This window comes from Melopsittacus undulatus, chromosome 5, assembly GCF_012275295.1.
Source record: "Melopsittacus undulatus isolate bMelUnd1 chromosome 5, bMelUnd1.mat.Z, whole genome shotgun sequence".
Taxonomy (NCBI): domain Eukaryota; kingdom Metazoa; phylum Chordata; class Aves; order Psittaciformes; family Psittaculidae; genus Melopsittacus; species Melopsittacus undulatus.
The window spans coordinates 35,193,501-35,315,396 of NC_047531.1; the positions used below are offsets into that span (position 1 = coordinate 35,193,501).

The following is a 121,896-nucleotide window of genomic DNA, read 5'->3' on the forward strand; positions in this document are numbered from 1 at the left end:
TAAAAAAATGGAGAGAGAAGCAATAACAGAGCAGGAAATTCCCCAGTGACTCGCTGTCGGCTTTATGCAGAGAGAGCTCACATCCCACAACAATGGGCGGCATACATGCAACCCTAACACATCTGGAAGCTTCTTCTAGAGCTGAGAACCCTGAGCCAAGAACAGCCTCTGGCTCCCACATGCTATTGGGCTGTGTGACTTGCATTGTTCAAAGGAAAATGTGCCAGCTTTAAACCAGCATTAAAGGCAATGGGAAACTCTGTTTCTCAAGGACCTGAGTGAGGGATGAATGACTATATAGGCCCTTGAGACCCCTGGAAGGATGTGGCTAACCAGGTAGACCAGTGCCTCTTCTTGTTTGAAACAGCTGGTGGTATTGGTGTTCTCTGGTGGGCACCATGGCAAGTCTGGGTGTAGTCCTTAAGGACCTCACAGAAGAACGTAAGGAGCCAGCTGGCATGGCTGGGAGACAAATTCAATGGCCCAGCACTCCTAAGCCAGGTTCATTCCAGAGCCTGCCTCTGCATTGTGAATCATAGAATCATAGAATAGTTATGATATAGTTATGATAGTGAAGACCATCACTTTTGGTTAGTCTTCAGCCTCCTTCTCAGTTACTATGAAGGGATACAAAACTGCAACCATGACTGATGTATAAGTGTTGCTGTTAACTTCTGAGCTGGTGAACAAAGCAAGTTACAGTGTCTTTCTTCTTAACATATGCTCGCCCCCCTGATTTCTGCATGTGCTAGGCTTTTGTCAAACTAACACATTTGTCAAGGCTCATTAATTTTCCTGATATGAGGTCAAAGTGGAGGGTATTTCCTAGAAATTTTCAAGGCTTTTTTGTTGAGGGAATAAGATGGGAATTCTTTTAATTTCTATCAATTTTTATATGCATAGAAATAAGAATTTTTTGGGATCCCCCTAGAGCTAGTTGCAATCCTGATCAAATTAAATTCTTACATAGGAGTTTATGAAGGTCAATCATACAAACAGTGTCAATCTGAATGGGTTAGAGACACTCCATTCTCCACCACTTTGAAGGCAGAGATTACATCTGACACCCAGAACCAGATTGTTCCTACACCATTTGTTAGTCTGTGACACACTGAGAAGCACATACCCACAGGATTGTAGGTATTTCCTATTAAACTGGTCTGTTTAACTGCTTTGTGGTGCTGTCCCTTAGGAGTCTGAGGCTCAGCTAAAGTGACACCAACAGTGAACTCCAATGGGGCACCACCATTTCAGTGATCCAGTGGTTTCATTCCAGCAGCTCAGTTGACTATTACAAAACCCAACTTCAGACTGAGCATTTCACTGTACTGCTCTCCAGACTTTATCTGAATCACAGAATCATAGAATAGTTAGGGTTGGAAAGGACCTTAAGATCATCAACTTCCAACCCCTCTGACATGCGCAAGAACACCTTGCACTAAATCATGGCATCCAAGGCTCTGTCCAGCCTGGCCTTGAACACTGCCAGGAATGGAGCATTCACAGCTTCCCTGGGCAACCCATTCCAGTGCCTCACCACCCTAACAGTAAAGAATTCCTTCTTTGTATCCAATCTAAACTTCCCCTGTTTAAGTTTTAACCTGTTACCCCTTGTCCTATCACTACAGTCCCTAATGAATAGTCCTTCCCCAGCATCCGTATAGCCCCCCTTCAGATACTGGAAGGCTGCTATGAGGTCTCCACGCAGCTTTATCTTCTCCAGGCTGAACAGCCCCAACTTTCTCAGCCTGTCTTCAAGCAGGAGGTGCTGCAGTCCCCTGATCATCCTCGTGGCCTCCTCTGGACTTGTTCCAACAGTTCCATGTCCTTTTTATGTTGAGGACACCAGAACTGCACATAATACTCCAAGTGAGGTCTCACGAGAGCAGAGTAGAGGGGCAGGATCACCTCCTTCGACCTGCTGGTCACACTCCTTTTGATGCAGCCCAGGATACAGTTGGCTTTCTGGGCTGCAAGCACACCCTGAATGATGCAACAAATCCAGACCATCAGACAAATGTGGTTAGATGGGTTTCCTACCCACCTCTTCATTCATCCTACCATTCTTTGTGGAGAGCTACTCAGACAGTGTGGAGCCAATGTAAATGGATGTGCATCACCACCTGGATCCTAATTTAGAGACACTGGTTTGGCTTTTGTAACTCATCCTGTGGTCCTTCTGGGAAATTTCAAGTTAGCATGAGCAGTTCACATACTGTTTAAACTATTTCTAACTTAATGTGATGAAGATCAGCTGTAAACAAGAGGTCCAAGTGACCTTCACCTTCCTATCACTTCAAGGACAGCATCCATGTCAACAGCCAGGACAAGCCAGAAAGCCCTTTCTCTGCAGGCAGTTCTCAGAGGAGGATGCGGAGGTCTCGAGTGCAGCTGCTGATCTCCAGGAGTTTGTGTGAAAGGGCAGTGAGATCCTTTGCTGGGGTTTAGGAGAGCCTGGGAGAGGAAGCTGGGAAGTGTGGGTGAGTGCAATATCCCCCCCGTGGCTTGTCCGGGATGAAGAGAACCATCTGTCAGATCAAGTGCTCGCTGCTGGCCTGGTGGGCAGTTAGAAGGTTCACAGACAGCACGTATGTGAACACCCATCCTCCAGCTTTCCTGCGCATCCTGTTACCAATGGCTTTTATGTGATCCCACGGCTTTACTTTCATCCCTGGAGACTTGGTGGATTTTGCTCTGTATCAGGGACTAAAGAGACACAGTCTGTGTCAGAGAGACACAAAGGTAGAGCTTCTGCCAAGAAGAAAACACTATGGCCTGCTTGTAGCACCTCAGAAAGAGGTGGTGATTGAAGCTGGAAGACTATGGCAGAGATTTAGTACTCATCTGATCTGTCTGCTTCCCCTTGACATGGACTTGGAGAGGTGAATTAGGAAGGTTTTGTGATACTGTGATATTTGGAGCTTTATGGGTGATAACTCATTTACCGCTTACCACATCCTTGCAGCTGCCCTGCTGTACCATCTCACGGGTTCCAGCAGGTCTGAAGCCAAAATGCTGAGGGAAAAATTATTTACTCTATAGCCTCTTATATCTCAATGCTGCATACCAACATGCTCATGCTGATACACTCTAGCTAAGGTCTCAAATAAACTAGTGATAGCCAAAGTGAAGGAAGCCTCTGTCCAGGCATGAACCTAGGTCTGTCGTGAGAAGGTGTCCCTTAAACTCAGGCTTGGATTTAACCCATGGTTATAAGAGGCAGTTGAAGATGCTTCTTCCCCAAGCAAAGCACTTCCAGCCTCTCCTGTGGGGCCAGCTCATGGGGAACAGGGGGCTCTGCTTCCCAGGGTCTCCCCTTGTATCAAACCTCTGCCCACATTTTCAATGAGATGCAGATGTGCTGCAGGAGCTGATGAGTGCCTGTTGGATGGATCCCCAAATAGCTCTCATATGAAAAGGGTGCCACTGAAGTTAAACCAGTTGTGGCGGTGGGAAACCAGAGGTGACTTACAAGAGGAGATGGGTCGGGAGAGAAATCACATCCTGGCATGACGTGCACCCCACTGCCAGAACCATGATCTGCCCTCAGCTGTATGATGGCTTCTCTGCAGGGTTGTACAGCTGCACATTGTGCTGGGCTGAGGAGATACACAGACAGATCAATTGCAGTCATTACAGCCCAAATGACACAATGGAATAAGCTGATCATGTAGCTCGTCTCTGTGTCATAGCTGGCATGCAAAGCAAATACATGCATTTCCAAGGATTATGGGTCAGAAATGTAGCTATTATAAATCCTCTTATCTATCCCAGAAGGCCTGTAAGAAAACGTTTTCTTTTATCTTGGAAGTGCTGAAATATGTATGAAATGTTACTTGCCCTGTACACCCATAAATATGGCTCTTGCCTATCACTGTGCTTTCATTCAAGACATTATTTCATCCCCTTGGCATGTCACTAACCACGCCATCCCTTCCTTATCAGCCCACTCCTAGCAGGGAGGAGCGCCCATGTACTGCTTGTCCTTCTCTGTTTTCCAATCCATTTGGGTTGGGAGCATGACCCCAGTTTTGGGTGTGATCCTCTGTGAGGTGAGGCACAGGGCCTGGTGCTTGCAGCCTCCATTGCTCCAATGGAAAAGTTTATCTGGGACCAAGCCAGGCTAAACATTTACTTGGTGTAAGCACTGAGCATCCTCCTGTCTCTCAGAAGGGGCTTGGTAGCTGGCACTGAGATCCCACTGATGGTGGAACACAAATGACATGAAGCAGCTACATAAAATAAGGAGAGGGACAAATTTTCCTCATTCTCTGAAATTTTTCTGGTTTTGTTTAAGTAGATAAAAAGGAACTGTTCTTCAGTTCCCTGATAAAAAGGAACCACTCCATCAGTCTGAGATACTTCAGTCTGATTAAACTTTGCCAGGAGAAGTGGTTTGCCCTGTTTAGTAATAAGCCACATTTGTTTGAATGCTTTGATGTTCCATGTACTTGCAGCTTCTAAGTTGCTTCTTGCAACTACAATAAATGCCTCCCTTGCAAAAAAATTTGGTATATTGCAATAAAAACTCATGGATTTTAATTCCCTTCTCTCAGGTCCCCACTGCATCCTGATCTGTATCTCCCTGGATATCTGGCCTCTATCTCCTCTGTTGTTTCATTGCCTGCAATTTCCACTTCCTGAAAGAGAGAGATGGTTTTGGAGATGGAGCTTCACTTTTAAGATGAGAGTGGAGCACTTATAGCATAATCAACTCTTGTATAAGCTCAAACCTGAACTAAATGCCTATGAGGCATCTTGGTAACGTTTCCACAGCCACTGCCTCCAATGTGTGATGAATACTGTTGTTTTTTCCATTTTCACCAAACAAGAAGAATTTTCCATTGATCTTTCTATGGGGCAGGTTCAGATTACATCAAGTTAATGATGTTGTCAACAGGGTGATGAGGCAGCTTTCAGGCAGCTGCTTAGGAATGAAAGATGAGGGGGAATGAAACAGTGGTGGACATGCAAGACCTTTGTCTGTGGCTCCTTGCCTGTTATTTACCCATGTGGCAGACACCATCAGCTATGGCCTATGAAAGTCACTGTGGCCAAGGATCGGTACAGAAGGTGAAACCCAGTGTACTCCAGAGCAGACACAGCAGTGGAAGACAAGGGGATCACAGAAGCTGGTGGAGCCTTCACTCAGCATGTCCAAGCAGCATCACCTACTCTTTCTCTCCATCATTGCCATTGCCATCTCCTCCCCTCCATCCCCATGATTCCTCACCTTGCTTATCTCCCTTCCCTGTTCACTAAACTGGTTTTTCTAAGCAAATGCAGGGCTTAATTCTCATTCATGGTCATATTTCCCCACAGCAAGATTATAAACAAACCTCAAGCAGAAGTTCACTCCTTGCCCTCCACACAGTGGCTTTGTGTAGTTTCTGTCAAAACAGTGCTGAATAGCAGCAAACTCTTCAGTGACCTGTCATTCGAGAGGCTGTTGTTGTCAGCAGGTTCTACATAACCGCCTCATCCATCCACGTGGTAGCTTGTGTGTGTGACAGATTTGCAATCCACACTGCATTTTTAATAAGCCTGTCCTCCCTCTTTGGATGTCAAAGGCATCATTCTGAAAGTCAATCTCAGCCCCTGACCTCTCTGAGCTTCCCTCTTATATTTAATCTGGAAATACTACTCTGCAAGATGAATATGATCTCCTGCATGCCTTATGCACCGGCAGCTCCTCCCTCTCATGAGCATATTGCTGTTGCCAGCACTGAGTCCTCCAGAATGCATTGCTCAAACTCATGTGCTCTCGTGAGTCACCACATGGAGCACTGTGTGCAGTTGTGGTGTTCAGAGGAGGCCACGAGATTGTTCAGGGACTGGAGCACCTCCTGTATGAAGACAGGCTGAGAAAGTTGGGGCTGTTCAGCCTGGAGAAGAGAAGGCTGCGTGGAGACCTCATAGCAGCCTTCCAGTATCTGAAGGGGGCCTACAGGGATGCTGGGGAGGCACTCTTCATTAGGGACTGTAGTGATAGAACAAGGGGTAACGGGTTGAAACTTAAATAGCAGAGGCTTAGACTGGATATAAGGAAGAAATTCTTTACTGTGAGGGTGGTGAAGCACTGGAATGGGTTGCCCAAGAAAGCTGGGAATGCTCCATCCCTGACAGTCTTCAGTGCCAGCTTAGACAGAGCCTTGGGTGACATGGTTTAATGTGGGGTGTCCCTGCCCATGGCAGTGGGGTTGGAACTAGATGATCTTAAGGTCCTTTCCAACCCAAACCATTCTGTGATTCTATGATTCTATGTCCACAGCCAGCTCAGCACTGTCTATCTCAGCAGAGCTGTATGTACAGTGGAGACTGCAGGAGGGCTGTTCAGTTTTGTGATTGTGTGTGGAAAACAGGCACAGAGAGACAGAAGCATGTGAGCAGGAGGGGATAAAACCTGGTCCCACAGGCTGGTCCATGCTGTGGTGAGCAAAGCATGTTAACGTGATTCATGATCTGTGCTATATCCTTTTGCCATTGCTGCTGAGAAAGCTCTGCTGTGGTATTTTTGTCCCTCTTGATAAACTGGATAAAATCACACTATCAGGTTACATCATTACTTATATCAACCCATTTACAGTAAATACTGTGTTGCTTCTCTACGCTAAGCTTTGGGAGACGGTGAGTTGTGATGTGACAGAATTTTCCTCTGAAAGCTGAAGACATTCACTTCCCAAGGGGCAAAATCTCAGAAGAAAAACCAGTTCTGCCTTTCACTTTGTTCTGTGTTTGGCATCAATGGGGTTTTCCAATAAATGGAGTCAGTATTTTAATGAGGAAAAGTTGAATAATTCTACTGAAACTCTATTTCTCTTCTGAAATGGACAGAGAAGTTTAATGCCTTCAGCAATGAGACAGGCAACACTGAGTTTTAGTGCCAAGGTTACATCTTGGCTGTTCATCTCTAACCAGCTTTAGCATTTAGATGCTGGGTGAGTTTTTTGAGGTTTCATATGATTTCTGAGCTTCACATCTGTATCAGTGGCATTATGTGGAAGTTATATCTGACACAGTACTGTTAGGAGGCTTGTTTTCATGCTGGACATCAGTTACAAGACTGATGAAAGCAGGTTTTGATGTAATTCATGTTTCTCTTTGGTATTAGTGCCATTTAAAGTTTTCTGACTCTTTTTGACAAGCAGTTTCATGATTTGCATTTTCTCTCCTTTGTTTCTGCTTTCTCTTGGGAAATGCAACATAAAAGGAAGAAGAAGAAGACGAAGAACAGGAGCCACAGAAGAAGCTGGATTTGCCAGTCTTGGAGAATGAACCCTTGCCAGGTATAAGTGACACATGGACCTTGCATCCACTCTGTGGTGCAAATTCAAACCTGTCTTTTCTACATTGGTCTGAGTGGGGATGACAGTGTGAGGACATCCAGATCATGGCATATGAAAGAGAGAGATATCTGTGATAACAGTCCTGGGGCTCGTTGCATGTCTGTTACAGCCTGTCTATTGTCTTGGGATTTGTTTCAGTTTGTTAACACATTGATTCAATGGGACAGGCTTTTGCTGCTAATACAATTAAAAATGGCTTTTACCTCCTCCCTTGCAAAAATGGTGACTGTGGGTATGTGCAGAATTTGATCTCTCCTGCAATCCATACACTGCAGAGATATGTTCTTACAGCATGAATGAAGAGGAATTTGTCCATTTTCCCCTTTAGAGTACTTAATTCTCTTTTCACTAACATGAAATGATGGGCCATGAAACCTCTCTATAAAGCTTTAGCTATGAATCACAGCCAGGCTGAACAGTTTGGTAGATCTGGCTTTTAAAATCATTGAAAGTTCCCACAACATCTGTTCAAACGCAGTATCAGTTCCTTGCCACTCTGAGCCTGTTTTGGTGGGAAACTCCTGCTCTTCTTGATCTTCCCTGCCCAGACTTGTGTTCAGGAGTCTTGTGCATCTCCTGCTGACAGATGTGTATTGGGGTGAGGGAACAACAGGTATTCTCTAAAATAAGAAGACTTCAGGCCTGCTAAGAAAGCATCATCACTATCAGTATTACTGTCACTTATCAGGTGTAGCTGCTGCAGCTGTTTTAACTTTAGAGATGTGGTTAACCTGGTCCTGTGACCAGCCTGTATGTAAATTTGGGGTGATTTGGTAAAATCACATGAGTTCTGTTATTCAAACTTGATGTAGAAGCTGAGTGGGTGGGAGGACATCTCAGTGAAATGCCCTCATCTCCTGAGACATGCACTCCACAGTGAGAAAGATGAGATCCTCCTTATGTGTGATCCCAAATGGGTGCAGCTGTGAACATCCATATATCTTGCACAGATGCTTACTTATTATCATGGATTCCTATAACCTTTACAAGTGCTGAACCACAGGAGCTCCATGTGTGACGTTGGACCTGGAGGGTTTATATCTTACCCTTATGGTAAGGCAAAACAAGCAAGAGGCCAGCACAGGTTTCAGCTGTGCAGGGCCTCCTCCACTTTTCCCTCCCTGCCTGCTTTGCTATGAGCGGAGCAGTGAAACACAACGTTCTCAGCAAATCTGTGGTTACAGATTGAAGTGGGGCCAGCATTTAATATGAGCCCACCCAGACGGTAAGTGAGAGATCAGACCTGGAAAAGGCCCCTTGGAAAAGCTGTCTGAGCATCTATTTAAGGTGTTTAAAATTTACTGGGCAAGTGAATTTATCACTCGGTAGTATCAGTGCTGGAATATATGTGAGGTCTAACTTGAACCCCCACTTTATAGAATCATAGAATGGTTTGGGCTGGAAGGGATGTTAAAGCTCATCCACTTCCAACCCCGTGCCGTGAGCAGGGACACCTTCCACTAGACCAGGCTGCTCCAAGCCCCATCCAACCTGGATGATAAAATCTTTATGATAATAGAAGCCCTGGTGTAAATGGTTGTTATCAGCTGCAGATGCTGAGATTTAGGATGTTGGGACTGGAGAGGGGAAAATGCCACAGCATTGGCCGAGCTGCTGCTGCAGCGGGGCTGCCCATGCTGGTCAGCACAAAGCTGCTGAGGGATGGCATCTGAGATGATGTGGAAAATCAGATTAAAAAACATAAAGAAAATCTCTCCCATCTTCCCCACTCATGTCAGAGCTGAATCTGCCCAGCGCTGACAGAGAGGGCTCATGTGCAACATCTGTCTCATGTCCTGGAGGCAGCACTGTAAGGAAGCAGCAATGAAATGAAGCATTTCTCCTGATGTAGCTTTTTACCCTTCGTCAGTTGGAATCAGTCGCAAGGTTGCTTTTATTTCTTGTGGCAGAGAAATGAAAGTGAACCTCCTGGCTCTTGCGTCTGTGATCCAACAGACATGTTAGTGAGCAGAGATGCTCTAGTGTATGGACAGTCAATTGGAGATCAGTCCTGAGCGAAGGATTTCCCTCTGAATGGTGATTTATCTGAATTCCACTAAAGAAAGAACCTGAGCAAGACTTATTTATGTTTCCAAGCAGAAGAATAGCAAATATTTTCCATGTGAGGTCTGAAAAGGCATCATTTTGTTATTGTTTTTTAGCATGGCTCCCAGGAATGTGTCATGATTCACAAATGAAAACCCACATATTTTCCTGGCTTAAAAACAGGCACCAACAGAAATGCAAGTTTGAGAAGAAAATACTCTTAAAAAAACCAACAAAAGGGTTGCTTTTCATAATAATCTGAACAAAAACCAGCTCAGGACCAGCAAGATGCCAAAAGGAACTGGGAGGAGAGACTGAAGCTCCAGGAGCCACTTTGATGTGCAGCTGCCATCCACATCTGTCTGCAGATGAGGCTGCAGTGCAGACAGCCTTTCCCATCCAGGCTTCTGCAAGGCTGGACATGATGCTGTGTGAAGTTGGTAGGAGATGTGCTGGGTGGCTGTGAAGCTGCTTCCTGGGCCCTCCATGATGAGGCAGAGGGAGATTTCCCCTCGGCACTTCCATAGACTTACCTCCAGGTAAGGACTAGATTAATGTCTTCCACTGCTGTGACCACCCATGACCTGTTAGTGGCAAAAAGGGGTTAACTCTGCCTCCATTCAGTACCCACATATTACTGTGGTCCCTTCTGGTGGGCTTGCAGGTTCCAATAGGCTTCAAAGAAGAAATGGAGGAGGGGAAGAAGGAGTAGCTGGGGTCCATCACATCCCTAAGCAGAGCCAGGAGGAAGAGAAGAAGGTGTTTCACTGGCTGGGGAGCAAAAGTGGCAGGGAAACTGCCACACATTCCTTGTCTTAGTGTGTTCTACCTGCACTCCACCTCCACTTGCTGTACTAGAGCAGGCTGTCATACTCTTCTTCCTCTTGCTCTTTGTGACAGGTCCCTCCTTAGTTCTGGGTCATAGCTTAAACATCTGCGGCATAGGGACCTGTGGTACAGGGATCTGTGCTAATGGCTTTTGTGTAAGCCTCGTGCAATCTAGAAACCAAGTTTAAGCACCCTTCTCACCACCCATTTGCAACTGCATCTTCACAAGCTCCATCATTCTCCCAGCACAGATGCCAGAAGCAATGCCAACGCTGGCTGTCAGTGCCACAGGAACACAGCATCCAAGGAAAGGTCAACTCCACAGACCAACAGCAAACCACCCATCCCTCCTCCACAAACCTTGGGAGCAAAGCCAGAGTAGGAAACCAAGGGAAATGAAGGAAAAAAACAGTGTTCTGGCTTCTTGCTAAAGAAAATGCACAGGGTGGCTCCTCTCTTCTTGCTGCCATGGTGTGGTTACGTGCTGCACCACAAGTGAACTGACCATGGTCCAAGCAAAGCAGAAAGCACATTTCTGAGCAGATATCAGAGTCTGCAGGTAACCAGCAAGTGGAGGTAGCTGCAGTAATTTAAGGTATTAAGGACTCCAACTGATGTGCTGCTCATCTGCTTCTGTGCCAGTGCTGGTGAATGAAGATGCTTTAATCAACTTACAGCGACAAAGAAGATGGAAATGCCATCTTCTTTGTGAAGCAGTGGTGAGCTGCCCAGTAAACTCATAGAATCATAGAATAGTTTGGGTTGGAAAGGACCTCAAGATCATCAAGTCCCACCACTCCACCATGGCTGTGTGTTCATTTCTGCTGCTTCTCAGGCCAGCCTATGCTGCTGGTGACACTAAACCAAACATCTGCACCATTGCAAAATGATGCTTTCTTAACTGCCTTTCTTAACCCAGGCCAGACTTCCTTAAATTGAGGCAGGATCAGGCCACAGGTATTTTTAGCCAGCCCTGAAGCAACTGCATTGTTGCTCAGCTGCAAAACAGACATGGTTTCCCTGGATCAGCAGGTCTGTCCTTCCCTCATGGCTTTCTGCTGCTTGCAGGACTTCTCCATTAAGCCACAACTTCCTTCTTCAGCTACCGGAGAATGAGATATTTCGTCATCTGGAACTTTGTCCTTTCCTAAGGCAGCAGCTCACAAGAGAAAAGCCTAAATGAGGCAAGATGTTTATATCCTTGGCTAAAAAAGCTGCTCGAGCAGATTAGAGCTGTGTGTTAAAAGATGACAAATGGAGCAAGGTCTAGAACAGTGTTTTACTGAACTAGCCTGTTGGTGCCAAGCAGAGTTCATCCAGAGATGGATTTGTGTCCTGTAAACCAGATAATACCCCACATTCCAGATTTGCCTCCCTTACACTTCCCCTAAAGTACATTTTCTTTGTGTGAGTGATGATGGTAAGGCTAATGATGACCTTGGAAGAAGATCATGAAACTTTGAGTAGGAAGGACTGGATTCTGCTTCCACCCTTGTTACACAGCACACACATCTTAGCATCCATGTGTGTTCCCCTCTGCAACAGTAGCTCCATGTGGAAAGCTGAAAATCATGGGCAGTGCTGGAAATAAAAGAGGAGAAAGCGTGCTGAGTGCAGGGCTCTTCTGTTACAAGGAACAACCTCAATGTGGCTTACCTTCCAGTAACAAAGTTGAGTGTCTTTCGGCTCATGGCAATAGCAGCATCACAGATCCCCTTTCAAATTATAGCCCATTTGTTTGCATTGAAATAGGAATAAGAGCTAAAAAACCTCATTCCTGCAGCACAGGATGCAAACATACATCACACAGCTTGATTGTCATTTAAAATAACAACCCATGGCATACCTGCCTTGATCCAAAATGCAAACACCATGTAACGTATCAGGGCTCAAATAGCAGATCCCTTCATGTTATTTACAGGGAAGCTATCCCTTGACCTGGCTTTCTTTAAAGCAGGAGCCTTTATTGCAGCTCATATGAAGGGGAACAGAAGCAGAGGTTTCCTTGGAAGCTCTATCACATCCTAGTGCTGACAAGGAGCCAGGGATTTCCTTTCCTTTGTCCTTGATGGCTTGCATGGTGAAGGTGCAGGGTATGAAGCACCATGCAGTGCAGGAGCAAACTGCATTGGGTATCCCTTTTCAAACAGCTTTTGCTGTTTGCAGTTTGCCTTTGGTGAAGCAAGCAGATGTTGGGGGATTTGTCTGTTTCTTGAAATGGCCAAGAAGAGCTGGGATTCTGGAGGGATTTCTGGTATTTCCTACTTCCAGTTAGGCTAAATATACTTGAGGATGACCTTTATCTTGGTATCTTAATCCTACCTCTTCTAATCCTGCTGTGAAAAACAAAGCAAAGTCATTCCTGGAAATGTGAGGTTAAAATAAAAGGTGCTGGACCTTCTTTTTTTCCATCTCTGGAAGGGAAAGTGGTCATTAAGGGCTTTGGCAGTTGAGCCTGGTTATTATTTTCTTCCATATAAATCCCGAGTTCTTTCATTGTGCTCAGTGAAGCTTTCCTCACCTCCCGTCTTTTTTATAGAACATGTAAATCACTTCTTTTCAAGTTGGATTTGGACCACCACAGCTCCCAAAAACATCTCACTGGAGAACTTAATGCTCTCAGTTACATTCCAGTATCCATGAAACAGAGTCAGCAAAACTTCTGACCATTTACAGCTTTTCCTTTTAATCATAAAAGTTGTTTCCCAAGGCAAATTCCAGGGGAGTGAACTGTTGTTGGCATGGCCTTTAGGTAGCATTGGACTTTTGGCAGACCTGCAAGATAAAAATCCTCTTCTGGAAGCTCCTCCAAGTTTTTCTTCAGCCTTTTGTATCTTGAAGCTTTTTTCTCTCCACAACTAGGTCTTCCCTGTGCTCAGGAAATCAGCCACCTTGCCCCTAAAGACTTGATCCAGGAATCTATATCTCACTTTGGATTCTCCAGCAGCTCCAAGCTAACAGAGTTCTTGGAAAAAGACTTTTAAAAGGAAAGAAAATGAGGTTTTATATTAAAAATGCTGCATGCCATCATGTACTTCAGGAAAGAATCCAGATGAACTTGCCCTCTCTGAGTCTGCTTGTATAAAGAGGATTTTCCCAGTCTTTGCTTGTTTCTTACAGCCCTACCAATATCGATATCAGTCTTTTATCTCTTATAGTCTCCTTTCTGATGAAGTACTATATAGAGGTTGATATAATGTTCAAATTTCTCACATTCTTCGGTCTTGAGGCCCTTTTATTAACTGGGAGATATGGAGCTTGTATGGGACCAGTTAGGGGAGGAGAGATCTAAAAAGACAAGATTTATAGATTTCTCATCTCATAGATGAGAAATATAATCCTCATGACTCAAGGGATCTGCTCTCAAAGCCACTGATTTCAGCTTTATTTGGAGACTGGATACTGAGATAACTGGACTTCAGATCAGATCAAGTGTAGAGACCTTCACATTCCTTGTTTCCATTCACAAGTTACACTCTCCTGCAGCTGAACTCTTCCTGGTGAGTCAGGTCTGTACCTATGCTGGATCTAGCCCTGCTTTAATACCTTCAATACCAATACAGTACAAACCAATACCAATGTGAACCAGCCTTCAAACTGAGTGCCATAAGAAGCAGTGCATCTGCATGGTCTGCAGAATGGGTTTGGAGGCTGACTCCAGTCCCAACCAGGGATTTAGTGTTGGGCTGGAAAGGAAATTGAAGTAATAAGGAGCTATTTGCACACAGCTCAAGGATTTGGCAATGGCTCTTACCCAAGTCAGTAGAAAAGAACAGCGTTATCTTCCAAGCTTTGAGTATTGCTTTTCACATTTGGTGGTACAGTGTTTACTACTCAGCACTGGCTTCACTTGTGGAAGAGGAGCTTCAGACAAAGCTCCAGATATCACCTCCAGTAATAGAAGAGGCTGGATTTCCTGCAGGGAGGAAAACCTTGTGGAAAGATTTGCTTTGCCAGCTGTGGTGCAGTGGGATATATCCCGAGCACCCCACACCTATGGCACCTGCTGCTTGTCATGCAGGGAGAATAAAACCAAATGTCTCTCTGGGTTTGTTCGGACAGGAAAGTGGATCCTTAGTGACAAAAAGATTAGTGTATTTCCTGGATCCACCCTGCAGCAAGTGGGATGTTGGAGAGCAGCAGCACGTCCCTTCTTAGGGCCAAGAGGAGACAGGGAAAACCACTGCGATGTTACACAGAGCCATGATAACTAGAAGAGCTGGAGTCTGTGTAATATCTGTGATATAAGGAATGATAAGAGCAGAGAGAGATTAGTATTTTCTGCTATAGGCAGTATGAAAGCACCCACACTCCCCAGCACCAGGTCATGCCCTGTGTATAGGACCAGTTAGCTAATCCAGACAGGGATGAAGGCTACTGGTCCCCTGGGATCAAGAGCAGGCAGGACAACCTTATGCAGGGCTGCTGCCCATAGGGGTTAGCATGAGCAGGTTAAACAGGTCTGCAGAAAAATATCATCCTTTCCCCAACTTTCTTTTTTCAGCAAGGAGAGTGGGAGAGGACAAGAGTGATGCCAAGAGGTACATGCAGGTCATCCAACAGCTCTAACGGAGGAATAAATAAAGAAGCAAATGAACTTTCGTGTTTGCTTTTCTAGCTCATGCAGTGAAAAATGTATTTTTTCCTCAACCAGTTGCTCCTTGCTCATGGTTGGAACTGCGTGAAGCCTTCCAAGCCCAGGCCCTGCCTGGAGCAGGGTAAATGATTTGCTCTGTAAAATATGATCATGTTTCAGTATCAGATTGGCTAAAAATATGCTTGTGAGGCAGCAGGGTCTCCTCCATGCTAGACTTCACTGATGTGTTTGAAATAGCTCCTACGCTTTAGCAGAAACAGTTTCCTGCTCTCCCCAGGCAGGAATGCTCCAATCTGTCTGCTCAGGCTGGCAGAGTCCAACTGCAAGAAGCAACAAGTTTCAGGACCATCTGGCTCCAAAACACCAGCACAGGCAAAGCATGGTCCAGTGTAAAGGAGCAAGAACAGGAGTGATTCAACAAAGGTGGCCACCATGTTCTAGGAGAGACCATGCAAATTGTCCACAAAACACATCTACACCTAATTCCCCGGAGAATACCCCAGGGGAGTGCAAGAGAAGAGCTCATGTCATCCTGAGTAGCTTTAGGGTATTAAACCTCAGGATGCAAGTAAGAATAATAACGCTCAGTGCTGCTGTGATTTGTCCCACAAAACCCAGTCCTGAGGCTGAGGAGGCACAAATCATCTCCCTCATGCATCTCTGATACTTAGCACTGGTGCAGGGGTAGATTTGGGTTTAATTGCCTGCAGGGAACATCAAGAGGAACCAAACAGGACATCCTTCAGTTGTCATTGTCAGAAGTACTCGCTATGGCTTGTCAAATAGTTCACAACTATGTATTACTGATGTCTTTAGGACTATTCCTACACCTGGCAATAATGCGAACATCTCAGGCCATTGGAAGGGAAGGGCCATGGGTGGGAGCATGGTCCAAGGATTAGAAGAGCAGCGTGGGCACCTGGGTTCAGTTCTTGGTCTGAACTGAACATAAAGAGGGCCACAGACCCTCTGTATAAACCCAGAGGACAGAATACATGTAAAGGACCACATGCTTTTTTTTTGTCTAAGAGACATTTAAGCTTGGTGCCTCCGAAACACAGGGCACACACAGAAGGCAAATGGGAGGTATACCTGAATATCACCACCTAATTCATGTCTTACTGGCCCAGTGTTAATAGAAGGCAAAACCACTTTCCTCGCTATCAGGAATGTGAAGGAAGAAAGACATGCAGGACTGCAAAGGGCTCAGATGTTGCAGTAGGAGCACAAGACGTGGCTAATGCAAGGAAGCTGAGGGTGTAAAATAAATCCATCCCAGTGGCAATTCATCTGGTGCTTTCTTGTATTTCCACTTGGCTTCCTCTCCTGCCCCAGCCCCACTCCCCACCCTCCCACTGGATATCTGATTTCCCAGCTGGTAATCCCCACCCCATCCACATCCTCTCTGAATGTGGTCTAGACAGTCTAATTGTACGTAATCCTGCAGCTATAGTGAACACCCCACACTAAGCCCTGCAATTCTGTGCATGGCAGGGATTCATTTGCACTCTGCTGAGTATTCGGATCATGTCTCATTCAGGAGAATGTTGGGGAGTAAAAGGTTGGGGCAAGGTGAAGAGGAAAGCACATTCTTCACAGGGTGTGATGAACAGCACTGCCTTGTACTCATTTCTGCTTATGAAGTGACATGTGTTAAGGGAAGCCATGATAGTATCTCAGAGCACCATGTCGCATCCCTGCTCTGCTATGACTTTGCATCTTCTTCTCTTCTGCTCTCCTTTGCTACCCAGAAGCAGCATCTGTGCACACTTCACCATCTGCAGAAGGGCACAACACTGCCAGAAAGACTGTAATGTTCTCTCTGCATACTCTGCCTGCCTTCCAGAGGAAATCATTGCATTCTTCATCCATGCAATTCAGCATTGCCCTCTCATTTCCTGCTGTAGGAGCTATAAACTTCTTGAGTTTTCAACCTCTTTCCCCTTTTGCCTCCTACCTCTTGCAGATAAGAGGAACCATCCTTCCATAGGCCCCCCTGTGAGTCATGCTGGGGGACCTAAGCTGAAGAACTGACCTCTGAAGTGATGCTTCAGCCTCCACTGAATTAGCCAAGGTGCTGTGTGAGGTTCTGGGACAGGCTGCTGCACTGCAGAGACATGACTGGTGTTTTTGCTTAACTCAGGCTATTTTTAATCAGTCCCAAGGGCTTGTCAGTGTGCAAGTTTCAGGTTTTGGAAAGTGTGAAAACAACCTGGATGAAATCAGGACGGGAACTTATCTGGCTCTGAAGTAAGAGACAGGGGCCAGATGACTGGAGGTTACTAGGAAAAGAGGTTTTGAATGACAAGTGTTTGTCTTTCATTGCTCATAATCATTCTTTGTCAGCAGGGGATAGGTGGGGAGGAACATGTTTTTCTGTGCTTTGAAGCTTTAGGAAAAGAGACACATCCTTGCTATAGCAAATACACTCGCAAGATGTGTGAAGGAGGAAGCACTGGAGTAATTGGGAGAGTTTGTTGGCAGGTTGTGTTGGGGGGTAATATTGGCTGGTGGCACCCCAAGGCATATAAAGGCTGAAGGGAAACTTCATGGGAGCCATGGGTGGAAGGAGCTTACCCTGCTTTGGGGCTGGGCTCTCAAACTAAAACAGAGAAAGTTCAGGTTAGATATAAGGAAAAAGTTCTTTACTGTGAGGGTGGTGAGGCACTGGAACGGGTTGCCCAAGAAAGCTGGAAATACTCCATCCCTGACAGTGTTCACTGCCAGGTTGGACAGAGCCTTGGGTGACATGGTTTAGTGTAAGGTGTGGGTTTAGTGTGGCAGTGGGGTTGGAACTGGATGATCTTAAGGTCCTTTCCAACCCAAACCTGTCCTATGATTCTATGACAGGGTGTTGGAGTCATTTAATCCAGGCAATGGACCTTTAGTGATCTGTTTGTAGCAGGAATGACTCAAACATGGCTCATCCTACAGAGAGGACATCCTGGTGGAGATTTATGAAGCAGAGAGAGACAGGCACTGAGGGTATTCGTGGCAGCACTGATCCATAGTGCAGTGTGAAAGGACAACCACAACAGAACTGACTCCTCACGCTGACATGCACAGCTATTGACACACTCCAGGTGAGGCCACGCTTCCATTTTATTCCCTTCCCTGACTTCCTTTATTTTTGTTTTCCCTTTTTCTTTACTGCACCCAAGCAAACACACTGTCATTCAGACTCCTGCCCTGATGCAGCACGCTGGGCTGGGTTTAATAACAATCCATGTTTTCAAAGCTCCACCAGATGAAGTGTGAAGGACTTCCAGCCCTGCTTGCAGGCTGGGTCCCAGAGGGGTCAGCGGCTGGTGCATAGAGCAATGCGTTTCCTGCCCTGCAGCAGCAAACGGGAGGTGAATGGAGGAAACAGATGTGGAAAATCCACCTCCCCCTCAGCCTATCGCTCAAAAGCAGCAAAAAGCAGATTCAGACTCCTTTTGGATGTGATGGTAATGACTGCTAAGTTCTGTGAACGGAAAAGGGCTGCTGCTCCTGATAGGGGGGTTATCGTGTCACCATGCAGACAAGCAAAGCAAGAAGAAAGCAGATTTTATTTTGGTCTCTTGCTATTTTTCTTGCCATCAATCAGGTAAAAGCTCCACAGGGCACCTCGGTGGGGTTTTCAAATGCAGGCAATGGAAATACTGTTCTCTTGTAGCATTGGCTGCATGTCATCTTACTTGTCTCCTGGCTCTTTGCAATAACAGCTAAAAGGTTACGAGTTAGGTTCAGCCATCACAAGTGAGCATAAGCAGGTTTTATCTCCAACAGAGGTGAGCATTCATTACAGTGAGCTGCATTGTCAACAGCTCAGCTCACTACAAGGGAATAAATTCACTGCTTACAGGTGCAGTGATTGCCAAAACCTGAGCACATGAACCCTGAAACAGTCCATGAGGTCTCCTCTGAAAATGAAGTTTGACCGGACTAAGTTTTTTTACATACAAAATTCCTTAAGGACAGGGATGCATTCTGTACAGCTCTGAGCAGAGGTTGGCTGCTGCTCAGTAAGTAGTATCTTATATGTTATAACTGATGGACATGCTGTTCCTCTTATCCTGATGTGTAATCTAGTTGGAGAAAAGTGTGATGATTTAGTCTTGGTTTGTGTCAGATCAGGAAGAGAAGTCTGATAAAGGTTTGTGAGAGGGTTTACATTCACCAAAATATTTTATAGAGAGTAAAACCATGAAGGAGTATACACTTGCTTTCCATGTTCATCATGTTAGAAGACAGTGGTGAAGGTTACAGCTGCTTCTAAAGGGTTAGCCAGGATCCAAGCTCTGCAGTACAGACACAATTTGGGAGATTGTCCTGAAGATCCCACTATCTAGTAAAAGGAAAGCGTGGTCATCCCATTTTCCCAATGGCAAATTCAGTCAGAGATATCCACAAAATCTCACATTACTTCTTGGAATGCCTATAAAATACATGAGTATTTCGTATTTAAGGGAATATCTATGGGAGCAGGATCCAAGACCTGGGCCAGGTGTTTTGTGCAGCCAGAGGAGTCAGTTTGACATAGACAGGATCCATTTGGCCAAAACTGATTGGAGGAAAACCCTGATGCATCTTGTGTGTCTCTTGGTTAAATATATATGTGTGTGATCCCAAAATACCTGTGTAACTATTACTTTTGGTGAATTTCCCAAAGAAATCCCCATTAATTGCTTTAATCTCCCCGAAACACCTGGAAAACCAGAAGGCTCCAGCACAGCACTGGTGCAGTCACCTTCCTTGTCTCTTTGCATTCGTCATGGACAAGTTTTATAAACCAAAATGCAAACACCAGAGCCAGTGGAGCAGGGAATGCTGCCTGACTCAGCCTGTCAATCCAATAAATAATTACAAAATGAAGAAACCTCTGATGCAGCAATCAAAACCAGTGGAAATGTTATCCTTGATATTGCAGGAAACTGGATGGGCCCCTTAATCTTCCTAACCAGGGGAGGGATAGGGGTGGGAAAAGACAACTTTAGTTAAGGAAGAAAAAACTTATGCAGATAATGTGTGGTGTTTTTGTCAGGCTCTTAATTGTTGTTGCCAAGGAAATGTATCCTCTTGGGTCAGGGATAGAGTAACGACAAAATGCAAACAGCTTGATTCATGTTTATAGAGAGACGGAGCCAAATTCATCCCTGGTGCAGCCCAGCCGAAATGCAGAGCTGGATTTGGCTCATTACCTCGCTAGCAGTTCTGTATCAACATGTTCTCCCAAGCTATTTTACAAACACCTAATTTATATAAAGGGAAAGTTTAGGAAATGTTTTGCTCGTGATTTATTGTGCCTTGCCTGCCAGTTGTTTGAACAAGGACTCCACCAGTCTGTTCTTCTTTGTGGTTTTATTTGCTATAACAAATGCTCTGGCTTTGGGATTTCAGATCTGTCCCAGCAAGTTTTAAATCAACAGCAGTAATCCTTCAGCCATGATTATCACTTATCCCTATGTCTTTTTTACAAGACGATGTTTCTAAAGTAATCAGCAATTATTAAACTCCCATTTGCAGTATCACACTGTCTGTGCAATACTCTGACTACAAATCTGCAGCATAAATTACTACTGTAGATCATAGTTACATTCTTTAAGCAAAGAGTTGTAATTAAAATACATCTAAAGCTCTCTTGTATGTTCAGTGTTTCCTCAGTCTCAGCTCATTTGTGTCCTCATCAACATAATAAGGATCAGTGGGAGCTTTGCCATACATGTAGAATCACATACACTGACCCAGACGATGAGCATGAAATAAGCCCCAGGTCTCTGGGTCTGCATCAGATCCCCTTTGACTGAACCCTAAGCATGATTCAGTCCTTGGTTTGTAATACCTGTGCCTCAATGCTTCGCCTGTGCTGGGTGTCTGCATCAATGTCTCTTCCTTTGCCACACAAAGTGGGAAAATAGGAGCACCTCGCTTAAAAGACAAGGAGTTTGGGAATTCTCAGCCATTTGGCTTTCAGATCAGGGCAGGTTCATGTCAAGTTAAAGAAAAGCTGAGATCTCTACATACCTCTCCTTGTGCTTTGGGGATACACACAGCCCTCCATCCCCTAGCAGTCTGCAATAGCTTTTTCCAGCAAAGCAAAGCTGACATTAGTTCCTCCTGCTTTTCCAAGCAGAACTGGAGAGAAAAGCTGGGCTTCTCCAAAAAAAAAAATGTGGTTTTGGAGGAAATACGTCTTCCAAGTATTTTCTGATGGAAATCTCATGGGAAAAAATGAGGATGTTTCAAGGTTTGCAATGCAAAATGAAAATTGTTTGATTCTAGCCCAAAGGTTTTTGATTCTTTGGGTTTACAGAAAGCTCCAGAAATGCCTGTAGAGGAAACATCCAGTTAGCAGTTACCAGACTGAATTCTTGCAACTCAAGGATGTTGAGTATTGATATGGAAACTGGCAGGTTGGCTGAATCTTCCTCTAAAACACCAAAGAGGAAACAAGCTGTGGAAAATCAAGGGAGGGGTATGAAGATATCATTGATAACAGAGAGATTTTAGCTGTGAAACGAACTTGCAGTGCAGTTAGGGAAGAGCCTGGATGCTATCTTTAGGAGCCAGGAAGGAGGAAAGATTAATCTTAATCTTCCAAAAGGCTTTGCTACCCCAGCAGAAAATGATCGATGCTGTTGGAAACTTGATGTTCTTTGCTCTGTCAACAAAAATGTCCACAATGTTCTTGTGAAAGTTACTGCTGGAAGCAAAACTAAAAAAATCCATAAAATTAATCATATTAATGTATATCAAATTAATGTATACAAAAATAAGCTGAAGACTCTGAGAAGTTCACTGAGGACTTTTACATTGGCTTCACATTTTATGTGCAAGATGCCCAAGTAGTACAGAACCTGATGACAATTGAAAATCCTGAAAGATGGGTATGATTCCTAGCTAGCTCCCTGCAGGGCATTGTAGATTGCCAGCATAGTTGATGTTTTAGGTAGTTTAAGGAACTGGAATGTCATAGAATCATATAATAGCAGGTCGAAAGGTCCTCACGGATCATTTGGTCCAACCTTTCTTGGCAAAACCATGGTCTAGACAAGACATCCCAGCCCCCTGTCCAGAAGAATCTCAACGGTATCCAAAGTTGGGAAATCCACCGTTTCTCTGGGGAGATTATTTCAATGGATGATTGCTTTCGTCGTGAAAAATTTTCTGCTTGTCAGAATCTCCCCAAGGAGTAACATATTCCCATCACCCCACACCTTTTCCATGTGACTCCTTCTAAAAATGGGGGTTCCATCTTCTTTGCAGCCACCCTTTATATACTGGAACATGGTGATAAGGTCTGCCCTGACCCTTCTTTTCTCCAGTCTGAACAACCCCTTCTCTCTTAGCCTTTCCTTGCACAGCTTCCTAGTCCTTGGATCATCTTTGTGGCCCTTCTCTGGACCCTCTTTGGCCTGTCCCCAGGGTGGAGATAGCAGGAACCAAAACTGAACACAGTATCGCAGGTGTGGCCTGACACGTGCTGAGCAGAGTGAGACAATGACTTCTTTATCTCTGCTGGTGATGCCCTTGCTGATGTAACCCAGAATCCTGTTGGATTTCTTTGCCAGAGCTGCACACTGTTCCTTCACAATGAGCTTGTGTCAGGACCCCCAGGCCCCATTCCACAGAGCTGTTCCCCAGCCAAGTAGATCTCAGCTTGTACTGGATTGTGTTTACTCAGGTGCAAGATCTTACACTTGTCTTTGTTGAACTCTGTAAGTTCCTTGTTACCGCACTCTTCCAGCCTATCCGGGTCATCCTGCAGGGCGGCTCTCCCTTCCAAAGTGTCCACTTCCCCGTTCAGTTTGGACTATTTGATCCAGGTTACATTTGATCCCACCATCCAGATCACTTATGAAGGCATTGGACAGCATTGGGCACAACATCAATCCCTTGGGGACCCCGCTAGTGACTTGTTGCCAGTTGGAAAAGGAGCTATTCACCACCACCCTCTGGGTGCTGCTGGTCAGCCCCATGCACCACACAGACCACTTGTCTAGACTGTGATGAATCAGTTTATCTAGGAGGAGGCTGTGGGAAACTGTACTGAAAGCCTTGGAGAAATCCAGGTGGATGATGTCCACCACTCACCCCACATCAACCACACAGGTTACTTTGCTGTAGAGGGTGATCTGGTTTGTCAAACATGATTTGTCTCTGGTGAATCCCAATCATAGCTTTTCCTGATCATGTGCTTGATCTGACTTGTGATAACCCCCAGGAGGATTTGCTTCATAATCTTCCCAGGGATTGAGGTGAGATTTATGGGACTATAATCTCCTGGATCCTCCTTTCAGCCCTTCTTGAAGATGTCGGTGACATTTGCCTTCTAGGATGTTCCTCAGTCTTCATGGCTTCTCAAAGGTTATGGACAGCAGCCTCACAACAATGTCAGCCAGCTCTCTTAATGCCCTCAAGAGGATATTGTCGGGGGCCATCAATTCATAGGAGTCAAGTTCCTGTAATAGTCCACATACCAGCTCTTCATCCACTGACAGTGGATCTGTGTCTACATCAACCTGTACTTTTGTTCCCAACGCCTGGGGCCCAACAGTGCCCGTATAGACAGAGGTGAAGAAAGTGGTGAGAACCTCTGCCTTGTCAGCATTGTTGGTGACTGATTCACCTTCCATGTTTTAACAGTGGGACAATATTTTCCTTCTGTTTCTGCTTGTTGTTTATGTACCTAAAGAACATTTTCTTGTAGTTTCTGATATCTCTGGGAAATTTCACTCCAATCTGCAAATAACTGCACCCCTGCAAGCCCTGGCAATGCTCTTGTGTTTCTCAACAGTTGTTCTATCACATTTACATCTCTGGTACTCTTCTCTTTTGGTTTTAAGCAGACTCAGAAGGTTGCAGTTAACCCAGGGGGGTTTCTTGCTTCACCTGCTTCCCTTAGCTTTAAAGGGGATTCTGGCACTTGTTAGCTCCTTTAGCCTCCATGGAAGTTTCCAACAGAATCCCTCCGAGCTGAGCTCTGAGCAAGCTGAAGTTTGCTCTTCTAAAGTCTTAGTACTAACTTTCAGCATGCTCAACAGGATGCCAAACTCAACACTACTGTGATAACTGCAGCCAAGGCTATCACTGAGGTATTACAAAACAGGTTTTCTTGGCCTGTGAGTAGCAAGTCCAGCAGTGCCTCATTCCTGGTTGGCACACCTAACATTTGTATGAGGAAGTGGTCCTCTACATATTCCAGGAACTTGGTGGATGACATGTGAGCTGTTGTATTGTTCTTCCAACAAATGTCTGGACAGTTGGAAGTCACCCATGGAACCAGGTTCTGTTGACCTGAAGCTTGCTTAAGTGACCAAATATTGCTTCATTAGCCTTTTAGTCTTGGTTTGGAGGTTGGTAACAGATGACTATTGTAAGATCCCCTTTAGAGATGACCCTGCTGATCTTGATCCAAAGGCATTCAGTAGGGCTTCCATAATTGCTATAATCAACTTCTGTACATTCAAGGTTCTCCTTAACATGGAGCACAACTCCTCCCTCCTCCTTTTCTTCCCTTCCTGCCTATAGCCATCCCTTGTGATCCTCCAGTCACATGAGTTGTTCCAACATGTTTCAGTTATTCCTATGATACTACAACTTTCAGATTGGGCATGGGGCTCTAGTCCCTCCTGTTTGTTCTGCATGCAATTGGTGTACACTTGAGGTGCTTGGTCTTCTGGTTTTCAGCTTGGGAAGCAGATAACTAACATTTGTTGCTCCTTTGCTTGGCCTGGCCTATTCTCCAGTTGGTTGCAGTGACTTGACTTGACTCGACTCTTGCCACTTCGGACCAAGTCCCCACAAGTCCTTCAGTTTAAAGCCCACCTCACCAAGTTGGCCAGCCTGGGCCAAAGATTCTCTTGCTTTGCCTAGACCGGTGGATCCCATTGGACAGTCTATAGTGAATGAAGAATATTCCATCACCACAATATTTCTTAAGGATGAAGGACATTTCTAACCAAATTGAGGGTTTGTCACTAACTTGTGTTTCACAGATACCTGCTGTTACTTTCTGCCCGTATAAATTCGATGTGCACATTTTTAACCTCCTGTTTACTATTATCTATTGCACTGGAAAAGCAGAATTCAAATTAATTCAGTTTTAAACCCTTTGAGATACTCTGGAAGCATCTTATATTGGTGGGTTTGGTTTTGGTTTCAAGAAGCTGTTACATTTTGCAGACATGTAATACCACATCTATAAAGAATCATAAAAATAAATCCAAGATCCAATTAGGCTGGTCACAGGCAAACTTAGTAAAGTTTTTCTATTTCCTGTCAGACACACAGGCTGTTCTGCTCAGGAATTTGTGCCTTTCTGTCCACATTTAATTGCATTTGCTGCCTGATTTCTATTTATAATGCACAAAGCAATATTATTTGCCAGTAATGTCAGCAATACGCTGCAATGTGAGCAGTACAGGAAAAGGGAGAAGGCCTTCCTGAATAAGTTAACTGAGTGTATTTCTGTCTTGTTTGGATGCTCAGGGAACCACACAGATGATTTAGAAGTATTCAAGGTTCCCAGTGGAGCCTGACAACTCTGTGTTAATAAGGGGCTGGGGAATAAAGGTTCTGTTAACCATGTGGTGGCACAAGGGGGGTCCTGACAAAAGGGACCTTGTTCTCCTCAGCTTTTGTCATTCCTGTGGTCTGTGATTTTCTTTATTCCATGTACACATTCCAACCAAACCATTTCAAACTGAGCACAGAACTAAACCACTGAACGTTGTTTCTTTTTTTCCCCCTCCATCCCATTGATATTTCCATCTATTACTGTACCCCTGTGTATGTGCCTCCTCCAGATCTTTTCGGAGCCACTCATTTTCCCTCCCACAGAGCTGTTTTTCTCTCCTTTTGCAGTATGTGCCTCTACCTGCTTTTGTTTCCTCTCACTGTTTGTGCATCCAAAACTTTGTTGAGTGGCTCAATAGGTTACACAGAACAAAGTTCTTGGACCAGTGAGCTTATAACTGAATGTCTGTGTCTTCAGATGATCTCACCTTAAGCAGATCCTTCAAACACTTTGATTATTTCCACATGTGGAGCTCAACTTTGGGTTTGATGGTCAGCAGTCAGAGATGAACAAAAATGGGACAGCTGGATCTCTAGCCTCTAGTCTCTTGAGCCTAGTTTCAAGTATATTACTCTGTTGGTCTCAAGTATATCTTTCAGCCAATTAAACTACACTACAATCCACACAACCACCTAAATACCATGTGGAAACTGTAGTGATTGGCAAATGGCAAGTACAAAACAAACAAAAGGAGACAGTTCATCGCACAACATTTGTTTGACCTGTGGGATGTTTGGGCTGCCAGCAGTTTACGTGAGTTCATTATTGGACAAATTCATAAATATCACTGAAATTACTTAAGTTTACTAAAACACAAAGAGGTCATCTGTGGCTCAGCACATGCCACAACTTGTTGAGGACTGGTAAAGCACTATAGCCTTGCTCTGCTCCTGCGATCTTCCACATACCTTCACTAGTAGCCCTTCTTGAAGACATAAACTAGAAAACAACCATAATGAGACCAGTCTCATCTTTTCATGACAGTTAAATGACAACTAAACATGAGCTTCATTAAACAAAAGTACTGCATGCTCTACATCCTCAGAAATGTGAGGTTAAACCAGTGGCATCTTACACAGGATGGCTGCCTGTCTTTGGCTTTGCTGCTCCCTTAGGCCTGCTGTTCAATAAAGTTGCAGTAATTCAGAGCAGAGACACTCACAGTCCAAAGCAATTAACTCTTAGTCAGGAAGTCCCCCCAATGTCAAGAGCATAAATCTCCCAGCCCACGCAGAGCTTTGCATTCCTGTAGCACATGGGGCCCATTAATGCTGCTTCCAGCCCTTAGGAATGGCAATGCTGGAGCCAGCTCTGCTCCAGCGTCTTTCAGCTGCTACATCTGCCCTGTTTGCCCCTGCTCCCTTTTGGGCTCTTTCTGACTTATTTTAGTTTGCCAGATGCTATCATGATGGCAGATCCCTTAGAAAAGCTTTCATGGATCTTCTGCATGAATCTTGAGCCAGCACCAGGCGCTGCAGAATGGGCTGGTAGCCCTCTTTCTTTGCTGGTTTTGAGGATGATCACCATCTTGAATTGCTGAGCAGTGCAGGCAAACCCTATAATTTTTCCTCATTATGTTCTAATGAAGCAGGACGAGACAGAGCTTCAGTTTAGTGCTGTTCTTTATCATCAAGGCTGGAGGAGAAATATAATCTGTCACTGAGCAATGAAGCTTAGAGGACTCAGCAGTGGCCAAGTGAAGTTTCATCCTGTTCAGATTAGTTCTTTAGAAGTAAGAGGCTCTTATCATAAAAGAAGCCCTCCCAAACTCCTCATTTTTTTCACAACAGCTTTTCACCACCGTATTTACAAATAGGTCAGGACCTATTCTATGATTCTATGACTAGTCTGCACCTTCAGTGGGTATAATTCCTCCTGTGGAGTAGCTCTCTTCAATCTAAGGGAGGATATCCATGATGAAGGACCTGCACCAGCAACACTTTGTGAGAGACATATCTCACTCCCCTCCTTGGCCTCATCTCCACACCCTGGCTGTGCTGCAATATGGAAAGGGAAGCAGGATCCCAGAGTACCTCTTCCTGTGGCTTTGCTACCAGATTTCCTTCAGCTACACTAGCCACGACTAATTGTTGGAGGCTGGTTTCTTCTCATGTGACTACAGTCTTCTAAGAGGGAAATGGGTTGTAAAATATGTGCACTGTTTCCACACATGGAGAAAGATGCAGGTGTGTATCCTTTTACTAGAAGAAAGGAGGCAGATGCAGCCAACAGCATACTGCTGGAGTACCTAGACCTGTCTGGACTAACCCTGCTTGAATTTCAAGGTTATTTATAGTTATTAACAGACATTTTAAGAAACCAACACCTGCAAAGCCATCTTTTGCTCAGCCTCAAGATGGGATGCATGGAGAAATGCACAATGTGTTTTGCGTTCTAAAGGTTTTATACCATTTTCAGTCTAAAGGGTTTGTTCTGAAGTCAGGTTTCTGAGCCTTGCCTGAAGATAATATGATTTTAGCACAAGCTGTAGAGACTACTGGGAGCTTCTTTGCTCAGTGTGAACCCTTCAAAGCCCCAGGCCAACGCTTGGAGGGACGCGATCACCTGGAACCTCAGTCATTCATAGCTTGTTAGAAAGGCTGGGGTTTAGCTCTGTCTCAATGAAAACTCATCTGTGACCCTCAGACTTAACAAGCCCTGTGAATGCTGAGGCAGTCAGACAGACTTCCCAGAGCTGAGTCAATAGTTAGGTGTAACAACTTCAGCCAATGACATTGAGAAGGGTCATTGGTAATCACAGGCAGGGCATGCACTGGAGATGTGACACCCCAGAATCATTTACTCAATTTGAATTAGGCAAAGCAAGATTAGACTTTGGCACCCTTATCTTAAGTAAATGCTTTACATTCTGAGTTCTTGCTATGCTGAGGTGGGACAAGGTGGTTATCAAGTTGTATGGGTTTTCCCTGAAATGTCGTCGTTGTTGAAACTGCTGTGAAACATTCCCATAAAACCCCCTCATCTCAGGTGGACCAGTTTTATTCCCTTTGTATCCTAGCAAAAAAGCCACCTCAGTGGAAAAGTCCTGATCTTGTCTAAGCATTATCCTTATAATTTGCACCCACGGGTACATAATTGCAGGTGCGTTTTGTTTTCCAGCTCTGGGTACGAAAGAAGCAGTGCCTGCAGTTTCATAAGCTCTCTGAGAGGTACAAATTGTACTCTTGTGTAACTGGTGACAGAAAATCACACCCACAGACATTTGCAGGTGTAAAAGGAGAAAAAGATAATAAAAGGAACTAAAAAAGTTAAGTTTGGGGATGTGTGTCTGCCAGGTTCAAATACATATTCAGAGTGGGAAAGGGCAAAGGAAGAAGCTGTGTGTGAGGAAAAGAAGTGCCTTCATCAGTGCTGTAAGGAATTTAAAGCCGTGTCAGGAAAGCAGGAAAGCAAACTGAGAAGATAAAACACAGTGTAGATGGCTGCATGCTGACTAATGAACTTGCGCTTGCAGACAGATGTCTCCTCCTGACCAAAGCGATGGGCACAAGAATGTGCTATAGCAGAACCTTTCTGCATGCATCAGTTAAACCAGACTTACAGTCCTTTTGAGTTTCTTTGGCTTTCTTTCATACTACTAATGAGAGAATAGAATGTTACTTATTCTACCACTATTCATAGCATTTTTGATGTTGGGAAGCCCAGCTCCTGCATGACTAACAACAAATCCATGTACTAGTCCAAGGACACAAGTAACTATGTGGGATCTGACCTGAACTGCTCAAACGAAAATAAGGTGGGCAAATCTCTGATGGTGTCACTTGCATATTCTTCCACAACTGTGGAAATTTATACAACTAGGACTCATTTTGTTTACGGGTTAGTTATCCCCACACCAAATGGATTAAGGACATAAGATGCCTGAATGCTTTGATCAGTTGTCTACTTGCACACCGTTCTCCACCACCTTCTTGCCATGACCTCTATTTTATCTGTGAGTCCTGCTTGCCTTCCCTCCAGGTGTGTCCCCAGACAAAGCTCCCTTGGCAGCAGTGCATCAGCTTGGGGATCCCCCCAAGAAGCAGCTTGTGCTGTTGGGGTGCTGCACTGGTTATAGTGTTGAGGGATGAGTGGATAACTTTGTCCTTTGACCTTACCCACCACCTGTGGGAGCTGGTAGACATCAATAATATCCTTTCTCATCTGCTTTTTCTCCAGCTGAAGAGTCTCATACTTTCCCATCTCTCCTTGTAAGGCAGCTGCTCCATCCCCTTGACTTGAGTTGTCTTTCTCTGTACCTTCTCCAGCTCCACAGGTCCTCCACTGTCTTTGAGACATTAAAGCTTTCCATTCACCACTGAGATTAATTGTGCTCGTTTTAAGCCGTTCAGAGCCATCCGACTTGTGTGATAAAGTTACACTACGCACATTATAACAATCACATCATCCTGGCTGATGTAGATCAACAATTATCTCTAACTTGTAACATATTGTATATTAATTATCCCCAAAATGAATAAATGTTTTCTTGTTTGTTTGCTTCTTTTAATTTTACAATCTGTTCATGAACAGTTTGTGAACTTAAACGGTATAAAATCCATGGAAGAAGTAACATGCTTGGAGTTATTTGCTGAGCTATATGTTTGCCATGAGTTTCTTGCCCTTGTTTTAGTGAAGTTCTCACTTTAATTTCTTGAGCATTCCTTGTTTTTAATCACAAACTTGTAAGACTGCTCTGGAAAGACCTTGCTTGCCTATTCCTAACACACAGATCAACTTGCAGCTGGGTTTATGTACAGTTGATGAGAAAAGCATTTCATTGTTTCAATCTACCCGTTTCTCCTCATTTCCTTCCACTGTGAACTATTTAGTTAACAGATTATTTCCTACAGCAGGAGAGAGCCATCAGGCCTTTGGTAAGGCTCCAGCTCTGCTAGGAAAGCTGTTGTGCTGATGGACCGAATACTTCCAACTCCACCCCTTTCCTCTGTCTTTTCTTGCCATTGCTTCAGCACATTCCCATGATCCCAGGGACCCAAGTGGATTTGCAGACCCAAGTCCTGTATCCTGTCATTGGACATAAAGCCATACCAGGGGATTTCAGTATCCAATAGTTGCTTTAGGTGCTGGTTTACTAAGGTAGAACTGTTGCATTGTATATGAAATATGACAACCTCCTAACTCATATGTACAATTTATTAATGATGGTTGGGATGTGAGGAGATAAAATGGTGGTAGAGGTATTCTTGCTCTGGATATCTGAATGATCTAAGACGTAGGAAGCACTGAAATTTAGTCTGCTTCTGAAGGTCTAAATAGCTCAGGATTGTTTTAATTGGGTTATGTATTTAATCCAAATGAGCATGGGATGGCTCTAAGCAGTCATTGAATAATAAGATTAACAAAGGAGATGTATTGAAACCAGAACCAGAACAATTTATCTAATGCTTCCCAGTCAGGGATTTTTAATTATGTCCCAGTTATTCCCACTTTGGATTTTGCAGAACTAAGCTCATCTGGCATACGATGTCGTATGCAAACAGGGGTTCAGATTCGGTGCTCAGACTGGTAAAATCATGTTTGTATGCAAGACAAGGCAGGTCCTAGGAGAGCTGGTGACACATGGTAAGCTTCAGCTTGCTCTCTCTGATCGCTTGATCTGTGAAATGAAATGTGCCATGGGCCAAACTTTTGCCAGCCTTTTTCCATTCACTTCATCATTACTAACAAAATGTGTGTCTCGACTCTGGATTCTGTGAAACCAGGGCAACGATATCAGTGGGCAAAACCAAAGTGCCATGACTAAACACTACTGAGCTTCCCCCTCCAAAATCCATCCTGTACCACACACATAAACAAACAAAAAAACCCCATTGATTTTCCATTCTTTCCAGTCTCTTTCTGGGAAAGGACATACGGAAAAACACCAGTCACCATAGGAGACAAATGAAATATCCTTCCACTGCTGTTAAATGTGGGAATACAGACAATGAGATCCACACAGGGGAGGACTTGGAGTTCAGGGCAACAGATATACTACTTGGCCAAGTCTTAAATGTATAGGAGGGCTCCATAAGATACCCACAAGGAGGAACAAACTGAGAAACACTCACATTACAGGATCACCATAAATCTAACATCATTTTTTCTAGAACTGGTATCTCCAAAAGAAGGGGTTTTTTTACCCACAAAAATGTGTTTTTAGACTAAATGGAAAGATTTGTCAAAAGTTAAGGAAAGGCATGTGGGTTTTGGTTAATTCATTAACAAACCCTGAAAAAATGTTTGATTTTAAACTAAACCAAAATTGTTTTCAAGTTTTCATTTAAATAATTTGCAAGAAACCCAGGAATTATGTCTACACATAGTGCCTTCTATCAGATCAAAGTCAGCTTGAGTACTGTATAAGTACCAATAACGACATACATTTGCAACTCGGTAAAACAGAGCAAAGGAGTTTCTATAAAGTATAAAAGCTACCTTTTAACTATGTCCATCCAAATGGTGCACTTTCCCTTTCTGACTTCAACAGTACAAGGGCATTTAGCATGAGTAAAGATTAAGTGCTTTCGGCAGAGGGGTGACGGTGAGTGAATGTACTGGGAAAACTCCATTCCTCTCTACAGGCAACATATTTACTATTTCACTGCTAGGACTGTGTTTTTGTAAAGGTTCATTACTGATGTTTTCAAACTACCCTTTATTTCCACAGGACACTGAAGTGAACTATTTCACTTCTATGCTTCCAGGAAAAGCTAGCAGGAAGCTTTTTGCTTCCTTTTCTTCCTCTTTTGTACATAGGGGTTTTATTTAATACAGCTGGGAGGCCAGGGCCCCCTGAGGTCTATTTGTACGTAACTCCACAACTGACTTGCATTATAAAAGAATGCAAATGCAAGACATATTGGCTATATGGGTCATGGTGGCACGTCTAGTTCAGGGAAATATTGAAGTTAGAAGTACATAAATAAGGGAGTTCTCTTCAGTGAAGTATACTGTATTTACAGGGTACCTCTGCCGTAGTTAAAAGCACAGTAGAAAATAGCTGAATCAAAAACAGAATACAAATGGTATAAATCTGAGGAAATTACAAGGAGATCATCAGAATTGAAATCCTTTGATAAAAGAAGCTACAATTTAGCTATCTGAGAGCTGTAGCCATGTAAATGAGAGCACAGCTCTTTAATGGACCTATTTGTTTCCATAATTGTTTGCAGTGGGGCAGCCCCACTCATCATTCATCTTTTTATCTTTCCTGAAGAAAGATATAGGGGTTTTTTTTGAAGTGAAATCAATGTTTTGATGAATCCTGCTCGAAACCAAAGCAGTATTACAAAGCCAGAACTGCATTAAAGGCTGACTACTTAAAAGTTAAACCTCACTCTGACTACATTTTTCTTTGGAATATTTTTTTTCTGGCAGGCAGGAATTGCGGACCTAGCTGGAATTAGGAATATCTTGCTGATATGGAGGGGGCTTGGGTTAGACCATATCGTTGAGATCCAACAACAGAGAAGCCTGTAGAAATTTGCTTCCATTGATCGTAGCACCATGTTTCCTATAAGAAAAGTTGTACTAAGTGACAGTGATTAATTTCTAACCAGTGGTAGCGCAGTATCCTTTCTCATGAGAACACTATTGAGCTTTGCAATTTCTTGGCAAAAGATGCTACCAAAATCTTACATTAATTTAAGGGGAAGCTGTACAGGGAAAAGGATCTATTGATAGTTATCTATAGGAATTAGTAGAAACAGCTTAGGAAGCTGCAGGTGGCTGGAGACTGTGATGGGGGAATCATGTATGCTTGCCCTTTTCTTGCAGTATTCCCTGGACATCTACCTTTGTTCAGTGCTGGAGATGGGTCTAGATAGGTTTAGTGTAATCTGAACACTGCAGCTACTCTTACAGTCTTTTTATGTCTTTATACTATGACTGATCAGGCGCAAGTGCTGAAGTACGGAAGTTTCCGAGAGGATCCTAAGAGTACTGTCCACAAGACAGACAGTGATTCCTTGGGCTGGAAGTGTAGGCTGAGGATGAGGAAGGATGATCTGTGGGTAGTCCCACTATGTCCTCAGATGAATGCTTCTCCTTCTGTTGCCTGACATCACAGTCTGCCTTGTCCTCCTTGGCACAGACTAATGATCTAACAAACAGCACACATAGATGATAGCAGCAATGAGTCAGCTTGATCATTTTCCATCAGACATAGAATCATAGAGTGGGTTTGGAAAGGACCTTAAGATCATCCAGTTCCAACCCCCCTGCCATGGGCAGGAACACCTCACACTAAACCATGTCACCCAAGGCTCTGTCCAACCTGGCCTTGAACACTGCCAGGGATGAAGCACTTACCACTTCTTTGGGCAACCTGTGCCAGCGCCTCACCACCCTCACAGTAATAAATTCACATGTCAAAATGCACTCTGTATTTGGAGCTCGTGAGTAATAAACTTCCCTTAGACAGAAAGAGGTATTGTAGAATGAATATAATCTGGGGTTTTAATACACAATTAGAGTAATGTTACACTGAGACAAACTACCATATAATCTTGGCATGGGTTCACAGATTCCATTAATTTAGTTGCTAGATGCACATTTGCCCCTGACTAAAATAAATCCTTCTGATTTTAATATTTATCCAGATGAAATGCAAAGCTTTAAGAAGTCCTCTATCTACAAGTGCTCAAACTATATATATATGTACATATATACAAATCTTGTATATATATAGTTTATATATATAGTTTATGTATATATACAAAATTTGTATAAAGACATTGTTTTCTCCAGTGAAAGGGTGCTCACCAAAGGTGAGGTTCAAGAAAGGCTAGAACTCAGGCAGGACCTGCGAAGTTGGCATTGGTGCTGTGATGTGTGTGGAAGGCCTCGAACAGTGATGGCAGTTGTCTCAGTTACTGGAACTTAGAGCAGGTACTGATCCAACAGGAACCCTAACAGGCTCCTTTATTCACCTTTATTCAGCATGGTAGGATGCTTCCACAATGTGAGACATTTTCATAAGCTGGACTAACTCATCTCCATCAGCAGTGATGTGTTGAACTCATCCTGCAATCCAGGACATAATTTATTTGTCTAATGTGCAAAAATGTTAAGATAAGCTTGTTCCTTTTCCATTTGCTCTCTGACATTCACTGATCTCATAAATTAAATGTCTTTCCTGTATCTTGGCAGGGAGCTGAAGAATCTCCTAAAGTTTTCAGTGGGGAGTCTAAAGCAAGTGACTTATCCAGTGCCTTTCCTAGAGTTATCACTTAAATTGTCACACACATGGTTCCTGCATGTAGAAATACTTACTGACAGGTAGACCTTTTTAACTGACTTTTTTTTTTGTTATGAAATAACAGTCAACATTAGCAGGATAGGTGATATATTATTCTATTGGAAACCACATGGAAACCAGAAGGATTAGTCTCAGCTTCAGTCTTGAGTATTCATGTTTACCCTCCTTAGGAACAGTTTATCTCATTTCACATTCACTGGGGAAGCCACTTCTTGAATTGTACTCTCCCATAATTGAAGAGACATGCAGGATTAGATCAGGTTTTCTAATGAGGAGAGAGCAGCCCTGAGGCAGATGCTCTTAAGCAGAGCTATAATTTACTGGCAACCTTATCTAAGATATGGTCAGTCAATAAGAAAGCCTCAGAGGACTTCAGGGTAGCCACAGTGTCAATCAACCTGCTGATTTCTTTATGAGGAACGCCAGCTGGTTACTAAACCACAGGGGTTAGACAATAAAAGTGAAGAGTTAGGGACAGAATAATGATTTATTTCAAGTGGGAAACGAGGAAAAAAGTTGAAAACCTATTTCTGTTAATTGCTCTTGTTGCTGTCATTATGCTTTGCTATTAGAATTGGTAACTAGAGACTCAGATGAGACCATAAACTGACTAAGATGAAATGGGTCTATTCTTCCCTACCCACTGTTGAAGGCTCTGTTACAGTGTTCCCCACATTTTCTTTCTTGATCATACACAATACACTGTCACCCAACTTTGAAGTCATAGTTGGAAATGCAGGCTATGGCTCTACTTCCCCCTGGGATGCTAACTCATTTGCTTTGTCTCTTCAGTTTCTTCCCACAGTTTTCCCCATGTGTCAAGAAGTCCAAGACAAGCAGCCCCATGATGAATGACTCACTGAGAAAGAATCAGAGAGACTTTTAACTTATTTTAGCACAACTTCCCCAGGAAGAATGACCCCAGAAGTCACAGTAGCATGCAGTGTCAGAGATAACACAGGCAGATTTTCACGTGTGACCATCTAGGACGTGCCTGAACTAGCCAGACATGTCACACACAGATCACAGATGTGAACCACTTCTGGGGTGGAGATGCACTTACCTGTTACTGGGATAGGGAGAACTAGAAGCTCTGGCTCCTGTTCTCAGAATTGTTACTAATCCACTGTATTGACTTGGATGTCTCTGTCATTTCTATCACATCTCTAAGTTATCAGCTGTCCTGTGACCTTTCTTTTTTCCCAGGAATTTATGGAAAATCAGATGAACTTGGCTAATATTGAGTATTTCTAGGTGTTCAGTCATTGCTACAGTATGATAGGCACATCTAATCTGCCCATGGGAGAGGATTTGGGCACACTCATAACTGTTTGGGCATGCTATGGATATATCCACCAATTCTGCAGATCTTGCACAGAAGGTTCAAGAGATTATTGACTTCCTACAGTTCTTAGGTTTGACCTGGACTTTGAGATCCTGTGATGGAAGATGCTGGAGAGCATCTATTTTACCAAAAAGGTCATCAAGCACTGTAACAGGCTGCTCAGGAAAGTGGTGGAGTCACCATCCCTGGAGGTGTTTAAAAGAATCATAGAATCGTAGAATCATAGAATAGTTCGGGTTAGGAAGGACCTTAAGATCATACAGTTCCAGCCCCACTGCAATGAGCAGGAACACCTCACACTAAACCATGTCACCCAAGGTTCTGTCCAACCTGGCCTTGAACACCATCAGGGATGGAGCATTCACAACTTCCTTAGGTCACCTGTGCAAGTACCTTAACACCCTCACAGTAAAGAACTTCTTCCTTGTGTCTAACCTGAACTTCCCCTGTTTAAGTTTTAGACCATTACTCCTTGTCCTATCACTACAGTCCCTAATGAATAGTCCCTCCCCAGCATCCCTGTAGGCCCCCTTCAGATACTGGAAGGCTGCTATGAGGTCTCCATGCAGCCTTCTCTTCTCCAGGATGAACAGCCCCAACTTTCTCAGCCTGTCTTCATACAGGAGGTGCTCCAGTCCCCTGATCATCCTTGTGGCCTCCTCTGGACTTGTTCCAACAGTTCCATGTCCTTTTTATGTTGAGGAACTGCACACAGTGCTGCAAGTGAGGTCTCATGAGAGCAGAGTAGAGGGGCAGGATCACCTCCTTCGACCTGCTGGTCATGCTCCTTTTGATGCAGCCCAGGATACTGTTGGCTTTCTGGGCTGTAAGCACACACTGAAGCTGGCTCATGTTCATTTTCTCATTAACCAACACCCCCAAGTCCTTCTCCACAGGACTGCTCTGAATCTCTTCTCTACCCAACCTGGAGCTGTGCTTGAGATTGCCCCAGTCCAGGTGTAGGGCCTTGCACTTGGCATGGAAACAAAAAGACATGGATATACAGCCTCAGAGACATGGTTTAGTAGTGGAGTTGGCAGTGCTGGGTTAATGGTTGGACTTGATTTTAAAAGTCTTTTCCAACTTAAATGAGTCTATGATTCTATGATTCAATGCGTATGTTCCTCTGGAAGTGTATGTGGCCCAAGGAAAGTCTTGGAGTGCAATCATGACTACACAAAAGGCAGAAAAAGTGCTACTTGCCACTTGCAATTTGCATTTCCTTCATGGTTCAGAGCACAGAGAACATCTGTCTGACTTTCATGGTGGAAAGAACACTTGATTATTTGCTTTGGTGGGAGACGATATGAGATTGTCTGCTCCAGATGCGGTAAGGCTAACAGTCTGTCATCTTTGGTAAATAAAGCAGCTTGGAAATGGAAAAATTTGCCCAGCCTGTGCAACACTCCAAATGTGTCCTGGTTGGAGGTAGGGACACAACTCTTGAAAGGCTCTGTCTCACGTTTTTCTGTGTCTCCAGCTATTACAGCTGTATTTTTATAGACTTTTTAGTGGCATCCCTGGGAAGACAGCTGGGCATGTCTTCATAGGCCCAGTCCAAGCAAAGTTCCTTGTGATCTCCACAGGAGTAGGAACAGTTTCCAAGCCTTCATCAGGCTTTGCTGCTTCAACTCATCTAGGAGGAAGGCAGAAATGAAGTTTCAGTCTAAACTCACTTGAGGGCAGTGGCAATTTTAGCAATGGCTTTAATTAGCTGTGGATGAGGCTTTCTGTGTCAGGCTTAGAGAAGCCAAATGGGGAGGAATTCAGGTATTATTAATTGCAGCACCTCAAGGCTTTAACCTTACAGCAGATGCCAGTGACATGTTGTTTGAGTCTCTTCAAATGTTCTGCATTACAACTCTGAGCCCATGTATTACCATATGTTCAAGGATCTGATTTCCCCAGTAAAGTGCCATGGAATGCTATGCACTGTGTATTTGTAATATATGGGAAGCATATCATGTCCACAGATCCTACGTCCTTCAGAGTCAAACTGAAAAATGGGCTCAGAACTCCTGATGTCTGCTTATCTATGGCAGGCCCAGTGATACAGCTTATATTATTAGAATGATGTAAGAACACTACAATGGCATAAGAAGGAAAATGGAAGCTATGTTATATAAGAAAAGAAAGCTTAGAGCCGAAGGTGACCAGAAAACCATGATCTAAGCACAGCAGCTATGATTTTCTGACCTAATCTTGTGAGACCTCTAGGTTATAGAGGTCAATATCCAATTTTGTCTGAAGACGAACATTGGTTAGTGTCTTCTATCTGCAAATTTCAAACTGCATCAATAAGGCACAGGTATTTTTGCTGTTCTACTAGATCAGAAATTGAGACAAAATTCCTTACTTCAGGTTGCCCAGCAAGACTGTAGTGGAGGGGATATGAGAAGCTGGGTCTTAAGAGTCCTAACTCAGGAAGCAGATAACAGCTCTTCAGAGGCCAGCCTACAGGCAGGGATAAATATCAGTCTCCAAAAGAGTGATCAAATGAAATTCTGCTTTTGGAAGGTAAATTAAAGCCCTTATTTTTCCTGGAGCCTGGGGAAAGAGCATGTTTTGGATCCAACTGTGCAGCATTAATCACAATATGGAATATTTGAGCCAAAGGTCAGCCACAGGGAGCCAGTTATTAACATGTGGGATTTATCTGTCTCCTTCTTCCATAAGGATGTATCATGCTGGATAATTAAACTTCTGAGTGCCAGCGTGGAGTGTAGTCTGTATTTAACACTGCTCTTTGTGATTCGATCCAGAACCATTTCCTTTCACTGTATGCTCAGAGGAGGAGGAAACAAAGGTGGCATCCTGATCTTCATTATTAATGCACAGGAAAACTTGGAGGAAATCCCTTTTATGCCCCTGGCTTTGTGTAAAGAAAACTCTGCAAACTCAGAAGTCATATTGTTCAGTTCCTATATATATTTATACATCTACGTGCACAGCAGATGTTTCTCCAGATACTTAATTAATGTTTTGGCAGAAAGATGATATGGAAAAACCTTCATAACAATCTGCATTCCAGTTGATTTGCTTTGATTAAATTAAAGATCTAGAAAACAAACCCCAGAACATTTGAAGTGGCTACATGAGAATAAAGAGAACCACATTCTGCTATGATGTAAGTCAGTGCTTCTCCATGTTATGTGAAACAAAAATACAGGCAGCACTCATTTCTCCTTTATTGGCAACTGGGCAGCATTTTGCCACTTTGGGTAGAGGAATTACACACAGCTAAAGAATTTCTGAGGAAGGCATCTAGCTGAAGCTTGTCAGGCTGCTGCCTCGTATAACCAACAGAAGCACTTCCAGAAGCAATTAATCCAGTTCTAATCCAGACACCTAAGGTAGGAGGCATGATCCCTCTGGAGATACCTCCCTCTCCCCAGCCTACATGACCTGCTTAGAGGAGACGTCTGCTTTCAGACAGCTGAAATTAAGCAAGGGGAATCCCACAGCAGCTGACTCTGTACTCCACTTTCACAGAATCACAGAATCCCAAGGGTTGGAAGGGACCTCGAAAGATCATCTAGTCCAACCCCCCTGCAAGAGCAGGGTAACCTAAAATACATCACACAGGAACTTGTCCAGGCAGGCCTTGAATATCTCCAATGTAGGAGACTCCACAACCTCCCTGGGCAACCTGTTCCAGTGCTCTGTCACTCTCACAGTAAAGAAGTTCTTCCTGATGTTAACGTGGAACCTCCTATGCTCCAGTTTACACCCATTGCCCCTTGTCCTATCACTAGATATCACTGAAAAAAGCCTAGCTCCATCATCCTGACACCCACCCTTTACATATTTGTAAACACTGATGAGGTTACTCCTCAGTCTCCTCCAAGCTAAAGAGACCCAGCTCCCTCAGCCTCTCCTCATAAGGGAGGTGTTCCACTCCCTTCATCATCTTTGTGGCTCTGCGCTGGACTCTTTCAAGCAATTCCCTGTCCTTGAACTGAGGGGCCCAGAACTGGATGCAATATTCCAGATGCGGCCTCACCAAGGCAGAGTAGAGGGGGAGGAGAACCTCTCTTGCCCTACTAACCACACCCCTTCTAATGCACCCTAGGATGCCATTTGCCTTCCTGGCCACAAGAGCACATTGCTGGCTCATGGTCATCCTCCACAGTAAAATTGCCACTATTATTATTATTATTTAAAGTTATATTATGGTAATACTCAAAGGCCAGGTATGGTGGAGTAAAATGCAATTCCCTACTCCACAAAGAGGACAACTCAAGTAATTAAAGGATGATTTTGCTTTTAACTCTGTAGTTTGACTGAAAAGAATTACAAACACTGACCTGCAATTAAAATACATTATACTTGATTCATAAAATACCAAAATGCCAAAGTATGTACTACATATGTCCCATGACACTTATACAACCAAATGACTATATAGTTTTGGCTATAATGTAAACAAAAAAGGCATTTATCTTGTTAAGTGTTTCCAGTGCATAATTCTGCCTGAGAGTTGTTCTAAAGTGTTGATTCATTTTTTGGATTCCAATACACTGCTTTTCATTTAACATAAAAAGGTAATGTTTTACATTTATATAGTACTTTTAATCTAGAAAGATCCCTGAAGCCTTCTTAAGTGTTTTCTGGAGTTTTAGTACCCAGAGTGCTGGAGGAAGGTGGCTTGTCATGAGTAAAATGCAGTTGTGATCAAATTTCTTTGTTGCATGAACCAAACACTGTAATTTTCATGTGGCCAAGAGGTATGAGGCGCATATGATATTAAAGAAGGAATGGGAATATCAAGAACTTGAGTGGCTCATAGATGGGAGACAATACTGACTCCCCATCACACCTCATATGAGACAGTGGTCAAATGGGTTCCTCACTTTTGGGCTGAAGCTGTGCTGGACCGATTGTCTCCCCAGTGAGGGAATTGTGGGAGCTCCTGCATCAAAACCAGACAACCTGAGGAGACAAGCTATCCCTTAAATTACCTGTGGGATGTTTGACTCAGACCTATCATTTAAACACTGTCTTTTATGAGGCACTGAGTGAGGACTATGTAACAAGCAGGTTGAACTCAGCCATTGCTGGTCCTCAGGTGTGTTCTTGGTGAGCCTTTTCAACTTTCTGCCTCTTCCAAACCTTTTTCTTCATTACTTGTGTCCAGCAATAGTTTTCAAATCTGTATACAGCCACAGTAGCTCAGAGGCTGCACAGCTTCGCAGTAATTTCATGGAGCACAAGTTAATAGTATGCATGGGAGGGACTTTGCTACATCTGCATCTGGTATGGCCAACCACATAACCACACACTCAAACTGAATGTAAAACTGGAACAAAGCAGCTATCACCATGAAAAATGCCTGTGCTCCTTTGACAAGCTGTGGCAAGACACCCAGAGATTTTTGATAGCTTTAGTGAAGTTTTACATTCCATTTAAAGGTGTGGATGTGCAGGATCTGGTGGAGAGATGGTACATATCACAGCAAAATAGCTGTCTGAGCTGAGAAAAGGTTGGGAAACACTGGTGTGACGTGTCAGATTGCAGAGCAGGGGCAACTGCCTGTGCAGTGTCTAAGGGGGCAGAGATAAAAACATGATGAGGACTACAGAGCATCTTTAGAATATAAATGGTTAATGCTTACATACAGAAATGATATGGAGAGGTTGTAAGGTCAAGAATGCAAAAGATAGGGAAATTCAGCACTCCAGCTGGCCCTGCAGCTCATTTTCTTTCTTTGCTGTTTGCAGTTCCCTGGTCATACATCATTCCTCCCTCCCATGCTTCAGATGGAGCACTGCTCACAGAGCAGGGAACTATTCAATGTTGATACTCTCTCATTCACCTAAGCACATCATTTTACTGCATTTAATAAAAAAATCAATTTTTATGAAGTTTTGTTCCATACAGTATCCATGGGCTCCACAATACAGAACAACTATATCTCACAACACTCCTGTGAAGGAAGGGGCACCTAGGGAATGAGGCTGCCCATAACCAGCGCTGACACTGCGAACATGGACAACACAAATGGATGTCCACCTTGGCATACCACAAGTGACTTTTTGAGGAGCATTTAGCATTTTATAACATTTTGTTTGTTCACAGAGAGCTATGATTGATGATGACACTGTTTGGCAAGACTCAGATTGAACCAGAACTGACAGTGGCCACCCATGCTCTGGATTTCATCTATTTCTTAGGTTTCACCTTTTTCCTCCCTAGTGAAAGAACAGCTGCACACAAAGACCTGAACAGTCTTTTAGTACAAACCAGCTCTACAGATTTCGGCCCTTGTCATGAGTAAAATGCAGTTGTGACCAAATAACATGGTCACAGAAAACATATTTTTCCAGACCCACTCTGCCCCCTTACCATGCTGGGGCAGGGGGTTATTTAGGACAGATTCAGTGAAAACAGCACCACTTGCTGAGCACTTAGTATCCTTCCTGCATGTGCTTCTTGGGGCTGGGGGTTTTGGGAAGGGAAGGATCTGTCTTTGCAGCCCAAGTGATGTTAGATACTCAGCTCCTCAAGTTACTGAGCTTAAATCAGTCTGAAGCTTTCCATCCCTGGGATGACTCAAGTTGCTGCTGTCACTTTGCTGTGATTTGAGTCATCTGCTCTGAAGAATAACAACATAATCCTAGTGATAAGTATACAGAAGAAATAAGAGAATGGGTTGGGTTAGAAAGGACCTTCAGATCGTGCAGTTCCAACCCGCCTGCCGTGGGTGGGGATAGTTTCCATTAGACCAGGTAAATCAATTCAATCCAAGTATGTACATCAATGTAGAAATACATACTTCATCCCCAAAGGTCTTTCTTTGGGTTCATTCCCAAAGCCTGTGCACATCATGTTGGGTCTCAGGCTCTCCATCATGTCTCTATCCTGTAGTACTACAAACAGATTCGGGGCATATTGAGGCATGTTTTGGCTGTCTGACTGTGATTTCTTGTCCTTTACTTGGGATGGGTCCACTTGCAGAGTGGAAACCTGAATTTCTACAGGTTGACTGCTGGAAACACCCACAGGGAGAGTGCTCCAGACCATTGAAAGGGAGAGGAAACCACTCGGAGAAAGATAAATGAAGGCACAGCTGGGGGATTCCTGTCCCATGAAGAGGGCAGTGGCTTTTACAGGTGAGGGGCCAGCAGCATTTGAGAAGCACCTGTGGGCACACTATCTCAGAGCAGCTTCCAGTGTCTGAAGGGAGCTACAAGGATGCTGGAGAGGGATTCTTCATCAGGGACTGTAGTGATAGGACAGGGGGTAATGGGTTCAAACTGAAACAAGAAGTTTAGATATAAGGCAGAAGCTCTTCCCTGTGAGGGTGCTGAGGCGCTGGCACAGGGTGCCCAGAGAAGCTGTGGCTGCCCCATTCCTGGCAGTGTTCAAGGCCAGGTTGGACACAGGGGCTTGGAGCAACCTGCTCTAGTGGAAGGTGTCCCTGCCTGTGGCAGGGGTTGGAACTGGATGATCTTAAGGTCCTTTCCACCCAAACCGTTCAGTGCTTCTATGATCCCCACACATCCCCTCAGCCCCAGCGCGGATCTCTCCACGCCTGACAACAAAGGAGGCGGTCGGCGGTGACTCAGCGGCGGGCCCGCCCCTGGCCCGCCCCGCCGCTCCCCTCAGGCGAGGCCGGGCCGGCTCCGCGCCGGCGGACACTCAGTCAGTCAGTGACCGAGTGGGCAGCGCAGGCTCGATCTTCTCCTGCTCTTGCCTCGGGGTCCCCCTGCCCTCGTCCCCCCCACGGGAGAGCCGCCCCGGCGAGGTAGGTTTTGTGTCTCCTCACACAAAGGCGCTGCGCTGGCGGGGTGGGACGGGACAGCCGCGGGGTGGGGAGGGAAGGCGGCTCCCGGTGAGCGTCCGGGTGGTGGCGGTGGGGGTGTCCCATCGCCGTACCCCCTCCTCACGCTGTGGGGTGCTGCGGGAGGGGACACGGCGGCACCCCCGGGCTGTGGGGGTCCGGGGGAGAGCCCCGGCTCTGAGCCTTCATTCGTGAAGGGAAACCCTGCGAGTTAGTAGTGGCTTTGTAAGAGCAATAATGAAGGGGGGAGCGAAGTAGAAGGGAGTCCTGGAGGGTGCGGGGCACCGAGCATCTTGCCGGGTCCGCCGAAGCCCGCTCTCCCCCCGGTTGGCTGGGACTGAGGAGCCGGCTGGGTCTTTCTGCTTCCCCGAGGGGACACTTACATGTTCTCTGGCGACTTTTGGGGTTGGAGCCGGGGTGTGTGGTGTTGAATGGGAAGAAGAGGTGGAAAACAAAATAAGAAATAGATATATTCTGTTTCCTATACGTCCTGCTTTGTAGAATGAGGGTTCAGAGCAGCCGAACTTCTGATGCACACAGTGGATGTTGACTTACGAATCTTTAGAAGCAGCAAACACTGGGAGTGTGGTGAGCAGTTGCGCTGTCCCCCTGTGCTTCCATCCTTTTCAGTGCAGGTCTGTCAGAGTTTCCCTTCAGGCAGTCCAAATGTCCAGGTTTTCCTGTGTGTTGGGTTGGAAAGCGTTGCGTCTGGCCAGGGTAACTGCATGGATAAATGTATTTAGGGGGTTCATAAGGGGAAGGGATGCAGTGCAGGAGCTCTGTGTATCAAAGCTACTTGTTTGCTTCTTCCGCTGCATTTCTTTTCATAGCTTAATGAGTTCTGGCATGTATCAATACTGTGCGAATGCAGAGTATGGCCGTGGCTGGCATCAGAGCGGAGTCTGGTCCTGTTAAGTTCAGGGCATGTTTGTAGCAAACTCAAGAACAAGGCAGGACCATGTGAACTTTCTGGGTTTTGTTGAAAATTCTGCATAGTCAAACAAAAAGGCAGCAAAATGAGGAGAAGATGCTTCTGTGTGAGCTGTGTGCAGCTTGTGGTGGGAGTACTGTTGAATAACATGCTGGCAGCGTTGCTGTTTTGCATTGTGGTACATATATGTGTGTGCGCTAAATCCTGTGGCACCAGTGAGGATATTTAACTTTGGCTTGGCTCAGATGTAGGAGAATGGAAGAACGTTGTTAAAAATGGCAATAATTGCTTGGGGATCTTGTAGGTAATTTGAGAGGCTTTTAAACTGTCTTTAATCTCCCTGTGTTGTGAACAGAACACTGGGAATCTTACTTTATTGATGGTTGTTTTCGTAGCAATATATGGACAGAGAGTACGTACTATGTGATATCTGGCTGCTTATTGTCAGCGATATTTGCTCAGGGACAATAAACAATTGTTTCCTGGGCTTTATTAAAAAGAAACACAAAATCCCTGTATCTCCTAAAACAAAGCCTTTATTGTCTTGAAGCAACTGTGGGCCAATTTCATGCTTGGTGTAGTTCCACTGATGTCCGTGGAGTTTTGCCAGGGATCATTTTGGCAGGTGAAGTGTCACTTCTGTTTTTCAGAGTCCAAAATGCTCAAGAGTAATGCTGCTACTTTGCCTCCAGCATTAAAGTATTGTTAACTAAAATGGTATGCTGATGCTTCCCAAAAGGAGGAGGTAGAGGTGGGAGAGTCATCTCATTTAGGTCCTAAATACTTCCTCCCTTCCTTTTTCCTTTCTGCTTCAGATCTCACACCCCTTAATTCACTCTCTTCTTCTTTTTTCAGTCTTAGCACATTTTTTATCTCTTCAAAATTAAGAAGTTTCTCTGAACTACAGCTCACCCTTGAGCATTTAAAGGTTTCGAGGATTGTTGTACTGAACTCTACACCATCCCTGCACAACAGTTAGGTAAGTGAGGAGCTGTGTGGCAGCTGCAGTCGGGAGATCTTTCTTGCACATGCTTCTTTACAAGCTGACTGATGTGGTGGCTCTGGTCAGTGCATTTGCTGAAGTGGCAGATTGTCTGTCTGACAGTCATACTGTGGAACAGTCAGGCTTGAGAGAGACAGTCGCTGGGCTGGGGGTGGGGAGTCACTCAGTTTTTACGTTTTGCTGTATTCCGGATGCTAAGAAACAGCTCTTTTTGACAACCCCCTTCATAACATTGGTAAGGATGGGAAAATCACATAAAATAGGAGCAGAATTAAAAATGGGGAAAGAGGTAATACTCTTGTTTACTGTGAGAACAGGAATGGAACTGTTTAACCAGTAATTTTCTTCAAGAGAACTTTGGCTATATCAAAGTTTCAAAAAGCAAGATTTTCTTGAATAAAACTGTTATCTTTGGAGGCAGTTATCAGTGTTACATACACATGGCCAACTCTAAGGCTGTTCTGGCACTGTGGTAGCTTTAAAGAGAGCAAGTTTCACTGCTCAGCTTTGCAGTGTTTCTGCTGAGACATTTTTGTCTCTGACATCTTTGTGCTGTACGACTTTGACTCTATCTGCATTTCATAAGTGCACAAAAAGATCATGTTAGACACAACTGACAGCTGATACCCTTCTGATGCTTTTGGAAAAAGCAAGTATCAAAGAGAAAGACACATGCAACTCTGAATGGGAAAAAATGTGCTTAATGCTTCTTTAATTCAGTGATTAGTCTAAGGTTTGTTCTGGTTTGGCCAGACCTTAAGTGCTCTTGAATATCAGTGGCAGTGTGGTTTGCTGCTTAACACGATGTTGCAAAGAACCTGCAACTCTTCTGTATTTACTTAAAGAGTATGTAAATTGAGGTTTTGATGTTTGCATCAAACAGTGGAAGGATCCAGCTGTGGAAAGGGAATTGGTCACTTGCTAACCTGAACACAGAGCTGCAAATTTGACAGGAGAAATGTTTTTTAGGAGGAAGTTAAATTATCTGTCCAGGATTGCACTTCTCAGTGGTATTTCCTCTTTCCACATCTTGCATGTTCTTGTCAGGTTTATGTCTGTGTGTGCTTCATTCATACTAATCCTCTCAACACTGTGCGGAAGTGGGAAGGTGTTGCATCTTCCCACTGCGAGGAAAACCCCTTTTTTTTGCAGGTGGGGAATAAAACCACCAGAAGGTAAATGGTCGTCCATGACTACCCAGTGGTACAAGAACATGAACTTGTGTTTCCTGAAGTAGTGGCCAGTGTTGAAATGAGAGAATTTCGCCCTGCATGGAGTAGGAGAAGAGGCACAGTCCAAATGGCAGGGTTTTGCGATAAGTGCATAGAAAAACATTCAGCGTACACAGGAGAGAAAAAAGAGCAAGGGATGTTTTTCTTCTCCTTTCTACATCTACCTTTAAACAGTGGGTGCTGTTTTACACATGGGTTTCTGTCTGGATCTCTGGGAGGTCCTTTATCTGGCTCCTTGTACAGTTGTGTACAACCAGGTGCCAGCAGAAGGGAAGAGAAGGCTTTGCAGAGCCAGGAGGGTCCTGGCAGGACTAGGACTGCCTTTGTGTGACCTCTGCAGCTGCGTGAGATAATTTGAGTGCAGATCTTCACCCTGAGAGGCCGTGCTCGTACTTCTGGGTCTCTTATTTCTGATGGGCGCACCCACAGAACTGCTGTTGTTGCTTGGCTCCTCTTCCACTTCAGGGCGTGGGTGCAAAGGACTGTGTGTGGCAACTCTCTTGCTGTAATCCCTGGATTACAGGGATTATGTGAGCAGGGAGCCCTGCGAGAAAAAGAAGGATGTGGTTTTTTCTTCCCCTTTCTAACTCATAAACTCCAGAGGATGCCTCCCACCTTTGTGTTTTATCACACTGAGAAAACTGAAGTTTGCAGTAACGTTTTTCCTTACAGCACTGTTTGGTGGTTGACTGTTAGAGTTGCAAAGTCTGCCAGTTTCAACTTCAGTTTCAAAACAGCAGCCTACTTTCTGTGAGCAGGCCAATGCTGCAAGTCTTGTGCAGTGAAGGGTAGGAAACTCGCAGGTGAGACTCGAGCAGCATTCCCAAGTTGTGTCTGTGAAAGAATAAGGCACAAAGATTTTTGGGTCAGTTACGTGCAGTGCTGTGTCCATTGAGCTGTATTATGTTTTAAAAGAACATTTGGAATCAGTAGTTGCTATAACTGACAGGTCTATAGCTGAAAGGGCAGGCTTTGTGGTGATTTGGTGCAGTTCGCTATCTATTATAGATCTAAGCCTGGCTTGGAGTTAATTGAGTCTTCAGCAGGTCATCAGCTTGTTTTAGATGGAACAAGGGTCCTAATTTCATGATGAGTGCAATAACCTTTGCCTTATTTAACTTTATTCTAGAAGCAAGCCTCCTGGATTTGCTTACCTTTGTAAAGTTTCTCTAGCCATGTGAAGCCAGAAGGTTGCCTTTTGTGCAATTACGTGGCACTCTCCAAAGAGAGGAACAGCACAGTCATTTAGAAACAGTCTGATGAGATCAGTTTATTTTCACATTTATACTGTAGTCTCAGGCAGTGTGTGTCTGCAGGATGAACTGCAAAGCCTCTCTTCTGTCCTCTTGCAAATCTCAACTCCTTACACTTGCTGGCCCTCTTTATGAGCTGCATTAGAATCCTGTAGAGAAGTATTTTTACAGTGATGAATCATGAAACGTGCTCTCTCTGTGAGGGATGCTTTCATGTCCTGGACAGTAACCTTGCTGCTTGTTGTGGTGAGATGGGTCTTATTTTTTCCTTTGTACCCACAGATTATTGACCATTCCAGTAAACTGGAGAGCCAAAACCCACAAATGCTTTGGAGGAGAAACTGCCCTCATGTTTGACTTTGGTTGATGCAGTCCCCCTGCTTTGCGGTATAATATATTTAAGGGAAGCAAAACTGAGTCATGAGACTGCTTGTTATTGTCTAGAGGAAAACTACATTAAACTGCTCTTGCTTACTTGAATATTAAGAGTTCTCTTGTCTGTCTTGGAAGGACATTCAGTTCTCCATGCTTGTGCCCACTGGTGCTAAGCAAACTCACCCAGTGGTGTCTGCTCTGAATGGGAGCCAAATACTGGCTATCAAAGGTATCTCAATAGCAATGGCATTCAGTGGGTCTTCTGGTGCGTTGGTGAGAGAAGGATGATGATGGGAAATAATAGAACAGTTCTTTTCACTCCTTGCCTGTACAATGAATGGGCATTTGTAAGACCTCATGTATATACACAGGCTTTTGTTCTGGTTGTAGTAATAAAACAGAGTTCACAGCTCTGAGTAGTCAAGAAGATGTGACAAGAAGTGGGTCGAAACCATTCATGTGTGCATAACTGCACTCTTCTTAATCTAGGCCAATGCCTGTGCTGGTTGCTTCTAAGCAAGCTGAAAATATTTCAGGGGAGCTGAAGTTCATGCTGTCAGATGGGTGAAGTGCACCTCTAGATGAGCAGAGCACTTAAGGATGGGGTTGGTATGGATGGTCTTGCGTTGCTTTGCATGTTAATATGAGCATAGAGCAAAAGCTTTACAGTTTAGTACCTCTGAAGAGCAAGGAGTTTAGTTTGAGCCAAAGGAAATTTTCTTCTTCCTGGAAGGATGAGTTGCTGAGCAGCCCTTCAAATATGTGCAAATATGTTTAAATACTCTCCCCTCTTTTGAAGTTCTTCACCCAGTTCATTTAAAAGCTACACCAGCATCACTGACCAGACTGATCTCTGACTCTTCATTTTGAACTGTCCCCCCAGAATTGTCTGCTGTAAAATGTCACAATAAAAGTGATGTCAGTTGCAGAAACTTTCTAGCAAGAAGTACGGGTCTAAGTAAGTCCTGTTTGCATTGAAAATGAGATTCACTGTGTAAAATTGTGCTTCTCCTCCCTGTAATGTTTTTGACTGAAGCTGGTAAATGGATTACATTTCGCTACTGGAACATGTTGTCTTGGATCTGTTAATCCTATTATTTACCTTGAAACAGGTAACAAGGTTGAGGAGATGACTTCTTAGTGCTTCTAAAGAGAAAAAGTAGGTCTTAACTAGCTGGAAAGTATAAATATCCCTAAAGGGCAGCATGAGCAGGTTAAGAACTTCAAAAGAAGGGAGAGTATTTAAACACTGCTGCACTTCTTTGATGCTGTAGCAGTGGGCCATATAAGTACCAAAGTAGCTAACTTTTCTGCTCAACTTGTAATTTAGTTATCTGGTCTTTTCCTAATCCACTGCTATGATTTCCTATGGCAAAGTAGTTCTTCCTTTCCTTGAGGCTGTCACGGTGTTGCTTGCATGGGATGACTACTGGCAGCATTTGTCAGGAAAAAGCTGAGGTTGTGGTTGCCTCAGTCTGTGATGTACTTAGCTTTGCACCCAGAAGGATGCCCAGGTTTTCTAATGCTCTGCTAATGAAGGTCTTGGTGTCTGCCATACAAAATCCTTAATTGCTGAAGAATTCCAGTACCCGCTTTCAGTAAAACTTTTCTAGAGCCTCCTTTTCCTTTTCTTTTTTTCTCCCTCAGAATTAGGTGAGAAAAAAGAGACTGTAGCTGCTCAAGCACAATCCTGTCACCTGTTTTATATTCCTGTGTTTTTTCTGTATTGATAGAAGGCTTTGTTTTAATGCTTAAATCTTTTGCTTGCCATCATCTGGTAGCATACAGAGGGAGGGCTGCATTTATAATGCCTGTTCTGTGCACTGGAAGGCAAGAGTTTAGAATTAACTTTAAGGCAGAGGAGTGTGTGCTTTCAAAGAGCTTGTTCCTTCCAATGTTGACCAAAACTGAATTAATGAAGAGTCCTATGAAACTACTGGGCATAGCATGCGTTGATAATACAGTGCTTTGTTAAATGTCCACTCTAAAGGACCATTTCAACATGTTCCTCCTATTTTAGTATTAGATCTTAATATCTTTATTGCAAGTAACATCACGACTAGTAGAATTAAGTATTTAATTTTGAGCCAGTGGTAAGTTATGTTCCTTTTTTTATCTTTAATGCTGAAGAATCCCCAGCTCATTCCCTGTTTGATGATTCACAAGACTTGACATCTTTATTTTATCTCTAGAGTCACACTTTGTTTTGGGGTATTTTTTTTCTAAGAGAAAGCTGGTTAACTGACAGCTGAAATAGTCACAGATGTAGTTAATTTGCTTTCTAAATGCAGATGTTTAGAGTGCTGTGAAATGAGGCAAAGACTGGATTTCTTGAGTGACATGGTCTAGTGTGACGTGTCCTTGCTGTCCCTTCCAGGGGGTTGGAACTGGATGATCTTAAGGTCCTTTCCAACTGTAACTATTCTATGATTCTATGATTGAGAAAGCAGCAGATTACACATACTAGTCAAGAAAACATAGAATATCAGAAGTAGCTCACTGCTGTAAAAGCAATGAAATAAGGAGCTCTAATTCCTCCTGGGTATTTTCCCCAGAAAAGGGACTGGGCAAAAAGCTCTAAAATACAGCCATTAAGTTTCTTAAGGTTAAATGTATTTGTAATAATTTGTCTTTTCATATGTATTTTCAAACTGCCATACTTAAGATGCTGTGAACTCAGCTTAGGATATCATGCTTTGCTAAATGGGAGGTTTTAGAAGTGTACTGTAGGAAACAGTGTCCCTCAGGAATGAAAGGATATGAATGCTCAACATGCCCTTTACAAAGACCTACAATCATTCCAGTGAATGTGGTTAAACTAGGTAATTCCTGCTTCAAATTTTATATTGTGTATTTGAAAAACAAACTGTCAGGATAAACAAATCCTTCCAATGTCTATTTCAAGTAGACAAATATTTATTATTGTCCTTTTACAGACTGAGAAACAAAGGCTGAATTGACTTGCCTATAGCTACAACTGATTAGTGCAGGGTTAGATTTTGAACTGTGGACATGACAAATGGAAACCTAATGAAGAGATAATATAAACTTTATATTTCAAGCGTAAACTCATGACCCCAATATAGAAATCATCTTACCTTTATAGAAATCTTCTACTTTAGACAAGTAGGTAGCCTAAAATGCTGCTTCTTACTGAAAACAGGATCTGGTTAGACCATGATCATTACCTTGCTTGCCAGTTTTGTGTGTCTTGCACTACCATTAACCTTGTTGCTACTGAGAAAATTCCTAAAGACAAATTAGAATTCAAATTAGATTTTCTAATAATCAAAGTTCAGATGAGGAACACACAGCAAATTAGGCTTCATCTCAAAAGCTGCAACACAATCATGATGGAGATTTCCTTTACTTACTTCCCAGATAGATTACTGCTGTGAGTCACCCAGAGCAGTCTTACTAAATGTGGAAATGCAGCTGACTCGAAGACAAGTGATTGGCACTGGCTTATGGGATGTCGCTAACTGTGGCTTCATTAAATTGCTGTTTTCCCTCTGTCATAGAATCGCAGGATAGCTTGGTTTAGAAAGGACCTTAAGATCATCCGGTTCCATGGGCAGGGATGCCTAACCCAAGGCTCTGTCCAACCTGGCCTTGAACACTGCCAGGGATGGAGCATTTACCACCTCTCTGGGCAACCTGTTCCAGTGCCTCACCACCCTCACCTGATCAAATGTTAATCTTCATTACAATTTGGGCTAGGTTTAGAATAAACATTTCTTGTTTTGTATCTAGTGAGCTCTTCAGATCACAGGGGCCATGACCTTTATTTTGTTAATGTAAAGGATGATGTATCTTGAAGCACAACACTCACTTGCTGGGGGGGTGATAGTGCTCAGGGGTTACCACAGCACTTCAGTACTTGTGCATTCTGGGATAACAGTGTGGTCTGTAGCAGGCTTTGGGATTCCCACGCATCCCCTGCATTTTTCTAGAGATGCATTTGGAAAGAATTCAGTTAGTTGCAATTTTCAGTCAATGCCTTCCTGTCACCCATGAAAATTAAGAGACAGGGAGATTATATGTGTCTATATGGTGTTTCTGTACAAGTTGAGGCAGTATCAGACTTTTGGTGATATTTTTTTTAGCTTTAAACATGCTAAGTTAGAAAGCAAAGCAAACTTCTCTTAGTTTTCTGTACTAGATGTTAATTTGGATTCCTTAACTGCCTTGTTTGCTCTGGTGTTTGTGATTCATTTGAATGTGACCAATGGAAAACCTAAAGTAAATATGAGATAGTACATTCTGGAGAATCAAAAGGTCCTACAATGAGTCGTGGTGCTTTGTAAGACATTTTAAATGTCTTTCTGTAAACCAATTGTTGAAGGAAGAGCAGGTGAATGGAAGTTTAAAAGCTGCAATTGTTGAAGTACAGGACATAGAAAGCCTAGACTAGATCTAAGTGTTATTACTTCAGAGTCCTTAATGGAAGGGGAGTAGAAGAGCCTTTTAAAAGGGCTTTCTTTATCTTTGCCTGGGTTTTATAATTGAATCTTGGCTTGGAGTTTACAGGGTTGGATTGGCATTGGAGTGGAAGTATTCACATACTATTCAGTGTAAGGTGGTCAGATTTTTCTGTTGTCTTTCTCTCAACTCCCTTAAGTTAGCCTCTACTGTGAATTGTTTCTTTTCTGACATATGTATTTCTGTGTCTCTTGTGGAAAGCTCAGATGTACAATAGTGCAATTCCTCTCCCCTTCATCTGAGTAGTGTTTGCAAAGAACATTTTATCCAGAACCAGTTGTTTTGAAGCTGAAATCCTGACTTCAGAAGATAAAGGCCCTCAGCTGAAATCTGGCTAAGGTGTACACATATGTGTGCACTAAAGAAAAGCAAGCTGTCTTGCAGCTTTAACTCCTGGTGGCACCAGACCTTCTGTCCTCCCAGACACATTCTGGACTCCATGTGTTGCTTTTCATAGCAGAGAGCGAAGCTCTGTGGCTCAGTACAAGCGTGTATGTATCTTCCACAGCCAAATGAGGACAATGATGAACTGCAGCTGAGTCTGTGCCTGATTTCCCTCTAAGCATGAGCAAAATAAGCAAGAGAAGTGAAAGCAAAGAACACAGTAACTGGAAAGACTTTCAGTGAGACAGCTTTTCATCATCTGAGTAACTGGCCTGCGATTAAACTGGGTTTATTCTCATTGCAGCAGGATTAGACGTTGTTGCATTATCCCGTGTAAGACAATTCATTAAAGATTGTTTCTTTTTGCTTTTTCTAAAGTGAAAAATGCTTCAGATTGTAGCTGTCAGTTATTACAGGAAGTTTGTAAAAAAGCGATTATTGCAAGAATCAAAAGTTTTAATCATGTTCATCACAGTGATGGTGTATTTTTCTTGACAGAAGAGGTCTTTGTGCTTAAAACTGGAATAGTTTTGGCTTTAGGGGCTTTTTTGTTTGTTTTGTTTTGTTTTTTTTTTTTACTTCTATATGTCACAGAAGCCAGAGGTATTCTACAAGACATCTACTTTCAGAAAGAATGCAGGCAGAAAAGTACATTGGACTTGATGTTTTCATCATCATGGTGTTTAAATTTTGCCCTTATCTCTGTACTGGGGAAGAAAATGGGTCATGCTGTAATACTAGACTGGAAAGTAAATGAGATGTGAGATAACAGCAACAACATAATAATCTGATGTATCTGTTTGTACCATATGTATTTCTGCTACAAACCAAAACTGCAAACGTTCCTGCTGATGTGGATGAGATAAGCTTGCATGAACCTTTTACACCAGCATCACAAGCTCGAGCTCTTTCATGCTGCCTAACTAAACCCCTGTTGTTATCCAGTCCGCATGTAGCCAGAGTGGGGATCCTCCCATTTTGCCTTCCATAAACCTCGGTTTTCTTGACAGATCATTTCCTGTTGATCCAAATTCTTAGTTTGTTTTGGGTTTTTGTTTGTTTGGTTTGGGTTTCATTTTCTCAACGTGCTTCCAAGGGCTGTTCCTTGTAACTGTGGTATAGCAGCACTGGAATAAGCCTGGACTCCTGGCAGGAGTCTTTCATTACTCAGCCACCAGTTCACATGAAATTTAGGGGAGCTTTACTTCTTGGATGCTTCAAACCCCTTAAAAACCAGACAAAACTTATGAAGGGCTATGAGTGCACATTTAAATTACCATATATGAAATCTAAGGTCATTTAACTTAAATACCTGACCTCATCCTGTAATTGTTTCTTGATTGTGAAACAGTCTTTCTTGATAGGTTTTTGCAGCTTAGCTTTGCACCAAGGAAACTCCCTGTGGTGGCTCTTGCAGCCCAGTTCTTGCAGTCTGGTTTTGCTAGAGCCATACTGATTTAACTAAGATGTGGGCATGAAAACAGCATCCTAGATTCTTTCTGCTTCACATCTGAATGCTTTAGAACATGGTAGCTATCTTTTTAGCAAGCCTGGTGTGCAAGCAAACCATGCTGATTTCCTTTAGCTCTACTTAACTGTCATTTGGTGGGTTGCTGAGATGGAGCAGAGTAAATATGCTTTTACTCTCACTAACTTCTGACCAATGAGCAACATCAGAACTTTGTAAAGCTGAAGACAGGGAAAAACCCCCTCTGTCTTTCAGTCCCCTCATCTGGTTACAAATCTAAAGGCATATGTTAATTTACTGCTTTATTACTGACTGAGTTATTCCTGTAATTCAGCAAAGATGTGCATTGCAAAGTTTTGAAAATGAGGGTAGAAACTCTTATTCTTTCTAATTGTTATGTATTTGTAAACGGGCTTCGGGTCTTGGAGCTGGAAGACTAACCACTGAATTCAGCATACTGCTGGGTTGTATCACAGAAAGATCAAAGCTGACTGTATGTGAAGTGGACACTTGGATACGCTGGTATGAAACTCAGTAAGCCCACAGTAAATATATGTTGGCTGATTTTGGGGTGTGTGTGTGGGGGGTTTGTTTCTTTTCCACAGTCAAAGATCATATCATAAAGCAATTTCTTTGTATCAGTGTCCTGTCACATCATGTAGGACCAATCTTTGCTTACATAGGAAATGCCTATTAAGGAAAGCTGTCACAGACCTGAGCTTGTGTTATAACTGTATTATCTCTATTGGCCAATAACCACATGTTTTATCTGGTATGCTTCCCAGTGCATGAACATGCCTGGTGAGTAACTCATGAAAAACAAATATAACAAGGGTTGATACATTTGGCCAACTTGCAGAGTATCAGGATCTCATTATTTCTTTTCCTGCTTCCTGCCTTTTGGGGGTTTTATTTAGAACTTGCCTTTTTTAATACAGCATTTCCCTTTATCAGCTTAGGCAAGGGTCTTTCCTGTCAGGAAGGCTGAGGACCACATTCTACAGGGAAGGGGAAAAATAAAGGGTATCAGAAATGTACCACTTACTACTATCAATAAAACTTTAATTAACTAAATGCTCTGTCTGGCGTCTTGCCCATGTAATAAATAAAAATCAGAGCATCTCTCCTAAGCCATTATTCCCTGTTATCAGAAATACTTCTGTTTCCATTTACGTTGCCATCCTGCAGTGAAGTGAAGAAGAATTGGCTGGCAGGTCTCTATGTGCAAAGAAATCTTGGTGATGCAGGTTGTGGATCCCTATATTTGTGTGTGCTAAAGAGCCGCCTTCATCAAACCATTTAAAATCACCTTTCTATATACAAAAAGTATGGATCCTGCAGCAAGACTCCCGTTGACTTTTCTTATGAGGTCTGTCCAGGGTTGCCTCAATTTACTGCAAGATGCAGGATGCCACTTGCCGAATTCCTTGGAGAGAAAAATTCCTGTTCAGCAAAGCCTGTGTGTTCCTTCCTCCTATACCATTAACCCAGTTCCTGTTGATGAGAGGTCTTTCTGCAAATGCTGCTCAACCTAGTAAGTCAGATTTAAACAGTCTGAGCAGGTATTGGGCCAGCTGATGGTGGCTGGAGGAATGAACCTCCTCACCCCAAACCTATGCAAGGTTTTAGTTAGTTCTCCACTTTTTATGCTGGAGACCAGTAGTGGCCTGTCTGCTTCTCCAGTATCAGTGCTGCCTACAAGTGGTTGTCCTTTAGGTAGAGTCATGGTGATGAGTAATAAGGAAGGAAACCACCATTCTGACCACCTTACTTTTATTTTTGTTCCTGAATCTCCCAGTTTTTATCTCTAATCCTCAGGCTCAGCCAATGAGGTTTAACACTGAGCTGATTCTGTGAAACATTAAGCTGTCAGAAGGGAGATTTGCTGTGCTGCCTGAGATGAAATGGGGTCTTGTCAGATCCCCATCAGGCAAACCACATGTCATTGTGTCTCTCCAGAGCCCAGCGGTCCCCCCTGGTACCCCACAAGGGCAGAGCCTAAGGGCAGGATCAACCCTGGCACCAGCTGTGAGCTGGGACACCTTTCATCTGCAGGTTTGTGTGATTCTTTTTCCCTCCGTCATCCTCCTGTGGACTGATGGTGGGGCCCCTCTCCAAAGGTTTGCCTGCATCACCTACTGCAGGAACCATGTTGCCCTTGTGCGGTGTGGGTGCTGACAGTGAGGGTGAGCTTCAGGCAGCAGAGGTGAACCCGCTACTGAGCTGACTGCGCCTTGGTTGCCTGTTTCCTGTAAATGCAGATGCTGTTAGTGTTGTTGGCACTGTTGTTGCAAGAAAGCATTTTGCTGCTGCTTTTCACCATCAAAATGTTTATGTTGCTGTGAATCAGAGCTGACTTAAAAGCAGGTGGCGGGCATCTCCCTAGCTCAGAGTGTCTCTGCCAGAGCCCTGAAGCAATTGAGGCTCACAGCACAATGACCATCCTGAGTGGCCTTACAGCTTCTTCCAGAGGGGAGTTTGCCACAACTTATAGCAGCCTCTCACGATAGCCAGTTAGAGGGTGGGGGAAAGAAAACATCATCCTCAAATCCCAATCCCTATGGATGGAGACCCCTGGTGACCATGAAGTGGGATTCTCTGACCATGAAGTTGAGAGCTAGGACTTCCCAGGGCTGCTCCTTGGAGCACAGGGAAATCCATCGTTTTCTTCCAGCCCATTTTTTTCATTTCCTGGTTCACCACTCAAGTTAACTTCCCTTTTAAGTGTTGTTTACGTTTGCAGCTTTAAAAAGGCTCTCTCATGGCAGGCTGTAATATAGTGCTAGTCATTATTTCAGAAATGGCCCCTGCGTTGCCTCTTGCCCTCTCATCTGTCATCAGCTCCCTCCTGTGTTCTGTGAAGTTTTTGCTTCTTTCCTGACTGCAGCACAGCAAAACGTGAGCTCATACAGAGCTCAAATTACTGCAGAACCAGTTCGGATCTGCTTAATGGAAACCTTCCTTCTCCAAACCCTTTTGCACTCCTTTTACTTAAGTCATGAAATTTCTTGTGTTTGAATTATACGAAAACAAACCAAACCCTCTTTTCTGTTAGTTACAAAACACTTTGGTTCCTTTCCCTGGTTTTGTTTCATATTATTGGCTTAACTGCTGCGGAAGAAGCATCTTGGGGTAAAAAGACACTGCTTCTTAGCCAAACAATTTAAATTTTTCATAAAGGGAGCTGTATAACCAGACTTCTTATGAAATGAGTTAAACATCCATTCCAGCTTGAGCTTTAAATAGGAAGTGCAGATCATCTCTGCAGATCATCTCAAAAGCCAGGAAAATTTGAACGTGATAGAGTATGGATGTGATAATGCTTTTCAACAGCTGTGGAAATAAAGGAGAACGTCTGATTCTGGTAGAAGCTTGCATAAACTTATAACTTGGGGTGTTTGCGTACGAGCTCAGGAGACAGTGAACTTTTGCAACCATATGCGATGCTGAGTGGTGTGTGAGCATCCACCCATGTTTACAGAATCCCATGGTAAGTGTCTTTTCAATATTCCTATTTTTTCTTGAGGCAGAAATGTGCCAGGAGCTGTTGTAGACCTTGTTAAGTAAATTCCATCTCTCCTTTTGTATTCTTGTTCTGCTTTTTGGCATTCTGTGCTATGGGTTAATGTGTTGGTGATGCTTAAGTTTAAAGGGACCTCAGCTGCACGGTCATTCATGTGAAAAAGAAGAAAAATTGCATAGGCTTCTGAGTGTTTTTCACTGGACTCCTTATATTACCTCTGTTTTTTTGAGAAGGTGTGGTACTGTCTTAAGTTATTTGGGCAGGTTGTGTTTTCTAAAATGGTCAGCCTTGCATTTATGCAGGAAAAGCTGTGGTGTCTTTGCCTTCAGATTTACAGCAAACCTATGATCACTGCAGAATCATTTGGGTTCTCTTCCGTTGCTGTGCTTAACTTTAAACATGTACAATTCCTTGTAAAGAAATTTAATGAGAAATAATAAGGTATTTTAGCCCTACAGACTCAGTTCTCTGCAAACAGTTAGTAAATGACTTACTGAGATCAATGGTTTCCTGTGTTTTATTAGCACAGCAATTTCAGCTGGTCCTGTAATCTTGCGGGTTTTTTTATAACTATTTTAGAAGGAGAAGGACCCAATTAAACCAGTTCAGGTTTCTCTGCTGCGGTGCTGCTGTCCTTGCTCTCACTGTACAATGCCCATCTTGGCCTTTGCCATGTACCCCGGCACTCCTGCATTTGCATGGGAAGCTTTTACAGCCCTTATCTTTTTGACCATCTTTGTCTCCTGTTATTCTAATGTGTACACAGATGCACACAATCCAGTGTTTGCTCTCTATTTTCTATCCAACACATGCCAAGACTATGTTGAGGTTCCCCCTCTCTGTGCAGGACTGCTCTAGACACTGAAACCTCCTGTACTGGATCTGTGTCCCCCTTGCATCCCCCCTTGCATTTACTGGCTGCTAAGCCAGCCCCCTGGAGCAGGACTGATGTAGAGGTGGGAAAAGAGAGGAGAGGGGGGAAAGCAGGTGGGAAAAGAGAGGAGAGGGGGGAAAGCAGGTGGGAACTGCTGCAGGATGATGAGAGCTTCTTCTATCTGATATAGTAAGCCAGGTGGTTTCTGTTGTTGCCAGTAAAGGCAAGGATAGAAGGCAGGCAGGAAAGAGGCATGCTGTATCTGCAGCAGCCATCACCCAAAAGTAGGTAGTGCTGTAGGAGGAAGAAAAGGAAGACCTTAGCTCTTGGGTGATGTGGCTCTTGAAGGATCATTTCCTGCTTCTCCAGGGAAGAATAATGCAGATGGGCAGAGCCTGAAGGCTTTCTGCAGGATGCAAGTCTGACGTGAGCCTGATCCTGCTCTGGGTGCCTGGTGTGTGATAAAGCAGTACTGCTTTATCACCACTCTGCTGTTTGCCTGGTAGCTCAAGGAGGTATGGAAGCAGCCACTATGTTATTGTCTTTTTCTTTGTACAAGCATCCTGCCTGTGTTGATACAGGAGCAAGTCTTATTCAGGAGGAGCTCAGGATGAGTGTACTTTAGATCCTAGATTGGAGTTGTAAGACTTAAATGCTTACTGCAAATTCAGGATTGGCAAAGACTGGCTACAGGATATAGTGCCTTGGTTTGTGAGTTTTAACATCATCTTTAAGTATTTTGTTGAATATATATTTTGTGTAGATCAAAACATTAATTTAAACTGGGTTAGAAATACATAAAAGTGGAAAAACCTTATTTACAATTAAGTTTAAAATAAATGTGTAGTTTAGCTATAATGAAATATTCAGTCTAAGTAAAGCTCCTTTATCCCCTGATCTGATGACCTTAAGGCTTCCTCCCTTTGTGACCTGCTGAAATTTACTGGCTAAGAGGTTGGAACTGAGTTTTTTGAGAAACAAGCAAAATTTGTCAGTTGTCTGTCAAATTCAGAGAGATTTTGTTGATTTTTATTTCATTCAGTGAATTCAATATCTAGTTATTTCAATTCAAAAAATAGTTATTCCAAAGCTGAGAAAGTGATTTAGGCGAGAATTCATGTCATAAGTTTGATCCATAAGCAAAATGTCTGTTTCTCTCTGTGCCCAGCCTGCTTCAGGTGATTTTATCTAAGTAAATAACAGCAGTTTGATGGTTTTATGAATTTGCTTTGCCTCCTCTCACCTCTCTTAATGCCACCCTGATAGCAGTGTGAGCTGAGAGTATGTTTGCATAGAGCATTAGAACTGAGTCATTTTCCATGTGTAATAATTTAAGTAAGGGTGTGTGATGTGCAAGTTATCTGCCTCTTCGGCAAACAAAAGGCTCATGTTACAGCAATCCTGCAGAGAATAAAATGTAGACAATGCTACAAATACTGAACAATCAAGATTTCTGCTTAAATAGCTTTCATCTTTAGCATCTGTTCATCTCTAGAATACAAATCAACACCAGTGCTCTCCCCTCTGATGCATCTTGTTGAACTCTTTTCAGCTGAAGTGAGAAGTGGAGGCATGGGATTATTTGAACCTCTATGTATTTTGCTGGTTGAAACCCACAGGCTGCAAGCTTTCAATATGCAAAGTTGCCCCTGGCTGTGCAAGAAGACTCTGAAATGTGCAGGTCTTGAAGAAAAGTGGTCTGTTAAGGAAGGGCTGCCTTGGGTAAAAACAACCTTGAAAATTAAAGCTTGCTATGATTTCTTTTTTAAATCACATAGGTGCCTGGATGAAGGGAATTAGTCATAAGAAGGAAGTCTTAAAACTGGTTTCAATTAGATTTCAAAAGTGAGGGTTATGCGAGTCATTTAAAACCTTGGATTTCTCACTGCCACCAGAGTTAATAAATGCAATCTAACACGACGTTCTGGCAAGATACAGTGTGATCTTCTGAAGAGCCTTATGCAGGTTAAAACAGTGGTTTGGAATTGTGTTTAGCATCTGGTGAAGGAGCAGTACGCAGGAGGAGATGACTTGTTCTCATCAGCAGGATGCTTGTAGATACAGCTGATCTGGAGCCACTAGTTAGGCATATTTTGGCTAGGCCTTCAGTGCTGGGCTGGAGACTAGGTCAGCTGCACCAGTGAGGCTCTGGTTTCTGAAGAAAGTTTGCCAATCCTATCCCAATGCCTCCTTCCAGTACCATTTAGGCTTTGTTAACAGTCTGCTTACTGCCTCCCTTCAGCACAGAAGACTATCTGATACTCATTTACCCAAGTGCAGCCATTGCTAAAGTAAGTGTAAAAGTCTGTGCTTCCCTGTGTCATCTTCAGCCAGCATCCTTCCTACAGTACACACCCAGATGCGCAAAAGGAGCATGGACAGAAAAGGGACCTACTTCTGAACAGTCTCTTTCAGTCTTTATGACCCTCTCACAGTCCTTTCTGAGTCCATGGAGGAGAACACTTGGCTTCTTTGTGTGTTTGCCCAGAAAATAAATGGGTATCAAGTAGGTTACATCCTTCCAAAACTGTAACAGTTTCCCCACCACCACCTTGACTATTAATCTGGATATTTGATATCAACAAAATCACAGCAGATTAAATATCGTTTTCAGTTCCAACTGGATGTGATTGCTGTAATTGTTACATCCAAAGACATTTCCATCTAAATATAAAATGACTGGGAGTGGGAAGAAGAGACTGCTAATGAGAATATGAAGCAAAATACTAACAAACAACATTCTCTATCCTGGAGACTGGGGAAGGAGAAGAGCAATTTATGCAAAAGGAATGAAAAGAAACCTTGGTTGGCATACTTATTACAGATTAAAATGTGTAGTTTAAAACATGGGATTTAAGCTGTTACCTGAATTAGGGGGTTCCAGTTAAAGTATGTGGAGTGGACTGAGGGGATAAATAGGTATTGCAAGTATTTAAACCTGAAGCAGGAAGAGAGAAGTAGGAAGCAACTGGGCACCCTCTCTGTTAATTCTCTGAGACTAGGGTTTGTGTATCCTTTGGTTTTCAGTCATGTTGGTTATTCAGTATTGATTTTTCTTAGGAAAAAAAGCCCTAACAGCTATGCACCATATGCATGTTTTTCCAGGGATAAGAGAAATCAGCATCATAGTATTTCTGTTCATAGTTTAGGTTATTCTGCTTCCCATGTGTCACATATATGGAGAAGCGCCATTGTAAATGCAAATAAAAGTTTATATTTCATACAGTTGATTGCAAGCTGAAAATTAAAGATAACAATAGTAAGGATTTTAAAAGCATGGATCTCAAGGTAAATGCAGTGAAGCCCTGCTATTTGTCTGGAATTTTTAGATGACAGCAGAGATGTGTTTACTGTATTAGAGCTATACTCAAAATAGAAAACTGTATTGGAAAACTTGGTCTGAATAAATAATAAAACCCCACACAATGTTACTTTAAGGCGTGGGAGAAGAGGTCTGGCAGTGCACTAGAGATTGAAAGACATGGAATCTGCTGTCAGGATACCAGTGAAGGTCAGCTGGCCACCCTGCTGTTGAATGGTCCTTGTCTAAACTCTGTAGTGACTGGATAAAAGAGCAAATGGAGCATGGGGGGAGGGACAATCACCTATTTATGCAGAAAACGACATCTTTTAACTGTCAAAGTTCTGATGTGGTGTTTCAGTGTCATGTCAGTGCTATAAGCACCTGAGGGTTTCTTTAGTCTATACAGCCCTATGTTCATCTCATCCAACTGAACTGGTTCTGTCTTCCGTTATAGTCATCAAGAAAGACAGTTTTTCGAGTGCCTAAAAGATGGCTTACACTCACCACAGTGAACTGGGATGGCTGGTCTAGACCAGGTGTGAAGAATTCATGCATATACCATCTGCTGGTCAGTGAAGTGCCCAGAATGGCTTTGGATAAAGCACTCAATTGCCCTTTGAGGACACAGAATGTATTTTTTATTCCTCCTTTTTTCCTTTGGAAGGCCCTATAAAAGGTGGTTAGTAATACATATGCCTTCAGTCAGGGATCACTGACAGATAAATTAACCAGTGTTCCCAAATGAAAACATACTTTAATTTGCTTTGCAATTTCAATCAGCAGAATACTTCAGTGTCTGCAGCACCCACCTTCTATTAGATTGTTTCAATGTCAAAGGGCTTTCCCTGAGGTTAAACTTTCTTTTATTTTACATTTTGGTTCTTGAATCCTGCATGTGTCACTGTGCTGTGATGACACCTTTGTAAAGGATTTGTACATATTCCTGCTCTTTCCTTCTGTACAGGCTTTGGGACTGAAGCCATTTAATGCCTTGGGAAAGGGTTGTTGTTTTTTTTTTTTTTTCTCTGTACTTAAGAATAAATCTTTATTTTAGAAAACATTTGCCCTGTGATGGCACCTATTAAGGATAAAATGCTTCTATTATAGCCATTGGCAAGAATATCCATTGGCAAGAATATCCATGAATAAAAAATTAACTGCTTGAATCAATACTATTACTTTTCATTCTCTGCTTGCTTAGTCTTGCCTGTTGCTTTTATTCCCTTTATTAACTTTCCATGATGGCAAGGTTTTTGTTTCCAAAGAGACAACATGGCCCTGTTATTCTCCATTGGTTTGTTTCATCTGCAGCATACACAGTAATGTGATGGGGATGCTGGGAGTTTTAGTTTCACAACTGCCCATGCAGAGTTTGTCTTCAAAACACCTTACTTGTGTTTTAATTTCCCCTTGCTACTGCTTAGGCCTATTGCTGCATCAGCTCCTTTCTTTCATCTTTTTATTATTCTGTTTTATAGTGTTTTGTACATAGCCTGTGAACACAAAGTAAATAGAATCAGAGGCTACTACAGCATATTCCTGATTAGATGAGGTCTCCTGGCTCTCACATAAATCTTAATCCAGAGCACTTTAGGTGTAAGAATAGTTTTAATAGTAGAAATAAGTAAAACTTACCCTGTATTTAATTCTGGGAGATGTTTGTAATGGCAGTCCTCATCTGGGCTATTAACTTTAAGATGTTCACTAAGGCTAAATTTTGTTCACTTCATTGTTCTTTTACTGATTTAATAAAACAGCATCATTATATGCCATTATATATCTTTTTTGTCTCTTGTGTGCAGAGAATAGTGGTGATCTACTGTCTTAATTGTAGAGTTTCCAACTATGATGCTAAGTGGCCAATGTTACTTGCAGCTGCGGAGTCTTTCCTAGAAGAAGGCTAATTTGACAACAGCAAAGGAATGAGGATGATAACGAAAGTCACTGGTTTGGAAAAATGGGTAGGTGTTCATGCTAGGCAAAGAATAACGAAGTATACAATGGCCAGGTAGTGAGAGTAACCCTCCAGCAATGACTATTATCGAGACTGACTTTGTTCCCTTTTTCCTTTTGTGATCACAAAACCAGACTCTAATTTAGTGCAGGTTTGTCTCTTCCCCTTCCTTGTTAGCGTGGGGATGGTCACAGCTGGTGATAGCAATGAGCCCATGCACTGAACACAGAGGAGACAGACTGCAGTTCATTGCTGCTGTGCCCAGCCTCACTTAATGAAGTTTGAGAGCATGAAGCAGTAGTTTGTGTGGTTTATGATGGGGACAGAACTGTTAGGCTTGAAATGCATTTTCTCTCCAGAAGCATGACAGGGTTTTCATGCAACTTGGTGCTGTGTTTAAAGTTACATCACCATTTCCATTATAAATCCCTAGCTTCCAGTACTTGTGCTGCTATGTATTACAAAGCATTTAGTGGAAGGTGTTGTGAAGATTAAGAAAGGAAAAATTTTCATCTTCTTTTAATGTTATGTTCACTAAAAATATTGGAAGGGAAGAAAGCCTCTGTGTGGGCTGAGATGGAGTTGAGTGGAATAAGAAGCATGTCCTTAACACTGCTGGAACATGGGGAAGGTTAAAGGTAAGGACTGTGAAGTTACTGGTGTGGACCTACAGTAGTAAACACAAGTGTTATCAAGGCTCCTGTGTTGAGGAGGGGGTATGAGCAACTGTAACGTCCTTCTGTGAGAGGGAATAGCCCCGGTGCACTGGGAGCTGTGCCATCCTCAGCCTCTCGTAATAGAAATGATAATAGAGAGAACATGGGGTTGCTGATGAGGACTTCTGGCTTGGTTTTTATTTAGCTTGGTGCTGGAGTGGTAATTGTTGGTAATTGTCCTTAGCTTGGAAGGGAAACTCTTGGATCGCTAATGGTGGCATATTTGTGACTTTTCTGTGACCCTGGACAGTGTGCTTCACAAAAATTGAAGAGGAAATTAATGGAAATCTGACCTTGCTTTTTAAGGGTCAGACTTTCATTTTTACTTTCTTGCCTAAAGTCTTGTGAATTCTAAGTTAATCTGAGCTGTGGTGGCTTTTTGCCTAGGCTGAAGCATCCTCCTGCCTGTTTTCTTCTCCCAGTTTTAGAAAGTTTCATTTCCTGGATCTGTGAAATTGTACTTCTGTATGGTGCAAAAGATAATAATTTCTTGCTCATACACTCAGATCTTACGGTAGTTGGAGGCAGTTTGTGGTATTCAGTTAGTGGAAAAGGAAGCCTTTGGCTAATCAGCTCTTAGTAAATGAAACTTAGTGGTTATAGCAACAGCCTTCTAGTGCTGGCCTTCTGGACTGCACTATTCAGCAGCATGCAATAAACTTTCAAACTGAAAGTCTATTAAAAAAGTGCTGTCTTTGCATGACTTCAGTTGTAAATGAACTGTTTAAATTTCTAATTTCCTATTTTTAATGAAAATTAAATGAATAGTTGATTTAAACCTAATAAAGCAAGCAGCATGTCAGATTTTGAGAGTGAGAAGGGATCTTCTGGCATTAATGCTAAACAGACTTACGTCTTATTCAAGCTACAACTTCAATCTGCCAATCAGACTTCTTTTTTGTCACATATTTCTTAATAGTTTGCACATTTGGGGATTGCTTTGTACAAGAATCACTGTAAAATAATTAGAGGTGATTCATCAAGATCTGTTCTGATTATTAACAAAGGCTACTTGTGTGTGTATATGTATGTACATATGTATCTGTATGTTTATAATAAACAAGAAATGGACTATTTATTCTCCTTTTAAGTGGACTTAAAGAAAACAAATAGATGGAAGCAAGAGAGACACTTAGGATTACAAGGAAGTCTAATATTTTCCACCAGAGTTAGGGTAGGTTTTTCCAATGATGGGGAATTCAAGAGTCTTCTGTTGGAGTTGAAGTAGGCATGATTTGCAATTACTGCACTAGTAATTACTACTAGAAGTGTAGTAGAGGGTCAAATGCAGGAGGGCATCTTACAGGGCTCAGCTGAAACTCATGATCACAGAACAGGTTGGGTTGGAAGGGGCCTTAAAGCTCCTCCAGTTCCAACCTCCTGCCACTGGCCAGGGACACCTTTCATTAGACCAGGTTGCTCCAAGCCCCATCTAGTCTAGCTTTGAACACTGCCAGAATCCACTGAGTTTCCAGTTCTACCTTATTTCTCGTGCAGATTTGAGCAAGTAGCTTGATTCCCGTTTGGTTTGGGGTTTTTAATATGCATTTTTTTTTAAATGTTCTCCATCTTACAAAGTAAGAAAGTTTGATTTCAGCTTTACAAATGCCATGAAGGTAACTTGGGAAGTGTCCAGTGGGTAGACCCAGGCTTCTGCTCCTCATTTTAGTGCTGGACTATCATAGGGGGAAACATTTCCATAAAGTGACTCCAGATTTATGCACTTTAGAGCATAAGTGAAGAAGTGAATGTGAGCTGCCCAGAAGCTGAGTGTATTTTCTCTTTCTTTATTACTGCTATGGCCTTTCTGTATTCTGGATGCTTCCTTCCAAGCACTCAGGGAATCACTGACCCAGGTTTGCTCCAGCACATGACCCGAGCAGGCATGCTGCCCTGCTCTTCAGTTATTTGTTCTATTCCTGCTGTTTGTTCCTGCATGTCACGTGAAAGACTGATGTTTTGATACGAAACATGTCTCCCGTATATTTATTTCTGTAGTGCTACCAACTATAATGGCAAAGTAATATAAATTACACTTTGAAACCCAGGTTGTGTGTGTGTGGGTTTGGGGAACCACCCTGCAAGCTGATTACCTGCATGACTACATGCTTCTACATACACAGTGCAAAGCAATTCAGAAAAGCTTTTAAAACAGGAAAAAAACCCCACTGGTGTCTAATGTGAAATCTTGTGCTGATTTAAACATCTGTTTGGTTTGAATTTATTTGAGTGTGAGAAGATGTGCTACCAAAGCCACTTTTCTGAAGACCTAATTACTCTTTAAGCCTTGAAAGCCTCATCTTGTGCACGCACGTCTCCAAATCTAACCATTTTTAAGTTAAATGTAGATTAATGAAATGTCTGGAGAGTGCTTGCCTGCACATGCATGAGTTTATCATACTAAAAGGATGATGAGCTGTATACATGAATGCTTCATTACAGAGAGATAGAGGCAAGCCTGAAGTTTTTAATTGGAATGAAGGAAGCTGGGACTGACTTTCATACTTGTCCAAATTGTGTTTGCATGTCTCCTTGCTAGGAGTCTGCCACTCATTTACAGTCTGATCTCATTCCTTTCTGACAGGAGCAGATGGGGATTCTTGAACTTGGCCCAAATTCTTCGAAAGTCACTGCACTGACATTTTGTAAAGGTGTAAGAGGGAGTGGGAATTGGGATGGCAGAGGGTGCCATAGCAGAGACTGATAGAAGGAAGCAGCAGCAGCGGTACTTTATTCAACAATGCGGCAGTGACTGTGAATATAAAGATTTCAGTGTGGCGGAATAAATCCTTCTCTCTCTTGCCATCTACATGCCATAGCAAACAGATCCTCTTTGACTGATTTGTATTTGCCCCCCTCCTCCATTCCCCCAGTGTAATTAGTGCTGAATTACAATTCTTAATGCCAATTTGGAACATCCTGATTCTTGAGTCTTCCCCTTCCTGCTCCTCAGTTTGAATTTGTATGGGAATTCTGGCTACCTTGTGGGTATTTTTAGGCTCTTAAGAAGATGGGTCCAAGGTTCTATGTGCAAGTACTTCCTATTCCTGCTCTACTCTGGGGGAACCTGTGAGGGAATGCTCAAATCCCAATTAATTTTGGACAAGAACTTGACTTTGGCTCTGCTCCCTGTTGTTATCTACTGGAACAAGCAGAGATGGGTGATTGTGTGTATTACTGTAAATGACATGGGGGGGGGGAAGGTGAGATGTTATATTTAGTAGTAATAATTCTATTTTTTTCCACATGTAAATGTGAACCTGCCTTTTCAACAGGCTGTTTGCACTTGCAGGCCAGGCTGATAATTGCCTTTGTCCACAGCGTGTCCAATTGGGGAGTTCTTGTTTTCTTGAGGGGTTGGAGATTTTGTGAGCAATCTTCCAAGTTGGTTATCCATAATTTAACACAAAGTGTGTGAGAGAACAGTGCGTGCTTCTGATGGAGTAACTTCTAAACACAGAATTCCCTCAAAACATGAAATATTCACATCAGGAAAGGTCTGGGAGCTTTCCGTGAAAATGTGTGGCCTCAGCATCAGTGCCAGCAAGATTTTGTGTTACATTGAAATTGCTGTATTATACTGGACTGTAGTTGTCTCTATTTATTAGATACCCACCTGCGTGATGGGCCTTTTGAAGGAAAGCTGAGCACCTGAATTAAAGATGTCCCTGTTCATTGCAGGTGGGGTTGGACTAGATGACCTTTAAAGGTCCCTTCCAGCCCAAACTATTCTATGATTTTGTCTTTTGTTCTAGGTAGCATTAGTTTAATATGTGCAAAACCTGTGTTTTTGTGTGTAAGATCACACACTATGCTGAATCATTGCTTTGGAAATGATTTTCAGTTGCTAAACTTCAATTTTTTTTGCTCCAGCTTTTTTAAGTCTTAATTTATCAGTTCTCTTGTTCCACTGTTCCAGCAAAAAATCAGTTGTTAATAATTTTAGGTCTCTTGGGCAAGATGAAGCTGTGTAAGAGAAGACTAAAGGAAGGGGAATTGTTGTTGGCGAGTGACTAGATAGATATACACCGGTTTTCAGTATCTAGCAAGAAATCTGGCAGATGTGTAGGCTGCAAACTGGTATCTATGCAATCCAGACTTTTGGAATTGTTATCTGTAATACCCAGCTCCGACTAGCACAGACTAGTCTCACAGGCAGCAATACAGCACGTGAGTCATTTGCTGCTCTCCTCACTGCATGGGTTTCTCTCTTTCTGCTTGCTTCCTCCTTTGTCTGCCTTTATAGAATAGCCAGCACTGACCATGGCTCACGTACAAGCACCCTGCTGATGTGAACCCACCGAGCCCTGTCTCAAAAATGCTGTGATAGCTTTCCAGGCGCCTCTGGCTCTGTGCTCTCCGCTGCAGTGTGCCATGTAAACCAGGAGCTGCTTTTACCAGGCACTCATTCAGCCTAAAGGCACTGTGGTCCCCTGTGGAACATGTTGCTGTTTGACACTGCTGTGTTAGCAGAGCAGTTCAGCTAAAAGACACACCAAAGAAAACGTGAGGAATAGTCCACCTTTCAAACTATGTATTCAAGCCAAGCCTGCTGGTTCCTATAAAACCAGTTCTCTGGATGCAATGTATAATAGTATCCCTTGCTGTTGAACCTTTTTCCTTGTAAGGAGCAGACCTCAGCTGACATTCCTCATGCTTTTAGCCCGTTTTCAGGCCTGCACATGTGTTTCTAGTGTGGTTTTCTTTCATGATACAGTTCCTACAGTGAGTTAATTTAATTCTTGTCTGACAAAGGTCCTCTTGTCTGCTTTACACAAAGCATATGCTGACATCCACCCAATTCTTTTCATCAAGTATTTGGCAGTGTAATTATGTATGAAGAGTTGTTCAGACCATGCTGACTTATACCTGCTGAAAGATCTGGCCCACAGTGTGCATTTGTCTCTAGGCTTTGATTTACTCAGCATTTGGAAGTTACATACAGTGGGGAGGAGGGTATAACCATCACTATTCAAAGTCTGCAATTGTTTATTTTGCTCTTAACTGTCAGGTTTCTATTTAGGCTGCTGTATGAAAATAAATCCAGTTATCTGCACTTGCTGGTACTTAGGTTGTATAAAGGACGTAGGTATGAAAATATCTCATGCACTAAAGGGAACTTGAGGGTTTTGGTGACTGCAAAGGTCACCAGAAACTGAACTTCTGTCACTGCTGTTGCTTTTGGAGGGACTGGGCCTCACGGGAACACTGGAATACAGGAGACTCCTTAGATCTGCCTATCTTGTTGCTTTGTTGAATGGCGAATTGGGACCTCTTAATTTGTAGTTATAGGACAAAGTGGAATGGGTTCAAACTGAAAAAGGGGAAGTTCAGGTTACATATAAAGAAGAAGTTCTTTACTGTGAGGGTGGTGAGGCACTGGAACAGGTTGCCCAGAGAAGTGGTAAATGCTCCATCTTCGGCAGTGTTCAAGACCAGGTTGGACAGAGCCTCGGGTGACCTAACCTAGTATGAGGTGTTCCTCACCATGGCAGGGGGTTGGAACTGGATGATCTTAAGGTCCTCTCCAACCCAAACCATGATTCTATAATTCTGTAAGAGATCACTTGATACTTTTTTAGCCTCTTGTTGTGAACAGGTTTTAGTAGCAGCTGAGGAGCTATTAGACTTCTTGAAGTCTGTTCAAGGATGCCTGGCCATGGGCATTCTGTCCAAGATTCAGGTAACTTGAAAGTAACAGTTGTGCAGTTCTTGTGCCCACAGTCCTGTGTATGGTATGTGTGATTCAGTTTAAAACAGGTCTGTATACAAATGTGCTGTATCCTTCGTTGTGTCACTCACTTTTCGTAAGACAATTCTGTAGTAGGCATTCCTGTCCATCTGTCTTGCTACGTTGTGAGGAAGCAAAACTCATGCCACCTTTCACAGTGAGTACACCCCGAGAGTCTATCTGATCAGTGACCTAGTTTGTTGTTGTCTGAGCTTTGCACATCTGCAAGACTCGGCTTTTTTATCCCTCCATTAACACAGTTTGCAGAACAGGCAGATGTTTTTATGAAATGGATGTGACATCTGATTGCTGAGGCTGAATTACTGATGTTTTGCTCTGTGCCCATCTCTATTGTAGTTACAGTCTGCATTTCACACTTGGCATGCAACTGGGTGATGGGCTGCACTGGGAATTGAAAGTGGGGCAGCTCACTGACTTCTGAGGTCGTAAAGCATGTACTCTGGGTGTGATACAGCCGCTTCTGGAAACAGATACAGAAGCCATAGCTGCAGAATTGCTCAGCGTTCCTCCAGCTTCTACATCCTTTTTTCCCGTTTGAACTGCTTAAGGAACAACTGTCCGATGCACCACATGGACAATCCCAAGAGGCAGCTTCCAAGTGAAATTCAAGGCACGACTTCTGTAACTGATACGAAGAGACATTGGTGTTTTCCACTTGCATCAGCTGGGGCAGAGGCTGTTGCAGCAACTGGCTGCTCCTTGAAGTGGAGCAGTTGTTTTTATTGCAGCTGCCAAAGTGAGACTGGTTGGGTCTTTGGGAGGGCATGAATGGGCACCTCCTGCTTAACTGGGACAACTGTGCTTGTGGCCTCCTGGGATATAAAGGCAAGTGTGCTGGAGGAGAGCAGGGAAGTGCTGTCTGTGGGCAGCTGTGAGGATCTGAGCCCCAGTGGAAAGCTGCCAGTACAGCATCCCAACCACAGTGGGTACAGCATCTCTGATACAGGTCATGAGAAGACTCACACATTTGTCACCCAAGAGATAGCCTGTCACTTGTGCAGAGAGGAACAGAGCTGGTGCAGGTGCTCCTTGTTCAGTACTTCAGCCTTCTGTTGGTGAACATGTGATTTACTGAGGATTTTCAATCCCGAGGAACAAATTGTTCAGTTTGAGTTTCATGGCTTCTAAGACAACGCTTTTCAGGTCTCCATCTCATTAGTGCCTTTATTCAGAGTGATGATCCAAGCAGGAGGACTAATAATAGAGTTTAACAGTGTTGCTTTTGATTTGAGAACTGCATGAAGAATGGTGTCAAATTAAAATACTTAAGTTCTGTGTGTTGCTCTTTGTCGCCTGAACTCTTTTTGTGACAAGTGACATTAATTTTCATACAATTCTGGAAGAAAGAAATCAGATCCCTATTTGTAATTGCTACTGGTTAGGAATGTGATGTGTGTGTAATGCGGGTTGGATTGATTAAACTCATTATGACATGAAATGAAAATGTCAGACCACAGAAATAAGCAATAGAGTTGTTGCATATTTTATTACACTTCTGCCGTGGGTTTTGCATAATTGAAGAAGGTTCATACACACAAAAAATAACCTTGCCCTCAAAAACAGAACATCAGAGCAGAAAAAAGCCCTCTCAATTACTGGAATAAACTGAGTCCCAGGAGATTGAAGGGAATAATTTGTCTGAATAATTGCATGCAAAGAAATATGGGGGGGGTGGAGGGTGTGGGGTGTGGAAATACAAGAAATCTGTATTCTGGTTTAGAATCTCAATGAGGATCCCAGTTTGCATCTCTTTACAAGCACAAGGTTGTGCCAGCAGCAATGGAAACATTTCCAAACAGATCCTAGTGATGCCATGGCTGGAAGATGTGGAAGGAAAAACATGTTCTTATTAGCGCTTTACTTTCCTTAAATAAGCTGCAGCACCTTGTGACAAGAATTGATGCCTTACTTTAATCATTTAAAGCTTTTCTAAGACTAGGATTTGATGGCCAGACCCTTCTCCCTTTACCTTACCACAGAAGCACTGTCAGTAGGTGCTGTTAGTCTTGAATTGCTCTGTACTGGTGAGAACCATCCAAGTATTATTAATGGCTTTCCCTGCCAGCTTCCCAGCTCTGGATTTGTGCCTCGGGAGGTTTGGAGCTGTTTGCTCCATGGGACTCTCTGTGGTGGGAAAACAGAGGGCAGAAGTACCTCCTCCTGTGCTGTGGTGAGGGGACTTTGTCACAAGCTGGGAGATGGAAAACAGGCTTGATCAGGGCAACGCTGGAGAGAACAGAGCTCTCTGGGAACAGGGTGGGCTCTTCTGTACAGCAGCAGTAGGGTCCGTATGTCTGCTGTGCTTCTGACTGTCATGGAGAGTACAACCCTGATGAGAGTACTGCAGACTTTTTCTCATGACCTCTGTGGTCTCCTCCAGATGTGCTAAAAATATCCCCTGCGATGGAGGTCTGTCAAACAGATTTCTTATTTCTGCTGTGTTTGACTCTTGCTCCATAAAATTCATTAATCCTACCTGTTTATATTTCTGCTGTCCCCGCGTTAGCAGTGGCTCAGCTCTGTATTCACACAGGTCTAGCCGGTCAGTTTATTAGCATTAAAGGCCAACACCTGGAGCTTAAAACAAGCTGAACAACTGTTTAAATTACATCTTGTTTTGGACTAAAACCAAGAGTGAAGGATTTTGGCTCAAAGACTTTTAAGGAAGGAGATATCAGGCATGTGTAGCTGTGCTACAGCTTGCCCTGAAGCAGGGAAGGGGCAAATGGATTCTTGAAGTTCCTTCCAGCCCAATTCTTCATGAGTCTGGAAAAATGTGATTACAGTGATTAAACTAGCTGTGCAACTTGCTGGAGATCAACAGCTTGTGTGTGTTTTATGGCTGTTTTCATCATGTTAATTGATGCAGTCTTTTGTTGGAGGAGTGTTACAAGTGCAGGTCTCCAGCATCATGCTACTGCATATGAAGGTTAATCAAGGCCATTGCCTTTGCCAGCACTTCTGCATGTGTGACTCTGTGGAGAGCTGGAATATTAATGTTGTGCACGTTCCCTGAGTGATTCAGATGAGCTGTGGAAGATGAATTGATTTCAGTAGGCTGGTTCCAGCTCATGCCAGCTGTGAGTCTAACCTGGCGCTATTTATAGTAGTGTTTCACCTGATTGTGTAACCTCAATGTGAGGATTTGAAATCTCTTGAATGCATGGGTCTGATCCTCCAAGTACACCTGTAATTTCTGAGCTCCTCAGTTCTTGGTACCCAAGTGAATGTTGCACATAAAGTGCCCTTTATTGAAGACTGCAGCTAATTTGGTATTTAAAACACCCAAAACAAACCTCCAACTCTCTCCTCCCCCCCTTTGCCTCCCCGTGTCCCACAACCCCCTGAAAGCAGCAAAAAGAGACAGTAACAATAATAAAACTGCCTCCTAGCCCCCATATCAAGAAGGTAATAATATCAGGTTAATCACCTGGAAAGAGAGTATTCTAAACCACTGATTTTCCACATATTTAATGCTGAGAACTATCTGTTCCAATATATTTTTAAACAAGTACTCCTGGGAACATCAGTGAAGATGTTTTAACGTGTTTCCACACAGACCTATTTTGGAAGGATTTAGTCTGAAACTCATCTTTGTTACAAAATATCTCTGGGCCAGATCTATCCCTGGAGTAATTTTTCCTTGATTTTTTTAATAGCATTGCAGGAGGGTTGAATTTGGCTTGTGTTTTAATTTATAACACAGGAAATGTGTACAGCTACAGCACATCTTTGCCCAGGGTATGGTACACAAGGGGAAAACATGCATGATTCTATCAGTACTTTATTAATTTAATTATAACAACAGATGCAGCATTTAATCTATTTAACTTTTGAGTTACTAAATCCTACTCTCTACCCCAGCTCTGGGACTCCCAACAGAAGAAAGACATGATGCTCCTGAAGCAAGTCCAGAGGAGGCCATGAATATGCTGTGAGGGCTGGAGCAGGTCTGCTCTGGAGCCAGGCTGAGAGAGCTGGGCTGGGTCAGCCTGGAGAAGGTTCCTTAAGGGAGACCTTAGAGCAGCTCCAGTACCTGAAGGGGCTGCAGGAAACCTGGAGAGGGGCTTGGGACAAGGGCCTGTAGGGACAGGACAAGGGGAATGGCTTTAACCTGACAGAGGGGAGACTGAGATGAGCTCTTAGGCAGAAGCTCTTCCCTGTGAGGGTGCAGAGGCGCTGGCACAGGGTGCCCAGAGAAGCTGTGGCTGCCCCATTTCTGGCAGTGTTCAAGGCCAGGTTGGACACAGGGGCTTGAAGCAACCTGCTCTAGTGGAAGGTGTCCCTGCCTGTGGCAGAGGGTTGGGGCTGGATGAGCTTTAACGTCCCTTCCAACCCAAACCATTCTATACTACTCGATGCTTTTATATTCCACAGCTACAGCAGTGAGTGAAGTCTCACAGCTCTTGAACCATTCAGCAGCTTTGCAACTTCCTCTTTTTGCATCAATAATCTAGTATTTTTGCTGGTAGCATTTTATTTCAAAACAGGGAGATGTAAATCTCTCTTCCTCTCTGCTTGTACCAACACCTATTTCCTCCTGTGTTTTCCGAAAGAAAAATGCTGTAAGAGACCTTCTTCCTCTTTTTGTCTTTTTATTCCTTTTCTTCTCTCTTCCCTTTTTAGGTTAGAACATGCTCAAAGTTAATTTAAAAACAAAGCTCCCTTGGAGTTTAGGCATATTTATGTTCAGTGACATTTGGTATGTGTTCAAAAAAGCACTTCCATTCAAGGCATTTCTCAAATTGGAAAGCAGAGCAGTAAAATAGCAAGTGCTACTTGTGTTTGGTGGCCTGGAAATAGCAGAAATATTTCCACTGGTATTTCCTTCAAACAGAAATACGTTCCTCTTGCTTAACCAGAGTGCACAGAAATGAGACGTTTCCAGCTATGCAGCCGAGATGGTGGTGGGATGTGGTCACATCTGTGGTTAGGGAGGGCAGAATTCTGCTCAAGGGCTCCTTTGCTTGTGTGAGTGTCCTGGGTCCAGGAGGACCCTGTCACCCCCAGTGCTTTATCTCAACTCTGGTCTGCTTTTTTGGATCAGGACAAGCACCCTCAAAACCGTCTTTATCTTGTCCTAGTATAAATGTGATCAGCTGTACAATCATAGAAGATTTAAGCTGGAGGGGACCTTTTAAGTCCATTTAGAACTCCCTGTCATAGGCAGGGACACCTTTCACTAGAGCAGGTTTCTCCAAGCCCCGTCCAGCCTGGCCTTGGACACTGCCAGGGACGGGGCAGCCACAGCTTCTCTGGGCACCCTGTGCCAGTGCTTCAGCACCTTCACAGGGAAGAACTTCTTCCTTATGTCCAATCAAAACCTGCCCTTTTTTAGTTTCAAACTGCTGCCCCTTGACCAGTCACTACAGACACTGGTAGAAAGTCTTTATCTTTCCTACCCTTTAGGTACTGAAAGGCTGTGATAAAGTGTCCTTGGAGCCTTCTCTTTTTCATGCTGAACAACCCCAGCTCTCACAGCCTGTCTTCATAGCAGAGGTACTCCAGCCTCTGATCATTTTCATGGTCCTCTTCTGGACCTGGTCAAGCAGTCGCTTCCCGGAGGTGCTGTTTTCCTTTTTTCTCTATGGAAAAAGTCATGATTAGCTTAGACCAACCAAAAGGACCAGTTTAGCCTGGGTACACGTCTTCTAGATGTCACTGGTAGAGACAGTGGATTGTCCCACTCAATGACTGTGGTTTTGTTCCACCCATGACCTCCCCTGGTGTTTAGCTACCCACTTCCATGAAAGGAGGTGAACAGTTCTGGCCAAGTTTGGGTGCTGTGGGAGAAGGGGGTTTGTGTGCGTCTCTAAGCAGTCAGTTCTGGGAATCCACTGTGCTCCACAGTGAGTTCAGCCACTGATGGCGTTGTGCTATGCCTTGGGATTCTACATAGGGGACTAAGAAATAGTTTTTGCTGAACAGCATTTACTACATAGTAAGTTCACATAATGATTGATAGGAAGCTCTGGCTCCTCACTGGATCTCAGGTGAAGAAGACTCAAATAAGTTGGACTTGGTGACCCTTCTCTGCATTCTTTTGAATAGTTTTACTTCCAGGTATGGAAACTCTTTCCTCTTGTGTACTTTCCCAATCACTGGGGCTTTCCGTGCTTGCACGGTGGTTTTGTCACCTTCCTGCATGGGGAGGAAGGGGCTTTTTCTCCCTGTATGTAGCAGATGGCGGGGGGGGGGGGTTCTCCAGTTCAGCTTCCCTCATGCTGTAGATTGTAGGAGCACAGTGCTCTGGTTCTTTAGATGACTACTTCAAACCGACAATTTTATAGCGCTCACAGTCATTTTGTTATCTATATAATTATTCCACAAGGTATTGCACACAATGTGGTGAATAATACAGGAAGTGATTAAACTGAGTATTTTCCACTGTTATCCAGTATGTGAAGCTGGCATACTGGAGGCACTGCAGAAAGCAGTGGCAGGTTTGATTTGCTCAGTGTCACTGTAGTTGATGACATTTGAGCTGGAATTTCTGATTATTTTGCTTTTGAAGGGATTTTTCCCATTGGTATTAAATGGAAATTTGGGAGTCTGGGCTCCTTGGACTTCTCATAAACTCAGTGGAGGAAGGTGAGTGTCTATGGAAGTTGTGTGAGAGTGATGATGTTTGACATCAGTGCTCAGCATAGCTGCTTTGATTTGCCCTTTGGATGACCATGCTAATGCTCTAAGGAGCTTGCTTTCCCATTTTAGCTACAGCAGTTAAAGGCGAAAAGGTAGGTGACATGAATGCTTCTATAAATATGTATGTTTTAATCAAGCCATTGTTTATAATTAAATAATGATCATTATAGTATTGAGAAGGGCTTGAGTGGGATGTATAAATGGTCGTGAGACAAAGAAAAGTGGTTGATGTCTTTCAATTTGTAGCTGAGCTCTTGGGTAAGATTAATAGAAGGTGTTTGTGGCTGAACTGCAGCAATTTATCTGATGCAAAGAAAGGGAGAATGAGACATGAGAATCTGGATGAAATTCTTGTTGCCTTGGCCTCCTGTGTGTCTGCCTTACTCCTTAACATACTGTCTCCTTCTGCCTCTCAAGCCAGTTGTTGAAGCAATGCAGCCTCCCCATGGGAGTTCTTTGAGAAGGCATATTTAAAAGACATGTTCAGAGGCTTTCTCTAGAATGGGTGTCAGCACTGTCTGGCAATGGAAATGCCCGCTTGATGAGATGAAAGAACTCTGAAATGATGCATAAATCTCTTTTCCAAGATAAGAACCTGTGCTGTAGCCTCTACAAACTCTTCCATTTTTACTCTTAACAAATGTGTTAATCTCCCTGGTAGTGAGACTGGTATTTCTCATGGTGGACAAGGCACATTTGCTGGCATGCACTCCAGTAAGCCCAGTGCTGCTGACCTGTTCATCCATTGACTTCAAATTTTTAATGGCCTTACTGTCCTTTTTTTAACCATTGTGTGAATTTAACTAAACACTGTTTTCCTGGAAGTGCTGGGTTTTCAATGGCAGTAGATGCTTATGTTGAACAGAAGCCATAGGAAAACACTGAGCACAGCAGGATGCTGATCAACATTAATTTGCAGACATATACTTCCTGAATCAAGCTCTGCAGAGCTGTATAACCACAAAGACTTCTTGTTTGTTGAACCCAGCCCTGAGGTGTGTGTTTAATTAGGTGTGTTTGTCAGAGGGGAAATACTTCTTGAAAGAGGGTGTTTAACTTGAAGCTGGGAGTTGTTAGCGTAGCTGCGTATAAAGTGATGCCACGGTAGTGAACTCTTGTGAAGGTGACTGTCACCCTGCTCAGAGACACGTAATACTGCATCTCATGCAGCCTGACTTTGCAGCAAACAGGTTAGTAGTGCTGGCAAGGTGAAGTTTGGGGAAGGAGGTGACAACTGGCAGCTTCATCTGGAGGATCTAAACTAAACAGTTACCTAAAACGTGAGTGGGATGTTGCCTTATGTGAAAGACGACCTGTGGGTCATGTCTCTCTGGAGAGATAAAACATTGATCAAGGGCAGACAAAGGTAAAGTGTCCAAAATTTCTCCTGTTTTGGAGACTGATGTGGGACAAGGTTGCTGTTGGCTTCCAGAAAGATATAGGTTGTAAAATGGGAATAGTGGTTCAGCCCTCTGCATAGACTGTAAGCTTGTGGAGCATAATGACTCTTGAGTGTGTGTGGGCACTGAGGCTGCTCTTATTTTGGTTCTAATTGCTGTTTGTAAAATAAATCTATACATGAGCTCTAATGAAACTTGAGCAGTAATGATTGAGATATTGTCATTTCAGCCTTTGGCAACTCTTTCCTCATTGCCTGCATGTATTGTGAAAGATGAAGGAGCTGGGATTGTTTTTCTGACTGTCCTTAATAGATTTCTCTTTTCCATCTGTGCTTGTCTGATCTTAAATGTTGCTGGGATTCCAGCCTTTGCCTACCAGTTATACTGCTTTGTCTGCAGGGTTGAAGTAGTGTGATGCTCCCTCCGCACTAGCTGATGGTGTTCATACTGGTCCAGCTGTTCCCAGTCTGGAATAACTTTGCTTGATACTACTCTGTGTGCTGATTTTCACTAGCACCTTGCACTGGCAGAAGCTGCATAATCCCAGCCAACTGTGTGTGTCTCTTCTGGGGGTTCTGCTTCCTTGAATTGCCTGTTTGCTCATATGAGTGCAGCATGAGCTGATCATAGATACAGATTTTCTTAAATGGGGCTGATTTGGGACTGGGTGGAGATGGCTGTTGTCAGCTGGAAAGAGCCTTAAAACTCACACGTTCAGACTGTGTTTGTCATGTTCAAACATTCCCCAGTCGTAGTTTGGTGTCATTGGTACCTGTGATGTTGTGGTTCTTGCTACCAGTGTCGCAAAGGCGTAGGTGAGAGAACAAGAAAAGTTAATGACAAATGTGTGCAGGGGAAGGCTTCAGGATTACTTTTGATAGTCTGTTTGCATTCATAACCAAATGAATTTCTAATCTGGAAATGAATCCTGTTGTTGTCTGGCAGTAAAAATGCTGCCTTTGTGGTGCTTGTGCGGCATTTCTGATTGCTTTTTGGGTATCAATGCTAAAGCAAATGGGACGACATCCTCTGTGCAGGCAGGGTCCTGAGTTCAGTGTAGTGGGTAAGAATCCTCTGTTTATAATGTCCTGTATCTTGATATGAAAAGAGCTATGGCTGGCATGTTAACATTCCCATTAAAGGGGGATATTCACCTTCTCTTGATGAAATGGGACTTAACTGTAGCGTTTGCTGCTATCTTAAACACTAATGTGTATAGTAAACTCCCATTGATGAATGGCTGAAGATGCACCCTGCTGAGCACTGAGGCTGTTGAGGAGTACATGCTGTTTGAAAGAGGACAGATTTTGATAAATGGGTCTCTGTCTTACTACTAACACGCTGGAGAAAAACGTTCTGTATTTCTCAATGGAACAGGAAAGCCCTCAGGCTCCCAGCTCATACTCCAGCTTTCCAATGTGGATCTTCATCCTTGAGTTGTTTCTGAGGACAGTATTTACAAGTGTGGCTTACAAAAGCATGTGTTTAATGTGTCTTTGTTGTTGTTGAGATGATAAATCCACGGACAAATAACAGAAAGGAAAACACTGGGGACATTGGTAATAACTTGGGAAGGAAGAAATACATAAAATAGGCTTTGGGATGAAAATGCTGTCAGTCCTTCAGGCATAAGGGTCATAAATCCCTGGTGTTTCTTTTGCAGCCTCTAGCTCTAACATAGTTTATAAATCTTCTTCTGTGTGTCTGTTAATCCGTAACTTTTGAGCTTATTTTAAACATCATCAACTTCATTTTCTAAACTTCATTCAGCAAATTACCTCTTTGGATTTCTGCCTCTTGATCCTAAACCGAGCATTTTGTTCAGTCCTAAAAACAGACTGAACGTCAAATGGCTCCAGAACTTTGGACAAAGCGCTGCCTATAATAGAACAAAGCATCGTGGTGGTGTAATTTATGATGTTTCCTATTGATGTGCTCATCCAAAAAAGCATGTTGTGCTCTCTCAGCATTTAGTATCCAACATGTTGTCTCGTGCTGACAACCACAGCCTGTTCCAGATTAATTTAAGCCTTGGTGACTTGCTTAACCTCAGAAATGTGAGTTTTGGTGCAGTTTGGAATAGAGCCTTTCTCTTCTGTCGTGACTGGGTTCCTTGCAGTAATTGTGGGACAGCTTTCTTGCTGAGGAAGCGAGCTTCTGGTGTGTCCAAGCCCATTAGGATGAGCAGGTCCCACTTTGTATTTTTATGTATTCTTGCTCAGTATTTTTTTTGCAGTTTTAAAACATAAATTAAAACATGACAAAACATGATGGTATAATTTATAAGCAGCTGTTAATTTTCTGCTTTGGAAGTGTGGAATCCTCCATCGCTTGTGCAGCAAGCAGGTTGAGAAAGTGATTGTGTTGGAAGCTGAGGAACAACCTACAATGTATGTAGGAACTTCAGCAACTTGGTTTAAGCATCTGATGGTGTTTTAATGGTTTGTTTTACTTAGGTTTATGGGATCACTTAACAGGTCAAGAATTTACAGTACAGGGGCTTCTATCTGCTTTTGTTCTTCAGAAATAGTGTTTACATTTGTAGAGCACCTTTCCTGTAGGCAAGCACATCTTAAGGAATCAAGAATGCATACCTATACAAATACGAGTTCCTCTTTCACCCTTCATCACAAAGATAGTTCCTTTCCTAATGAGTCTATAAGGTCTCTATAGGTTGCACAGTCATGGAAAAAAATAGTGATTACATTAGTGATAGGACACACTACCAGTGTGTGATATCAGTGTGTTTGCTGGGATGTGATACAGAGCAGTGCCAAGCATTCACCTGTGACCATTTGTTGGAGTGTCCTATTGCAAACCAGAGGTTTTGCTTTTTAAGAAACATGGGGGTCATAGAGGTGTGTTGGAATTTTAATTACAATTTTTCTCTGTTTGTTTTATTTTTAACTAGCCCATTTAGCCATTGGAGGAGAGCAGGAACAAGACCACAGAAACACCTCTTGCCATATCTTCCTCCCTTCTATAAACATCTGAAGCAGTAAGATGGAGTTCTATGGGGACACTGCATAGTGACAGTTTTAAGGAGTCCTTGCCACGTGTTTTCTTGCCAGCATATGAAGCCTGTTGGCCTGAAGGTTCCCCTCTTTGGCAGCAGCCCCAACAGGTGCTCAGAGCCCCCTGAGTTCTCTGTTCAGCAAAGAAGGAGCAAGGCTGGCTTCTTTGTAAAGAGGTGCAGCTGGCAATGGGTGGTTGTGATTGCCTATCAATAGGTATTCATCGTGTTAATGAAGCTGCTGCTGTTAAAACTGGAGCTGAGGGACAGCTTTTCAGCTGCCTGTTTTAAAGTAAGCTGTAAAGTAAAGTACCACCTGTGAAATGGTGGTACTGAGAGGGCTCCAAGGCTTGTGAGGTGGCTTTTTTCAAACCCTTTTCAGGCTGACAGCACCCTCATTCAGAGATGTGTTTGTCTATGTGCAAGTGACAAATGGCATTCACTTCTCTGGAAGCTCTGTACAGTTGCTTTTGTGAACCTTGACTAGCAAGAGCCAAACTGTGACTTAATACTGCTTTTGTTCCTCAGCTGCAGGCATCTTATGACAAAGACTTTTGGCCCCTTTCTTGACACTGCATGAGTCTTGTTTTGCAGCCCTTTGGGTTTTGGCTTCCTTAAGGTTTTTCTTTGGTTTTGAGTATCAACAAACATGAATATGCACATTTCACTTTCCTTTATGAGACTGTTGTGAACTAGTGTGTGACTTTTGGGGATGCAGGTGGTTTGTTTTAACACATTTGACCATGATGGAGAACCCTGTAGTGCCTCATAGTACTATTCTGGTTGTTTGCTTGTTCAACTTGAGTACTTAAGTTTTCTTCCAGTTCAAGTTTAAATCCAGTTCAATTCCATATCTGTATCACATAAATCGAGTGAATTGTCCTCTCAAATGCCCTGGAGAAGGATGTGAGGAGCAGAGCTGAAGAGTCCTATTAACTCCAGTGGCATGGCTGGCCTCCTTTATGAGTGCTGCTGAGGAAAGACAGTCTGAGATTTCCCTCCAGGTGGTCTGTCAAGCAGAAAGGTAACAATTGAAGGAAATTCCTTTCCTGCCACCAGCTCACAAGCTCAACAAACAATCCCATTGTGGAGAAACTGGGGTCATCCCTCTAGTGTCTTATTTGTCTTTGTTCACTACTTGGAATTTGTTGAGCAGTTCCTTTCTGCAGGGATTAGGGAATGGTGGCCTGTTTCTCCTTTCCTGAACCTCTTTATGCCCTTCTAAGAAAACCAAGAAAAGAAGATGACATAGAAAACAACCTAGAAACTGTCTTGTGTCACCATGCATAACCTCAGTTCATCCCTGTGTACATGCTACAGTTGTGTGACTGCTTTCGTTTAAGTTGTTCTTCATTCTAGAGAATCTAAAAGGCCAAAAGCAACTCAGTTGTGTGAGCAGCACATCAGCAAAGTGTTCAGATGGAGTCATGTGTCTGTAGAAAGTAACGCCCTTCAGTCTGAGACTTGCTTTGTTATCCTTTTATGTGCAAGGTACTGACTGGTATTCAGCCCTGCCCTGATGTCAGAGCTTCCTGATTTATGAGCTTGCAGTCGAAGCTGCTGATTGTAGCTGCTTCTGAAGAGCATGTAAAAAGTCACCAGCTTTAACAGTTGTGACCCAGTGCAATTTCTTCCAGGTTTTGTTTTCTATGAATTCTTGGTTTTCAGAACTCTTGTTTTTTCCATCAAACTGTTAGAAGATGCTGTTTCGCTAAATGGCCTGTGGCACATTGCGTTCTTTGTAAGGCTTCTGATCACTGTTGCAGTTTAATAGCTTCATGTGTAACAGGTTTGGCTGTGCTAAATCCCTATGGTGTATGCACTGCCTCTTGTAGCTTGTTCTGGCTGACATACACTCTTGCACCCACTCATTCCTTTTAAACCCTTCTGGGCATCATGACTTTGGTTAAGGTTGTGAGTAAGGTGGGACACAGCCTTGTGTTTAATTTCTTGTTCCACCTCACTTTTGGAAGATTGGGTCATCAGTTTTACTGGTCTCCTTATTTTTTTGCCTTTTCCTTCAGGTCTTTCTTCCCTGCCTTTGTAGTGGTGTCCTTTTTGACTTGAGTTGCAGTGAGGAACCACATACCTAAATACATCTCTGCCAGCTCAGAGTGGTAAGACAGGTCTGGGCAAAGAGGGATGTCTCTTTGTGGACACAGTGCAGGCTGGAATGTGGATGTAGTTGCCTGTGCCAATACTAACTCTCTAAGGTGAAGGTTTTATTTCTTTCCTGTGAGTAAGCTGGGAGTGTGTTAGCTTGAAGTAGCAATAGGTTTAAGAAAACCTTTGTTTCCTTTTCTCTGTATCTAAGAAAAGATACATCTTGTGTTAAGAAAGCAAAGCAGAGTTGAATGCTTGCTCTGAGCCATTTGCTAGCACAGAGGGAAGGAAGAAGCTATCTTGTTGTCTGTTTTGTTCCTAGAAAACGAAGGGAACTTGGGTTGAGTTGGCAGGACACTAATGCATATCTGACCCATCTGAAGAAGTACTTAACTTTTACATAACTAGCTATGAATGTATTTGGGGAGCTGGCAGGCTTCAGAGCACTGTGTGGTTCTCATTATGTCAGTGTTTTCACATTTGTTGAAAATGGGCTTCTTTTATGGGTGGTAGAATTGCTTTTAAGTTGTCATTCAGAAACACCTGGAAGGGAGCTGAGGCCCGACAGCTCATCAGGTCGTGCTGTGCCTGAGCTCCAGGCAGGATGCTGGTGTGCCCTAAGGAACAACACATGGCATGGAGCAAAATCTGGAGCTTCACCAGACTTGCGATCCTCCTATTGGCAAGACTGGAATTCACAGCGCTGGTGTAACTTGGGCAGTATGTGGAGCGTTTACTTTGCTTGGTCTCATTTATCGCTGCTGTAGCTATTGAATGCACAACTACCTGATTAATGCAGATACTTTAATCTTCTGACCCCCTTACTAACACCTATTAATTGCACTCACAGATTTATGAATTTGTAAAGCTAGAGGGTATGATTATATTCTGTAGTTCAGTCTCTTCATGCAGCTGAACACAAACCTTTCACCAAATCTAGCATTTTATTCCCTTTGCTTTAGAAGTAAGTGCCTTGTTCTAAGAATGTGATTTGTAGTCCCAATCTCCAGTCACTGGAATTTCTCAAACCACTGTCAGGCTCACTGCTTATGGGAGAATCAGGGTGGTCTTAATCTTTGCGTTTTAGAAATCAAATGAGCAGAGCTGTTACAACTTCCTCAACACAGGACATGTGCTTCAGTTCACAGATGTTGTTCTTCCATTTACCTTTTAACTTCCTACCTTCTTGATAAATAAAGACCCTGTTTGCTGTGCCAGTCATGTTTACATGTGTGCCATAGCCTGCCTATTCTCTTGCTCCACATTTTTGATGTATATCAAAGATAACTTTACCCTTTTTGACTTACATAGAATCATAGAATGGTTTTTATTGGAAAGGACCTTAAGTTCATCTAGTTCCAACCAGCCTGCTATGGGCAGGGACACCTCACCCTAGACCATATTACTTGAAAAGGTTCATAGACTTCTATCCAGTTGAATATTTACTAAGACCCTTCATCATCATCACTGTAGCATCCAGGAGTATGTTCCTGGAATTTGCTTGGCCTCAATGTTCCTCTCATCTTGCTCACTAGATCTTGTGAAGGAAATACAGAATAAGTGCAGAAATAGCCACATCAACATGTTTCTCTTCCCTGCAACAATCTTGCTGAAGTCTTGTGCTCTAGGTTTTAAGAGCATTCAGGATTCACCAGTCTCCTTTTAAGCATCTCAAGTGGGGTGTTTTGAATGTTTCTGCTCCCCCAGTCAGTAAGAGGCTGTTCTGGATGCCTCACTCTGCCTCAGAAATACCTTTAGTGTTAAACCTTTTCTGTTTGAAGAGTCACTGTCCTCTGATGCTGATGTTTTCAGAAACACGATGACTTAGAAGTAAGGTTTTATGCAAAAACACCGTGGGATTTAGTCTATTTGCTGTTTATATTTAGCAGTTTTGTATGTAAGCATGGTCAGTTTTCCTTCCCTCTTCTCCCTACGACTTTCTCTGCTCTGTTCCTGTCTGCAGGAAGTCCTTTACCACTGGGTGACACTGTTTGATAGTTCTTAACTTTCACAGCAGTGAAGCCCTGAAGAAACTGTCCTCTGACTCTTTGGAATTCTGATTTTTGAATCAAGGCTCAGTGTTCACACGAAATCCCATGTTTTAATGTAGTTAAATTTGATTCAGCCACGTCTGCCCTCATGTTTAATTTTGTGCTCCAAACAGACTGGTCTAGAACACTGATGTTGCACTGTAGCTAGAGAGTACAAACTCATTTGATTTGCTTTCTAATCTTAAAATGTCCTTAAAAACTGTGTCATTTCAGAATCTCCGATGGATCACTGCTGACCCATGTCTAAATAAATTGGTAGTTATCTTTTGGGATTAATCTGGTTGCAAACTGTGCTGTGGAGTACATTTCCTAAGAGGCATAATTTCAGTGATCTCCTCCTGAAAGCCATGTTTGCTGCAGTGTAGTAATTAACCTGTGCAGCATATTGGTGAAAGCCAAACAGAGGTTCAGTTGCCTTTGCTAGTCATGATTTATTCCTTTACAATGAATTATATTGGGTGTGGGGAGGGGGTTTGTGCATGACATGCTGTTGTTCTGCAGGAAGAAAGAAATATAGTTACTACAGGCCTTTTTGATGAGAGGTGTCCAAACCACTCCTTGCCATCAGAATGTCTTTCTGCATCCCCAACCCTGTCAAGGGATTTCAGCAATCACAAGGACCTGAGTAAAATAAGTGTGGAGAAAATGAATTCCTTAATAAACATGCAGGACTTCTGGGGAGAAGAAATGGTGTAAGATGCATAATATGCTTCATCTGCTATTAGTGTTTGATTGGAACCATGGGGTTGCAGTGGGCTGAGCACAGAGAGAGTTTAGGGTAGATGGGCACTGTTCACAGTGTGGTGGTCTTCATCCTGTGTCTTTCAGTCTTTTCCACTGCCTGTATTAAACATTAGTTGGTAAGTAGTTTGTTGCAGGGAGAATCTATATCTGAGTTTTTCCTGTGTCTTTACTCATGGTAAATGAAAGTCTCCATCTCCTTCTATCCTTGCAGTGCTCTTTACAGCCCGCCTTGAATGGAGACCTCCTGCTGCAGCAGGAGAGGAGAGGCACTTTTTCTCTCATCTTCTACCTCTGATTACACAGCTGCATTGATATCTCTTCAGCATTTTAACTGAGCAAGAGAAGAAAGAAATACAACTGTTCAGAGCTGGTGCTTTCAGCTGGTTGCAAAGCCAGTGGCAGAGAGGGAAATTTCTGTTGGATTAATACAAATTCCTGTTCTCTTGGCCTGGTAATTTTAGTGGAAGGTGAGGCTATTCTTAAAACTGTTTGTCTTTCTGTATCTCTTTTCCAACACTAGAGACCAAGAGGAAGCAGCTTTTCTGTCCTCACCAGCATTGCTCTTCAGCCCTCAGCTTCTGTGGGGAGCTAGGCTCTTCCCTTAACACTCAAGACTTGACTGAACTTCAAAGCACAGGAACAGAGACTGCCTGGTGGTGTTTAAGTTGAATGAGAGCCATAAGCAGTTCTTTGCATATGAGAGAACTGTTACAGTGTGAAGCATTGCCCTCAATCTTGCACAGTCTCCCTTTAGGTGTCGGTGCCAATGCAAACATCTTTTAAATTATCCTCTTTCTTCTGGTGTCTCATCTTGTGGATTTTATCTGTGCTTTGTTGACATTAACACTCTCAGCAGTATATAGGAAAGAAAATGAGCATTAACTGGATAGATTTCCTTGAGACTTTGAGTGGGTTATTTCATTTTAATATCCTCTGAAGTGACAACAGGAACCTCTTCAGTAGCCAGCAAGCTCTCTGCTTCTTTCCATATCCTTGACATCACAGAGATTGCTTTGGGCTGCCCTGATCAAGTGCGCAGCACCCTTGTTCCTGAGAGAAGTCTAGGTGGTCTGTCAGTTATTGGGTAGCCATGCAACTGATGATACCAAGTATAAGGAAGGTTCTATAAGTTAAGCTGTTCTCTCATAGGACAGATAGAAGTTTTTCAGTCTTGTTACTTCATTTTGTCTGCTGGGATCTGAAGATGACAAGAAGCAGTGAGATTTGCCTTGCAGAAGCTTGTGCTGGTTTCGGAGATGCTCTTTCTCTTGTACTTGTGTGAGCTGGGACACACAGGGATGAAATAACCTACCTAAGATGAGAAGAGCAAGGCTGGAGCCATAAACAAAAGCCTGTTCAAGGCTTTAAAACTGATGGCCTCCATTTTGTTTGAAGAATGGAAATGTAAGTAATCTGCTAACAGGGTGATAATTCAGTGAGTGATCCCTGTGGCACAGTAGGTACACAATTTTGAGACTGGTGAATCATAGACTCATGGGATGGTTTAAGTTGGAAGGAACCTTAAATCTCCTCCAACTCCCTTCCATGGACAGGGACACCTTCCACTAGAGCAGGTTGCTCTAAGGTGCAGACACCCTTCTGATCTAGAGGCAAAACTCGTAGCTGGGAAGTGGCAGCCTTGCTGAGCAAAGTGTAAGGGGCTGGGAGGAACTGCAGCCACCAGGACCTCTGTGGCCCTCCCCTCTTCCTCCACAGGCAGTCTGGATGGGTTTTGCCATGATTCAAAGCTCATCATCCCTTTCAGCCACAAAAGGCTGTGTGAATAAGAGCCAGACTCCTTGAACAGTGGCTTGAGCATCTTGGCTGGGAAAACTATTTTGTATTCAGTTTTCAGGAACTCTCACTTTGAATGAAAGGTGAACTGTGGGAAGTTATTAATGATATCTATAATCAAGGATTAATCAAGTAAATCGCTGTAGTCAAGAGCCTCTTGCTGCACTGAGAGCATATGGATAGAAATGATAGCGGTGGTGAGCTTTCATGTGCAAACAGCGCTAAGATGGTGCCTGGAAGCACACTCTGCATTTAAGTGGCTCTTTCCTTTCCACCCGTGCTGATGTGAGGTGGTTCTAGTTGTGTAACGTCTGAGCAGAGACACACTGAAGAGTTTTTATTCCAATACCTCTTGAAATCAGAAGGGGGAAAGTAAAACCATATTTCTTCTCAAGGAATGCCTTTGGGTTACTTGTAACACACCACAAGTGTACGCAGTAGTTTAAAGAGCTAAAAATGTAAGTCTTAAAAACCAGTGTTTGATGCTTCACAGCACAGCTCAGAGCAGATGTTGAAGCATTTGTGAGAGTAAAATCAGGAGGTGTTCAGTGTTTGAGCTAATGCTTCTGTGCAAAGTATCAGCTCAAGAATTTATTAGGGCAAAATGGAAATGAAGTGAATATGGCCTTAATGTAACTTCTGGGTCCTGGACTAGGCTGTTATTTTGCTGTTCATTGGTATTTTTAGGCATTTATTTATGTGCCTTTTAAGGGGCCTCAACTCTACCTCTGCTTTCACAGCTGGAAAGAATTGTGGGAATCATTTGAATGGTGAAAATGCCATATATATGTATAATAATCTAAATATATGGTGTCCCATAGGAATTTTTATATGCAGATTCCATATGCAGAGGGTGATTTCTGGTATGAAGAGTACCAGAGAGAAAATAAGTGCAATTCCCTGCATGCCGTATAAACATGAGGGAGGTTTTGGCATGAGCTTCCCTTTCTTGTGGAAGCCATGGCACCCTGTTGTAGCAAAAGCTCTGGCAGCTGCTAAATCCTTACCCTGGTGTTGTTAAGATCTACTTTAGATCTGTTAAAAACACTTGTGGCTGGTTGTAGCTCTCTTTATGCACGTGTTTCCAGCGTTATTACCATTGAGGGACTTTGGCTGAAAAAAAAACCACTATAAATAGATTATAAATGAATAAAGCTGTAAGCAAATGTGGCTGTTGGACACATCCCCCCACATGTAACCCGCGCTTCTGGCACACTGCGGTTCAGTTGCGTCTATTCTGTATGATCAGCTTGCAGGATCTTTTCATTGTCCCTGAATTTTCCTACAATCCAAGAAAAATAAATGGGAGAACTGCAAGCGTTGGTGTTGGATCTCCAAGACTTGAGGTACCAGTATGGTGCTTCTTGATTGCTCTAAGAGCATCTTTGTATCTGAAAGCATTAAACTAGGAGGATACTAGAAGTTATTTTTATAGAGAGCATTTTCTTTGTCTAATGGGATAGTGAAATTGCTTTGCAGTGCTGTTTGAGGAGTTAAAACGCCTCATACATGCAGGACCCACAGTTTATTGTTTCTCAGTGGAAATCCATGTGTACATAAGAAGTGACAGACAAAGTGTGTGAGAGCTACTTGGGCAGGACAAGGTAGGGTAGAGAAATGCTTTTGTGCTGCTTGTGCAGCAGCAGCTAATTCAGGAAATGCACTGGGAAACACCTGCCAGATTAGTGGGTGTATTAAACCTGAGCCAAATTGAGCTCAAACACCCCTGAATCCAAATCTCTTTGTTTTGAAGCAAGGTAATGGGGAAACACAGAGCTGGATTGTGCATTCTCAGTTGATCATGTACCAGCAGATGGTTAAAAGGAGCCTCTCAAATGCTCTGACGGCAGCATATTCCTGCTAAGTGATTTGGATTATTCATCCCACTATTGCACCTTGTGATGATGTGAAAGCAGCTCTATGTGTTGTGACTTTGTGGTGATGAGCACTAGAGACTACTGGAATTTATATTTCTTTAATTGTTATCGCTTGAACATTGATTAAACTTCATTTAAGGACATTTCCAGGGTTCTGTCATCAGGCTTGGCTGGTTTATAGGTGTGAGCCTTAGTCTCACAATGAAACTGGTGCTTTTCTGACAGCTCCATTCCTGTCTGCTACTGGCTTGGTGCATCCTATGTGCCTCAGTTTCCTTCTTATGTGAAAGGTGCCTGTGCTTCTGTAAATGTTTGCTTCAAAAGGGTGTGGGTAGAACTCACACTGTGTAATCATGTTGTTTGTTTATAACCTTACACAGTGACTCTGCAGGACAGAGTCTGTGGCCTCCAGCCAGGCTGAGGTTTGCAAAGGGTGTGAGAGGAGTGAGTGGGAACTGAGTGCCCTGTTTGGCTGGCTCTGTTTGGAAATTCTAGCTGCAATCATTTGCAGCTTAATCACACATGGAAAGCATCGTGAGCTCCCAAGGGAGTTTTATTCATTCAAGTTTGCTGCTAGCAGAGTTCATGTTACATGAGGAAACCAGGATTCCTGACCTCCGTGTTGAATACGTGGTTTTAAAAGCAGAGATGGGGGCAGAAGAAAGCAGAATAAATAGACTTCTTTTTCAGGCCTTGCCAAAAGGGAATCTACAGGCTTCAAAATCTTACATCAAACTTTCTGAGATAGTGATTGAATCAAATAATTTTTCAGGGGCTTATGTTAAAAGCACCCTGCGTTGTTTCTGACAGTGGTAGGGTAATTCTGCGGCTTTCAGCTCTGCCTAGAGCAAACAAGACACATCTTGAAGCAGCAGCAGGTTATTTTCAGATTTACTTTAATGGAGAGCTGTCTGGTAAATGCCTTTTAGAAGACTCACAGCCCCTTCAATGCAACAGAACTCAGTACAGAAAACCAAATATTTACAGAGCACATTTATTTTGGGTGGAGGCTGGATATGTAACATTGGAGTTGGTTTAGCTGTGATAAGCCTGATGTGAACGCTGAGGAAGCATGAATTGTGGCCTTATTTAAAGGAGAAAAGAACTGTAGCTTGTTCATTGTCTGTGGGAAAGAGAATAGACTTCCACATGCTTTTTATTAATGGCATTGTGCTATGTGGTGTATGCTGTGGGTTGGGGTTTTGTTTTTAGCTTCTTACCAAGAAGACAGAGCCAGGCTCTTCACTATGCTGCGTGGCAGGAAGGTGAAAGGCAATGGACCTGTGTTAAAACAAGGGTTTCATATGGGTGTAAAGCACAACTTCACCACGAAGACAGTGAAGCAGGGTTGCCCACAGAGGCTGTGCAGCCTTGGAAGGCTTCAGCGACTTCTTCTGACCTCAGTTTTTCAATGGTCCCTTGTATTTGGTACATGTGGTGGTAGCTAGTTGTTTGATAGAAGCAAGAAAGACTCTGAAGGGGTGATGGGAGAAGTATTTTTATGGCATGAGCCATGTCAGTAAGAGGTTTTTGCCATGTACAGCAATGTGCTTACATAGTTTTGAACTGTGGCCAATTCTTATAGTAGTTTCAGAGGTCACTGGGAGAACCGGCACCCCACAGACTGCAAAAATGCTACAGGAAAACTTGCCTTGAAAACCTAATGCAGAGCCCACCCCCTGAGCAGCTCACATGGGTGTAAGCTGTTCCTCATCACATTTGCTCCATAGAATTCTGGTGTGGGAGATGTAGCTCCAACAAAACACAGTTCACATTATCCATTCAAACAAGGAAGCTGAAAGGGCTATGTCAGCTACATAGACATATTTAAATCCAGAGTGGCTTCCCTGCATCCACTGAAAACTTGGTCCTGTAGTTTTGCTGCTTCATCTGTAAGTGCATACACAGCCCAAGCAGGGTGATGGTGGTTCAGTGTTCATGTACTGAAGTGTTAGTGGAAATCTTTCCACTCTGTTGAGTGGATTTTGAATCAGACCTGAGCAACAATACGAGATTCCTCATGAAAAAAACAATAGGTTAGGGATTGAACTCAGACTGAATTTAGGGTTCAGAGCCTGTGAAGTGAGAGAGGGAGGGAAGGGCTCAAAGAGTGGAGTATAAATTAAAGCACATAGTCAGCTTTTACTGGAAAATACGTGGCAAATTCCAGTGATTCTCTGTACCATATAGTGTGCAGCATTCAGCTGTTCTGCCAGTCAGGCTAATGGAGGTCTCTCGTCTTTTCTTTCGTGTCCCATTGATTCATCTCAGTAAACCTGCGTGCTGTGAGATTGTTTTTTGGGGTCTGTTTGAGGGGCCAGTGTTTCATTAAACTGATAACTGCAGATTTTGCAGTTGTGCACATTTCCACAACAGCAAACAGAGGCAGAATTGCTCTGAATGTGCTTTGTTTTGGATGCTGAGCTTTTCGTAACTGACGCTTTGTCCTCGAAGGGAGTATGAATGGTCACATGGAAAGTATTTGACAACTGTACTTGTCAGCTGTTGATTAAAAGTGTTGTGATTTGGTATATAGATACATTTGCTATAACAGGTTAGCAAAATGCCACATTTCCAGTTGATATAAATCATCAAGACTTCATTGCCTTCAGATCAATGGGTTTTCAGTGAAATATGGCCTATAAAGCAACATCACCCAACTTTATCTCCTCTACCTTTCCACTCCAAACTCTGTCCCTTATCCCAGCAATTGTAGATGTGGTAATTTCCACATGGAACTTTTGCTCAGCACACTACAGTTGAGGACTTATACACAGAAGGTGTTTTTCCCATAGCTGACATGAGACTGATGGCAGAAAATGAGACTTTGTATGGTTTTGGTACATATGTAATATTTACTACAGTCAGTATTTAAAAAGTCTTTGGGGTCTCAGTATTGCTGATCTAAAAAATCCTTCATCTGAGTAAGCTTATTAAAATCAATAGGGTTTCTCACACACTTAACCTGAACTATTTGTCCAGTCCTTCGTAAAGTAGGGGGAATCTGTGTCTGCAAGCCAAGGGATGGGGCTGTTGGAGATGATGTTGGTGTGAAATTGCTGTCTATATGCTATGGATGTTTGCTCTGAGAGCCTTTACTTACTACAGACAAAATTAATCTAGGGAAAGCATAACTGTTACCAGTGTAATATGCTGGTTTTATGTTTTAATGTATTATTAAAAGGCCATTCAGTGCAGATTTACTGGAGCTTTGCCCCTGTTTTACAGATACTGTGAACAAGGATACTGAACTCAAAGATCCATATCCCATTCCAAGAAAGATTATGGCTGAACCAGACTACATAGATGATGACAATCCTGAATTAATTAGGCCTCAGAAATTAATTAATCCTGTGAAGTCATCTCGGAATCATCAGGATCTCCATAGAGAGCTGCTTATGAATCAGAAAAGGTAAGAATCTAAAAACTTATTGTGCTACTCTCCCACCCCAAACACACAGCTTGAGGTTTGGTTTTGTCAAAACGACATTCTACCCAAAACCCAGCAGTTCTTGTTGATTCAGATCTTGTAGATGAAAAGAGTGTAGTTCTTAACTATGGCACTTATTTCTGCTGCAATCTCAGTTGCTCTGCAAAAGCTTGTTGTAAAAGACCTCTCATTCTGGTTTTGTGAATACTCACAAAGGGTCAGTTTCAAGGGGAAGCAGTTCAGTTCTCCCCTATCTCATTTCATATTGGTTACCTGAGCACTGTAATTTGTCTTGAATTCCTAACTTTGACAAAGTATTTGACAGCATTTTGCCATTACCAGCAGGATGATCAAATCTGTGAGTTTCACCATTCCCAGCACACTGAGTTCATGGGGCCATTTTCAAATCAAAGAAATCCAATATTTTGTTTCACTTGAAACTGTTCTCTACTAGCTGATCTTTCTCAGAGTGCAGTATGACAGTCTAGTGCCTGCTCCAATGCTACACAAGTATTTCTTTGTACGCTATGCAAATGCATACAAATGCTGCTTCCATTCTGGGATGGGATGCACAGCTGTTGCTATATTGCTTTTAAAGATGTGAATAACTGGAACTTGATTTCGTCAACTTCAGACACAGGCACTTGGCCCAGAGATAGCTGAAGTTCTCTTATTAAATCTCTTCAGCAATGCAGGACTCACTTAGAAAACATAATAAGAAAACAGCCACCAGACCACACAGTGGAGAAAAAGCCACCAAGCTTGTTGCTGCTCCTCCATTTAAACAGAAACTCACTATGATATAAACCAGAAATTTGGTGTGTAGAAGCCACCCAAAATGGGCTTTCTAAAGGCAAGGGTGTGGGGATCCACAAAACAGAAGGGGAAGAACGGTATTTCAGAGTGCATTTGCTGATCAAGTTGCTGGTAGCAGGCATTCAGGCTTTTTGAGACCCAGGACCTTGAGAAGGGAGAGGAGGAAGCTATTGCTTTGGCTATGCCAGCACAACTGGATTTTTCTATTTGGCAGGAAGAGGCGCATTACACAACTCTTTTCTGGCAGGGTAGGATTTTGAGGGGAGAAGGGGTCTTTTTACTCATGATAGCAAAATCCACATAAAAGCTAAGCTTAGATACTTAACTCTAAAAAAATTGCATACACAATACAACATTTCTTTAGTGATGAAGTAGAAATGTTCTGCAGAATACCAACTGAATTGGAAGAAATTGGCCTTAATAGGTGTTTGTCCTATTTTTCATTAATGGGATTATACATCAAAGTCAGCTCCTAGCACCAAGAAGTTTATAGTCATAGAAAGATAATCGAAGTTTCTCAACTTATGATCTATTTCTAAAGGATGTGGAAGCTGCAATAAATTAAGGCTGTTTTTTTTTCTTCTTCTAAGTTTATGAGAGCATAAAGCACTTTTAAATAGTTATGGAGTTCTTTTCTTGTGGGAGAATATCCTATTACACAGAGGAGTTGAGCAGCCCTCAATACCCTTCTTTTATTGTGAGATTCTGATTAGCTGCAGCTGTTAATTTGAGATTCTTATTTACTGGTGCAGAAATTAAATATGTTGAGGGTTTCCACCGGCAGAAAAACTGGTGTTTTTGAGAAGAGGGGGTTAGTCTTTGTGCCTCATGCCTGTGCACTAGCTCTGATATGAGACTCTCTGGTAATGTAGGCATCAGGCTTATGGTCTGCTTTGTTACTGCAGACTGTCATGTTTATGGAGGACTTAGTGCTTGCTTTTATAGAAATCTGCTTAACAAGCACCTTATTTTATTGTGAAGACTCTGTAGGCACCAGCAGCTTCACTTTTTTGACCAATTGGCTCTAAACAGCCGTTTCTGGATCTTAGAAACATAGAATCAACCAGGTTGGAAAAGGCCTTTAATATCACCAAGTCCAACCTTTACCCCAGCACTGCCAAGGCCACCGCTAACCCATGTCACTGAGGGTCTCATCTACACGGTGTGTGAACACTTCCAGGGATGCTGACTCCACAACTGCTCTGGGCAGCCTGTTTTAATGCGTGACTCCCCTTGCAGTGAAGACATTTTTCCTCATAACCAGCCTAAACTCTCCCTGGCACAGCTCAAGGCCACTTGCTCTTGTCCTGTCACTTGTTACCTGGGAGAAGAGACCAGCCACCTCCTCACTTCATCCTTCTTTCAGGTAGTTGTAGAGAGATATCTTAGAAGATATTAGCCAGTGCTGATCTGATCATTCTCCATGCCTGCTGTGAGCAGTTGAACTGCTGTGGTTATTTACTTGCAGAAATGGTAGGATTTGGGGGAAAAGATCCAGGCAATGGTGCCTCAAGGCACTGGTCATTTACCTTAAGCTGGTTTTACTTAGTAGGAATCTGCTCTGCAGGGTATTGGCCACCTATTTCTTGCTTTTCCTTTTTATATATGGTTGACATTATAGATCTGACTACCAACCCCACTTGATTAGACTGAGAAGTTGTATTTACTTCTGTGGGTCCCCTTTATTACAGCTACAACACATCTAAACCAGCCTTGTGCCTCTGGTTTGTTATGCTGCAATGTTATTGAATAAAAGCAAAAACGAGTAATGTTACTTAGCAGCTTGCCTCTGGTTTGTGGCTGCCTTGAATTGCTAATTGCCAATATGGAAGTTTCCACTGATTCAGCTCTCACTGATCCAGTAGTAATAGTAGTAATACAAAAATCACTCCAGCTTTTCTCTGCCTGACTTAAGTTTTATGTGTTAAAATGTAATTAAAATAGCATGAAACATTAATGTGAATGCGATCTCACAGCTTCTGTTGTTTTCAGGCCACAAGATCTATTATGAGAAAAAGGGAACAGCATTTGGTGTTGCTAAATATTTGATTTTGCTGTCAGGGTATGTACAGGGCTACATGTGTTGAATAATATATGGAGTCATTCATAGATGTCACTGTAAAATGGCATTTTTATGTATTATTGGACATGCTGTCAAATATACATATTATGGAAGAATCAGGCAAACACAGATACACAGCACATAGGGAAGGGTAAAAGTAGCTTTCTGAAAGCTTATTGAGAACCTCTTAAAGTTGAAATAAGAAATGGTTGACGTTAAGCTTGATGCTGGATGTTTTTCCATAATAGTCTTCACGGGAAAGACAACAATAAGGAAGGCACATTTGGGATCTTTCTGCTCTGACTTAAGTGACGCTGACACTTGAATAACAGGGAGAGCTTTGAATCTTCTCATAACGAATTTTGAAGAGATGATAGCATAATGGAGAGAAAAGAACTGGCTTAAATCACAAAAATAAGTAGGAGTGAGTGTGTATCGTTGTGTGTGCCTGAATAAATAAAGTCATGCATCTTCCCAGAGAGTAAGCTTTCTCATTTTAGAGTAGTTGTCTTGGGAAGCAATTTGTGCTGAACGAACTTGAAACATTCACTTGATGTAGTACCTACAGCCTTGTAAGAGGGAGAATCCTCAGCCTTTGTCTGGTCTCCAAGGTGACTGCAATTTTTTCTTCTGGATTTGTGTTGTCTTTAGCCTCTTTTGAGTGTAGCCTGGCAGCTCCCACTGGAAATACCTTCACAAACAGGCATGGGTAAAGCTCTCACACTTACAGGCATGGGTAAAGCTCTCACACTTTCAAGCAAGGGCAGAATCCAGGATTTCCAGGGCAGTGAGACAAAATCCAGAGGGACACCACTTTTTAGTGCTGTCCATGCAAACTTCTCTGGGCATAATACTCTGCTGTAAATACAGTCTCTCCAGGTTATCAGCCAGAAAGAGAACTTCTTTTTTGTCCAAAATTGATTTCTAGCTCTGCTGGTTTTGATTTGTGATGGGATTTTTAATCCACTCATCTAAAATTGAGGGAATAGAGGGAAGACTAAAGAATGAAAGTCAAAATAGTGAATTATACAGGAGAAACACTAGCATGCATATTAAAGCGAAATACCTTCAGGTATAATATGGCTTAAATTCTAGTTTAAGGGGTTGTAGAAACCAGGCAAATGTATGCATGTTTTTTTTTCCTTTCAATTATTAATATTCTAATATATCTAAATAGGCAACTACTAGGCTTTATAAAACCTACCTACACAATCCTATGTGAATTTCTGCTAATTAAACTTGATCTCTTTTTCTACTGTTTCCCTACCACCGCCATTACCCCCATGTAATTTGCAGGGGTCTTGCACCTCAAAACAAACCAGAGCTACAGAAGGTGATGGAGAAAAGGAAACGAGATCAAGTTATTAAACAACAAAAAGAAGAGGAAGCACAAAAGAAGAAATCAGACTTGGAAATAGAGCTACTGAAACGGCAGCAGAAACTGGAGCAGGTAAGATGGGCAGTAACACTACTTCTATTCATCTGCATCTGAGCTACTCACTTTGAGGCTTTCCTTTGTAGACAGGAAAGAAGCAGCAGCCAATTTTTGTCACATTACCTCTGATCAGTATGTTCTATTGATAGATACCAATAGATATCAGATATCTTCTTAGGATGAGTCAAATCACACTCTGTGATTACTTGTTTGTTGTTACTTACTGTACAGGAACTGCATATGGTGTCTACCTTTGGTCAAATGGATCCTGCATGTGTGTGGAGCACTGACCTTATTTGACCACTGAACTGTGATGAACTAGTCAACTTTCTTAGACAAACTATTAAGAGATGATCCACTAAGAATGGCTGTTAGACCATGGTGTTATCAAAACTGGTGGATGCTTAAAGAGTTAAATCAATTGATTCTTTCTCCTGGGTTACATAAGACACTAGGTGACTTTCAAAGATCTTTTGTGGCCTTAAAATGTGTGAGCCCATTGCCCTTTTCAAATAAAGGGGAAGATACTCAGACCCTGGGTAAGGAGATGATGTGGATTAGGGGTTCATTGTGGTGAAACTTACTGCTAGGCACCCGGACAGGCAAATGTGTCTGTACCTCTTAAGGCACCTCCTGTACCTACAAGGAAATACCTCTACAGTAAAACAAGCACCTCATTAGAGAAGTCACTGTGCTGGTGTATTGTTTTGGGTTTTAAATAAATGAATGCTTTAAAACAGTATCTCCTGTTCTTGTCAATGGAAATCAATTAATTGTTGGTTTCAAGTGTGCCATCCTGTCACTTTTCCTTTCTGCTCTTAAGAGCCCAGCTTCAAATGGTTCAGCTTGTGGGAAGATTTGATTTGAAAACTGAGCCATCCAAGAACATATGTAGAGTAGAAAACTCTTTTAGAAGAGGAAAAGCCTGCCCATTGCAAGCAGTGTTGTGACTCTTTAAACAAGATAGAAAGGGCATTCATTGACAATGCAACTCATGGAGGAATGTTGTCATGATTTATTGCAACAAGGCATGTCCCTTCCCAGTGAGCCAGAAACAAAGGAAAGATTATTTAGGTGAGCTCTATGTGGTCCCCATTAATCAGGGAGATCTGTTAAGAAGGAAAAGCCTCTTTGAGGAGCTTTTGTTAGTTTTCTAAAAGGTCATTTCTTCCTTTCTGCCAACTTATCTGCCTTCACTGAGGATTGCTAAGCAATCTGTGTTCTGTGTGATGTGTAAGCCCTGTTCTGTATGGGCACTGCACAGAATAGTACAGTAATATTGTCCAAAGAGTAATTACTCACATGGTAATTTTGAGTGTCTGTATAGGAGCTCCAGCTGGGTTAAAAATGTTGGTGAATGGTCTCTCAAAAATTAACAGTTAAGGGCCAAGGAGGATTTTTGTGTTTTACTATTGCTTTGTATGATAGACAAAACAGATACAGCAAAAGTTCAATACAGAAATCCATACCGAGACACTCAGAAATAAATCCTTCAAGTGTGCTCAGTAGTAGCTGTTGGCATGTGTTCTCCAACAAGGCACATTATTCCTTGTCCTATTATAAAAGCCAGAGATGGGAACTGTTGTTTCTTTAACGAAGATATCCAGGAATGTCTTCCAAAATGGTTCTTCTTGGTTTTGGGCTCAGCTTGCAGAATTTGTTGACATCTAGAATGAGCTAAGGATTTAAAAAGTTCTATGGTTTATGAGAGCAGATACTCCTAAAGAAATAAAACTTTGTCTTTTCCATGATAGGAAGAAAGGAAGCAATTTAAAGAGTTTTGTGTGGCCAGTTCTTGAAACCTTTAGATTTTTTTGTCTTGTATTTCCATGATCTATTTTATATACTTTTGTTTTTCACATATGTTTCTCTTTCAAGCTGGAACTGGAGCAACAGAAGATGCAGGAAGAGCAGGAAAATGCACCTGAATTTGTCAAAGTCAAGGGCAACTTGAGGAGGACGGTCCAGGAAGCAACAGAAGCACCAGACTCCTAGAGCCGGCCCCTGCTAAAAGACTTCCAGCTTTCCTGCAGAGAGAGGCTTTAGCAAGTTGTTTCAGTTTTCCCCCTCAAGAGGGAAAATAACAGCATCCAGCTGACACCTGAAGATGAGATATTTAATTCCTGGGACGTGTGGATTAAAAAGACAGCACCGTAAACAGATCGACTTGCCAAATGCAGTCCTGAGATCAATGGACAAGGAGCCTGTTTGTCAGTTCAAGTGTCATGGACCAGTCTGATGTGCTTACTCAGAGATTTCAACCAGGGATACTAGAAAAACTCCTTCAGTGTTGCACTGCTTTATCTCTTGTGATCCTAGTTTAGTGGAGATACACAGATTATATTTTGCTTTAAAGCAGAACAAAAATCCTCCTGTGATATCTTATGAAGCTTTGCTGTGCAGGTAGATGTGCTCCATCTAGACCTACAGTCTGTGTATATCCTAGAAGATTATGCATTTAGTTGGAATTTCTATCAGATCTGGGGGATATGAGGTATGTTGGTCGCTGCTGCCCATCCCCACTAGGATAGGCAGGTGTGGGCAGGATAAGAATGCTTAAAATTCACCAGCAGTGAAAAGTTAAGCAGCCTTAAAGCCCATTTCTCCCTGTTCAGCTTATAGAATTTGGGCTATGGAAGAGCAGAAAGCTGATGATCCTCTCACCAGGGAGAACCCAGAAGCTGATTTATCTGTCTCCAAGCTTACACCGCTGTGTACAAGCCTGTGCAGTGCTACCTGTGAATTTACCTCTCAATGCAAAATAACCTGTCTTCTACTTTCTGTGTTTTGAAATGCTCCCTAATTTGCTGTTGTGGCCTTTCTCCTCCAGGGACATACTGATCTGAGGACAGTGTTAACATGTTACTTGGTAGTGTTTAAACTCATTTGCTGGAACTGAAATCAGGACACTGATTTGCCATAGAATTATGGAATAGTTATCAGTTCCTGCTCTTTGCTTGCAGGAACTTGTTGCAATTCCTGCAACAGAGCAGTGTTTAAGCCACACCAAACTGATAATTGGAATCTACTGAGGTGGATTTCTTTTTCCTAAAGTAAAGCATAAAATGTAATTCATTCTATCCCAGCCTTTCTTTAGCCTCAAGAAAGAAGGAAAGTGTGTTTACCACTGAGTCTTTGGGTCCAATTCTGTCACTTTCTGCCTTTCCACAAATTGCCCCTGTGACTTGCCATTAAGTTAAATACTGCTCAGCTTGCACAGGGATGGCAGAATCTGATCCTTCATGCTTATGACTACTAGTTATCCAGGAAAGCCTGGGATGAGAAGAGGGGAAGAGATCATTCATGTAGGATTATAGAATTGATTTCTTACCTGGTGTGAATGGGTGCAGATATCTGAGGGGAGAAATCCTCATCTTTCTTGGTTGGCACAGTCGTAGCTGTCACTGAAGCTGTGTTCATCCCTATCACCTGAGGATCTAAACTTAGCCTTTGCCTTAGGATGCTAAACAAAATAATTTCTGCTTTATAATTACATTGGCTATAACTGTTTGAGAACACATTTTGTTGATATCAAGAGTGGCATGTTTGTATTGTAAAGGTGGTGGGGGAGGGTTTGTTGGTTTGTTTCTAGTTCCTTTTCCCTTTTCTGTAAGCATTGGACGATTTAAATCCAATTTTCAGCATAACACTTGGGACAAAATGCTCACAATTAGAAGTGTTTCCTAGATACGGACTTCCATTTGTCAAGATCCAGGTGTTTTTAATGAGGACAGAATCAGATTGAGAGTAAATTGAATTGTGATAAGTGGATTGCCATTGATTTAGACTTGCAGCGTGACTCACGTCTAGAAGATTAAATCTGGTCTACCAGGCTGTACAGATTATGGACATACAACAAGGGCCAAACATAAGACTCTTCCTTGTATTTTCTCTACAAAGGAACACCCTGAGTGCTGCAGGTTCTTCCCCTCTCTTTTCCTTTCTTCTGGAAGGAAAAGAACTTTCTTTCTGGCAGCACAAACACTTGCACTGATTGAGTTTGTTTCATGTTGTTGAGACAGCACTATACACAAGCCTTCCATGCCACGTTAATGTGTTAGCTGCTCCCAGCCTACCAAAATTCATGCCTCTTGCTTTCCACTCCACAATTAACCTTCTGCTCACTATGGAAATGTCTAGAAGTTGATGAGGAAACCCTCCTTTGGCTTGACCAGACCATTTCTCAGCCATTTCCCCTTGATGAACATTGTAACCCTTCCACAAATGCACAGTGAAATAAAGTTGGCATAATCCCAATGGCACCGGAGTTGGTTTGGGATGAGGACCTCTTCTTGGCTTCAGGGAGTGTGTTGGATTGGGCCCTTCAAGGCTGAAGGCATTCTGCTTTCTCTCCATGTTAGCTTGTGATTCAGGGTAGAGTTTCTCTTTCTGAAACACAGGAGGCCAGACAGCTCCCTTGTACATACAGCGTGCAGTAGTTTTTTGTTTTCAGTTGGAATTAATTCTCCATGTGAACAGAACATCAGCGTGTGTATTAGAACATTTTTGAATCCTGCTGATCCTTTAGTCTGGGAATCTCAGCCACCTTCATGTCGGTTCAACAGGTCAAAGCTTGTCTTTAAAGTCAGAATTGGGCTAGAATGGGCAACCCTGCAATGGGTCATCAGCTAGTCACACCACAAGTGTCCTGTGCGGCTGCTCAAGTGAGAAACTGCTTGTCAGTTGAGCGTAAGCAACTCCTGATCTGCCCTTTAGCCATATGGGGTTTGAAGCAATTTGGCAAATACTTCAGTGATTTGAAAATGGCTTACTTACCACTTTGTACTTTTTTAAAACTCTTGCTTTTGATAGTATAGTAGTAAATTTTATAGCATTTTTTGTCTTTAACCTTCTGTTAATATCTGCACTTGTTTGAGTGTACATATATAAATATATATAAATATAAAAAGGGAGCCTTAATGGATTTGTTTTCATAATTTAATATTTTTTGTATTTGCTCTTGTATAATTGTTTTTAACTAAAGGTATGACAAGAATGAGGGTGGAATACTTAGAACCAAAGTTATGCTTAATAAAATCGACTACATGCTTGGCATACGTGGTGGTGTCTGTATGTCCTGCTGCAAACAGAACCTTGGGCACTGCACTGAGATAACCCAGGTTATTTAAACTTCTGCAATATAGGGGGAAAAATAAGATCACGATGACTTTTGGCTCCTTAAAGCTGCATCCATGTGAGTATGAAGAATTATTGGCAGATTAGTTGGCAGAAGCAGCTTGTTGTGTCTCTCAGTCTTTTGACTATTTTTGATGCAGAAAGCTGCTCAGCTAGCACAAGGTGAGGCAGAGCGTGAAGGGAAACTTCTGATGGAATCAAATAACAGGAAATCTTTCCCTATCCTGCTAACTTCATCAGAATGCGTAGAATTCCACCTTGGAATTGTTCGCATTGAAAAAGCGCTGTCCTAAAAGGATGAACCTGGTTGTGGGTTCAGTTCTGCAAAGGCTTTTTGAATTTGGCCGACACTCAAGCCTGTCGTTTTGCTAGGAAAAACCTGAATCAGTAAAAGAAAGTGCATGTGCAAGTGATTAGGGGTTGGGGGCAGATTGCTCATGGTGAACAGCAAAATCTTGTGTCAACAGCAGAGAAAATGAGGAGGAGGAGAAGGAACAAGCCTAGGAGAGGTGTGGGTTTTGTATTCTCCACAGAGATCCTCAGCTCTTAACTAGTGAGCTCTGGTCAGCCAGGGTCAGGTGATGATGGAGGGAGGTGGGGTGAGACAAAGTCGGGAGGAAGGGGAGAACAGCAAATTCAGAACAGATGTCAGGAAATGCTTTTTTCCTTCAGAAAATTCCCAGCATGTGGAATGGGTCCTGGCAGTGCTGCGGATGCAACGGTGCTGGACCCGCTCCAGGAGCTGTCAAACATGGGGGAGGTAAAAAGAACACGAGAGCTAATGAGGGGTGGATTTCTGTGGCCTGTTGGAGACATTGCCCTGCACTCTGCTACCTCAAGCACATCCAAGTGTGTTTTGAATTATCCTTTGATATTTCACTCCAGAAAGCAAGCAGTGAGGGCATGTGATCTGCTTTTGTAGCATGTCCAGTGGAAAACATGATCTCCCTTTTGCGTATTGCTTTGAGCTAATACGTTTTGTCATGTGGCTTTGCAGGGGCTGGTCTGCTGGGGGCTTTGCTTGTGCTTCTGTGGTCGTATGCAGATGGGTTGTGTCATGCTATACCTACATGGGAAGAAGTACCTTGAAGTCCCTTAGATGCTGTTACAGGGTCCATGGATGGCATTCCTAACCTAAAATGAGGAGCATGGCATCCTTCTGATGGCACTTGTGGTGACCAGTTGCACTTAAGAAAACAATGGAGCAAGACAGCTTGAGATAAAACAACTTCAATGTGGTTTCCACAGGTCAAAACTGATGTCTTTGGGGTGAAGAACAGGAAGGCAAGTTAGGTTTTCAAGGCATTACAATAGGAAGAGCATGAACACTTAATGAGATCTGGAGGACGTTCTACTTGGAATCTTTCATCTGTCAGAGTAAAGGTTGGTGGTGCCTTTGTAAATGTTAAAGATGACTCTCCTTGATGGAGGTGATGGAGACTAGGTCCAGAGGAAGTATTTGAGGGTGGTAATACAGCACAGACATCCTGCATCCTGACTCCCATTCCAGTGCTTGTCTTCAACAGCTCATCCCTTGGCATTGCTTTAGACCTAGGTAAAGGCTGCACTGGATCCATCACTGCTTGTGTTGCCTCTCTGAGGTTAGATGGGGTTTGCTTCTGTTTTTCTTTGGGTACCCAGTGGTCCATTTTGCTGAACCTCAGATGTGTTTGAGCTAATCTGCTTTTCAGTATATCCGTGCAGCCAAACCAGCCCTGGGGAGCACAGTTCCCTTCCTTCCTTGGACTCCAAAGAAGCCTGCAATGCCCAACTTGGAGGGAAATGGGGGTTGGTCTCTGCAGTGGTAGTGAGGGAAGGAGATCATAAAGCACCTGAGAGGTAGCACCAAGAGCCAGAGTCACCCACTACAGTTCTAATACTTAATTATCTGAGTAATCATTTTTGGAGTTAACGTCTATTATGTACCCAATCTTTCTGGTGGATGGCATGAGCAATTTAATACAGATTGAGGCTGGTACTGGGAAACTACAGCCTGATTAGGTGGGAAGCAGAAACATGCTTCTTTCCCCCTCTTCAGCTGTTCGGGAACACATCTTTCATAATGCAGTTGAAATGCCAAGTCTGCTTCATTGTGCTTGGAATTTAAAGAGAACCCAGCAAGCCTAAGCCCTCAGCAGGGTTTACTGGAAGTGGTATCACTCGGTATAGGAAGGCAAAGGGAGCTGGATCCCATCAGTTCCAGAGCAACCAAGCCTGTCTGAAAAGGGTTATGTCCAACAGGATATCTGCTTTTGAAATTCCTTTGGGAAATAAAACCTGAAACGTTCTCCATGAAAAGCTGATCAGGGATTTGCTTTCATCAGTAGCAGCAGGAAACAAGAGAAACCCTTTAAACTGATGCTATCAAACCTGGAAGGCCCTTCATCACTGCAGCCCTGGGCCATGAGGAGGATGCATGGTTTCAGCCCACATCTTCATCCAGTTTTATTTCTGTGCTAATCCTTAGGTGAATTCTCCTCTGTACAATTCCAAAGTGCAGAGCTCAGCAAAAAAAGTGGATTTTGGAAATTTGTTAAGCATTTTTGGCCTTATCCTTCACAACGGCTGCTTTGTTAGGGAATCTTTCATTTCTAATAGAAATGAAATGAACTCATTAAACACCAAGCAGGAGATTCTTTTTGAAGCACAGATCTTGAAGTTTTTTGTCATTTCCTTATTGCTTCTGGTTTTGTTTTTTTTTTTTTTTTTTTTTTTTTTGCAGCAAGAACTCTCTTCCCTGCCTGTCAGGAAATCGAGCTGATAACCAGACTGGTGGTAAACTGCAAGCTACCCCCAGCTTTAAAAGGCTCCTCTGTGGGCAGACCCGCCTGATTCCGATGCTGAAGAGCAGGAATTGCTGTCTGGGGAGAAAAAAGAGGAGCTAACAAGGAGGAACAGACAGCAAGAAATCAAGCCCCTGACTGATGAAGATTTCTACCTCATACCCAATGTTAGACAGCAAGTGTGAGGATGATGCTCAGCCTGTATGTTCTGTGTTCACATCCAATGTACCGTCTGTCTTTCCCTCTCTCCCTCAAGCCTCATTGTGCTTTTGATTCCTTTCACTCCAAGCTCTTGCTGCCTATTCAGGTCTCCCTGGCCTTGGGTTGTTTCCAAGGGTTGGATTGTAATGGAAAGCATTTAATTAGTGAGAAATCCTTGAGATATATCTTTAAAATGGGTGTTTTGAGGCCGATGGCAGGGAAGGGAAACCCAGCCTGAGGCCTCAACTTCTGGGGAGTGCAAATGAGGAATACCGTGTGTGCAGGGGGATGAAGCAGGTAGGAATCAACATTCAGAGTGGATGTCTGCATAGCATAAATGAGCAACCTGTAGAGTTCTATTGGGGTTTTATCTCAAAGGCCGAGTTGAAATAAGGGGCATGATGATAAAAGCCGGATGAGGATGGGAGTTGCGTGACTATCAAGAAGCCTAAACCACATAGAGACAATCCTTGGGCAAAGCCAAATAGTCCAGCTTAAAGGGGCAAAAACCTGTTTCAGGATTGACCATTATCCAGGTTATCCACCCAATTCACGGGGCTTCCCCCCTGGAACACGCACCCGCTGCTGCCATCTCCTGGGCAAAGCGCGGCTACTGGAGCAGCCGATCCTGCGGGATGGCCCTTGGGAAGGCTTCTCCAACGCTGTCCTCTGAAAACGCGGCTGTGCTGAGCCCTTGGCACTGGCTGCGCTGTGAACCGGATGAACGCGAGGTTATGCAGTGATTTTTGTCATGTCAATGTCATTACCAGTTCTGCTGTGCTGAGGCATCATCCTGAAAAGCTTTGTGTATCTTCCAGGGGCCGGTAAGCTCAGGAGCTGGATTCATAAAGGGGTTTCTGGTGTTTCAGTCTGGTTTACCATGGGGGAGCAGGGGGGTCTGTGGTGGCTGTTGAGGAGTCTCCAGGCCGTTTTGCACTGGCAGATCACTGCAGAGATCCAAGGCCCACATGTACCAGGGCTATGGCTGGGACAGCCTTTCCCAGCTGGTCCTTCCCTCTGAGCGGCAACAGCTGCCACTGTTGTACTATGGGGTTGTTGAAGAGGATTCCCTGTGCTTGCTCCCCTTTGCCTTCTTCCCACTGGCTACACCGCCATCAGTGTTTGTCCTGCTGCCATTGGGGAGCATTGCTGTGCCTTTCTGTTCACAGCTGGAGAGGGACCCCGGACCCTTGCTCTCCCCCAGGGAAGGGATGTGATGGGACACCACCTGAATGAAGGTTGGGAGAATCCCCCCTTCCTCCATATCCTGCCCATCCCTCTGCATTTTCCATCCTACTCCAGACCTCTGACTTTTCCCTCTCTTCACCCATTCAAACTCCCTCCTTTGCTTTCTAAACCTGCTCCTCTTCCCTATCCTGGCTCCATCCTCTGGCTGACAGCAGCCTCCTCCGGTTGCTATAACAACGAGCAGCAGCCCGGCCAAATCGGACAGCCCCCGCCACACTTCCCTGCCTGCATCCAAAGCACCTCCCGATGTGCGAATACGCTCGCTTCCTCCTCGGGTCTTCACCATCTGCCTACAAGGAATTGCTCTGGTCGGGGGGCTGCGGCCCTCAGCAACCCCCATGTGCTTCCTTCCCCCTCCGTGCTTGCTTTGCAGCCCCCAGCCACGTCCATATACAACATGGACCACATTTACTGTCCCACACACCCCTGAGGTAACACTGCTGCTGGTCCATAAATCCCATGCAGATTTAATTATGAATACATTAAAATGGGAGGATTTGTTGAAACATATTATGAAATATAATGAAAGAGATGTGTCTGGGGCTGTGACCTGGTCTGAAAGGCATGCCCTGCATGAAAGTACAGGAAAATTATATGTTCTAAAGCAGAGTCCCTGTGTGCTCTTGTCCTATGGTCTGAGCTTCAAGTCCAGCCCATGGAGTATCTGCTGGTGCTGGGTAAAGCCTCTCTGTTGCTGGAAGCTGGATGTAGGTGCTGTGGGCAGAGTTTGCTGTGCCTCCCACCCTTGAGTTTCCTGAGGGCCCTGTTAAACCCAGGTATCCGTGGTGCCTTTCCCCCTGGATTGTGAGCTCCATTTGAAAGTCCTTTCTCCAAGACTCTCTGGGACTGAGAGCAGCAGCCTGGAAGATGCAGGCTGGAAATGGCAAGTTCCCCTCTGCAAGGAAAGTGTGTCACCAAGTTCCATGTCCCTGCTGAAATCCAGCTGTGCTGCCTCTTCCTCAGGAAGGCTGCTGCCCTCAGGACTCATCATGAGTCCTTCTGACCACTGTGCTGTAGAAGAATTAAGATAGCCTCTAGGTGAGTGCCAGACTGGTGGGACATCAGGAAATACCCCTTGAATCCTGTGTTCTGCTATGGGCCCCTTACTGCAAGAGAGACATTGAGGTGCTGGAGCGGGGCCAGAGAAGGGCAACGGAGCTGGTGCAGGGCCTGGAGCACGATGGGGAACGGCTGAGGGACCTGGGGGGTTCAGGCTGGAGAAGAGAAGGCTCAGGGGGAACCTGATGGCTCCCTACAACTGCCTGACAGGAGGATGGAGCCAGGAGGGGGCTGGGCTCTGCTCCCAAGGAACAAGGGATGGGACAAGAGGGAACGGCCTCAAGCTGCACCAGGGCAGGTTTAGAGTGGGTATTGGAAAAAAAATTCCTTCCCTATAAGGGCTGTCAAGCACTGGGACAGGCTGCCCACGGCAGTGATGGAGTCACCACCCCTGGAGGTGTTTAAAAGACATGTAGATGTGGTGCTCAGGGACATGGTTTAGTGGTGACTTGGGAGTGCTGGGTTAATGGTTGGACTTGGTGATCTTAAAGGTCTTTTCCAACCTAAACAATTCTATGATTCTATGTCTTCTGCCATCTCATGACCTCAGGATATCAAAGCACTCCAGCTGTCTCTTCACCTGTAGTGTTTTCCATACCAGGCTGTAGGTCAGGGGAAACCTGTGGGTTTCCAAAACCAAACATTAAATCATGTGCTTTCCTGTGCTGGGCTAGCAAGCCTCAGGACCTGCTCTCCTCCAGCACTGTGTTTGTACAACCAGGTGCCTGGGCACGGCCAAAGAGACCTGCGGAGAGTTAGTTCCACTAAAGCACTCTTGTGTGCATTGTAAATTCTTCAGCTTCTTAACATATATCTCATCCTCACCAACTGAAGTGAAATCACTTCAAACCCAGCAAGCTGAAATACAGTGATTTCTACTCCCTGTAGCCATGAGTTGCCTGCAGCTGGAACTAGGTATCAGCTACTGATATTTTGGTGGTTTTGTGGCCTCAACCACAGTATAAATTGACTTCTTTCTGTATGGAGTTTTGGATTAGAGAGTGGTTTTTTCAGTTCATCTTGGATTTCTGGTTTTGAGAGCTCTCTTATCCAAAGCTATTCATCTCATTTAGAATCGTAGAATAGTTTGGGTTCGAAAGGACCTTAAGATCATCCAGTTCCAACCCCCTGGAAGGGACAGCAGGGACACCTCACACTAAACCATGACACCCAAGGCTTCATCCAACCTGGCCTAGAACACTGCCAGGGATGGAGCTTTCACAGCTTCCCTGGGCAACCCATTCCAGTACCTCACCACCCTAACAGTAAAGAACTTCCTCCTTATATCCAGTCTAAATTTCCTCTGTTTAAGTTTCAACCCATTACCCCTTGTCCTATCACTACAGTCCCTAATAAAGAGTCCCTCACCAGCAACCTTACAGGTCCCCTTCAGACACTGGAAGGCTGCTATGAGGTCTCCACGCAGCCTTCTCTTCTCCAGGCTGAACAGCCCCAACTTTCTCAGCCTGTCTTCATACAGGAGGTGCTCCAGTCCCCTGATCATCCTCGTGGCCTCCTCTGGACTTGTTCCAACAGTTCCATGTCCTTTTTATGTTGAGGACACCAGAACTGCACACAATACTCCAAGTGAGGTCTCACGAGAGCAGAGTAGAGGGGCAGGATCACCTCCTTCGACCTGCTGGTCACACTCCTTTTGATGCAGCCCAGGATACAGTTGCTTTCTGGGCTGCGAGCACACACTGAAGCTGGCTCATGTTCATTTTCTCATCGACCAACACCCCCAGTTGTTTTAAAACAACTTTTAGGTACAAACTGCTTTTGGCTGTGTGTACAGATGGACTTTTTACACAGTCTGGTTTTGATAATTGGGAAAAGGCTCAAGACAAACTTGAGATGCTCCTTGTCACTCTTCCATCAGGGGGAAGCATATGTTCTCCCCGCTGGGACCACAGGGTATGGTGCCCCTGGGTGCTGAGTGTTCCATCCTCCAAGCAAGAAGTGATTACATCGTTAATGAAGCTGGTGAGTGTTATGGGTTCTTTTGCCACACAGAGGTTTGTTCCTGTGAGTGGAGACCCTCATCAACTCTGTATGGGTGTGCTCTGCGCCTCCAAGGAGGCTCAGGTAAAACCCATGTTGGGTCGAGGCTGCACCATCCTAACATCCTGAAGCAGACGTTTTTGTCCTCACTTTGGTTGATTAACCAACCTGCTGCTTCCCAGCTGAATCTCCAGCTCCTTCCCAGAATTAGGATGCCCCAGAGGCAGGGGCAACACCAGCCAGACAAGGAGAGATATGTTTTGCTACACAGAAGATATCCCTTGACCTAAGTAGATTTACCCAGTGAAATGGAAGAAATCTCAGCAGCAGATAGATCACCTTGACACCAGTGATCCTGCATCACCTGTTATCTCTAGAGAAAGCATCATGCTTTCTTTGAGCCCATCCAAATAGGTCTGTACAATGGATCCTGGTTTTCCATCTGCCACTTCAAGGGTTTTTGGAAGAAGACTTCAAACATTTGCAACATTATTGTTTTCCAACAGCATCAGTGTCTTTGTTCCTCACTAGTTTAAGGATTTTCCATCTGATCTCACAACAAAGAATTTGAGAGTCACCTGTTCATGTAGATGAAGTTTTAGTTCCCTGCACCATTTCCCATAAGGCTACAGCTCCCGCATAGACCTACTGTTCTTGATTAGGGCAATCTTGGACTTCCACTTCTACCAATCTGTGATCTGTTCCTCAGTCAATCCATGGTTTATTCCTCAATTTATCAGGAACTTCCAAATTTGGGGTGGTTTTTGAGGAAGGACAGAATCTGCCCCCCAGCCAGAATGCTTCAGAAAAGCTGGTTCATAGGCCCTTATCAACTAGAGTGTGTCAAAGAGGTTGTCCCAGGTCTGCTGGTTCCCACCTTGAGTTGGATTTGTGCAATCAAGTATTCAGGAAAAGATAAGGATTTTTTATCATCAGTTATTATAAATCCTAAAGATTTCAGCAAAATCTACAACATTTCATTCTGGATTCTGGGCTGAGTTTGTAGTTGGGATTTGTTACCACTCTGTTCATGTGCAGCAATGATGGCATCCTTATACTTAGGCTAATAAAACTGAAGATATTTGGAATGTCCAAGCATTCAAATAAGAGGAAAGCATCTAAGAAGATGCCCCCATAGTTAACCAATGCTCTTCAGTGAAGGGGGCGTACGAAGATGCTGGTGAGGGACTCTTCATTAGGGACTGTAGAGATAAGACAAGGGGTAATGGGTTAAGATTTAAACAGGGGAAGTTTAGATTGGATATAAGGAAGAAGTTCTTTATGGTTAGGGTGGTGAGGCACTGGAATGGGTTGCTCAGGGAAGTTGTGAATGCTTCATCCCTGGTGGTGTTCAAGGCCAGGTGGGACAGAGCCTTGGGTGACATGGTTTAGTGTGAGGTGTTCCTGCTCATGGCAGGGAGGTTGGAACTGGATGATCTTGAGGTCCTTTCCAACCCTAACCATTCCATGATTTTATGAAGGCATTTTGCATGTACAACTCCTTCAAAGCAGGCAGTATTCAGCCAAGAAAGTCTCAAAAATCACTTGTTATCTTGAAAATATCGGGATTATCCCAAATGTCATAAGACTGTGACTAGAAGACACGCATGACCCTTCTTCCAGCCGTGACTTATCATTGTGTTTCACCTCTTTTGAGGCAGGGGTTAGCACATGGAAAGGGCACTGAAGCTGGTTCAGAACTATCTCAGCTTATTTTCAAGCTCAGAAGCATGCAGTGTGGGCTGTGTGAACTCAGTGTTTCAGAAGCCACCAGCAGCGTTGCTGGATCTGTTTGCAGATGGGGCTCCACGCACATGGAGCTCCAGCACTCTCCATTGTCTTTCAATGTGGCTTGAGCCCACAGCAGTAGGAGCTGGGCTGGTGCAGTGTGAGGCTTTGTGTGTGTGCCAGGGAAAAGCTGCCTCGAGGTCATCCATTAAGAAGGGCAAAGCAGAGGCTGGATCACCTCATATGTGTAGTTTGTTCCTTTCCTTTGTGCTAAGAAAGTGCTTTAATGAGAGGCTTTGTGTCATGAATGGCCACTGGAACAGCTTCTTCGGTGAAGAATTCAGTGCTCTTTTTTAGGTATGTTAGCATTTCTGTTTTGTAAGGAGAGTTGAGAAAACACCACCTTAAGCCTCATACAAAGTTGTAAATACTCCTGCAGATCTACAAATGTCACATCCCCAGAAATCCTTTGTTTTAATCCGTATTGCTCTACCAAATAATATTGTGACCTGTGTATATTATTATGCTTAGATCTTAGCTTTCAGCCTAGCTCTTTGTGCAGCTCTGTTTCATTTCCTCTCAATGATCTGTGCTCAGCTTTGGTTACATCCATCTCCTCAAATGTTCTCTCTGTTGGTTACCTGGAGCATCAGCCACTCTGAAAAGATGCACGGGCCATCTCCAAATCATACCTTTGGCTCCTAATGTCATCCCTTATTCCTCTTACATGAAATCAGTGCAGAAGCCTAATCCCATGTCCTGAATGGGGAGCAAAGAGCCAAGAAGCTCCTGGGTTTTATTCTTGGCACTATTCTAGCTCACTGTGTGGTCCTGGCCTCTGCTTTGAGGCTGTGATTCAGCCAGCACTGAAGCTCTTTGCTCCTGTTGAGACTCTGAACAGCCACTGAGTTCAGTGGGAAGCCAACAGACTGAATGATTTTGTGTTTGGGTCTCAGTCTTCTGGTACCAAGTGTTCTGGTAGCAAAGTGTTGTGGATATCACATACCCAGCATGAAAACAATATGAATGTACATGAAAAATGGAGGCAAGAGTACTTGTATCTGGGTTTCTGATTACCATTTGTAATAGTTTGGAAGGCAAAAACTAATGAGGCGTAATTAAAAAGGAAACACAGTGTGAGAAGGCAAGTCCAAAATACCATTGAAGCTGGTGCCTTGTCTGCAGCAAGGAGAAGATGGCTGCAGTTTTGGTCAATTGTAGAATCAGAGAATCATAGAATGGTTTGGGTTGGAAAGGACCTGAAGATCATCCAGTTCCAGCCCCCCTGCCATGGGCAGGGACACCTCACACTAGACCAGGTTGCTTCTTCCTTGTATCTAGCCTAAATCTCCCCTGTTTAAGTTTGAACCCATTTGCCCTGGGATCCTTCCTAGACATGAGCAAAGAAAGTGTGTTCCAGAGAAAGAAAGCTTCTTACTTGTCCCTGCACCTGCAGCTTTTCCCTCCGCCTCTTTTTGCCTTCAGGTATGATTTAAAGCTGGTCATGGTGATTTAGGGATGGAAATCCCCTTACTCTTTAGTGATTTGTTTGCCTCTAAGTTCCCCTTTGAAAGTGTAATCTCTGGTGATTAAAACTGATGAAGTAGTCTAAAGGAAGAAAAGTGCTGTTCAGTATTCTCTGCTTTCTGAGATTAGGAAGGTTGCCTGGGAATGGTTCTAAATTTCAGAAGCTTTCTAAGGAAAATTTGTAGAACTGAAAATCAAGAGGAGAGTTCAAGTGACATGAGTGATTTCTGTGCCTGGCTAATGAAAATCAAATAAATATGCTTGTTCTTAAGCTATGGCTTCTCTCTGGAAAATCAAATCATACCATGGCACTGAGATGTGTATCATTCCCTCTCTGTCATTTGGAGGAGCCAGAGCAGCACCTATCCTTAGCAGCTCCAGTCTTCTATGGGCCTCATCTTCACTTACTCCATCTGTGATTGTGGAATAGCATAATCCAGGCTGGAAGGCACCTTGGTGTGTACCCTAAAAACAGGGCCAGCTTAGCAGAGGTCACTCTCAGCCACATCCGATGAGTTTTTAATATAGAATCATAGAATCAGCCATGTTGGGAAAGACCTTAATCTCCAAAGCTGGAGATTTCACAAGCTGCTGGAGCAGCCATCATGCTCCTCACCCTTCAGTTTGGTGCTTACCTTGCTTTTGTGTATTCCATTTTTGGGCTTCTTTAGGTAAGGACATTGGCAGATTTGGGTTGCTTAAATACTGGTATATTGAAGTTAGCTAACATTGGTATCTAGTCCCGCTTCAAGTGTCAGTGAGGACTGGCAACTCAGGTGATGCCTGCTAGCAGGGTTGCATGGAGTTAGGGGTGAGGACAGATTGAGGGATACGGCAGCCCAGGTCAATAAAATATTCCTGGTGGAGACATCCATGTTGTTGGGCTGCACCATGGAGCTATGGCTTGGGATACCATGGACTGTGTCTGGGGTATGCCCCAGGAGCAGCAGCAGCAGGAGATGGCATGATCTTTAAAGGAGAAAGCAACACAAGTGTCTGCAGGTAGTGGGTACCGGTGTCTCAGCATCACACAGGTGCTTAAGGTGTGCGACAGGAGAGCGTGGACACCCACACTAATGGACAGTTATGGAATCAAAGATGTGTGGCATCTTCTTTCTGCAGCCAAGCTATTCATGGCCTCACAGCTTCCCAGCAAGGAGTAAACCTCCTTCCCATGTGCTGTTGGAGGCATGGTTAACACTGAGCTTGGGTTCAGTCCCTGGAGAGCTGATAAGAGCTAGCAGTATGGGATGAAGAGGAGGAGGGTGCTGCCAGCTTATCCTGCTGTGAATCAGTAGAGCTGTGGTACTGGTTTTACATTGATTTGGCTTTTCAACCAGTTGAAACTCCAATCTATTCTGACAGGAATGTTGTGTAAATGCCAGAGCTATAACATGTGCAGGGTGTGACAGTCAAAATCTCTTTGTAAGGAGCTCTAGAGAGTTTATATATATAAAATATCTTATGTCAGTATTATAATAGCACAGATATTTAATGTATAATGTTAAATTTATAACATAACCAAGGGCTTATCCTCTGCTAGGTGACATCCTCAGCTGTATGGAGGACTGGCTGTGTGGAGCGTGATGAATAGTCAAATGAGCTGCAGGGGACAACCACCGTCAGGCAGGCCATAAATTTAAGCTCTTTATTCTCTGCTGAGCCCAACCTACAGTGATGATATAAAAATGTGATATAGGTGCATGCTCTACCTGAAAAAGGGGGGTTCACAACACCAAGATTTCCCTGCACAGAGCCTCTGTTTTTGCTTCCAGACACAAACATTAGCATTTTCTGCTTCACCAGGCAACTGCTGGATGAGGACTTTTTTGCCCAATAGTGTGGAAATAAAGAATGTTTGACAGAGGCAGAGTCTGAATGGCGTGTATGAATAATCAAAGGCAGCAGCCTGCATCTGGGGCTTACAAAACGCTGTAGCACACTGAAGTTTTTCTAAACAACCTCCTTGAAGTTGGAATTCTTGAGTTTCCACATTTCTTGAGGCTCAAAGGCACTAAAGAGAAAAAAAGGAGATGTACAAACAGAATTTTAAATAAAGTTCTCTCCAGAGAGGAAACTAAAAAGAATAAAACTTTGCTCCTGTAAGGGAGAAAAAGAGCTGAACACACAGGTCCTTCATTGCGTTAGACCCTTGAACTCCTCTCCATGGTGCCATTGTTTCCAGTGGCTTTGGCTCGGGGTGACTAACACCAGGAATAAGCAGCTCACAGCTTTATCAGTCAGCTCTGTTTTGGGGGGAGGCTTCCAGGAGCTAGAAATGCTGCCTGAACTGAAGCAGTTTTATTTCTGTGAAGCAACAAGGCAAAGTGTGGAGGAAGGACTCCCTGTGGTGTTGGTCAATGGAGCGGCTCCTTCCATGCTGGCACAGCCTATGAGTTTGGCAATGGGTAGGAGACCCTACCCAAAGAGCCGGAAGCCTGTCTGGATTCAGAAACAATCAGAGAATCTGAAGTGCTCTGTTCGTTGGACACCAAAGCTCTTGCTCTTGATTAGTTATGTAAATCTCAGTCCTGACGGAATGGCCAAACCGTGATTTGTTAGTGACCTGCGTCTGGGCCTTTAACTCCTATGGAAACACTGGAATATGAGCATACATCTAACATCGCCATGTAGAAGAACATTTAACCTTGGGAGAGACCATCTGTGTCTGTCTTCAAAGACATGCAATCAAGGAAAGGTTCTTAGTTGGGTTTGATCCCTGGAAATCTTCCAAGCTCTTTTCCCTTTCCATTGACTACACAAGGGCTTTAGATGCTTTAAAAGGATTTTACATTAGGATCAAATATGTTGTATCTTCTTTTGTACATCTGGCACCTGCTGCTTAGTTCTGGATGGAGACTTAAAGGACATGCTTATGGTCAAGAGACTTCCACAGAAATGCAGCAGATACCCGAGGATAATCCTGTACCCCTCAACCTGGGTGGAATGGAGCTCACTGTAAGAGAGTCTATGAAGTTACACACAAGAAGTTACAGGTAACCAGCTGGTGCCTAAGTGAATTCTGCAGAGAAACTATCTTGTTTTGGCACACAAAGACATCAAACAACCATTTAAGGATATTTTTTTTCTGAGTTTTTGGCTCAGTGGAAGCCTTATGAATGGGTAAAAAAGAATGAGAAGAGATGAAGGGAAGAGGAGAACAAGCTGCTGCCACCTCAAAGGACTCCAGGTTTAAATAGCTCCTCATGCATTGTCACGTAAGAATTTTGATCCCTGATGAATAGAAGAGCACATACCCTTGGGAAAAAATGTAAGGAATTGTTTTCCAGGTGAACCCTTTTAGGGCTGATTTGCATGCTAGAGGGAGGAAGTAATCTCAGCTGTGCAATTCCTATGGTATTTCAAAAATGACTCGAGATGTACCTGTGCTCTAATGACTCCCAGGACTATAAAGCAGAATGAAAGAAATAAGGGATGAACATTCCTCTGGGAAAATCACTGTCCTGTGATGAGCAAGAAGCCTTTAACCCTTGGAAAATGCCTCCTACGGACTGCGGATGTGAAAAATGCTCCCTTCATGGTAGTTCTCATGTGAGAGATAACAATAAATGGGGTCATGCTGCACCCCACATCCTTACAGAAGACTGGTCTAATTGTTGCTGAATGTAATTTCCTTTTGGACTGGGATGAAAAACGACTTAACTCTGAGCAGGGATCCCACTGGGTGTCCACCACCACTGGCAATGGGAAGCCAGTGATTTTTTATACTTCTTTTCCTTCATGTCATGTCCAAGGGAGAACAAAAGAACTGGCCACTGCCCTTCAGCCTTCCTTACCTAGGGTTTAGTCCTGCCAGGCTGTCTTGGGGTACAGCAAGTGCCAGCTCTTAATTTTTCTGCCAGAAACAGCAAAACCAAGAACCTAAAGTTATTGGTCCCAAATGTTTAAAAACCAAAGAAGAATTACAAAATTCATGAAACAAGCCTTGAAAAAAATCCTTAAAACCACTATAATATATATAGTATATATATATAGGGATATAATATATAGGGATAATTTTATTTTCACCTACAATTCCTCTACAGCTTTGGGGGCCAGAACCTTGTGTCATAAAGTGATAGTTAATCTGTCCATGCAGTCACTTAAGGTCAGGAAGCAGGGCTATTAACAAATATGCCAAATCTTTCTAAATACCAATGTGTTTACCAGTTATTTACTCAGTTTTGTAGTGCTGTTAGAGAACAAAAGGGAGAATCGTCTCTGGGCACCCTTTCTCCATAGTGCTGCATTTCTATGGAGCTCCTGATGTTTCATTCCTTTCTGCTCCTTTGTGGTGGTATCTGAACAACTTCTCGATGAGCCTGAAGCACGAGTAAGATCTGTCAAAACTGATTACAGCTTTACTGCTGCTGAGACACTGTGATGTCAATTCCTCTTACGTTATCTTCTCAATAGCCCCACTCTGAATTCAGATGTTTGCTGTAATTTAATAAAATACTCTAACAAATATGTTTGTGTCAAGCAGAAGTGTCCTCGGTGGTGAGTAATAAAGCACTTAATCCAGCTGCAGAAGCATGAAGTGTAATATTTCCTGTGATAATTTCCTTTTCTGTATAGCAAGATGACTGTAGAATCTCACAGAAAGCATGAAGCTCCAGTGCTGGAATGGTTCTGATTTACTCTTCAACTCATGAGCACTCTTTTTGGTTCTCTGGTCTCCATTCTGAAAGGACACGATATAAAGGAATAGCACCTTGTCTGCCGCTGTGCTGAATGATCTCAGCCACACGTTGCTCAGTTTGGTGTAAGCAATTTAACACTTTCTTTTTATAAATAGTGATTTATTAAAATGTCAAATAAATCTGGAAAGTCAATTAAAAAAAAATTGTTCTCGTTTGAAGAGACTGCAGTTTGCTGTGATTTTTAATTCAGTCTGGAAACAAATATCTTGCAGAACAGAGCAAAAATCTCTTTCCTCCTACTGTGTTTTTTCCCGATTCCTTTTCTTTTATCCCAAGTTATTGCAGAATACCTATTAACTACTGGATCTTAAGGGAACACTTCATGTTTCACCCTACAGCTTGTTGGAAAGACTGGAAGGGATTTGGGTGGCTTCGCCCTGGACTTTGGATTGGGAGCAAGTAGCAGAGCTTTCCTTTCATCATGTTTCCTCACCTGGGGGTTTTGAGCAGGACAAACTTTCAGTTAGGAGCTGTAAACTGTAAGTACACCAGGGTGCAGAGAAGTGCATGGTGGAGAGGTGCGAACATCCAAACACCACTGCTCCACCTTGGTATTATTAATGCCTGCTACTGAGAGAGGGGGCTGTACAATGTACTGTCATGGTTTAGTTTTTTGGTGCATAGGAATTTCTTTGCTTTCTATACTGTGACTTTCTATACATACTTTACATATGTATACACACATATATATGATTTCTATACTTTCTATACTGATCCTTCCCAGGTCCTCATTTATTTACACAACTATATAAAAACATATATTTAAATAGCAAAAAAAATGAGCATAAGAAAACCAAAACCCAGAGGAATGCACTGACTAGCTTAACTTCAAAGCCATTCCTTCCCCACTGCCTCCTGTGTGTATGGATTCCTCAGTTATGAAGCACTGGTATTTCATTTAACTTGCTGCCACTCACACAGCATGACCATCCCTTGTTTTTTCTGGATGGCAGGAAGAAACTGCGTCTCAGAGGAGTGTAATGGGCTGCTAGGAAAGGAGGCTGAGAAGTCAAAGCCTGTCCATGGGTTTGTGGGGCATGCTTCCATACCAGGCAATCCCAGCACTTGACTCTTTTCAGACACCCTTTTTGCCCCTTCCAAGCACTGCAACAGGGAACGTATATGTCATTTCTCAGTGGGCCCCTTCTCTTGCCACCAAGATGTTGGAGCTGCAAAGGCATAGTGAAGCTGATCAGAGGATTTCAGGCAGGCTGGAAAGTGGAGAAAAACAGGTATAATGGGAAATCAATATCTCTGCTGCTTTTATGGCCATTTCACATTGAATCTTATTCAGCAAGAGTTGCTAAGGGGTGAAGGAGATGCAGGGTTCTACCAAAGCTGTGTGTTCTGTGTTTTTGTTATCCCCCATCTCCACTAATGTTGGTCTATAGGGATCAGAATTTGGTTAGGATCAACACTTGGACAAGTGAGATAAGTGGGAACTTTTTGAGACTGACATGAAACAAAGGGGATGTGACCTGGGTATCTGGGGGTATATCTTAGAAAAGCATCATGGCTTGGAAAGCAGGAATCTAAGTGATGCCTGCAGTTTCTGGAGTAGCAGTAATACCTCTTATGGATATCTTATGGATAATGGTATATATAATACTTGCCAAAGCAGAACTCAATGTGTCTGGAAACTGGGACAGAAAATCCTGAGGCTGTTGTGCCAAACAACATAAGCTGGGTCATGCTTCAGGTATGCAACCAATATAGGAGATAAAGCACAGGGTCAGATTTCCTCCTCTGACTTATTGCTTATTGTCAGATCCACAGCACCTTTTAAGCATCTAATTTCAAGTCCCAGTGATTAGCTCCTGGCTTTAGACTTGGTAAGGAGAAAAGGCCCTGGGCACAGCCAGGTTTCTGAGTCTTATAGAGGACTAATAGCCAGCAATTAGATCAGGCTCTCAAGTGTGAAAGAGCCAGGTGCTGGTCCCTGCTCTGCTTCACTTGAAATTTGCATTGAGCTCAAGGCCTCCCCACGGACTTACCTTCCTCTTGGGCATTTAGAGATGGCGTAAGCTCTGTCTGTCTTTGCTGGCATTAATTCACTTTCCACGATAATTGAGATGATGGAAGAAGAGAAAATAAATGAGAAAGCTCGGAAAGGGCAGCAAATGTAAGGCATTATAAAACTATTATGGGTCTTTTAAACAGTGTAAATGATCAGAAGGCCCAGTACTTACAATCCCAAGTAATAATACACTGTCATTCATTCTTCAGGAAAATTCAGTTAGATTTTCAACTGATACAGCTTATTTTGCTGCCAAATTTTTTAATATTAATTAATCAGATCACCACTTGGTGAAGGATGGGTTGGCAGCATGACAGCAGCTTTAAGGCTGAGCTTAATATTGAAGCCACTGCCTGCTGATGGATGTAGAGGTTCAGGTTAAAGCCTGGTTTTGTGGCTCTTTGTTTGGGTTCCTGGTGTTTGGGTAGAGTTTCTGCTAAGAAAAGCAGTTGGTTTACCTTGACATAACTTTAAAGGTTATCATTTAACTGTATTGTTGTGTGTCAGCAGAGCATCTCCTCTGTGGTATCCAGTTTTCTTCTCTCATTTTCACTTGCTCCAATGGGATTCAGAAAGGTGTCAGTCCCCAGCAGGTAGAGCACTTTTTCTTGAAACAGAATAATTCCTTAAGACTCAACAGAATCTGGCTTCATTTCAATCACAGCGTCCAAGTGGAATTTACTCTATACAGACTCTGCAGATCTGTTAATTTCTCTACCCTGATTAAACAGATATGTCAGTGCATCTGTATTCTCAGTCACAGACTCCTTGGAGTTCATTCTTGAGTATCATTAATTACTCCAATGTTCCATTCTGTGAAGTCCCTTTTCCATACGATCTGAACTGTGCTTCCTCTTCATGGTGCCTTGGAAAACCAGAACATCTCTGCGAGTGCGCTTGGAGCAAAGGTCTGGTTAGGAACTTGTGTTGTTCGGGGGGTGCATTGCCCATCCTGCTTTTGGTGAGGAGCAAACTGGGGGGAGACTCACATATGCAGACAAAGAGCCAGCCAGCAATATTCCCTTCACTCTTTATACAGGTACCTGCAATATACAATATGAAAGTGAAATACACTTTAATTGATGCTGAGGCTTGTGAAAT

General features: G+C 43.2%; 1 protein-coding gene across 2 annotated transcripts; it reads left to right on the forward strand.

Moving 5' to 3' along the window:
- The first annotated feature begins 43,592 nt into the window (after positions 1-43,592).
- LOC101874736 (protein FAM107B) lies at positions 43,593-103,447 on the forward strand. Of its 2 annotated transcripts, XM_031043948.2 has the most exons (5): positions 43,594-43,735; positions 45,558-45,681; positions 93,878-94,061; positions 98,254-98,407; positions 100,271-103,447. In XM_031043948.2, exons 3-5 carry the CDS (start codon positions 93,934-93,936, stop codon positions 100,385-100,387), a joined length of 399 nt encoding a protein of 132 aa, XP_030899808.1. In that variant the 5' UTR covers positions 43,594-43,735; positions 45,558-45,681; positions 93,878-93,933; the 3' UTR covers positions 100,388-103,447. The 2 variants fall into 2 exon arrangements, with proteins under 2 accessions (XP_005143399.1, XP_030899808.1); XM_005143342.4 differs by lacking the exon at positions 45,558-45,681 and having other exon boundaries at positions 43,593-43,735.
- The last annotated feature ends 18,449 nt before the right edge of the window (positions 103,448-121,896 follow it).

What these genes read in the sequence shown, in the direction of transcription:
- LOC101874736 (XM_005143342.4), top strand. Translation starts at nt 93,934, where the DNA reads ATGGCTGAACCAGACTACATAGATGATGACAATCCTGAATTAATTAGG. An exon ending in CTGCTTATGAATCAGAAAAG is followed by an intron (nt 94,062 to 98,253) that starts GTAAGAATCTAA and finishes TGTAATTTGCAG; the next exon opens with GGGTCTTGCACCTCAAAACA. An exon ending in GGCAGCAGAAACTGGAGCAG is followed by an intron (nt 98,408 to 100,270) that starts GTAAGATGGGCA and finishes TTCTCTTTCAAG; the next exon opens with CTGGAACTGGAGCAACAGAA.